At 43.4% G+C, this 144,179-nt stretch overlaps 1 protein-coding gene across 2 annotated transcripts; it reads right to left on the bottom strand.

Annotated features, from left to right (window-relative positions):
- Positions 1-35,128: 35,128 nt before the first annotated feature.
- Positions 35,129-116,489, bottom strand: LOC140303931 (zinc finger E-box-binding homeobox 2-like). 2 transcript variants are annotated; one of them, XM_072382956.1, is made up of 10 exons: positions 116,310-116,489; positions 114,958-115,097; positions 56,133-56,384; positions 51,203-51,271; positions 48,666-48,854; positions 46,592-46,806; positions 43,586-43,694; positions 41,222-43,236; positions 38,999-39,179; positions 35,129-37,351 (listed from the first exon to the last, which is right to left on the bottom strand). In XM_072382956.1, exons 2-10 carry the CDS (start codon positions 115,028-115,030, stop codon positions 36,783-36,785), a joined length of 3,672 nt encoding a protein of 1,223 aa, XP_072239057.1. In that variant the 5' UTR covers positions 115,031-115,097; positions 116,310-116,489; the 3' UTR covers positions 35,129-36,782. The 2 variants fall into 2 exon arrangements, with proteins under 2 accessions (XP_072239057.1, XP_072239131.1); XM_072383030.1 differs by having other exon boundaries at positions 39,077-39,179; positions 116,310-116,488.
- Between the last annotated feature and the right edge of the window lie 27,690 nt (positions 116,490-144,179).

Raw genomic sequence — 144,179 nt, 5'->3', positions numbered from 1 at the left:
AATCCATAAAGTAAGCTTTTATCTACACAGATCAAGATTCCTTTATGGCATGCTACCATAGGCTTTGAATGGATTTTATGTGCCTCGGGGTAATGAAACTTCGCTTTCTCATAAATGTGGCCGTGATTTGTATCTTTAGACAATTAAATTACATGGGTCTGTTTGCTGCGCAGAGCAAATACCTTAAACATTTCCCCCCCACATAAGAAAAGAAGCTACACAAAGGTGATAGTAATGGTTGGCTGGCAAGTCCACTGAGATCTCCACTCAATAGGCAATTTAAAAATGGAAGGAGGTGGTTTGACTAAGCAATAAAAGAGCCGGCGAGAGCAGGAGGACCGGGCACAGTGAGGTATTGGAGGAGGGGAGGGCCAATTAGCTTATTTATAAATCAACGGCAATTTCACTGATGACTTGATCTTAAATTTGATCAAGCTGCAGGTTTTGAAGTCCCCTAACAAAAAAAAGAAAAAAAAAATCATTTATCTAATTCCCTTTATTGGTAATAATCATGAGTCTCCCTTTGGCCTGCACTAATCAGAATCGCATTGATTTCCACTGGACTCAAGGACTGCCATACAGCAGCGAACCGACTGACTGCAGTGCTCGCAGTGTAAAGGATCAGACCGACGCCGCAGGGACCAGAGCTCCATTGTTCACACTGAAGATGTAACACTGAACAGACGGTTGACAGACATGTTCCATTTTTTCAAACAACGCAGAGACGCGGTGTTTTAGCTCTTGGAGTAAGAATCCTTATTGCAATATTCTGACACAGATTAGTCAAGCTGCTGGCATGTATTTTTCTTTTTCTTAAGGCTATACAGTTCTTTTATGTCATTTGAAATAGGAAGTTTCAGATTATGTCAGTTCTCACTCCAATCTGAACCACCAATCTGCCTGTGGGTCTGGAGAAAGAAGTGACAACATGATTGTTTTCCCCAAAATGTATACAGACAGACCATTAAAGCCACTTGGATTCATTCTTAGATTATTTCAAACTTTTCTCAAAACTTTCAATCGACCCCATCACCCAGAACTGATGCTCTCCCCTCTGTAAGACGATACAACAATACTCGGGTTGGTAAACGAGGTTAGCAGGTCAGCGAGGGGATTCTTATGCACACAGACGCATCAGCAGCCTCCTCGCCCTGCTCGTTAGCTTGCTCGCTTTCACAGGTGATGCTGCTGGAAGGAGACACCGACATCCTAACACGAGTGCAGTGATGCTCGGCCAGGAGCGGAGCAGCCAAGACAAACAAAAGATCATTAGAGCACATTAAAATCCACATTACGGCTTTTACTGCCTCCTCAGGAGTGGAATGCTGTGGGCAGGCCCGCTAACTCGCCGCGCCGTGGACCTAATGGCGGCTCCTGTGGACGCCTGCCCACTGATTGCAATTTGGCTGCAACGCGATCAGAAGCTCACAGAGGTATATGATGTCACTGTATGTGGGCAAACACGGATCAGCTCCACAAAATGGAGCGCTGAAGCCAAAAGAGGGTGAGGACTGCATCCTGAGTTGACCCTGGCTTGCGAGTGAAGATGAAAACAGGAAAAAGAACCTCCACTCTCTGCGAGTTCTCTGGATATCAGCGTGCTTTTTGCCTACAAGAGAGGTGGCAGCTCATGGATTCTATACGGGTTGTCACGCCAACAATGATAAAGTGATGTGTAATGCTGTTAAGCTCACATAAGAGGGAGAAAGTATTCCAAGAGATAGGAACTAATCATCTATAATCATAAAGGGTTCCACAAATCAATAATCACATAACGTAAACTTAAACAGCAGTTTAGTCAGATGAGTAAATTATTAATATACTTCTTGCTCATACTGACATTACCAGTGTTCAAATCAATAAGTCACGGCAAAATGTCCACAAATACTAATCATGTAAGAGCATAAAAGTGCTTCTGATGTCATGGTGGAACTATAAAAATTGTGGAATCTTGCTACGAAAAGTTCCCTCACCACACGCATTATGTAATTACAGCGAAAAGATGGAAGACACAGGCTGTATGTGTCAAGTAGACTTACACTTTGCCCTCCTTAAAAAGGTACTTGAGGAGAAATGGAAGGTGAAAGTCAGGGTTGACATTGACTCTTGGTCGTAAACACACTCCACAGACTCGGATGTAGCTTTTCTCACAGCACCTATTTATGTGGCGGTCTTTAAATGTATTATCCCTGAGCCGGGCTTCACGTGCGCGCCCTCGGTGGTTCGCAGAGGGCAACTCCTACAGCGACAGTCGCGGGATCAAGAGGATCCACAGCAGCACCGTCGCTCCGCCATGATAAATGGGTTTGTATTGTCTGTCAGACCGGCTTCCTGCCAGCCCAGGTCACTGGTTATTAAATTACCACTTGTCAATGTCCTAAATACTGATTGATGGATGAGCATGGCAAATGAAGGACTTCTATGACTTTAGTCCCCCCCCCCCTCCCAGGTTTTTTCAGTGCAAGGCGAAACCTTTGCCAGATTGATATTGACAAGTATTGAATGCAGGCTGGTGGCCTTCTTCCTGGAATGATCTTTGCGGTTTTATTAATTTTTCATTCGAGTCTCTTATAGTCACTGAAGTGCAGGATCTTGTTTACTCTCTAACCTCACTGTTACAGTTCTGCAGTTAACAACATACGTTTACCATGTAAACAGCAACACGAGCTTTTTGTCTTACCTTTGAAAAGAGTCATCTCACGGAAGCTTGATACTGCCTTGGATCTTTTTGTCCCTTTCAAAGCAAATATGCCGACGGTTAAAACAGAAACAGCCCCATCTTACTTCTCCATTTAAGAAAGTTAACAATGAAATCTGTCCCAACTGTTGCCATAAATACACAAATGTGTTAATATGCCTTTTTCATACAACAAAATAGGAAGTTGTTTACCATTAAGACGAGATGCAGCATATGCATGCTTCTCCCTCTAAAACCTAGAGACATGAGGTCGTTTGAGCAGTTTTTGTGGAGCTGCACTATAGGAGACCACTAGAGGTGTCACCTTCCCTTCGAAGTTCAAAGATCCGTCCGATCACATTCAACGTCAGTATGCCATTTCAATTTAGATTAATTTAAATTACAGGCCGTTTGCGCTTCAGGCCATAAGCAGCACAGACTGATGCATAAGACCAATGAAAGTGCTCAAAGGGAGCTCTATTATCAGCCTGACCTAATGTACAACCTGGTAAGTTCTCACTAAAATATGCTAACGTGATATGCTAAATTTCTGCAAATAGTGGAGGAAACTAGCGGGCACATGAGGACAATTGCAAAAGCGGATGTCTTACTCTCCAATGACAAATTGGCTGACTCACCTGCTAGCTTACCATTCAAGTATGGTAATGGAGGCACCGGATGTAAGCAAGTCGAGCTCAGGTGTTCGGCATCGTCTGACTGCCTGCTTTCCAGCACAGTTAGCTACACCAGACCCTTGATAAAAGAGCAGCAAAAATGCAATCACCAATAACGCATTTCCAAAAATAAATACAGCTCATTGGGCCTCGTGCATAACATTTTCATATTCTTATTCTAAATTTCTATCACTTTTTTCGTAAGGTCAGATTCAACAAACGCTCGAAAGGTGTGTAAACGTTCTGCGTAAACAGGGTGAATGTCACCCGTGCGTATTTCAGTGCACGCGCAAGAGGATAGCAAATTTGCATCCTCCACCCCCAAAATTATACCATACGCTTCCTCTCTCCTGTGCCAGGAAGTGTTGAGTCATGAGAATGGCATCAAGGCGCCGGAAGAACAACTTTACGGGCTCTGAGATTGATCCTAAGTTGCTTTCAGAGATCGAATTGCGAGACCTGCTAAAGCGAAGAAATGGAAAAAAAAAAAAGAAATGGGAAAGAAGAAATAGTTTGATACGAAAATGGCTTAAAAAAAAAAAAACTTCTCGACATGGCCAGGCACTTGATGACTGCAACTAAAGCTGTGCAATCAGTCGTTGCCTCATAATGATGGCACTTTGATGGGGCGGTCCATGAGGGGGGGGGGGGGGTTCTTCTGGCATGTTGTCTGCCTGGGCAAATTATTAGTGCATAATTTAAGTCAAACAGAATAATGTCAGCATAATTATTGAGTTTAATGTATTCATTTATTTATCATATCTTCAAAGTGATTAAATATACAATCCATTAGTCAAGCAAACTTGATTTGAATAACAGCGGACTATTTTACGTGACTTCTATGAAAGGTCTGGATCACTCATAAACTTCTGTTCGTACCTAAAAAAAATGTTGTGTACGTCACACAAGGAGCTTGAGTGTTCCCACCGGGGAACGGTTAATAAAGGTGGAATTATAAACCAATGCTTCAAAGTAATATTCAGCAATAAGTACCCGAGATGGGACTCCTCCTTGACTTTGTTTTTGGGAGGCACATAAAACATGTCATAACAATCTAAATGTTACTTTGACTTCCAAAAAAAACAGCTTAAAAAGGGACTGTGCTCAAACTTGGGGAAAAAAAAGAAAAAAACATGATGATTGCTGTTTGTTTGACTGAGGGAGTTTGGGGGGGAAAAAAATCCAACTTCAACTTACTTTTTTCTGCAGTCCCTGACGCTGGGCTGGTGTGTAGTCATGTGGGATGTGTGTCTCAGGGGTGTGCTCAGGGTTAGGGGCATTGATGAGTCTGTGGCTGACATTTGAGCATGATTGAGGGGGAGTGTGGGTACTAAATCACTACATTGTTCTGCTGTCAGAGCATCCCAACGTTACTGCACTTTACCCACTGACAAGACGCCTCTAATAGGATAATAAGCAATTAAAACGGGACCACAGAAACTTGGCTTTTTGATGAAAACCCAAAGCCTGAGGTGTTCCAACCAAAACCCAAAAAAAGTTTGAGGAACGACGCTGCCAAAAACTGAAAAAGTAGCAGCTGAAAATCATCAACTGTGTCTTTATTTTTTATTGGCTGCAAAGCTTTCATCAGACTGCTGCTTTTTTCTGTTTTTTCACTATGAACTGAGCCATATTTGTGACTAATGATAAGGTAAATGAAAGGACTTTTCAAAGACAACTGGCCCTCCCCGAGTTTTTTTCTTTTTTCAAAGACCGGACAAACTGGAGCAGTTGGAAAAAGACCGTAGGCGAGTCGAATGATTGTCAGCCATGCAAATAATCACTTACTTACAGTCAGTGAGTTTGCTTCGGATAAGGCAAATTACCATTTGAAAATGAGCTCAAAAACACTCTGGGCGAAAAGCTTGCATCATGATTCTCAGTTATATTATCGCGGATACGTAACCACTCACACGCGCACACATATGCAAACAAAAATGCATAAATACACTGCTCTGTGCAGCCTCTGAACAGGCTGCAGGGATATTATAAGAATGCTCTGATCTGATGGAGGGCTTGTCTTAATACTGCATCGAGCCGAAATTGGTTTCCAGCCAATCAGATGTTGCTTTTGTGACCAGTTGCCGAGGTTAAAGACATTCCTGCAACATAACAGACAAGCATAAAGAATGGACGGTCCAGATATGTTCGAGCTGATATGCTGAGAGAGCACATCAGAGCATATCGTGGTTTGGAGAAAGAGGGAGAGAGAAGATCCTCTTCACTCGCTTAAACTACACTACAAAAATAAAACAAACAGCAGACTTCAACCTGTATCATCACTTGAACAGAACTCCCTTTAGCTACTTCAGGGACATAATGAAACCTATGGTGACACTACTGTTGGCTCTGTTGTGGTGCTGATAACAGTTCCAAGTATGAATTCCTCTGAATTGCGCATGCAGTGCTGTCAACCATGGAAAAAAAAAAACGAGCAAGAGGCCTTTGGGAATTCTTTTGAAGAGTTGTGATTAACTCTTTCGTGTCAGCAGGTGTTGACTATGTTCACACTGTTGTTTGCAAGTAAGTCGGACGTAAAGAATTCTCGACTCATTCATAAAAAGCTGTGTTGTGCATGTCAATGAAAAAGAGAGAATTGGGTGCAGGTATTCTGGTCTGCATCCGTAATACTTGCAGACATTTTTTGCCGTCTCCTCGGCGACAAAAGCCTTTGTGCATCCTCTTTTTTTTTTTTCAATAAAATCACCTGACAGCCGTGGTATTCAGACAGTCAGCACAAAGGCGGGATACACTTCCGCAGCTGATATGATAATAAAAGATAAAACAGCAATCAAACGTCAATAAACCTGCAAGATAATTTATTTGAAATGCTTCCTTTGAACCGTCTGAAAGCAGCTGGAGACTCTCAGCCAGGTGTTTGAATCTGTGTGTCCTTTGGACAGACAAGAGTAACAGGATGAATAGAAAGGTTATAAAAAGCCCTCTAAGCCCATCTTATCCTTTCAGTTGCTGAGTCTATGGTAGAATTTGGAGCTACTGTCAACAATATTAAGTTCACGGACAGGATTGGGACGCAAGTAAAGTTTAAGCTATACAGTGCCAAACTAATGCCAGTTTGATTAAATGCTCTGGATACAAACAGCAGGGGTTTCTGATCCCTTCACCATTGTAGTTTGCAGGGCTCGCAGAGCTTCCCTCATTGTGCTGCTCCCTTTCTGACCCTCTTCAGCCTATTGTATCATCAGCTGGAGTCTAAACTTAGTCGGTCTAATCATCTAAAAATACATAAATGACTTTGAAGCTTTCGTTCTGGGAGCCACGCCACGCAGAATGAACATTTGTTTACATCCCCAGATACATTAAGTGTTTATTTGATGGCAAACAAAGACCAAATTTACACTTAGCGATGCCAGCTCCTCGTCCAATAAGCCATGGGTCTTTAAAAAGTCACAACGTGCTTCCATGTTTAACAGGGTTAAACACAAACAAAGATGGATTGAATGTGTAATTTGGAGCATTTAAATTTGGTGCATGAGGGGCGGAAGAAAAAAGAAGATATTTCTGGATGAACCATACTGCATATTAATTCTTATCGTGGCGCTGAATAATCATGCGTCTTATGAGGAAGAGTCAGTAGAATACAGCAGCACTTTGAGCTGTCATAATTAACAGACTCACTCAACAATGGGCACATTCTCAAAGAGACTTCTTATTAACACCGACATAATGGCTAAAGTGCATATTAAAATGGGTATTTAGAGTGGAAGGGATCAAAACTACCAACGAAAAACCCAGTTTTTATGGTCTATGTGTTTCATTGTTTCAGCATCGACTGAATGTCAGCAGACAACCAAGGTCTGGGCCATACTGTACGACTGCCCTAGGGTGTCTAAAAGCTTTGGCGTGACACTGCCATTACCCAGGGGGCCTATGCACACCTCATTAGCAACAGAGTATCCTTTGGCCACCCATGGGCAAGATTCAGTCCCTTGGTGGCTTAACAAGATCACATTTAAATCTGCAAGCGAGATGGGGAAATCGCAATCCTGATGAACATTCATCAGCGGCGCACAATTATTTCCAGGCTGGCTGAATTTCTGATCCGGCGTTTGTGAGGAATTCATAAAGGTCTTGATGTATTTCTTGGTAAAAAAAAAAAAGAAAAAAAATGAAAAGATGAAAGGGAATTGAGAGTGACAAAATAATCAGAAATCTGTGGTACATTTTGTGGCACCGAGGCAAGCAGTTTCAACGGATGATGTAAAAAAATGTATATATATATATATATAATGTTGAGGCTCTTATGAAAACTGTAAAAACTCAAATCTAAAATATCAACATATTCAGCAAGAAGTGTTTTTTCATGGATGAAGTGTAAGTGCAGAAGAGGTGAATGAATAACCCTTTGTGTTCTCTATTCCTGCCCCGGAGCAACACATGAACACCATCTCCCCTTTTTCCCCTTTTGTGGAAGCCACTGAACATCATTCTGATCGCTAACGCCAACCGAGCCAGGTAACTCGTCCTCAGTGGCGGTAAAACAAGCCAAACAAAAAGGCAAAGAACAAAGAACTTCCATCTTCTAAATGTCCCCTCGCACCACGAGACGGATGGTTAGGGTCCGTCATTCAGCGATGAGCTTTGAATTCCAACTGAATAGCCTGTTCCACAGTGTGCTTGTCAAGGGTGATTACGAGCTTAGCAAGAAAAATGAGATACTGGTTGACCTATTTCTGAGCACTTTGTTTCACGCCGTCCCCCTCCCCACCACCTCCCCTTCCTCCATTCCAATCCTTTCTTCCAACCAACTTTGCCCACTCCTTTCATTTTTTTTTTTCTATTCCAGCCCCTCTGCCCACCGTTCCTCTCAGAGTAGAGGTCAGGTCAGAGGCCACCTGGCTCCTCCACGTTGCTGAGCGTGAGCAACCTGGCAACAAAGGCCTCTACTGTTCGGATCTGTTGCCCGGTGCCAAACTTTCACCTTCACCCCCTCCCCTCTAGCCCTTCTGTGAAGAAAACCCCTGCAGGGATGCTTCAATGGGGGCCTGTGAGCGCTCGGCTCTCTGCCGCAGCGAAGACTGGATGCTGTCATTAGGAGAGTCACACTGGTTACTCATGGGTGAGGAAAAAAGGTGGGAAACAGAGGAGGTGATGCACCTCTGCTGTGGCTTGCGGCCCTTCATGGTCACCACATCTTTGACATCGCGATGATGAGCGGCCTCATTTGGCTTTCGGAATGTCCTTTCCTAAATGTGTCGAAATGCCACTTGAGAAGCCCTCTTTTCTGGTTTCAAATTCAGATTTTCAAGCGACTAATGAAAGAAAAGAAAGAAGAAAAAAAAAAAAGAAGCCTAATTGAAACAATATGCTGTGTAATTAGATGAAAGGGTATTAGTTTCTCAGTGCCACTGATGTCCTGAAAATCCAGTGTGTTGAGTTTTGCAGATAAGAGTTAAAGAAACGCCGGCTGGCAGCGGGCCCCTCGCTTCTCACATCCTCAGCAAAGCAACATGGGAGACCAGGGGTTTGGTCTTAAGAAGAAGTAAGTAGAGTTTGTTATTCCACCGCCTTTGACTAAGGTCATATCAAATTAACAGACGACTGACTGAATAAAAATAGCATACCATTAATTCTTTTTTTTTTTTTTTCCCTCTCTTCACTGCTCATAAATCTTAAAGGTTGACCTGATTTTTAATGTTAAACTACGTGGAGAAATTAAAGCCGAGGAGGACAAGGGGGGTGGAGAAGGAGAAAAAAACAGTCAAATAAACCACATGGACTAATTTTAAACCATGTCGGCAGCTCAGGTTTCACGTGGGATCTGTGGGAACTAAAAATACTTTTGTTCTTTGGTGGGGGAAACAATTCAAAACCCTCACAAACACGATGATCGGCCGCTGCATTAGAGCGGGCATTTTCAACCGGGCTGGCAGACATTTTGAAACTTTATGGTCGAGCAATGCTGAGGATTATAATCAATTTACAGGTGATGTAAAATAAAACAATACGGGTGGTTGGAGGGGGGCTGGGTTAGTGTTCAGCCATTTAATTGCCGCCACATTCATTAACAAGCTTAGCTCTTGTCGCAGCACTGTGCACCACACTCCGCATTCGAATAGATCCTAATTATTTCTAGTTGAAGGTCTTCAGATTGCCAACTCTTATGTTGGCCGATGATAAAACATGGCTCTTTCAAACTTAATCATTACAAGTATGTTCGACGAGCATAAATGGCTCAGAGGTTAGAGCTGCATTAACTCTCACGTCCATTTCGGTTGAATGGCCCAGCATCCGCGAAAGCAGATTACGTCCTCAAATCAAACCCTAACTGATGATCGCGCTCGTAAACAGTCAATTATGGAATGTTTACTGTGGTGTTTGGCGCTTTTATTTGTTTTCCCGCTTTCTTGATAACGTGCTAGACCGGCCTTAGATTGACAAGGATTTACGGGAAAAGCGGCGAACGCAGTGAAAAGCCAATGGCATACACACCAATTACAAGTGCGCTGAGGAGAATTAAAGCTGCTAAATCAAGATTTTCTTTTGTGGGGTGGGGGGGGCTTTTCTTTCCTTTTTCGAAACACAGACAAAAGGAAAGCGAGATATCCCGATGTTTAATGAGGAGAAGTGATGATGGGCAGCGTCTGCGTCATAATATGCAAATATGAAATGGTCTCATGTGCTTGTGCGCCACAGAGGATGGAAGTGAAGCCCACTGCCAGAAAATGGGTAGGATTATTGGGGAGTTTTCGGAAGAATAGCCGAACCTATGTCAACATATAGAGAAAAGATGCTCTCTGTTGAGCTCCAAAGTTATTTCAATGAAGATTCCACATAAAAACTTAGTGATGGGCACACTGATACAAATGCAGATCACATTTCAGGAAGAACACAATCTTAGAAGTACTAAATTAACCTCTGTATACATAAATATTGACAAAAAGACTTTAAAGTCTTGGGTTCCTCTCAGTTTGACTATTATAATTGGAACAGATTTATAGTGCTTTTCAAGTAACTCATTCACACGTCATTTCTTACTCCATTTACAGGAACTGTGAGCTAACACAGATCTTTAAAGCCGAGGAAATTGTTACGTATTCAGCTATCACAAGCAGCCGACTACTTAACCATAGAAGGTGGAATATTTCACGAACAATGTTTATGACGCCATAAGTGAAGCAAATTTGGTTGTCACGAGGCTCAGTTAATACGTCATCAAGCAACCAGGCAGTACGGAATCCTACACATTTTGAGGAACTTGCAGAAAGTGAGAGTCTATCAAATAAATGTTGTTAACAGGACTCAGCTAACACAAAGCTCCGGATGCTAATCAGGTATTTTAGATCCACCTCAAGTAACCATTTCATTCCAAATAGCACTTGATAGGAACAATTTTGCGTCTCACACTGGTACGTTAGGTAGTGTTGGACACAGATGAGGAAGCCTTAAAGGTCAACCCCACTGATAGCCACTAAGCACTTGCTCCAATAGACCCCTGTTCACAATGCATCAACTTCACTTCATATTTTTGTCTAATCTAGTTTAAAGTGTCACTCACGGCTCCATTCCCTTGTCCAAATATGGTCATTTGTGGCTCAAAAGAAAAGAAAGAAGAAAAAAAAGCGGCTTCCAAATGCCAAACATGAGGTTTAAGGGTTAGAATTGAAAGCGTTTTGGTAATTAAAGGGTTTTCATGAGCCGGCATGCCATGCACAAATGTGAATCAAGGTGTTTTTAATGTTGTTTATGTGGATAAATGGGGGAACAGCAAGAAGAATGAGGCTGCATGGGACTAAACACAGATTGGACACACAGAACATTGTTACTGTACACATTTTTTTTCTCTCCCCTAACATTTCTTTAAAGCTTTTATTGATTTAACTTTGAGTGGACTACTGAAACTAAACCTCAGATGTGGCGACATATGGAAAATGTTAAAAAAAAGAAAAGAAAAAAAAAAAAGAAAAAGGCTTTTATCAAGGTGGAAAAGGGCCTAAAATGCGTTAGAAACGAGAATGTCAAACAATTGTGAGCGGTAAATCCTTCAACTGCCTCCCTTGCGTGTAATCAAGGTGTAATTTGCTCCGCAGCTTTAAAACTACTCCTCTTATGCTGTCTCCACAACACAATGATTGTAGAACAATGGCACTAGCTGAGAGAAGAAACAAGAAACTCTGGTGAATGCTATTAATAAAAGACACATCTCGTCACTCTCAATATGGCAGGCGAACCTAGCAGCCTTTGAAGTCCTCTCCTCCAGACTTAACTTAACCCAGTCTCCACTCATCTCTCGCTCCAACTCTGCCTTTATTGTGGCGAGCTGGCCAGCCTCCCCGTAACGTCCCAACAATCACGTCACTGGATGTCCTCAGAACCAGGATTATTTGCATTTCCTGGTCCGTTTGAGCTTCAATCACACAAAAAGGCCCAGGACTGTTGAACGTAGAGAAAGAAAAAAAACCCACCCTCAAAGTAATGTGGTGCGGCACAACTCAAACCAGATGAATCCTCTCTATTTTTACCTTTTCCTCTGCCAAGGAAACATCAGGCACATCCTGTACGCCTCAGTCAAGACGGGCTGACTGCATCTTTCTAAAGCAGACGGAACAAAGATGTTCAAACCCCCCCCACATCTCCCATTCCGATGTTAGCTTGATTCTGTTGTTTATTATCTTAGAGATGGGGATACTGAAAACGATATGAACACACACTCTCAAGTGAACAGACCTCTTTGGAGATAGAGCCACGTGCATGACACACAATCTCTTTTCATGTGGTGTCAAAGCAATATGACACAGGTGAAAGACAAAAGACAAGCAACCTGAGCTTTCTGCACGGATGCAGCTGTTGGCAACGAGGAACTTCAAGGGGGGGAAAAGTGAAGTGGACACACACTTTAAATTCAATGCCAAACACCTCCGTTCAGCTTCTGTCCTGAGAGCAAACTTGTTTCATATCTAGCAGGCTAGCAGTACCACCCAACTTCAAACAAGAGGGAGTCTGAGAAATACTTTCTGATGACTTGCCATCATCAAAAGCGCTATCAAGTATTTAGGGTCCCGGTGCAAGTAGCGTGTAACAGGAAAAACCTAAAAGAAGTTACAAAATAAAAGACAATAAACAGGTTCTCAAAATAAGGATAGAACAGGGGCAACAAAAGGCTGGGAAAGTAAGCTGTACTTAAAAGTAAAACCTGGAGGAAAAAGGGAAACAAGTCAGTCGCAGGATTGGGTATAAAAAGAGCACCTTAGAGAGGCCGAGACTCAGAAGGAAAGATGGGCAGAGATTCGGCAATCTGCCAAAAAAAACTGCTTCAACTAAATGTGCTGTAATCTTTAGTTAATTAGTGGAATTCAAAGTAGAATTCAGAGAATTCAGTCCACCTTATCATTAACAAATGCTAGGGTTAGGAATCCCTATGATGCCAAGAAGAAGCCATGTGTGAACATGATACAGAAACCCTTCAGTCTTCTCTGGATAAACGCAAACTTAAAATGGACTGAGGTAAAGTGGAGAGCAATACAGCATGGAATCAGGACCATTAAGCAGCTAGAATCCAATGTCAGACAAGAATGGGGTGACATTTTTCTCCCAAAAGTCCACCAACTGGTTCCAAGACATTTACAGACTATCGTTAAAAATATGACCCTGTCGAACCCTCTTTGAGAAGTGCTGCTGGGTGAATGTCTTCTTCTTCAAAATTGGTAAAAAATGTCTCACTTTCAACATACATATCATGAAAGTGAGACAAGTTCCACCAAGTTTCCTTGCTTGCAGTGTTCTGGTTGTCCTTTTACAGGAATATCGTTCGAGTTCTAGCCCTGGCTCAGAAGAATGGTGGGAATTCACATCATACAGGGCTTCGTGACACCAGCAGTGGTCACGACAAAACAAGAGCTGAAGCACACAATGAAAAATAACTGCAGAAGCAATGTGCTTTAACCCAGCCAATGAGATTACTCCTTCCTGTGTAAAATGTTTGTGTAACTAAATCTCCAATCCACTAATGGCCACATAAAACAGCATTTCATTCTGAAAAGACTTGCGTGTTCCCTTCCTGCACGGAGGGAGAAAAAAAAAAATGAAAACCACTCCGGCTATTTCGGCTTGATTCAAGCAGCGTGGCACCTGTGACTATTCAACAAGGGCACTTCCAAATTGCCCGTCATCAGTAAAAGCTGCAATTTCTGCCACAAAAAGAAAAAAGGAATAAAGATGCACAGCCAGTGCAAACAGATATGAGCCTGGATCATTGTAATCAGGTTGAAATTGTAAGGCCTTGCACATACATTCTTGCTGCTGTGGGGAGTGGTGATATACAGCAGAGCTCTACATATCCCGAGTTTATTATGATCCAAATAATTATTGATTTTCATCTTTGCCTTATCATATTCAGATTAAGCTGATTCCTCTGCACAGGCCGCCTCGAAATTTTTTGCTTTCTCATATTTTCGTGCACTCATTTCCGTAATTGCTTTTTTATATTTTGGTTAATAACAGTGGGTGTTTCCGTCCAGAAAACACACACAAAGAAGCACACACACACACACACACACACACACTTACTCAGATCCATAAATGTGCGAACGAGCATCAGAGATTAATGTGTTGTGTTTAAACCTAACCTTTTCTGTAAGTCAAGCACTCCGCCGGGTTATTTCTAATTTAAAACTGGAGCTGCAGCAGCCCGTTTACATCCTCATCCTTATTAAAGACATTTCAGGACGTGCCGTAGCCAGGAGGCACAGCTCAAATATATATGATTCAGTGTCATTTGCAGAGGAAATCTGGGTTTTACAGGAAGCTAATTCTGCTTTTTGTGACTGCAGCTGTGACAGATGTAGTCTGTGGTCCAGGCTTCTTTTTCACTGAACAGCATGAGGTGCTATTGTCCCCGTAAACTGTCACTAATTACTGCTTAACTTAATTCAGATTTTTCTATTGCATTTTAATCCTTACTCTTCTTACGAAAAAAAAAAAAAAGGAATGTGTGAAACTTACCAAAGCAATTTAATACCACACGAGAAAATATGGATCCATTTTTTAAAAAACAACAAACAAAAAGAAACCATCAGCATCCCACACACACACACAGTGAAAGGTACTGAAAAACACTTGTTTTCCTGCCAGTAAGGGCGTCAAACAACCTATTTTGTCATTAGGTTTTGGAGGACTTGTTGACTGTTGCAGTGACGTTCATGCCACAGCAAAGCCGCTCAGCAAATTTATGTCCTGCGCTTCTTGCAAACAACTGGCAAACATCCATCTGCGGCCAAGCTTTGCTTGCAAAAGACTCATAATTTAAACTTCTGAGAGAATCAAAGGGGTGGAGTGTCGCTCACATACGGGTTCAAAATTAATTTTTTCTTTTTTCTTTTTCAGTGGTTGGTAGAGGAGGAGGGAATCCTTCTCTTTTAATAAAATCGCACTGCAGCAGTTACGGCAAGTAAAAGTTTCCACCTCGGGTTCCTCTCCGTACTCTTGAGTCTGCGTTTTCCTCACAGCTTTTGTAGGAAATGGCCTAAAAAAGCCACTGCACACCTGTGCCTTGAATCGCAGCAGATTAACTGAGAGGCTGCTTGATGTGCTCACAGCAAATACGGCCCTTTGGAATGGAATGACATCCATAAGGGCAAAAAGAAATCGACTTCGGGTTTGAGACCATCAAATATCTTCCAGCTCGGTGTTTAAAGAGCTCTTCTCTTCTTGGCGCCACATGAAAACTGTGAAGAGATGCGTTTCCTTCGGAGACGAGTTGATTCTGCTCTTAACATTTGACCAGTATTAAGAGTCGAGGCTCAACATTTTCCATTTCACAGCTGCTCTTGGATTCATGACGTGCTTTTTCACAATTTCTAAACAACGTCCAAGACAAGTCAGTCTTACGAAACTTAACCGCATCACTTAACCGGGGTGGTGATCACGATCATCCCACAAACCCACTTCCCTCATGGTGCCTCAGCTCCAACACTGAAGCACTTCACTACAAAACAACAAGCTGCTCAACACACTGACTCAGGATACTGCAGAAAAATGACTTAAAACAACCGCTTGCCACAGATGACTCACTTTTATTGAACTAATTCACACAGGTTTAAAATTCCACAGCAGCTGGCCACATGCTGGGAATAATCAACTCCTGGAGTAAAGTTACAACATGCTCCTGAACATCCAAAACTGTCATTCCGCCTGGGAGTATGAAATGTGGTGGCTTAAAAGTATTGAAAAGTATGAAATGTGTCCAAGGACTATGAAATGTACCAAAGCGCATCACTGTGGTAAGCGTCCGTGTCACTGGAGCCGCACCTCACCTGTCAAACACCTGGAGCGGCTCAAAACAAACGCTGCGAGTCATTTACAGCTTCTGCTTTGCTCTGTTCTGCTGCACGTCTCCAGTGGGTTTCATTTGAAGTGGAAGGGTGTGGCAAAAGCCGGGTAATGACACCCAGCTGCGCGCCGCAGAGACACTGGATGGCCTCCTGCGCAAAGCGGGCCAGAGACGAGGCCGACGCCAAGCATCGAAGGAGCACAAACCGCCTCGCCCCCGTCCAAACACGTCAGGATACATGGGATTCATTCCTCCTCTGTGCAAAGGCAGAAGGAAAGTTTAGGCTTTAGTGCATTTCGAATCACAGAACCTGCCTTTAAACATCATTTTGCCACAACTCGCTCCCAACTATGACAACATTTTTCTCTTTTTCTAATGTATTTTAACTGTCCTTAATATGCGGGAACCCAGAAGTCTTCTTCCCCAGCAACACTTCCGAGCCATTCCAAACCTAATCATTTCTCTTTATGGAAAAAGAGCTTATCATATGCAAAGTGCTCGACATCAATGTCTTCATATTCTCGTTTGAGAAATTCATTGCGCGGTGAATTCCCTCGGGAACGCTGCCGCCAAGTTTCTGCCTTGCAAAAGTTTCCCCCCTCCCCTTCTTCTTCTTCTTCTTTTTTTTTTTTTTTTTTTATTCTCCCCCTTTAATTCAACTTGGCACATTATTTCTCAGAAATACCGTCGGGCTCCGGGGAGAAACAGAGACGTGGTCTCACTTGTTAGCGCGGGTTTTAGTGCTGAATAAGGATCAGACAATGGCTGAGGGGAGAGGGGCTGCAGTCTTGCGAGGTATTGACACAGGAGATATTGCCTGAACAAAGTGGATCCGTGAGAAAAGAGAGCCAGCGAGCGTGAAGGAAGGGAAAAGGGGAAAAAAAGGAGAAAGATTATCTTAATTATCATTCAGAAGCTGCTTAGTGCAGCACCTGTGCATGAATAATGTCATTTATAGGCACATTGAGATGTGCATAATTCCCCCTTAAATCATACACATTAGCGGCATAACAAGGGATGAACAAGTCGGCCTCTCGCAGGCTCAACAAGGAGCGAGGGGGTTCATTGTCAGCCCTTCACCTCGACAATAAGAATGTATTCCTCCATTCAAAGGCGCCACTCTTCTTTCATTTAACACTTACTGTTTCGTCCGGAGGAGCTGTGAGGCTACATACCCTGCTTCACATTACTGTGCTGGATTTCATGCGTGCACTGCGTGACTTCAAACCAGAGGATCTTTCAGGGCTGAGACTGTGATCGGAGCAAAAAAGCATTAAGGAGGTTCTGCAGAGGCGCGGGAATCCACGCGATGCTCTTCTGTTAGAGATTTAGTTCTCGAATCTGGCCTTCTGACCTCCGCCACCCCCCCTTTAAACCCTGAACCCTAAAATACAACTGTCCCACAACTGGCAATCTGCTCCCCCTGCTGAGTTCAGACGAGCTCAAGCAGCGGGGGCCTCACAGGTTGATGCACATGTGTTGGCATAGTTTGGTGATTCTGATTGGTTAATACCTGCGCATATATATTTCCTGTATGATTTTGAACACCCATGAAGTCATTAATGATCCCAGTAAAGATCCCATTAATGATCTCTATAGAAAAATTTAAAAAAACTCCTCTGTGATGGCAGAAAATCGTGAAACGCATTCAAATACGCACAGTATTACTTTCTGATGAGGTGGCACAGCTCTTTTTTTACCCCTGCAATGGAAGCTCATCGTTTTGTTACTTTCGGTAAAACAAATATTTTTTACAGTATGGGCATAAAAACATAATCCTCCAAAGTCTGGATGCAGGATCTCTGCATACAAAAGCCAGCCTCGGTATATGGCATATTAAAAAAAAAGCCCAGTTAGCAAAAAACTAAAGGCAGTGTGACACAAGTCTTATATTCTATATGTATTGAGGTTTCAAACAAGCCATGATTTTTGGGGAAGTGACAGTGGAGCTGCTATGGAGTGGCAGCTGTGTTTTAGCACCACACTCTGTAACTACAAGTGGTAAATGATACATTTTTTGGCAGATTGATCCAATCCTCCAGTCTTATAAAAATACATTTAAAAAAAAAAAAAAGCACTGGGACCCTCACCACATTAAATGCCTGATTTAGAAAATCCAAAACATGAATATTCACATTTTCCCTCAGATTTTGTTGATGCATAGTGACAGCCTGGTCTGACTCCAGTTGTGTTCTCATACCAACATGTGGTTTTATCCTCCTCTATGGCTAAACATCAAATTTGATCAGTGCACGAACCATTCTTGAGCACAGGTATGGCTTCCCAAGTGGAAGGTCACGATATACACATTTGTGAGTCAATACCTTCATTGAAACACCCGCAAAATGTATATCAATCCCATTGTTCAACTAAAGAAATATGATATCTAAATGACAAAATTAGCATTGCTAATAGCTAGCAGAACATTTTCCAACATTAACAAAAACTGAACACTATTATCTGCAAGAAGAGTAATTAAATGCGTGTTTGGGTACCGACTGCACCGAAACGATTGATGATGTCACGACAAACAAATGAGACAAACGTTGGCTAAAACTAGCAGAGCAGCTCGGTTGGCGATATGGCTACATAGGTAGGGGATCGTGGTGTCTATGTCCATCAAGTTTATGTACTCGATGTATGGGAACAAGTGTGAGTTCACGGGGTGTTGGCAAAGATGTCAAGTGTGATGTGAAGTGTGTGGACAGTGAGACTCATTCTTGACCTCAGTAATCACCAGGTCGCACCAAAGTGCCACAACAAAATCATTTGTGCATGCATCCAAATCATGCTTGTTTGACAAGTTTGTTGCTGTTAACAGTGGATAACCAGAATCTAACACCTATTACTTACAATCGCTCCCAGCACTTCTTTCCATTGTCTCCGGCCCTTTGCTTCCAAAGGTTGCAACTAATTTCATATTTCATCTGCTCTCCGGCAGAATTAGTCTCAACATTAGCAGGCACAGCGGTCACACGAAGCCCCCGCATCTTAAATCTTCTGGGAGTTACCACATTAGCCAAGTGATAGTGCTATAGACAGTAACCACACAACAGCACAGCTCTTATGAGCTGAATGTTACTTTCAGATCAAAACCTCATTTCTCCTAAATGTCAGCTTGTCTGAATAAGAGCCTTGTTGGACCGCTGTGCATGCTTAGTTCATCTAAGGAAAGATTTCAGGTCACTAAACTGGTTGGCATTCATGACAACAGAGAAGTGGAGGGTTATACAAGAGGTTCTGTTCTTGCATCACTTGTGTAAACTTTCAAAAGAGCTTTTGATACTTGTAACCATGTTCAATGTGTCCCAAAAGAGCACATTCACGCCCAGTATGTGTCAAACAGCTCTGCTCAGGCTTCGGCTCCAGAGCACTGGGTGGAGTTTGCAGAAACACTCAGAGCCGGAAAGTATTTGTCATCCAAATCGGATTTTATGTTGCCACGGGAGATCCACACAGAGAGAATGCATATAGCACAAAAATGAGTAGTAACAAGGTTGTCATCACGGAGAAATGTCAAATATTCCACCCCACTGCCGACTCCTCAGCGCGGTCCGCTGCTGTCGAGGCCCGGCCCACGCAGTCAAAAGTTCACAATAACAACAGAGGGCATTGTGGGTTTTCTCTAATCAGAGGGGCATTCCCATTACAGTCAAGCTCTTCTGAATTCTAACTATGCCAAGAGAGATATGCAGTAGGATTGAACTCGGAGTGTGTGGAGCTCCTCTGTGCTGGGGTCAAGCTGCAATTTTAAAACACTCTGAGCGCTTGCCTTCAGCCTGGGTGGAGGATCTGGTGGGCGGTCTTATTCATTTTGGTAAAAATGTCAGTCGGTCACACAAGAGACATGATTGGATAGACTGAACTCAGGGGGAGAGAGAAGGCATTCTCTCACATACTGTTATCAAAACTGAGAGCTGCCGCGGTCATTGTTAAAGATGAAAGAACACTTCCTGAAGCCAAAACCCACAAAACCCTGCAAAGAGGTGCTTGACAGTGAAGATGATTAGAAGTGTGCGATGCTCCTTTTGACACCAGCAAATAATCAACATATCCATTTTCAGACATGAGTAAAAACATACAAAACCACTGGGGCAAACACAGGCTGACCACACCAAACTGTACTCGTTTTTTTTTTCTTAAAAAGGAAAAAAACAAGTAGTCGGTTGAAGCTGGAAAATAAAATAAGAGGATCAGAAGGTGCTGCAGTTGCTCCACTTACAGCCACAATACATTTACATATTACATTATCGGAATCGTCTCATTAGTCCTTAATGTAGAACCTCAAAAGGTTTTCTTTTGTTGTTATAAAAATAATTTCCTGAGCTTCAATATCAAATGTTCATACATAAATAAGATAATTGCTCTTCCCCAATCAGCTTTCGTGCTGATTTAGTAAAAAAAGGACAATGATGCCTGCCCTCCACACAACATGGTATTTAAACAGAGGGTCTTTAGCCAGAGGCTAAAGTCGTCTATGAACAGATTATGACTCTTTGCTTGGGTTTTTCCTTCATTCTGTGTTAGTATTGTCAAATAATTCAATTGGATTCAATATCTTTGGCCACGAATGTAAATTGAACATAGATATTATTTCGGACGAATATTCCAAATATCCAATTAATTCGGTTTTTTTTGTTTTTCTTTTTTAACGTACTCAGTGTTAAACCTGGTTTGTGATCACATACCTGGTGGCCCTGCTCGGTCAAGTTTAATTCCAGGGACGAGATGATGGACTTCCGTATACGTCCCTCAGAAAGTCTGACAAGGTATGAGTGACTCTGGACTCTTATAGACAAGAATTACACTGTTCTAAGTATCTAAATTTTTGATGAATCTTAAAATGGCAGTGAACAATTCAAAGTGGTCTTACGGTTGCGACTCATGATTAAGACAATAATGACCCTGTAGATCGAGAGCTGCGCTCCTAGTTGTAGTCCTCAGGAGGCCCTGCATGTTTCAGATGTTTTCATGCTTTTATACACCTGGCTCCATTAACAGGCATCTGCAGAACGCACCCGGAAAAAATAAATAAATCAGCTACCATTAGATGGTAAGACTGAGGAACTCATATAATAGAATAGATGGCAGTTAAAATAGTATCTTTGTCTAAAGCCTCCATTTCCCCCTGCTTACCTGATGACATCACAAGTTCAAATCTCATCTCTCCCCTCATGCCCCCCTGCTTCACCATCCCCAACCTCAGGAGCAACATGATAATTCACTTTCAGATCATTATTCTTAATACCTTTGAGTATTCTGGTAATATCTGATAATTGCAGTAGAGTGACCTTAGGACAAATGCCATTATGAGTTTAAGGCATGACGGTTAATCTGAAAGATGTAATTCCCTCTGAATACTCGGAAGGCCCCATCAACGGCAGACATCATGTTTGAACTCAAGTTTTATTTATCAAGCTCTATTTGAGATATTTAAGATCCTGCAATACAAATAAATTATTCATGTCAATTAGCTTTTCATCTTCCAAGATACAAACTTGTGTGATCTCTTTAACAACTATTTATTTCATACTAAAACAGAGCTCTCCCTGGAAGCCCACTGCTATCGCCCGAGGACATGTCTTTTAAATAAAAGCATCAGAGCTTTGCATACCTACAATTTGCATATTAAAGGCACTGGGAGACAGATGATAGAAGAATTGGGTGAAGCAGTTTTAATCATCATTCTACTCTGACTGGAATCCCTAACTCTTTTGGTGCTGGCCTTCAGAGACGCTGCAGCAAAGAAACATTCGCAAATTAGCAAAAATCTTTTTAAGTTGTTATTGTTGGAGCTTGGTGGTTGTTCCTGGGAGTTATCGGCCACAGTTGTGCCGCGTTTTCTTTGGGTTCGACGGCATTTCTCACTTTGAAGAATCACATTGAGGGATGAAAAGCGCCGACATGAAACCCATTTTGAAGATCTTTAAGGATAGCAGCGGTTTATTCTAACCTGTTACTTTCACAGTTGGCCACATCGCGTTTTTGTATGCTTACGGTATCTTTGCAACATGCACGGTGATGTCACATGTGCAGCCATGCAACTGGACAGGTTGTAAAGAAGTGAATGATTAGCCAAACCGTTAGCTGAAATGTCAAGTCAGTTCACTTGAATTGTCAGTAATTCCTCATTGCAAATGAAAACTGCATCTGCAGGACTTTGATGAGCATGAAGAGTCAAAGATGAACCTGGGAATCGATATTCAAATGCCCGAATATTTATGAAATAATTACAGGACTGTGCACTCACCCACAGGACAAGTTAATCACGCTTTGTTTTGACAGATTATTGAGATCTAATACCACTCTGTGTAACATCAATAGCATATTCACTCCCAGCGTGTTTTCTCATCAGGCATCAGAGAGATATGCCTTTATTATCTCCAGAGGTTCTAAAACTTCGACAGAATTTGAGTCCAACTCTGCAACAAAGTGGAGCTGCACGTGTGTGTTAATGCTTAGTGAGTGAGTGTGTGTGTGTCTTCTCAGCCTGCATCACGCTGATCACCTCTGATATGCTGCTGCCCCGTGGCTACACATGCCCTGTTTAGGCAAAGACAAGAAGACACCAACTACTACTATCATAGTCAAAGATTTGCAGCTCTGCACTTTCGTGGTAAACCCAACAGAACAAACTGATTCGGAAGTTATTGCCATGGGAGTTTTATGTCACTCTTATGTTCAGTTTGATTAACATAAAGGTGGATGAAGAAGAAATAATGTGCAAAGCCCACTGAGTGCTCACGATCACATCAAACTAGAGACTTGCGTTAAAGAAAATTGTGAACATGGATGGACCGAGTGGGAAAGGATATATAATGTTTGTTGCAAAAGCAAAATAAAAAGAAATGTTTTAAGTTTGAAAGAGTAGCAAGCATGAGACATCTGACTGGACCATTGATTGTTTTATGGAGGAATTTGTGGGGCCTAAATCAAACCAAACAACTATGGAAGCTGAATGCTAAGGTGTCAACTTAGGTTTGAGGTCTGTGTTGGTCTTGTGTTTTTCCCCCCACCTTCTCTCCAACTCCTCCCTCCCAGATTCCAGGGTCAGGATCCATAAATTCATGTTGATAAACAGCCTGAGGACGGCTGTTCCCCTCTTTCTCCTTGTTCCATTATTTCATTAGGCATTTAAAGTATTAGTTTAGGGTTAGGCATTAAGAGTATTTGTTCGGGTTTAGGCATTTATACGGTAAGGAAGACATCATGGTTCGAAGTTAGGATCTTAAATTTTACTTGACCCATCACCAGACTTTTCTCAACAGATGACAACTTATAAGACTAGTTTGGTTTAGGTTTTTGAAAATGACTCGTTGAGGTTCAGGAAAACAAAGTGGAGTAGCTTTCAACAAGGGCTCCCAATTTCTATGGCATGTTAAAGAGCTTCACTTTCTGCGTTACCAGGGTGACAAATCCTGTCCCATCTACTAAGGGTCTGATATTGGGTGCAGGCATGAAAGAAATCGAACAAAATTAGCTGGACCTCATGGGCAAAATGGGCGGCTTCTTTCGACCTGCAAACACAAAAGAAGTGTCGTTTTGCAGCTACTTCACAATTTGTCGGGGTTAGAAGAAACAAGGGAGCAAGCTCATAATAAAACCCTCAACAGGGGGAAAAAGAAAAGAGAGAATATCTGCAATACATGAAAAGTATATTTGAGAAGAAAAACAAAAGAGAGTATTGTACAGACTAACTGAGAGACGAAACTAAGTCCAGTTATCAAAAGAAAAAGTCACATATTTCAGAGAAACCTACAGCAAAGCAAGGCATGCGAAGCATAGCAACAACAAAGTGTCTCTACTTGAAGTGCAGTGAAGTACAGAGCAGCAACCTCAGCCAGCACCACTCTGACATCCTCTGATTTGTTTGCCCCGTGGCTATCAGCGTCTTGCATTGGCCGAGACAGACAGGACGAGAGCTGCCCCGAGTCTATCCACTCCACCGCTAACGGGTCACATCACACGCCGGTGTCACTCGCGTGTCCACTCACTTCGGACCTGACCCACTTCACCCAGTCCACTCCAACCCCTACGACATCACCACCACCACCACCATCAGCATCATCCTCCCTGCCTCAGCCGATAGACCCTGACACCCTGCAATCTGAGCCTTGCAGCTAATTAAAGCCTTCATATGCGATCAGAGGAAGCGGCCCTATCACACACATCGTCACCGACAGCAGATTGATGCTTGGCGAGATCACGCAAATGAGGGTGGCGGGGCGTTTGTGAAAAGCAGACCGATGTAATGAAGAAAACTTCTCTGACAAACTTCCTGGCATAGGAAATCCATGTGTTTTGAGAAGGAAGGTCACAAATGGGCTTCAGTGACGATTAATATAACTCAGAAGGGACAACGAGCACTCACTAAATATGTAATTTTCAGGGTTTGTACTCCTGCTGCTCCATCACATTGTCACAGGCAACACATTGGCCAGACGTCCGAGCGCCATGCAGACTTTCTTCAGCACACATGGTGGCGAAACCACACAGCTCGCCGCCACCCTCATCCTTCAGTGTCATCCTCCGCCGATCCGTTTTAGAGCCTCTTTCCTGGAAGGTTGCACCTCGTGTCGCCCAGGGGACAAATGTGAAGCGTCACACAGTCAGACCGGCTTTGTTACAAACACTGCGCTCTCGCTGCTAGCATACCGGCTGGGCCCTGCAGATAGCTAGTGCCACTGCCAAGGTGGGCTCGAGCACACACACACACTCACGGATACACACATTTACACCAGTGAGTGCTAGAAACTCCTCCAAGCTGCCCAAGAGCACACAAGGCCTGAATGGAGATGTGCAGGAAGCCAAGAACATGTCGATCCTAACAAGAATTGTGTTGTCTTGAAATGACTTCTGTGTTCCGATTCCACCACAGCGAGCAGGTACTGAGGCAGATTGGCAGCTACTTGACGTTTGATCCAGGTTTTCAATGTTTTGGAGATGTTTTATGAATGATGAGACATTAAAGAGCAATTAGCGAGAAGCCTGCTCAACAAAAGCTAATGAATCTTTGCAACAAGGAAGTTAAACAGGAGTTAAACAGGAGCGTAACAATGTATAAAAAACATATCTGGCGTTTAAATTGGAGATGCTTTTGAATGTTCAAGTTGACATTTCAGTGATGGAACACCAGCTTCAAACTATGCAGTTTTTCATTGTTTTTGGGATCTTTTTAAAAGCATAAACCGATCATCCGTTCGTCTCAGCAAGCAGAAAACACGACAATATTTCAGAAAATAAAAACAACAAAAAGAAAGTATCCATGGTCTGCTTTGTCTTTCTTCTTCTTGTGTTTTTGGTTTTTCTCTTGCGTTTTTTTGTCATTTAGTTTTCACATTTCTCTTCCTTTTTTTCTTTTGTTTTGTGCTACATTTTTTTAAGGTAGTTTACCGTGTAGTTGTTTCATTTTGGGACTTTTCCTTGTGATTTTAGTCTAGTTGTCATGTTCCTCACCTCAGAGCCCCTGTAGTTTAAGAGCAAATCAAATTCAGGAAAACCAGTTGCTGCAGCATTTATTCATTTTGGGATTTATTGTTTGACCCACCACTCCCTGTGAGTTGTTCAACTTGTTTACCAATTACCTTGGAGGCTTTTTCTACCAGCGAGCACTACTCTCTGCATTCTTTAAATTTATACTTTATGTACTTGTTACTTGGCAGTCACAGACTTTCTCATTCCTTAAGCTAATCCTCACTTTTAGTTGAAAACGGACAGAGAGGCAAAATGTTTTGGGCTTTTGTGAGGCCTCAGAAGGTGATTTGGATCTCGGGTGTCTTAAGATGGGCGGTAATCAGAAGCTGGTTTTGTAAAACGAATAAAAAAAAGAAGAAAACACCCACACAAGTTCACATGGCTCTCCCCTTCCCCCTGCCTTCCTGTGCAAATTTGGACATGATTACAAGTGAGAAAAGCCGAGGGGGGCCTGGCTTCACGGCGGAGATGGAAGATACTGCGAGTGTGTGTTTTTTCGTGCCTGCATAGTTTTACATGCGAGTGTGTGAGAGAAATGGATCCCTCCAAACACAAACACACACATGCACATGCTCTGCAGCCACACGGAACAGACAGTCCCAGCGAAGTGAAATTCCAAGTAGATTTAATATGCAGAGTTGCACAAATGGCATGACTCGGAAAGCCTCCAAACCTCTCTGTCTGAGGTGAAAACCCTCCTGTAAGTACTTCAACAATGGCATTTTGCTGGTTTAACATACCAGTTATGATTGAATAATACTTTCTCGTGAGTCTTTGATCTGGAAAAAGCAAGGCAAACCTAAATTTTGTACAGATTAAGGGTTGTTCAAAGCTGTAGAGTGATGGCGGTTTCTTCTTTTTTTTTTCCACTCCCCTCTTCCCCTCCACCTTTTAAGTCGCCTGAGTGGAGAATCATTACACTTCAAAAGTACTGGCCCTTGCTGTAAAAGCCAATCATTAAATAAAAACTCAGGGAAGAAATACACCTAATTACCGGGCAGACAAATGCACATAATTCTCCTGCGGAGCTCAGAAATGCTTTAAAAATGCACGGCGTCAACCGTTTGGGGGATTAAAACGCACAACAGCTCAAGCACTTTTCACTTTTTCACCGTCTTGAAGAGGAGAGAAAACTAATTCAAGACAGGAGGCGTTTGGAAACGTGTCTCTGCAACACAGACGGTGGAACTCACTGCAGTGTGGCATGGCCAACTCATTCCCTCATGCATTTATGAATGCACTACTAGCAAGTCATTACGGGTGAATGCTGTCACAGAAGGTCCAAATGTTGGGGAGGGAAAAGTTTACTCGTGTGACTCCCCGCCACTGTCACCCAGCTGCAAGAAACATGTTTCTTTTTACTCTTTTTTTTGGAAACAAAGAAATTATTCACAAGTCGCTTCTGCTCGTCTGTGACATTGTTCAGTTTGTTCAGTTTGCTGACGTCACAAAACCACTGCTCCTGAACTCCTCTTAAGAAACACCATCCAAATCTCACTTTGCTGATTTTATCCACGCAGTATTAACCACAGAACCCCTAAAAGTTCCCTTAACCCATTACTTGTATCCCACATGCTCATTTTCTTTAGATATTAGGCAATTTAATTACAGTTAAGAGCATTAAGGAGCAATTTTAAGTATAATTTGCAGTTCATGAACTGTTTTTGAAAATTACTCTTAATATAATTAACTTCTGTCATTAGGCCTAATCCCTGCAGGCTACAGAGGGAATGCTTCCTTTAAGAAATTACATACATGTAATGCTACAATCATTCCTTTTTCAACAGGAAGGTTGGACTGCAAAGGTTCGCATTCTCAATGGAGTAATTATCTTTTTTCCAGGGAGAGAGTGCAAAACAGTGCTAAGTCCATTAATGGCTGGGAGGCTCTCCAGAATGGATAATCATGACCAAAAAAAGGAATTGTTCAGATAGAAGGATACAAAAGACATATTTGGAACTCAGAATTTAGGGGAAAATGACAAAAAATGGAGGGCAAAGGGCATAAAATCATGGATTTTTTATGACCACATTAACCTCGGCATTGAATTGCACTGTCTGTCCTTTCGTTGGTGAAGTATACCGCTTAATTACAGCAGATATTTCCTTGTCGAAAATAGTGGGGGCCAACGTCTAATTAAATCAAGAGGATAGTGGCGTATTAGTGATAGGAACGCCCAGGCAGCCATCCACCATCGGGCACGATGCCTTCATAAAAAATGCATGCAGCACCCCTGAGAAGAAAGCTCTCATTTACAAGAAGAAAGAGGAAGAGGTTGAGAATTCATTCAGGGCTGAGGGTCTCTGCAGGGTGAGCCTCGCACCTTGACGGGTAAGTGATGGTTTGCTCAACGTCTCCTCTGATGAGGTTAAGGACGTGTCACTTTGTCTTTGGCTGGGCTTTAATCAGGCTCCAGCCGGCCCTCTGGCACGAGCCGAGGCTTTGCTGCTGCGTAACTGACCGGTGATTTAGAATGATATGATTACACCTACACCGGCATGCTGCATGGCAGTGTGAATTAGCCACCCCCCCTTCACTCTAGAAAATGTGTAATGAGCGATGTTCCCTGCGCCCAGCTGGGGCCCTGCGGACTCAGCCATGAGCCGGCATCCTAATCAGCCGTCAGCCAAAAACGCTGCTGCTGCGGCCGAATTAGAATCTGTGTTTGTGCATATCAAAAGATTTCCACAAACGCATTGGCAAAACATATAATCACTCGTCCCTTAGAGGGGGGAAAAGGGGAGGTCTATGTATGAGCAACGGACAGACTGACTGGGATCATTTCCTTTGAGTGTTCAAGGAAATCATTGTGGTCACGTGACACGTCTGCAACTAGTCCAAACCTTGTGTTTAATTGAAGGATTCAAGCTCCTCTGAGGGTTGAGCATGAGGATAGTTAGAGTCTACACACTGAGCGCACAGAAATGACGATAAGCTCATGAAAGTTTTTCTCAGAAAACTTCAGGGCCTCCGAAAACACCCACCAAACAAAGCGCAGCAACGGGATGTGTACTTTAAGGCTTTCTCTCCTTTATTTTTTTCTTTTTAGGGTTTTGCTTGAAGCCATGATTTGAAAGTGGAGGAGGATAGAAAAGTGAGCAGTAAGAGGGGGAGAACATAAAGAAACGGGTTATGAGTCAGACGTCAAGACCTAGATTTTGGACTTTGTACACGGGACAACAGATCGACCAAGTGAGCCACCGGGAAAGTATCAAAAAGTCTTATTTAACACAGATGTTATGTCAGGTTATACGCTTAAAATTACAAGCAGATGGATAAAAGGCAGAGCAGGTAAAACAAGTAAATACATAAAAAAGCATCATTCAAAACTTTCCATACGAAAATTCACAACAAATTAAAGGTAGATCCATTATACTTTTATAAGACCCTCCTAGATCACATTTCATTTTTGAGTTTTCCATTTCAAAATTCCAAATGCTGCTCCTCCTCTCTTTAAGCTAACTACCATTAACTGTGAAGTATTTTTGTTCTTTTTTTTTTAATTTAAAACTTACAATCTTTTTAGTCTCATTGCAGACAACGCACATTTGTCACCTTGTTAGGTATTTTGGTGTGCGTACAGCTGCTTCATCAAAAATGCAACAAAATCTCCCCCTCAAACTGCGGCTTAGGTGGCACTTGAAGTCGACCGAACAACAGAAAGATGTTGGACTTGAACTTTTTGGTTACTTAAAGCCATGACTATAGAACAGTAGAACAGAAGTGAATATCACAATGTCGGAACATTTCGTATGACATTTAGCTGACGCCGGATTTTGGTCCCCATATCACATAATTAAGCACTGGTAATCAGCATCAAGCATGTAGCATTGCCATGAAACGTTTAGAAGACATTGGATTTTGGCAATTTCAGTAAAAACCATCATCCTATCCCACCTGTCACTGGCCGATAGAGAGGGTATCTCGGGTCCTCTGACTTCCTCATGATCACTGTTTTGCATGTTAATATGTGAGCCTTGCAGTATGAGGCTTTCAGCATTTTCAGTCAGCATCTGCTATTAGCAGCACATCAGTTATGGGTGAAAAAGGACTCCAGACAAGATGCAGCTATGGAGCAGTTTCCTGCAAGTCAAATAATGACAGTGCAGTGTGAAATGGAGTGTTAGCATCGTCCATCCTAAACAGCTATTCATTCATATTGGTCATCTCCAACGTAAGATAAGACCCTTGTGAATATTTCTGAAATGACAAAAAAGAGCCACCACATATATCCTGGGGTGTAATTGTTGTGGTGGTTTAGACACTGAAAACTACTTGGTTAGGGTTGGGGGAAAGATGGTGGTTTGGATAAATTACACTCGCAAAGTCATGATAAATCATTCCATTTTCTCAATTTCACAAGTAATTGTTCCTGCTTAAGAAAATTGCAGTATAAATCTGGTCAACAACGCATGGTCTACCCTGAAACTGAACATTTCAGGCCGCAAACCAAACACACAAACTCTGCCTGGACAATGAACACATTTGCCTGTCGCTGATTTTGTTTACTTCATACTCACAGAAGTTCAGTTTCCAGTGGATTCAACAGCAAGGTGGACGCTGACAATCAGGACTGGAAAACCTTAAAGAAAACTTTATTGAGATGATCATCAACGACAAAGTGGCAGGGGCTCATCGACAGGAACTTCATGGGCGTCTTCTTCTGTGTAAATTCAAACTTTAAAAATTATCTTTTCTCCTAATTTAAAACCCATCTCATCCCTCTGACAAGCCACTTTGTATGTGTGCTACTTTTATCCCATCTCGCCTTTTCAAATGAACTGATAAACTTCTATTTGGGAAGACATTTACAGCAGCAGATTCCCGGATCTCCACAGGAGCTGGTCGAGTGTTGCCAATATTTCCAAACGTGGGGTTTCATTGGGAGTAATTGCATAAAACGATAGATGCAAATTAATAAAATTCGCCGCGGGGGTGCTTACAGAGCTGTCCAACACCACCAAGGTGGAGGGAACCCCCTCTGATGTTGCTTTGTTGTCTTTGTGACGCTCTGCAGCTGCTGTATTCACTGGAAGAGGCAGAGATGGCACTGTGTCCCCCTTGGACTAACGCTGTCACCACTATCTCATATGCAGAAAATATACCCTCAATATCTGCAATACAAAAATATATCTAACAGCTGATGCTGTGCTGACAGGGAACAGGACTTACCGAGCATTCTGGGAAGTGTAGGAAATCGCTAACTGGAAAAGTAAACATGAGACATCACCACAAACTAACTTTATGAATAACTTATCTAAATTTCATTCTGATAATAAGGTTTTGCCCTTTTTAAAAATGTATTTATGACTCCTGATTTCTATCTTTCCAACCTTCAGTCAAGTACTTTTTCATTTGTACTCTGTACATATCATAAAAAAAAGACAGTCCTGCCTCTTTAAAGCAGAGGGAAGGCTGTTGGAAAAAAAAAAGATATTCTTGTGTCCCTGGAATATTTATGCATAATAATGGTGGAAAATGGCAAAAGTGCCAGGCAAGTGAAAAAAAAAGAGGACATAGAGTCCAAAAGTAATGCAGTAAAATACCCACATTAGGCCAGGACGAGTTCCTTTTATCATCTTCTTGCCCTCCTCTGTAGCACCGCTGGCACTGGGCTGCACCACCTGCTCTGAGGCTCTTTTCGCTCCAGCCAGAATGAACAGCTGGCTGCTCTTCTGACATTCTGATTGGCTAATCCCTGCTGGTCACTTGTGCTTTTCCTCCCTGCATGTCATTGAACTTTCTCTCACCAAGTGCCAGGTCTGAGGAGTGTTCTCCCTCACTCGCCTTTGCCCGGGCCCGTCCTTCATGTGCCCCTGCGAATGGTCCGGGTGGCATATGGGGATATGTAAATAATTTAATGAGGTCAAAAGTGTGAGAGTCTCCTTTACTTTCCCCTCGTCCAAACCATTTCTGTGACATCACTCGGTACAGAAGAAATGTGGTTGCTGGCAAGGTCAAGACCCCATTTATACCTGGTGTTAACATGAGATCTTTAACTCCAGGTTGATAATTTATCCGGATAAAACAGATTTAAATGCAAGGTGTAAAAGGGGTTGGAAGGTTGCAGATGCCTCTTTTTCAGATTAGTTTGATGATACCATTAAGTACCATTAAGAACAAAAAGGGTCAAATACAAATAGTGAGCGAGCAATCAGGCAATTAGAACAGACAAGCAAAAAGGCAAAAACAGGTGTACCCATCTGTAGGTCATGATTGCAATCTGTAGGAGGGAGAAAAAAAAGCTATCTCAGGCCTACTTAATTAGCTAGTTAACTCCAACTCCAACTCCAACTAATCCTTCTAATTTAAAAATGCCTAACAGTTGCTACATATAGCTGCTGTAACTCTAATTTAAAGCCCGGTAAAAGAGCCAATGAAACAGCGTTGCTTCTTCTTTTATTTGAACACAAAATATTTGCTCACAAGCTACAATCGTGGCAACAATCGTGTATGCTAACCACTAGCATAAATCCAATTGGCTGGTGAATTGACACCATTTTGAAAAATTATAAACCTAATAATAATGATAAATTATTGGCAGTTTTTTTTTTCTTTTTTGCCAAGCTGGAGGCAGGGTAGGGGCAAGATAGCCTAGCTTAGCTTAACATTACAACAAGAGCAACCGTCTGAGCTACAGCCGCCCAAAAGCGTTTTACGAGCCACTGTAAATAAGTTTAGAGACTAAAAATAAACCAAGACAGACTCACTGCCTGGGTCATTGCTTTTACCAAAGCTTTTGATAAATGCTACTTATTGTCTTCCTCAAAAGATTGAGTTCCATCACTGGTCAAAAAGTAAACTTTATAGACATAAATGACCAATAGAAATAGCATCATATACTAATGGTTGGTAGTAATTGTCTCCGTGGCAGTCAGAAAATAACTTCTGTTGAATAAAACCATCAAGTACGATTGAAATCCAAAGAAAAGCTTGAATAATGACAAGTAGAACTCCAGGATCAGATGTTATGGAGATGTTGTAATGGAAACAAATGGGGTACAAGGAAAGAAATCCTGTGTTGTTTTGGAGATTTGGGCCCCTTACACTGTAAGATGACTTTAAACTATATATGAACAGGCAGTACCAGCCATGTTGTGTTTTTCATTAATTAGATTGGTTGTAAATATCAGATTTCTTCCTCACTGAGCAGCTTCTTCCTCCCTCCATCCGATGCAAAACTCTTGTTTTATTTCAGGCACTAATCTGTTCTCCAGGGTGGCTCTGACTGACTTAGACACGAAAAAAAAAAAGGAAAAAAAAAAAAGGAACGCTCTTTGAATCCTCGGTTGCAACCAAACCTCAAACCTATTTTCATTCACTGGCCTCCACCGTGTTCTGTCAAGCTCTATCACTATTATTTTGTGCATTAAAGCGTGATCTTTTTTTCCTCTTACGCCTTTATTTTGCTGCTGATGTTCCATGCGCTGCCTCCCTTTTTCCATACCGTAACCCTTCTCTTTTTTTCTTTTTTTTTTTGAGGCACTGCTATGCCCTGATTTGTATATTCTTTTCTAACTGCTGCATGACCAGTAGACGCGACAACCAAACGCTGCCGTGCTTTTCACATGTGATTTTGTTTTGTCTTCAGAAAAATAAGAGATGCAGGTAAAAGACTGAAGTTGGAGAAGACAAGAAAAAAAAGAGACGGATGAGTGTTTTCAGAAGGAGTCGATTTTACTACTAAGTGTATCTGTGGAGGCAGCAGAGTAGCCTGAGGCAAAATGTACACTTAGCTTTGGTCTATACAAGGCCCAGCAGTGAATCATCAGAGCTCAGCTGTCCAAAATACACCACCAATCTGGCCTGGGCATATGGCTGCATGACACTCGTATGAATTACTACTACACGCTCATGTTGTTGTTTTTCCTGCCTTTTAAATGTTCTACGAGCCGGGCAACACTCCCAACACCGTTTTACATCAGAGCAGATCAAAATCACTGACGCCTGAGAGGAGAGGCCAAACAGGTCTGCACGTTGGAGCAGATAACAGACTGAATAACACCAAAGAGAAGTCTTCTCGGGTTTAAAGATGCATTTCTAATGTGTTTTACGGCACTGTTTTACACTAATCTGGCATCAGCTCTAGCATATTATCTAATATTTGCTTTAAATTGTAGGCACGTGGAGGAGTTTGAAAGCGGTTTTAGGTTTTACAAGGAGCAATTTCAGTCAAAACATAAGGCAGAAGGGAAATTAACTGCACACACTAAAATCAATTGACGGCACCAGCATGCGGCCTGATTGCAATTAGAAGCTGTCATCGTCAGGGCCTGTGGCTAATAGTGGAGGACAGTATTGATCAGTAAATATACGACTGGAGTGGATCAACGTCACTATCAGCCAATATTGGAGAGTGACAACTGGAATTCAGAGAGACAGCAGGAAAATACAGGAAGAAGATGCCTTCAGATGTCGTAGTTTTCATCAGAGAGCATCAAAAAGTCTCTTTCTTCCACACCTTTTTCTCTCGAATTTCCCCTCCGCAGTATGGGATCTAATAAATGTTAATTTCCTCTCCTTTTTTCTTTCCTCTGTTTCCTAATTCAGCCATCCCCTTGCTGTCTCCACCACTTTGAGGTTGCAGGACTGTTTCATCACATCTATCGCCACCTTTGACCTCCCTATTAGTTGCTTGTGAAGTTAGAGAGTCAAAGTCTAATAGATGTAAAATGCAAAAGTAGAGGAAGGTTGAAATTTCTCTCCTAATGATAGTGATATACTCCAGAGGATTCCCTCCTCGCCCGTCTTGACATGAGCACTCATTTTTTGCATGCGTAATAGTGCAGGCAGTTCACAGCACATTATCAAATTCACCAGCTAATCATTTAAGACCCCCCTCTTTTATCTAAGAGATGGTGCGAGAATGATCCAATGGCGTGCCGATCGATAGGAAAATCGGAATATGCAAAGCGCGTTCTGATGTTTGGCATCTCTCAACCTTTGCTGCTTTCATCTCGGCCGTTTGATGTTGCTTTTAATCTGCATAGCGCGGCGTGAGTGGCCGATGGAGTCGGGCGTCTCCTTCGCTGGAGAGGACTGCTCGGCTGGAGTCCACCTGTCAAGGCTGAGGTTTTCAGAAAGAGACTTGGGAAAACAAGACACACGTTCCAGCAGGAAAAATGAAGATCTGCCCCACAGACTATTAAAGTCAACTTCTAGGGGGGGAAACTAAACCAAAAAGAGTGTAAAAAAAACTGTGAATAAACATCTGTAGCTGGTGTCTAAAGTCAGAGGTGAGGCCTTGCAATGTCTTGTTTCGTCTGATCAACAGCCTGAATCCCTAACAAAATCAGTTTAGATTGAGGAAATCCTCATATATCCTCAAAATATGGACCTCTGGATTGTATTTTCTTAAATAAAAAACAGGTTTCAGGTTTGAAACCCTTTAATATCTCTTTTCCTTTTGTCTTCTGATATTAATCAATATTCAAAGAGCAAATCTGACATTATTCTTACTGACTGTGAAGACCAAAAAGCAAATAATTATCCTATATACTCACTGGGGTTCCATCAGAAAGGCTTTTCTTTAGCAAAATGACAAAAACAGGAGGAAAAAGTGCCTTAACAAGGAGCTATATTCCCCGGCAGATTACCACGCACAATATTTGCAGCTCCAGTCGGTGCTTATTGTTGCAGGTTGGTGCATGTGTGTTTGAAGGATCTTTAATGGGATTTTCCTGACAATAAGAAACATATTGACTATTAGATACATGTTGATATTCATGGTTTGAAAGGGGTAGAGCAAAACAAAATGTGGGAGAAATGTTTAGTTTCGGCTAAATGAGAGATAATAAGGAGCAGAGCCGGGGTCAAGTCACTTTGATCCATTAGAAAATGTGCACTGAAACTGTAGCTTGTTAACATAATAATGAGAAGCAGACACTGATGCGGCTTCTGAATGAACCGTGAGGGGAAGTTTCGGCAGTTTTTCCTCATTTTGGAGAATTTGAATGTGATTTGAGCCTGTCGCCGCTCAGCAAAAGCTTGTGAATAAACACGAGGCGCTGAGGGTTTGGTACTCTGTAATTTGGCTACTTTTATTCGAGCAGGGTCATTTTCAAGAGAAATTACAAATTAAGAATTCAATAATACTTTTACAAAGACATTTCAGGAAAGATTTCTTTTTCAGTCAGGATATCATACATAGTATTTAACAGTCCCTCTTCATTTTTTTTTAGCTTAAAAAAAGAAACAAAGATGAAGAAAGTGGAATTTTTTCAGTCGAAAATACAGTGTTTTCACAATTGTATAAAAGTTCCCAAATTTGGAATTTTCCAGTAACTGGAAAATAAAGGAAATAAAATAAAATAAGATTAAACTTCGCATTTCACAATGTTTCAAAACACAATAAATGCTCTCTTTACGTAAAATTTGCCCCTATGATCGACACCATGTTCCTTTTTACTAAAATATATCTATATATTGAAGAACTATAGTACTGTACACAACAGTATGAAATAAATAAAATTAGGAAATATAAAATGGGCCACATAAATAATGTTTTTTTTTTTCGTTTTTTTTTTCCAACCTACAAATAAATGAATGCAATTTGCTGTTTTCGAAAAAAAAAAATGGTTTGGTGTAATACTGACAAAGAGAAAAGAACTGAGAAAACATTGCACAACATAATGTAAACTAAGGAACTGCTGCCTATAAGTCTTAATACTGACACGGGTGCTTCAAAGAACAACGGTGAACCATTTCATAATACTGAAGCTGGTGAAAAGGAAAAAAAAAAAAAAGTAACCTTCCTTTTACACAATACGAGGGTGGCACTTGCAGAAAACACACAGGTTAAAAGGTTTGCATATAAGGCTTATTTTTTCTTATCAAAAACACCTTACAAAGGCTTCGTCCTTCACCCCCCCCCCAACCCTAACCCCACCCCCCCACCCCAACCCACCCGCTACACCATCTGTCCATAAACTGTATTTTCCCTTAAAACGAAGGTCTCTTTAAAACTTCATCCTTTTAAAGAAAAAAACAAAAAACAAAAAAAGAAAAGGACAAAAAAAAAAAACACCTTCACACAGTTTAAAATTCCTTCATTTGAAATTGATTCGGGAGGCCTAAAACAGTGTGGCTTGGAGATGTTTGCAACATGGCAGAACTAAAGACGACACTGTCGGTAGGTGAGTGATAACAAAGGTAATATCGAAGGACTGTAGTGCAGAGACTACTGCTCTTTTTCCAACACTGTATAAATATATACATAGGCGATACTTTTTAGTATTTTTGTTCATGATTATAGAAGCGGAGTGCAATTTGTACAAGTCACTAGTTGTGCTATAAATACTATGGAACACAGGGGGTTTATTTGAGGAGGTTAGCACCACACATATTTTTAGGCCTTAATACTGTACATTTTTTGAAATGTATTCATTTATTTGTTGTTCGGTTTGCATAATGCAGCTTATTTCACAAACCCATGCCTCCCTTCCTTCGGCGCCTCCTCCAGATTGATTTAGAAGTCTGTGTCTTGTTCGGCAGACATGGCCTCCCCCACCCCCAACATCGAGGAGTCTGTCCAAAAGGAAGCTTCCCGGAAGCTTCAGGCACGTGCAGCTTAAAACACGGCGTTTTAAACCGAGCAGGTAAGAATACTGAACCGAAAGAGAGAAACTTAAAGATTTAAGATGGGAAGCTTCTGAAATGTCATCGCTGATTACATGCCGTCCTCCATCGCGTCCTCGTGATCCGATTTGGTTTCCGTTTTGCCGTCCAGCGAGCTATCGTCCATTGAGTGCTCTCCGTTCTCCTCCTCGTCCCTCAACGTGTCTGGGTCCGTGTCCATGCTCTTGCTCTCTTCCTCCTCCATATCAAACTCGTCCCTCCGTCCGATCTTTGCATACGTTCCGTCCACTTCCTTGTGTCCCTCTCTGATCCCTCCGTTCACGGCATCGTGCCTCAGGATGGCCTCGCGCTCCGCCAGCTCCGGGTAACCCTGAGGAGTCATGCCCTGCAAGTACGCCCTGCTCATGAGCAGCTCGGTGGGCTCCAGGTGGCCCTTCTCGCGGGCCTCCCTCTCGGCCGCCTCCCGCTCCTCAGCCTCCCGCTTGCAGTAGGAGTAGCGGTGGTTCATGTGCTGCGAGTAGGAGCCAGAGTGGGAGAACCTCTTCCCGCACTTGTCGCACTGGTACGGCTTCTCCCCCGAGTGCAGTCTGGAGTGCTCGATGAGATGGTGTTTGTGTTTGAAGGCTTTCTTGCAGATCTGGCACTGGTGCGGCCTCTTGCCTGCGGAGACACAAAACAGAGAGCGGGGTCGTGAGTCGCCTGCCTCGCATGTCCTGCAGCAACAGCAAATCAAACAAGTCAGAGGAAAGCAAAGATTTTTAGGAAAAACTCTGATGAACTGGACGGCACAGAGTGAAAATGACATCACAGAGCTTTAAATCCAACGCTGACTTACAGCTATTTGTTTATTGAAATTGCGAGCACGATGAGAAAGTGCGCTCGCATTCATAGGCCTACATTATGGAAATTCCCTCCTGTGGTTAAAGCATGGAGAAACTCGACCACAACTACTTATTTTAGGCCTGCGTGCCACATTGATGAATGCAACATAAATAAACTTCTGCAAAGCAAACAAACAGAGAAGACGCAACAAAGGAGTAAACAAATCTGAGACGAGATGGAGAGAGGCTCCGAGGGGTTACCCTGATTATCTCCGAACACAATTCAAGTTCATGGTGATGGCTGGCCCTCCTTAAGGTTTTGGGCTGAGGCTCCTCTGTCTGCTAAATGTGACTTTGGATGCCAAAGCAGAAATGAGAAACCCAAGCTAGCCACAAGGGCAGGGTGAGATAGTTTTATGACACAGAGCCATAAACTGTCTGGCTAAATAAATGTTCTTGTAATGTGGCTGCTGTTAAGATTTTTCCAAAACACTGCTCACTAACTAAGACCTAAAGCTACCTGCGTTCTTTTAATCTAGAAACTTCTCATTTACTGCTGCTGCTCACCACGTGTGGAAATATGGCCGCTTGCCTCCCACAAATCACATGACTCCCCGCCGACACTCGAGTGCACGAGCCAGCCGGCTTTCAAACTACACTTATGTCCAACATCTGGCTGGTTCAACTGCCCTCCGCTCTACCTCCGAGTCACAAATTACGGCAAAAAACAACAACAAACATGAAAACGTCGGAGGGAGCAGGATGCAGGGGGAAGCTGGAGATAACGCAACCCCTTTTTTAAAAGAGTTCCGCGCCCTGTTCTGACGGTGCACCCACCCTCACTTTTATGTCCGAGCAGATAACACAAAGGCTGCATAAAGCACTGAGCGTTCTGCCATTGATGGAGAATAAAATAAATGATGCAACCAAGTGAAAGAGGATCTCTGTATAATAACAGTAATGAAAGACTTGTTATCAGGGCTCTGAAGCTTCTGACCACCACTCTGCTGATGGGATCTTTCTCCAATAATGGGGCCGATAAAGGCACGAGAGGCTTTTTTTTTGGCTTCATACATCGAGGTGAATTGATATGTGTCTTTTAAGATCGCAAAATGGTCATTGCGGGAGGATATGAGAGGAAAATAACGCATAGAATCATTTGCAAAGTTAGCTCCCTTTGGCTGCGACCTGTATCGATTACTTTTAAATCAGAGAACACACAAAACTACAAAAACATCCTATGTAAACAGAGGCAAAAATTGAAATCTGCTCATTTAGTGGCATCTCAACCCTGTCAATGAAGAAGCAAGTTAGGTGTTGGTTTACAAATACAACTTAAGGAATAAACAGAGAAGGAAAGAAGGAAGAAAAAGGGGTAACAAAATATATAATTATATAGATTCATATTGGTAGGATTTGGCAACACAAACATTGAAAACATAAAAAAAGCATGGGGTTTAAAATAAGGGTCTAGAACAATATATACCTGTGTGTTCATATTTGTGTCTTAGAAGGGAACTGCTCTTCTGGAATGTTTTGTCGCACAAGTCACACGCGTACATACCACTTTCGGTCTTCTTAATCTTCTTCCGCGACAGACAGGAGTCGGGGTCTGTCATGTCGTCCAGCCCTGACAAGTAATCGGGTGTACCGTCGAGCAGGTCCCCCTTAGAAAACACAAACAAAAGAAGAGAAAACAACAAAAATTATGAGGAACGTGGCGCCTAATAAAGGGTCGCTGCTTATTTTTCAAAGTTCTCATACTGTGGTCATTTGTAGGTGCAAAATTCTATGTGGCGGGGTCACTTTCTGCCTTTCAATTTTACCCCTTGTCTCTTTAAGGCCCCCCCTCCCCAAAGGCCCAGTCTGCTCTGATTGGTCAACATTGTCCGAGTGCAAGATAGCTGTCCTTCATTCGTTTCAGGTGTTCAAAACTAGCATCTTGGCGGGATTTAAGAAAATGTGTTTCACAGTGATGTCACCAAGTCCAGGAAGACGAGGCTGAACTGCAAATGATCCATTTCGGAGTATCTTTAGCCAGAGAGACATCTCTGTTTAGTGAGCACTCTGGTTTTTGTAACTCTGCAGACGTCTTATTTGCACAAAAAGCTGTATAAGACATTGAAGGAGATAAATAAACCTAAAAATCTAAATAAGGTATCTTTAAAAGTAAGAGAAGATAAGTAGCAGCAAGCAGCTGTAGCAATTTTAGCTTAAGCTGCAAGACTGCATCATTCTGGAAGCAATTTCTTTTGGTAAATGGACAAATTCTCACTTTTGAAAGGTATCTAATCTCAACACATGACAGTACAAAGCAATTGCTAACAAGAAGACGTTTATGCTAAGGCGCTAACTGCTAAACATTTATGCGCTGCTAATTTGAGAGGACTCCAAAAAAGGTGAAACACCTGAGAACACTTCAAAGTCTTCATAAAAAAAAAAAAAGCCAAAACATTTCAGGAGTAAAAAACTAAGCAATATGCTGCTGACTGCAGTTAAAAAGCTCTTCTGTTTCACCAGTTATAAAGCTATAAACTCAACACAATGCTACACGCTCCCATGTCTTTTTGATTACCAGCACGCACCAGCGTTTATTTCTTATAAAACTTTTCAGGAATAATATCTCCCATCTATAACTGACAGCCTCCTCATTATAAAATGCAGCCAGTGTGGGCTAATTTTGCACCCGAAGTCGTGTTAATTCTCCACATTCCCTTAAAAATTCTCTTTTATGATGAAGATTAGTCTTAAATATGAATTGATGGAGAACAATATTACAACATTAGAGGAGACGCAGTGAACCATTCTTGAAATTGCAAACTCATATAATGATTATAATCAGAAGGTGCACCTTAATCGCCAATATTGAGCCACTAAAGCCTGCTTTAATGAATATGTGTGTGATAATGTGAGGACAGCGCTGCACTGTGTTTTAAGAACGGACCACTATCACTCCGCAATCAATTTGAACTAAACGCCTGTAGCTGTATTTTTAAAATCTAATTTAATAACTTAGAATAGGAAACATTATTAATACTTTTTTTCATCAAAATGGTTCCCTCTATGTTAAACAGCCTTCAGCATTCACTGGTAATGAACATGGAGACTGTGCATTATTAATCCACATGTACTGGAGAAGCTCATTTTGGCTCTGGCTCTCTTTAAAATGCAGCAAAGTTGCGATGGGAAATTTCAGAGAAGTGCACAGCTCCGGGGCTCACCTTTGTCATTTTTACAAAGGCCTTTCACCCATATTTAATAACAAAATATCTGAGCCCAGGCCAACTCTGGAGGAGGAGTCGGGAACATTAATGTGTTCCGCACACATCAGTAGCCAAACTTTACGGTGGAGAGCGGCAACAATTAGAGCCTGTCTTAGATTAAATTTTAGGGCTTGTTATTTATTTGAACCCGACGCTCTTTGATATTCTGAGGGTAGAATTAAAACACTCATTCAGTCAAGACTCTCGATCCTTGTAAACAGCTGAACCTCTTTCCTCCCTGACACTACAAACGACGCCTCGTTTTTTTTTTCCACCTCAGGGTGGTGTCCCAGCTGTTTATCTCCATTGCCTTTGCCAGTTCAGTCTACCTCAGGTGAGCCATTCCCTCCCCTGACTCTTTTAATTAGCACAGAAATGAGTTCAGATCATTTCAGAGAATCTAAGCGAGCCTGGGGCTTTCGCGAAATCACAGGTGGCATATTTACCTGGAAACCTGGTTTCCGCTGGTACTTTCTCCTCTGCTGCATCTCGGCAAAGGTAGCTGCCCCTGCTGCGTAAGTGTAGGCCATGTGCGGTAGGAAGCCCATTTGATCCATGCCCGGGTAGTGCCTAAGACCTGGTATGCTGGCCTGCATCGGGGGCATGAATGTGGCAGGTGGGAAAGCGCTCTGAGGTGGAAGTGATGTGTACAGGGGTTTGCCGGCAAATGGGTTAATGCCAAAGATGGGGCTAGTGCTTTTTTCAAGGTTTCCATTGTTGGTCGAGCCTGAGAATTCCTTCTTGAGATACGCCAAGTTCAAAGGCTCTTCGAAGTGCTCGCGAGGAGAGGGGATGCTGTTATGGTCAATAGTAATGCTGTTGACTTTAGGTCTGCTTTTGACAGTCAGTGCATGCTTGGGTTCCTTCATGAGCCTCGGCAGAGAGAGGTCGAGCGGCTCGGCCTGCAGGTCTTCTGAAGTCAAGCTGTTTGGAGTGTAGGAGCTGCTGTGAGAGTTTTTGGAAGATGTGGAGGACAGGTTTAGCGGGGAGGGGGTGTTGCTGCGGGAGTGGTCCAACTTTTCACCTGCCGGCTTGGCACTGCCGCTGTACTGGTGGTTCTTCAGATGTCTGAGCGTGTTGTCACAGTTGTTTATGTTGTTGTGGAGCTCTGCGATGGAGGGGGATGTGATGCGGTCAGTAGGTTTGAGAAGAGACACAGGTGACCTAGCTGCCAAAGAGTCTTTTGGTGGAGTGTGGTGGTTATTTGTTCCGACAACCATATCCATGTTGTTCCTGTGCTCTAGCGGTGGGGTTCTGGTAGTGCTGTACTCGTACATCTTTCGCTGCTCGTACCACTCCTTGACAAATTCCTGAGGAAGGCCGACTGCTATGGAAATCTTGAGCAGTTCCTCCGAGTTGGGCTCCTTGTTCATGGCGGAATAGGCCTTCAACAAAGACATTTGGTCCCTGTAAGGGTTAAGGGGCCCAATGAGTCCTTTATCAGACAACATGGAGGAGGGTAAGTGGGTGTTCTTCTCCATGAACATCCCTGGCTTATTGGGCATCAGATTCTCACTGGGCTGCAGCACAGCTTTGATCTCCTCGTTCATTTTGCACAGGTAGCGTTCATGTTGATGCAAAGGTATTGGCCCAGTGAAGGTTTCTTTGCAATACTGACAAGCATAAGGTGTAAACATGTTGTTTTCCTGCACCTTATCATCCATACCTCCTTCAAGCATGTGGTTGGATTTCTCTCGTTTGATATTGCTAATCTGTCTCTTTGAGTCTGTTGTCAAGCTCTGGAGGCAGGCTTTGGCTTCGTTCACTTTTTCTAACGTGTAGTCGATGATGCTTTTGGTGGCGCCATTGTGATTGACGAGCGGAAGACTGACCTGAGCCCCCCCTTGTGATGTCAGCCCCTGTTTCTGCTCCTCCACTTGGTTACCCAGCTCCTTCATGTAGGCCTTGAGCTTGGAGAGCTCCTCTGGCTTGCAGTCCATTTTCTGCCTGCACACAGTATTATCCACGATCTGGAGGACCTTCTGTACCTCGCTCAGGTTGTTCACCAGTGGACCTGGGTAGCCCAGGAGCTGTGCCTCCAGCCCAACCATCCCCAGATGCTGCAAGGGGCTCTGAGCTGTGGAGTTGTGGTGGACCCCCAGTGGGCTGTTCCCTCCCACCCCTCCGTTCATGAATGGACCAGGAGCACCGAATCCGTGAGAAGCCATTATCAGCTTATAGTCGTTGAAGTCGAGTGGCTCCGTCTTGATGTTCAAGTGGTTGTTGTGGTCGACGAGGCCGAGTGGCTTGCCGTTCTCAAGCTTCTGCCGCAGCTGGGTGATGGCGGTGTTGGTGGGTGAGGCAGATGCAGACGTGGGTGAGGAGCCCGGCTTCATGTTGCTGCGCATGCGGCCATTGACGGCAATCAGGCCGATGCACTTCTTGCTGCTTATGTGTGAGCTGTAAGAGCCCGAGTGGGAGAAACGCTTCTTGCAGTTGGGGCACTCGTACGGTTTTTCACCTGAAACAAGAAATATACATGGTGTGAGAAGGCTAAATCAAAAGCGTGTGTGTTTACTGTTCATCCCTTACGGGGGACATAGGACAAGTCAAAATGACTAATTTGCAAATGTTTATTTATGCAGAATAAATCAATTTATTTCAGTCTTTCCACTTTAATTTCGACATGAAATGAACCTCAGCTGTGTTGTTGTATTGCTTTAAAACAAGATAGCTTTGTAAAAAGGCTAGTTGTGTTTGGTTCAAACGCTGCCCCATTTAGTTTTTCTCCTGAACAAAAGGAAATCATTTAAATAAAAACTGAAACTAATAATGCTAATGTGTCCGATTTCAGCAGGGGCAGCACTCACCGCTATGAATCCGGAGGTGCTCCTTCAGATGGTGCTTGTACTTGAAGGCCTTGCCACACTCGGTGCATTTGAATTTGCGATTGCCGGCCGCTTGGTTGAGCAGTTGGTGCTGAAACAGACAGAGAAAGAGAGATTATTAAAAAAAAAAAAACAGAAAGAAAGGAAGAAAGGAAGAAAAAAGAAATAGATGCACAAAGATCATGGAGTTGAGAGTTCACTAAATAATCACAACTGGTCGGCATGACAACAAGCAATGAGCCAAACGGCTCGTGTGGCCAACGAAGCTTCTTGGCTTTCTACTCCCACCTCCGACTACAAGCAGTGGCGGTGATAACACAGAGATTCACATACCTTTTAATTTCCTGGCTTCTCAGCCAAAGGAGGCATGCCTTTAGAATCTGGCAGCCCAGAAAATAGAATAAATGAAAAGAGGCTTTTTTGGAGCCTTCATTAGAAGTGCCAATCTGATCTACTTTTCATTAATTTGGGCCTAATCAGTCTACAATGTATTGAGAATCCTCTGTGAGCTCCTTCACCCCGCATACCTGCATTCACACCACATAAATGACTCTTTTTGTCAGAGCTGTTTCAAGCGTCTTCTACCGTAATTGGGTCTTTTTCCAGAACCTCAAATGTCTCTAATAGTCTTAGGATGCACAACTGAGCATATAGGCTGAGCCTTGATTCGCTGTTCAAAGGTAAACATCAGTTGCAATCCATCAAATTTGCAATTCAAACACGGCTTTCTCTCTGAAAGAAGGAAAAAAAAAAAAAAGAAGAAAAAATCTAAATATAATACGGAGTGACAACAACAGCATTGGGCGTGCGGACCTGGCTCGTTACTTGCAAAACAATTAATTACAAGTAGGAGGTGGGGATGTTAAAGAGTTAGTAAATTAAAAAAAGAAAAGGCTCTGAGCACAGCGCCTCCCTCCTCCCAGCTCAGCCTTGACAAATGCTGGGGTGTGTGCTGACTCTACCCACATTCCTGGGGAGACAGATGGTGGCGCGCAGGACACTGGGAGGACTGGGAGGAATTGTTCAAACAGCCCCAACCTTCAAAGATCAAGTGTGGGGTGGGGGGGGAGCGCGCCGAGGCCCCACCAAGCGCCGGAGAGGGACCCCACCGCTCGTATGTTGCTGAGTTGCATAAACAAACAGCAACAGCTGCTTCGCTGCCTCCGCCCCCTCCACCCCCTCCACCTTCCTCTTACTCACCCCCCCGAGGACCCCTGCCCTGTAAAGTTTAGTCTCACCACCGCTGCTAATAAGACACAATTGCGCTGCACTCTTAATTGTGAATGGCACCAGCAAACTGCTCTCCTTCATGGCTCGTGGGCGGGGACTGGATCGGACTGGGTGTTTGCATATGTATAACCTCTAATTAGTCATATTTCAGCTAATTGGTTAAGAGGAGGAGGAGTATTAATGCTTGTAAACATACAAGACAGAACAGCACGGCACATGTTTACCTATCAGGGCATTATTCTTTATGTTAATCTAACTGCGTCTGAGTCCTCCTCACTTTGTTCCTAATTAACAAGTGTGCATTTAATATAAATACACTTTTCTGTTGTGTTGATTATTCAGCTGACAATTAGCACGAGCGGCGGGGTAAAAAATAAAGAAACGAGCGCCACCTAGAGAAGCAGCCACCACAGAAGAATCACATTAGTAAGACATCTCCTCGATCTCATCTGGGGGATTAACACTTAAGCAATCCGGCTCATTTACAAACCAAGATAACCGGCTTTGTGAGAAGAACCTGCGGCGCCTGAATAGAAGCCTTTGGCCGTTTTGGCTGGACCCTGGAGGGGAGTGGCACCATCATTGTAATATGAGGATTCGGGCAGCTCCCTCCCTTGGCCGGCCCATCTGCTCACGTTTACGCCCAGCTGGTAGATCAGGTGAAAGTGCTGGCTGCTGACATCTGATCAAATCAGCCACAGCCTGAGCCCGTCATCCTCGCTTCAAAGGGCACAAGACAACACCCACGACCTGGGACTGAACACTGCAACGCATCAGGGTATCATCTGCCATCAGTCTAATGGCTGACTACTTCTCTTGATGTTAGGGATGTTAAGGAGAAAATTAGATATATCGAACTGATAGCTTTTATTTGTGCTGCAATGTAGTCATTCTGTCTGATAAGAAAAAAAAAAAAGCCACAGTGTGATCCGGCACAAACAAGACAAAGCAGGCAACTTCCTGGAGAGCTTTCAGGTGATTTGCTTCTGCTTCCCTTTTGTGTTTCTCAGCAGAAAAGTTTGCAATAAACACATAATTTGAACACGCGTCCAAATGACAACCCTTTACGCTTTAAAGATTAACTCAAAAGGCAATCCTTCCAAGCACAAACTCAGACTCCATCAACTTTAAAATTTACTGTTCCAATTTTAGCTTGCAGAGAACTTCTAATTACCCCCAAATGTGCAAAAACTCAACTTAAAGCTGACAAGCGAGTTAAACACCCGTAACTGCCGGATGCAGGACTTTAAGGTGATTCATACTAACTGCCAGCAGCATTACATTTCAGGCATATATGATATAAATCGCAGAAGAAATTCAAGTATACACAGATGTTTATGCAGTGCATGAAATTAGAAGTGGAGGGAGGGGTGGAGTTTGATGGAGTGCCACCACTGCAGGCTGCACCAAGAAGAACATTAAAGGCCAGGAGTGAAGTGAAGTTAAGGAGCTGATAAAAATTTCCAAATTGGAAATTAACACAATCATTCGATCGTGAACACGAGACTGGAAAATCATATCAGAGAGGGCCATCAAAAAACCATTTAGGGCCTCAATTAAAGTTATTACCATTAAAGGATCTGCATCTTCAAAATGCCATGAAAAATTAATAATGATTGCCAATCAGAAAAAATGATCTCTCTTCTCCGAGGGATCAGAGCACATTAGAATCGAAATGAAACAGGGGACAGTGGGAGAAGAAAAAGCAGAAAAGGGAAGGGAAAAAAAAAAAAAGAAAGAAAAGAAAATCCCCCTCACCTGATCCCTCGCAGGCTTGTGTGTGGCCATATGCCGCTCAAGCTGAGTGCGGTAAGCAAACGTGTAGTTGCACAGGGGGCAGGCGAAGTTCTCCTCGTTCTTCTCATGGCGGTACTTGATGTGCTCCTTCAGCGATGTCAAACGCTTGTAGCCCCGGTCGCAGTAGGGGCAGGTCAACAGTTGGGCGAAGGCATCTGGCGTTCCAGGTGGCAGGTCTGTACGGAAGACAGCGGGAGAAGGAGGGGGGAGGAGAAGGAAGGGGAAGGGAAAGCGGGCCAAAAGGTCAGCGAATCAATGGCAGCTAACGGGCGGGCTGCCCAGAGTGGTATGGGAGTTATCTGTGCAATCTGCTCCACATGAGAGCCTCAGTGTCAGGCTGGCATCCGCCACACTGCGACCTCCTCCCAACTCCTCCAACAGCACCCTCCTCATTCTCACTTTCCTTGATATGGTCACAAACACACACACACACACAATAATGTACGTACACAATCATGAACTTGCTGACACACTCTTTACTTGCTCCCTGATGGCTTTAAAGCAGCCCGAGTTTGCTGACACCCCTCCCTCTGACACCATCATCATGTCTGTAGCATGAATCATGAACCCGTTCAAATTCAACCCCCCCCCTCACCCCCGGGGAGCTTCAGAGGTGCGCTATCTGATTTCAAGCCCCTGCCCAGCTGTTGCTTAAGACTGTAGGTAAACACCCAGGCATCCGGCGAATCTGTGGGACCAACAGCTGCCCGGTCGTGTCAGCGGGAAGAGTCACTGCTCTGTCCAGACTCCTTTTCTTTCCTTTTTTTTTTTTTTCGCCCCAACATTTGCTTTGTTAGCTGAGCAAGCTGTTGCTGTATGATTTATGTCACAACACGAGGCCACATGTACTTTCTCAGGTATCAGGGCCTCGATTTGAAGATTTTCAAATGTCAGCTATTGGTTTTTGCTGTTACGGCCTGTCAAAAGTCACGGCCACTCAGGAGAGTTTTTACTGCGCGACCGACATTTGAGTCAGTTTTTAACCATATTTCTGTAGCAGTTCAGCTTTCTTAGTGCAAACAAATGTGTACATTTTGAGATTTTGGTGCGACTATCGGGATTATTTGTTTTCGGAACATTGAAAAAAAAAAAATAGACTCAAGTAAACACGTGCATCGCTTGTTAAGAAATGAGTTGAATTCCATGAAACTTGGATAAAAGTTGGTAGAGAAACCGCTTGACGCTGGCCCTCATGCCGAGGAAGGATGATGCTAAACAACACTAATGCTAATCCATAAAGTACCTTCAATCAACAAATGTTTTTCACTTTGCATCAAGCGCTCTGGTCCCCGATGATCATAATATGATGCTCTGACTTTTTAGAGAGATGTTATTACTGGTCCGAAGCAAGTTAATGCTGGAACTAGAATGACCAGAGTAGAAGAGGTTTTCATTCACCACATTAAACACTAACAGCTAAAAAGCTTGAAATAATAATGGTTTTTAAATTAAATCTTTACAATAATTCACATTTTCTTGCTCTACTGGCAGATATTCAGAGTAATACATATCTAACCCCCCCCCTGTTTTTGCAAGCTGAGTTTTTGCAGTGTTGTGGTTGAGCTGACTCAACAGAGGGGTGTAAACCAGCTCTCATAGGTATCCGCCCTGTGCCGTATTAGTTGAGATTTGGAAAGATGCCACTCGCATCTAATTTTTCTCCTTTTTTTTTTTTTTGCTTTTTCAATGTTCCATCTTCTAGCAAACAAACAGGAAAACAGAAACAATGACCCATCCAGCATTTTGTCGAGGCTAAACTTTTTTAAACTCAAGGATGTGTTCTTCCTTTTTTTTTTTTTTTCTTGTCGTCTCTGACAGAGAACATCCAGCCCCAATCTGATAAATGTGTCACAGAATGTTCTGGTTCTACATCTCACAGATATTTAGAGCTTCATCTCAGAAGATGATGCGGAAAACAGCTTTCAGTTTGCCAAGTTTAATCTGAGTTTTTTTAGTCAACATCTATCTTTAGTGACTTGTCCCCTCCCTGACTCTGACTTTCATCCCCTCCCACAGGCCCCGACAGGCTTCATACCGTTCTCCTCTGGTCCTGTGGCCTCCGGCGTACCCAGGCGGCTCAGCTCCTCCGGAGCTTCTGGGTAGATGATGGCGGTGTCGCCGCGCTGTAGGTACTCGGCAATGCTCACCACGTGGCTGTCGCTGTCGTCCAGCTTCCGCTTGGCAAAAAAGTCCTCCAACTCTGAAGTGCAATCCACGCTCTTGACTGAAGAGAGAGAAGAAGAAGAGAGATGGTGAAGGAGGAGGCCGAGAAGAGAAAGGAGGTGGAGTGAGGGGGGGGGGGATTTAATTCACTTCTTTCCCCAGAGAAATGTCTTACAGGAGGATATTGGGAACATCTTGGTGGAAATGCGATGAGGATAGCCACCCTGAAACATTACAGCAGTGCTTCGGGGAGCATATATCTGAATTACTAGGCTTGCTTGTCACGCCATGTCTGCTAAAACAAGAATTGTAACTTAATCCGGCCAAAAGTCAGAGATAAATGTGCTACTATGAGCTGCTGAGGAGCAATGTGGAGGATAAAACTTCCCTGATCTAATTTACTCATGATAGAAAATCTGGTTTGAAGTTTAGGAGTCTAAAATAAAATAATAAATAAAAAAAAAAGAAGGAGTAACACCCTGCTTTACATTTACATACATGTACACACAGTTCTGGTTTAATCATCAGCAGAGATGTTTCTTTGTATCGACTTTCACATATAAGGTCAATCAAGAGGCTGTGGCTTTTGTTGATTCTGTGGTGAACAGATTACTGGGGCCAAACCACAAGCCCAAGCAGAAAGGAGAAGAAAAGACAGAGGCAGAGACGTGCTCTGCCGTGGCTGAGCAGAACGCGTCTTAAGCCAGCCAAAGTGCTGAGGACACACAATGCGTTTTCTCAAATTATTTCCCCGTCCCTTCTCTTCAGGGAAACTCTTAAGCTGCAGCGTGGAGATAGCTGCCTCCAAAAAAACAAAAGCGGAGCTAAAAGAAATCAGCAGCCTTCATTAGTCAAGGGGATGGCCGACTTTCAAAACCACACACAAACATCCTACGAGCACTGTTTCAAACCTGAAGAGATTCTGGAGGCTGTTTGGCAAACCAAAAACCAAGCGACGTCTCATCAGGCTTCCTCCCCTGTTAATGAGGCTCTTAGAGCGCCAGCCAAGGTGAGGTTAAAAGAGCGATTTGTTCGGCCGTGAGCCAATTTGTGAAAGGTCAAGGTAGTAGATATTTGGATGTCAAAAATGGCACTGAAATGTCATCGCTGCCAATGGATCACTTTTGATAATGGTGATGGGAGAATTTACAGCATTCTCATTAGGTGGTTCTTTGAAGACTGCTAAGCTAATTGAGAGGGTCTGAATGTTGTGCTGATTGACTGATGATTGACCAGCGTGCGGCTCACTGTAATCAGTTTCTGGGCTTACATCTGAAAACCTTAAGGGTGATGAAATGTTATTTATTTTAGGCTGAAAGCACTAAGCTTATTCTATATATGACATTTGGATGGAAAGTCTAAAAGTGCTTCTTTAAGGAGAACTTTTATTCCAGAGAAGGAGGAAATCACCTGGATCAAAGTGTGCTTTGGCAGCGGGGACGTGATCAAACTGCTCATGTCTTTAAACAAAATCACATGTGATCTAGTGGCGGGGAGCTTCCACTGTATTGTTTCCAAAAGTCCTTTAAGCAGTCAAAATGGAAAACATTCAGCCTGCTCGAATTTTCAGCAGAGCAAGAGAGAAAACGCCACGACGAGCAGAGAGTAATCAAAGCTGAAGGGAGGCTTTTGAGGCAGGGCTGCGTGGCGTTCTGTGGGGTGAGTTTGGTTTACCAGAGCAGCGTCCGAGGCCAATAGTCGAGGTGGCCAGGATGATATCATGGAAGGGAGGGGCGTGCGACCACAAATCAGCCACACACTTCTTATGAAAAATGGCAGATAGGATTCGGCTCCACTAGAAGAAACACTTAGCTAACCAAGAGGGCTGAAAGTAGCATGTGAAATCAAAGGCCACGGAAATTAGAATCATTCTAACTGCCTGTAAACACACCTAGATTTGCCCCAGTGGAGACTGAGTCACCAGGAGAAGATTTCCTGTGAATTACAGCTCACAATTTTCAGTGAAGTTTGTTTTGTTTTTGTTTTTTTGTGGTTGCCAACCTAATGTCTGGATCCACCTATGGGAGACAAGTTGCTAAAAGGCTTAATTGTTGCCTCACATCATGGTAACTTAGAGAAGAGAGTGGACATGGGTCCCTCCTTGTCCCTCTCTGCTGTGCTTCAGCTCTGCCTCAGAAATGACTAACTACAACTGAAATCTGGAATTATGACAAAACATTATTTTTATTCAAGCTGCCAAGTTTGACTTCAAGGTTCGGTCAGATCTTGTCCAATCTGAACCCAGAAACCGGATTTTTTTTTTTCTAGTCAAGGTAATTAAGTTGCTATGTTAAAATAATGATTTAATAAAGCAATTTCAACAGTAAAACTCAGCCAAAGATAAATTTGTTGACAGGTTCTAATTCATATCAAAGGGTTGGAGGCCAGAAAAGAAACATCTCAACTCACCTGTACCATTTCCAACTGCCTGCAAAGTGGCATCAGGCCCCAGGGCATCAAAATCATCTTTTATTTCATCTGCACAGAAACAGAGAAGAAGAGGAAGGAGGGAGGGTGAGTAACAATGACAATGAGGCCTTTATGGAGAAGAAAAAGGTATGGAGAAAGCAATAAAGGCACCGCTGTGCATCGCAGCGCACCGCAGCTTTGTTCAGCATGCTTAATGAATGCTATCATCCGGGCCAGACAGTGACTTATTTACCTTTAACATGACAACAAGCGGCGGGGGAGGCAAAGAAAGCTTCAATTGCCAAACACAGCGATTAAATACAACACGGAACACATCCACCTGAGCAATCATGGAGCTCCAGCCAACACGCAAGCTGAGCTTATTACTCTCCGGCTGTGACGCCGCCGCAATCCTCTGCATGCAGGATCACGCTTGTTTTATCATATGTCATTTGGTGGATGCTTTCATCCAAAGCTGCTCTGACTATTGTGAGCGCGCACATTTTTGTGACTCGCCACAAGGCCTGGCAGAAAGACGGTGCCTTGCTCTCGTAACTAAAAAGAATACAAGCCTTGACCACAAATGACGAGTTGTAGCTGCACAAACATTTCTCTGGGGCAGAAATAACCTCATTGGTTGGGGTAGACCTCAAGTGGGCGGAGCCTAGGAATTCATGTTTTTTGGGGAGGAATGAAAAGCAACAAAACGGACAAATGAACTGGAAGGAGGAAGAGAAAAAAAAACCCTCTTTCCGCTCTCTCTAATGGCTGCATGTATCTGAAGGTTACAACCAGGTTTAATCCTCTTGACACGTTTTTGGAATCTGATATCAGCATTTTATTTGCTTCATCCATCCAAGGCTGACCCTCAACAATTCAGCTTCCTGAGGAAAACCCTGAGAAATGTTCAAATAACTTCCCCCTTCAGCACTACAGAGAGTGAGTTTGCACTGCCTAATCAGGGTAATGGCACCCAGCCTGTGCAGACAGGCAGATATTGTCCTGGCACAGGTGAGGCAGCTGTAAATAAACAGTGGATTGACAGGCTCATAAACAAACCCTCTCACAACAAATCTCCCCCCACTCACCCACCCACTCCCACCTCACGGTCAACAGTAGGACACGGACTGGACAATCAGCTTATGAAGCCCCTGGTCTCTCCTCTCAGCCTCATCTGTAAAAATTAAATCAAGGTGCTTCTGAGAACATGTGGCTTTTGTATTAAAGAAAAAGGAACAAAAAAACTGCATTGTGCTCCTCGCACACATCTGCTCTTGCTCTGCTGCTCCTGCAAGGACGCTACAAGTGTTGCATTGTGAAATGCTTTGTTTTTTTTTCCCCCTCTACCAGCTGACAGCAGGATCTGATGTATCTGACTGTCCCCTTGGCTTTCAGACCAGGACCAGCGCCCACATTAGAGAAACCTGGCTGAGATAATCCAGGAAAGGTTGGGGGCGTATTGTTGATAATAAAGTTATCCTGCTTACATTACTCCGCACAAAGGCCAGAAGCGACAAGAATTTTTATTTTCAGTTGAAAAACAATGGGCTCAATAGTTGTGGAATGCTTTCTGAGGTTTGCAATTCAGGGTTTGCTTGAAATTAAAGATTTGGCTTCTGCGGTGAAATGATAAATACCCCTGTCAATGGCTTCAGAGAATAATGACAGACTCCTCTGGAGGGGTAGTTTAACTTCCTCCTTGCCAGGACTTTTTTCCTTTCTCTCTCTTTTTTTTCCTGTACATTTGATTGCACGTCTGCCAAACGGCCTAAAAACCACAGTCGCACTATGGGAAACTAAATGGGTTTCAAACAACATAAATTAAACTATGACAAAACAAAACAGATAAAAAAGACCTCTGCCACAGATTAAAATATACCCACAAGTATCAAATATCAGAATGCACGAAAATCTCGACAGGGTCAAAACTCCCTCGCATTTCTGGGTCCTCGTAGGCACCCGTGTTTGCGTTGAGTAATCAAATTTGACTGCGTGTTTTTGGTCTGACGCAAGGGGGATGACCAGTGGGATTTACTGGCCCTTCACTCTCCCCTATTTACCTTGGAAAACTTTTGTTATCTGTGGTCTGAAGGGAGGGATGGCTGCTTCCAGTAGGAGGTAGGCTAACACCACGTACACCTCTCTGCTGAGGCCTCTGGCACACACATACATGCCAGTCCTGGGCTACATTCAAATAGGACAAAGTGTCATTGTGGTGAGTTGGGTGCTTGGTTGCTCTTTAGTAAGAAAAGGCACTACAGTTGATGCCACAGAGCTTTGTTCGCACAGATTTTGCAGGAAACTGCATTGTTTAATCAAACATTTTCACAATAGATCTATTCATGCCACAAGTGTGAGTCTCTTCTCAATCATGTGAAGCATTTTGGAGGTAAGTGTTCACTAAATGGTGGAAAACTGTGTTTTGTCAGCAGTAAATCCCAGATGACCTGAGGCGGTAAGGTACACACCTCCTTGAAGAGTGATGTTGAGGTCTGAGAGCCGACTCTGGGCTCAGGAGGAGTCCAGACTACCTCAGCCTGACTGTAATTCCACCTATTTTCATAGCGGCTCTGATGCTGTTTATTTTGAAAACATTCCTATTTTTATGGCCAGTCGCCGCAGTCGCTTTAAAGTTCCGCCTTTGTGCATTTCGCCTCATTTATCCTGAATCTGTCATGTTTGAGCAACAGTTTCAGAATAAGAGAAATGAAACAAGACTGTATTTAAGATGCCAGTTTGGATATTTTTAGATTGAAGTTGTCAGCAGAAGATATTCGGTGTTTCTACAGCCAAAGAATACGGTGTTTTCCTCTCAATCTAACTCCTGGCAGGATAGATAAGCACTTATTGGAAATTATTGCCAATTCCTGGATGCAGTAGGCGTTAATATGGCAACTGAAAAACTTGCTGGATGTGCAAAGAAAACAAGAGCCTCTGTTCGATCAGAAACAGAGGCCAAATTTGGCAAAAGATTGCTATGTTTGAGGGAGCAAACATGCTGCTGCAGTCCAGCGAACATGAGGTAAACTGTGCAGGCTGTGAAGTCAGAAATCCTCCCCACGCCCTAGAGAGGAGTTAAAGGAAAAAAAAAAAAGGCAGGTGATTTATTTGAAAATGTCTGTCAGTGATAATGATGTCATGCTTTCTAGCACATCGCGTCCAGCCTCGCTGCGGGATTAGGGAATGTCAAGGACAACACCAGACACAAGACTCCGATTGTGCCCTGGAATCAAAAAGGGCTTTGCGATAAACTTCCCTCTGCTTTCCTTCTTACTTTTTAAAAGTACATGCAGTAAATATGTCCCAAGGAGCCTTCTGCATGTACATCACACTTCTACTGCACATGGAGACATTCGTCCGGAGTGTTTTGGTGGCTGCACAAACTTCTAAACACCTAAAATCTGCTACATTCACTTTGTCTTCCAAGACCTGTGTAGCAACTCTTGATAGGGGAGTGACGACCAAATCATGTAGGAAGGAGGGAGGGTGTTAACTTATCTCAGGCCCAAGTTATGTGCTGAGGTATCACTGTAGACACTAAGGCACCGCGGAGGGAAAAAAGAAAAAAAAAAGAAAAAAGAAAGCAGGCTGAGAAACACAGCACCCGCAAGATTGGGAAAGAGCCTCCCAAACGCTCTAATGAACTTGACTTGCTCTCCGAAATATGTCAGACACTTTATCACACAAGAAGCATATTATCTGGAAATTGCAACATAGTTGAATTACAGACATTATGGCACCGCAGGTCTTTATCAAATAAACAATTACCGTATGCAATGACAGCTTGTTTATCCTTTATCTTGATTTATTTACCAAACTGTCTCCTCTTTCTTCCACCCCTTAAGGAGCCAATATGAAGTGTTATTTAGGAGAAGTGAATGTTGATACCCACTTTTTTTTTTTCATCCCTAATAAATGTGCAATTTTCCCCCATATTAAAATTTAAGATTGCTGAATGTCCCCCCTCCCACCCTCCGTTTTTTTCAGCAGCATGCGCAGCCAGTTCATTAGCAGAAATGAATAGCAAAGCCCAGCTCATTTAAATGGGCTGTCTTACATGACTTCTCACCATACTCTGTTCCTGTCACATGCTTCCAAGAATCATTGACTCTTATTATACATGTAAATGGCTATCATAAAAATAAAAATTTCATTTAAGATTGTTAATGACTTCTTTGCAGCAGTCTGGCTTCCTTTAATGATTATACCCTGCCCCCTAATTAAAAGTATTTATCTTTCAAGCATCCGTGACTGGTGCCCCTGCAGTGGGGGGTTGCTCCACAAAAGACAATCAGTCAAGTTTTTGGAAGGTATCACCTGCCTGGGACCAAGCATGCGACCTCTCACATCCTGTAGAGCGTTCACCCCTCTCCTGCTTGTCATTCTCTGCAGCTCAAAGCCTTGTTTTCTTTCCTGCTTCGACATTACAGTAAATATTTCTTTTGCTGCTTGGCTCCGAGCCCCACTTTTCTCTAAGCATGAACCAAATGGTCTCCCTCGCTCGCACAGAAAACTGTTTATCACGTCTTTCTGCTGAGGGAGCATCATCGGGGCTTCTTCCGTCAGACCTGGCTCAAGCATTGTTTGCAAAATGCTTTGTGGCATTTGTTTGAGTCTACACCAGCACCAGATGGGTGGGGTTTAGGGTATAAGATGGCGCCACGAGTGGCAGGATGTGCACACAAAGTATCGGAGAGCGAGATTACTGGTTTTTGCGACATGCAGCTCACCTGAACCCCACACATCTGGTGAGGAAGGAAAAAAAAAAAATAGAGCTAGAACTGCTTTTATACATTTCTTGAGCCAGATTTTAGACTTCGACAAATTTGGTTATTTTAAAAACAAAACCTACACTGACCAAAGGACAAGGTACATTTAAGACTGAATTTGCCACTTCAACTTCTAGAAGAGTATGATATGAGTCACTCACCAGTACCATCCACTGAGGCACTCAGCATGTCATTGTCAGGCCAGATGTGCTCCACGCCGCTGTCCCGCATCTCGTCGTCCTCCTCCTCCTTGGTCAGCAGGCCGTGGCTCTCAGCCCGCGGCGAGGCCTCCGGGTTGGTGAGGCTGGCCGGGCTACCCGTGCCGTTGATCAGGGGGTCCTCCTCAGACACGGGAAGCTTGTCCTCCTCCTCCGTCTCTGAGCCCGTCTCCACCACATTCTCGTAGTTGAGAGCTACAGCAGAAAAGAGAGACAAAGGAAGAACAAGGCCGGTCAGTGCTTTGGAACTTAACTCATTAAATTTGGATTTTGACCGATTTTGGAAACTGTGGTGTATAACCAGATTAAAAAGATAACTCCACATCACTGCTCGCAACAAGGCGTAGGCTCCCCGTTTTTTTCTTTTCTTTTTCTTTTTTTTTTTTTGTAGGTTACACCCCAATTACAGCATCTGCGACTGGAATTTGTGACTGAACCACAGCGGTGGGCAGACAGCTGTCGAGGAGATGCAAGCCAAAATAGCTACTAATTTTCAGTCCTGCTTACATGCCTCAGATGCCAACAGGCTGCACCTTTCAGGATCGTTCTGCTCCGAAGCATACCGGTCAGGTTTGAGATGCTCCACATAACACGTACAATATCATAAATGTTGTTGCTATGCATACAAAAGGCTTAACCTATACTCATTTAGATTTTTAGCAGCGTGTACCCCTCGGATGTCTTTACATTTGCATTGCCAGTGAAGCGCGAACGCCAATATAAATGTTCCTAAACTCATCACAATACACAGACATGACAGACCCTTTAGGCCCACTGGGTGCACAAATTCAGGGAGATACTCACAACACACACACACACACACACACATATTCAAAGCTCCAGAGCAGCATCAGCAGGGCTCGCCCTCTCCCACAACACCCAGGTCCCAGACATATGCCTGCTTTTCTTAAAATAGACGGCCTGTAAATAAGAGGCTGTGAACTCAATCAAAGGTGGCTCTCGTGCAAATTAGTCACCGCCATCGGCTGGTTCTCGGTGAGTACGCGCCACAGCGTAAATCATTGCAGAAGCGGACGTCAGAAGACTTATTGGAGCGGTGCAGATGGAGTGCTAGGCGAGCCAGAAGCATGGCATCACATGGGGACACACCTCATTGGCAGCTTATTCAAGAATGTTCTGTGGCGAGAGCCAATCATGGGAGGGCCCCAGAGTTTGAGCCACCACAGTGAAGAGGTGGAGGCTCTTTTTTCTTCTTAGTATTATTTAATGTGCTTTAGCTGAAATTGTGTTTCTGGGAAGTAAAGAAAGAGCTGAAGTCCTTGCTGAAAATCAGTAGATTCATATCTCAGCTATTTGGAGTTTAACATTTGTATATAAATAGTGGGAAACATGCAGAAAGCTGCGTGACCCCGTGAGGAACCAACAGGCTTAATTAAAGCGGCTTTTATGCCAAAGTAACAGCTACTGAGGCCTGAAAGTGTCTGTGCCTCTTGAACCCTCCCAGAATCAAGAGTGCCAACCAGATGAAGTCCATGCATGACATTTCTGAAAACATTATACATATCAAAAGATAAGCCTCCCCACATCTCCTCCTGACACGTCTCTGTGCGATTGACTGGTCTGCACTTGCCTTCAGCGAACAACTGCACAACAGGTGCAAATTAAAATGAAAACAGGGCTTTCAAAAGTGGGAGGAGAGGAGGGGGGACGAGGGTGGCAGGCAGGCAGGAGAGGAGGGGAAGGAGGAGGAGGAGGGTGGGAGTGTGGTGACCTGCTTCGAATACCAATCGGCGGAGGAAACAAAACCTTTTCAAGAGGTGTGATCACAAGGGTTTAGGCAAGTCCAGACTCAGTAATTCTACTTATGGATGACAAAAAAGGCAACCAAGGCTATGACCAGGAGTAGAAAGAGACGTTAGGAATTCCTGGGTGGTCCATGTCTACCTTGGTACAAGTGATATTGGCTCTTTATTGGAAAAGTTTTGTATATATACAAAACTCTACTTGCTTAACTGAACTCAGCTGAATATCTATTCAACGGAATGACGCAAAGGTTCCTCAAAACAAATTGGAAAAAAAAAATACCTCTCTGTCCCATCACTCCAAAGATTTTGAACTTTTCTCACCAATGTCCCATCAGCTCTGTGTCCCCCAGCTTCTAGGGGAAAAGGGGGGTGGTGGTGGGGGGCAGCAGCTCAGCGCTCGTAGAACAAAAGGCCAAGAGGCTTGGGAAGCTATCAACCCATCCCTGTGAACCTGATCCCTGGATGCAGATTCAATGACGGTGGAGCAGGGGCCGGCTGAATGAAATTATCTAAGGCTGGACAGGTTTTAAAGGGCCTATTCTTCCCCAATAAAAGGAGCGAGGGAGCTTCTCTTTGTTGAGCAACACATCCACGGCGGCAAAGCACACCGTTCTGACTTCCCACATAGGGAATGAGGGAGCGCAGCATCGCAGATCTTTTTACACAACTAACTGTTCTGGACACGACTGAGAATCTACGACTTCAAAGTAGATCCTGCTGAAGAAAATCGGAGCTTTCGTGTAACTTATTGTCACCGTTTTTCCAGCATTTCAGGTCCCCCGCTGTTTTTCCTAATCTCTCGTGGAGCCTTTGCCTCCAGTTTCCGCAGAAAACTTAAGCATGGGGGCGTTGAACTGTCTGCGAACGCCACAGCAGATGCAATCTTCTCCGAACGTCAGCTGTCAACGTATACCTCCAAGAAGGCAAAATGACAGTGGGGTGCTCGTCAAGTCAAACGCGTAGTATTAACGGCGAGAAAGCTGCCATTGTTTAGGTGCCAATGCTGACAAGAGCCTCTCCTTCTGCGTGCATGAAGCATCTATTGGTATTGTGTCATGCAACAAAGTAATTCTAACCTACTAATATTTCGCAGGCAGCTATTTCATCCCCCTCCGAACCTCAATCTTAATCAGCCTTTTGTGCTGCTGAGGAGAGAAAAAAAAAAAGACAAAGAGGAGATAATGTTTACTCCTCAAATGCCTCTTCTATCCTTTTCTTACCTTAAGTGTCATCCTTGACAAAAGCAATTATGGATGACGTTTTGTAAACTGTTGCTACCTGTTTGAGATTGCTTTCTTCTCTCTGACTTGGTTTTTTCAGATAATTAAAATGACACATGTAACAGCGCAATTCTTGTTTAATATCGGGTTTTAAACTATCTGACATAACCCTTTCACATGCCTGGCATTATTCTGTCACTCACACACATAAAAAGAACAGAGCAAAGACTAATATTGTATATTGATTAGGATGGCTGGAAGCATCAGCAGTGACAGACTGAGAGAATCAGAGAGTCTGGGGGGAGGGGAGGGGGGGACTTATTAAAGTCTCTTGTTTTTTTTTGCTTTTTTTTTTATAAAGATAAAGAAGAAGAAAAACAATGGTGCAGGCAATACTTCAGATGTGACAGTTGTGTTTTAAAGATACAGAAAAGCAAGTGTCATTAATCTAGTGCTGGGAAACAAACCCCGAAACTCAAATGCCGGTTTTTACAAAGTGTCAGGTTTGACAGCGAACAAATAGGGAATAGCAATCAAAAATGCTTTTAATGCTGGAGTTATAATCAACTCCTGCAAAGCCAACAGATTACTCATCTCGGGTGCGCCTTTGACCACAGTTGTTGGACTACATGCTGCATTCAAAGACAATCAAAGTCAGTCAGAGGAATACACAGACAGCACCCTTTGCCTTTTAATGCTAACCCTGTGTGTATGTATGGTATGTCCACATGAAATGTGAAATATACGGTGAAAGTTCACTGTCAAGAAAACCCGCATCAATTCCAAAGCAAAGATTTGCAAGAAAACGGCAATAAATGTCAGCGGACGATTTATTTACGTTCGTATTAAATCAATGCGACTGGAAATTTGAGAGACAAGGAAATTCGCTGCGTGTTTCACACAAAAAAAAAAAAAAATCCCACCCTCTATACTGTTAAACTCAAGTTCAGAGGTGTAACACCTGCAGGCTGCCAGGGAAAATAATTCCACAATGCTAACAGGTATAATCACATTTATTTAACAATCCCCAAGCAGTCGTCCAGCACCCACAGGAGGCTCCAATAACAGCCCTTCCTGCTCCACTCTCAGAGCCAGAAAGAAAAAGAGCTGTAACTGCTCGGCGGGCCAACGGTGGAGGTGATCGCTGCGGGGAGAATGACTAACACCCACGTTGGCGCTCTCACGCTAACCCCGGCTGACTTTTTAGTCAAGTGTCGAGGCTTAGCTCCAGGTGACACGCTCGGCCTCCTACGCCGATAATGAGCCAGGACATTCTCCCTATTGGACGATAACTGCTCGCGCTCGCTCCCTGTCTCATGAATGTGAGCCAAGCGGATCACCTGGATGGCTGCGAGGGAGATGGGGATGCAGGAGCGCTCTGTTAGCCGGGGCCAGTGTGTTTGTGTGTGTGTGGGAGGGCATTAAGGTGGAAGCGAGGTCGCTGCCTTGTGGCTATGGCCAGAGGTAGCGGATTCTCATGATGACCTTTTGTCTGCCATTGTTCCTGTCTGCAACAGTTTAAGCACTTCCTCGGGTAAGTCTGATAGAAACCTCACACTGATGGCGAGACAGCTTTTTTTATGTACAGATACCTCATTTCTACAGAGTTTTAAGCAGTTTTAATTTTTTATCACTCATCATTAGCAGCAGCTTAAACTGAGTGCTCTATCCAAGCCAGTAGATAATCTTAAGGATACTGGCAGATTTTTAATGGAAAATAATGACAGCCACCTGTTCCTAAAGGGTTCTCTAAACCAAACTGGTAAACTGTTGCAGAATAGAGAACTTTGGTATCAAAATAACGCTTCTTCTTAAATCTATCATCTTATTTTCTTGCAAAAGCTACAACACCCAGGAGTTAGCTCAAACCCCAAGTCATGCCAGACAAAAGAATAGCAGACATGTTTGGATATTTTGCGCTATCTTGTCTCAGTATAATGGCGTGATCGAGCACAAGGGGCAAATCAGGGCCAAGTCGGTGAAAGGACGGTGGCAGAGGGCAAACAAAAGCTCTGAAAAGAGACAGAGAGAGTGAGGGGTGAGGGCCAGGGGAGGAGAGGGGAGGAGGCGACTTGGGAGAGACGATGAATGGTGAAAACTCAGTGAAGTGTAAACGCAACCTGGGTGTGTGTGTGTGTGTCTGTCTGGCCAGTATGGGTGTGTGTGTCTATGGACGGGGGAGGGGTGTCACTGAAAAGTGAAGTGAGTAAGTGTTTGTTTGACAGATATAAGTTGTCGAGGGCAACACTTTTTTTCCCTTGTTTTTTTTTTTTTTTTTTTTTTTTTACAATGTAGGTGTTTAAGAGACACGTTTAACCTTTGTTAACATGTTTTTACATCGAGAGCCACTGACAGAAAGTTTAACAGTGAAATCAGTCACTGTCAGAGCATAGCCGTGGAGAGAAGTCAAGGAACTACAAACCTATACGTGCGTAGTGTGAGGCGTGTTTCGAGGTCGATACACTCCGTAAGATAAGGGAGTTTAGCAGGAATTACTCTTACATATGGATGTAAAAACCTCTCAGACTGAATGCAAAAAGGTCCCGCTTTTTTTCCTCACAGGAGACTGGACACAGAACTCAGCTCAGTTTCACTATGAAAACATAGCTTCTATTGACTTTATGACACTTAAGGCCCCTTTCAAATCTCTTAAGATCATCGCCGACTCGCTCATTGGATTTGCCCGGGTGAAAAATATAAGGTTTTTTTAATAATTACTTTCTTATGATGTTATGTAGAAACAAGAAGAAAGGTTGTTCACAAAATGTGAACAATTTCAAAGAGTAAAGAAAATCATATCTGTTGCGTCCTCTGAATCTAATTTGGGGGCTTAATATCATTACAGGTTCAAGGCTGAGCACTTTTTTTTTTTCCCAAATAAAAAGAACATCAGTCCGAGGAACATTGGCGATCATTTAAGACGATGGGGAGACTTCCAGCTCGTCGCCACGCATCCGTCAAACTCGCTGCTGGGCTTTGTCCACGAGGAGACCCTCGCAGCAGCACTGACTCTAATTCAATTAAAGTCCCATTTATTTGCAGAGGAGGCCCAAGCAACAGGCTGGGGAGGGAGAGGGAGGCAGAGAAAGCTTCAAGGTTTGCTCGACAGCTCAGAGGTCCCACCTTTGCTGGGTCCTGCATGGATTCACCATCTGTGCCCCTTCCCCCTCCTCCTCCTCCTCCTCCACCTCATCCTCCCCCAGTTCACACATGTTCCTGCCTCCAACAAATGTTCGGAGTAAACCCTTCTCCCTCCTCCTCCTCGTCACACAAGCCAAAGAAGAAGAATAAAAAAGACACACAAAAGCTTCCCCTGGCTGCCCTCAGGACTCCCAGGCCAGGAGAGTGGGAGGGAGAATTCAGAGAAGAAGAACAGAGAAGGGAAAGGTTGGGAAGGAAGGAAAGAAAGGGGGGAAGGGTTACAGAATGTATATATTTTATTCCAGCTCAGGTGAGCTTCTCCTTGCTTGTCTATGTTACTCTGACACCCGTCAAGCAACGTAAAGAGGGGGGGAAAAAAACGGTTAAAATTAGAAAATTTAATTTATTTGATAATTTCCCAGAATAATTAGAGTTAATATGGGTTAATTAATATGCAAATCTCTTAGCAGATGTTCGGCAGCGAGGCTGCGTGCAGCTAAGGAAAAACAGCCCCCTTCTACTTTCTCTTGCCTGGTTTTGGCTGTCAGTTATTGGGCCGTAATTACTGTAACTAACCAAATACACACACACACGCACACACACACACACACACTGACGAAATAAGAAAAAAAAAAAGAAACGTTTGCTGGATGAACTGCTTCCAGTTTTGGAGTCGTTGCAGGCAAAGTGGGGCTTCTCACTCACATAAAGGGAGACCATTGCTAATTTCCCCCTCCACTATAAAAGGCCCTTTTTTCTGCTCCGAGCTGAATGAGCGCCGCAAGTGCTTTAAAGTATCTGAAATTTGCGGGGCTTTGTGTGTGCATGAACGTAAATTGTAAAGAAGGAGCAGCGGCAGAAGAGGCAGCGACTACTGTGACAAGAGCACCTGCAGGTTAATGGTGGAGAAACACAGCTAATATAACAGATGTGTGGAAACGCTGCTCTCGCGATAAAGAGACGGACACGTGTTTATGTGTGTGCTGTTTGTGTGTGTCGGGACAAAAAGGCAATATTTGAAAGACATTGCGAATTGAACCGCTCCGTTTCATGACTTTCGAATTTGTTAATCAACACGACTTGATTGCAGCTTTATCTGTTCTAAATGTTGGATTTAAGAGCTTCTGAAAGATGAAAATGGGCATCTTTATATTACTTTAAATGGCCATTTTGACTTTTTCCTGGCATTTACTGATTATTTTGTACTGGCATTGGATTTAATCACAACTTGCAGCTATAGAATGAACGTGTTCTTGGGCTTGTTTGTGTCCATGTCGGAGGAGGAAAGGGTTGCCTTTAATAGAAAGCTTTAATTCATGAATTCTTCCCTGGGGAAGGAGGGAAATATCAGAGTCTATCTCAAGGTGCTTGCCAGGGTTCTCCTGTGGTCAGCTCTCCAATAATAATGTGTGTCTGATAGCAGCAGAGTGTGTGTCTGTGTGTGCGTGCCACAAGCTGAGACTGTTATCTAAATCGTTCCTCTTTCTCCAAGGCCCGTCTCTCTCTTCATCTCCTCCTTCTCCTCCTCCTCCTTTCACCCAGTCTCAAAGGGACACCGTGGCTCAATGCCATGAGTCCACGCCCCAGCCAACACACACACAGACACCTACAAGCAGGACATGGCAGCATTCGTAAAAATAGACGCACAAACATGCATGATGAAACGACATGTAGAACATTTTTATAAATAGGAGCACACGTGCAAAAGATCACACTCAGGTAGGGGAATCCGCTGACACGGCCTTGTAGATAGATTTCGAGGTGGGGCATTAAGGAGACTGTTATCTGGTCTGACTGTTTAATATGGAACCTGACTTTTTGTGTGTGTGTACGTGTGGGCCCCAGGAGAGCTGGCGTGGCCTTGCAGCACTTTGTGCGCAGCGCCACCGTGATAACACATCTGCTTCGGGTTCATCTGTTTATGAATCATTCTTATCTGCCTTGGAAGTGCTACACCAGTGCTGTGTGTGGGAGTGTACGTCTGTGTTCCTCAGTGTGTGTTTCTCTGCCGGCTTGTGTCGTTGCGAATATTTACAAGGGAGGAAAGTAGGGACGAGGAGGAAGGTGGTGTAAGGGAGGATTGACTTTGATCCCAGATGAAGATTGGAACTATTCACAACGCAGCTGAAGTAAAACCCAAATTTACTTTATATATAAAACAAAAAAAAAGCTTCATCACAGATTAGAACTTGAGTAAAATTGGCCATCTTCACTGAAATCTGAAATCTTGAGCCTCGCAAATTGCCTTGAAGGAAATTACTGGCTATAAGAGCCAATGATATTCTCATGAGCTGATATTAAATCTGATTTAAGTCATTGAATTATCAACTAGGAGGGAGGGTTTGTTACCTCTGAATGACTCTTTGGTTCTCCAGAGTTTACAGTTTAACAATCAGGTGCTGAGGCTCAAAACAACAACTTAACAAATCAAATGTAGATACTTACTGAACTAAACCTTATGTGGATCTCAAACAAACAAAAACCCCCAACAAACTATTACAAAGCAATCCTTAAAAAAAAGATGCACGTCCCCCTTCAGAGAAACTCGAGAAAAAGCAACAGATTGATTTTCTTGAACTCTTCCACTGCAAACTAAATGAAAAGAGGATGAGCCAACCCTGATCTGACACCTCACAGCATCCTCCAAAGAGCAAAAGGAGGTCAAATGAAGGGAAGAAACAAACCCGGAAGTTATCACATACTAATAGTCCAGGTGTTGAGACTCCTTTCCTCAGAGAAAACTCTCCCTTCCAGCACAGAGAAGCAAAATCCAGCAATTCTTCATCTCTGACAGTCCCCCTGTGCCTCGATTTAATAAAAAAAAAGGGAATCTATAAAAATAAATTACTCGCACTAAGTATATGCAAATTCAAATGTAAGCAATCATTGCAAAATTAATTTTGCCAGAACTGATTAAAAGCTTTAATAAATCTATATACAGTATTGCGCCAATCTGATATTGTAAATTTATTACACTCCCTGTAAGATTAATTAGAAAGCGACGGCAACATATTGCACTGCCAGGCCAGATTACTGTACTTTTTTTTTTGTTAATAACAGTTAAGCAGAACCTGAGCTGTAATTACCAGCTAACAGAAGCTTTTGATGCTGATTTCTTTCACCAGGAGGAGAGAGAATGAGAGGCAGAAAAAGGGAAACAAATGAAGGCGTCTTCTCTCAAATGTAATGCATCTATTTCGGAAAAGAATAATTAATCACTGCTTGAAGTTTTAATGTTGCTTAAAAAAAGGAAAAGCCAGCCTGGAAGATTTCATTTTAGGACACGAGGACACAAATTAAGAGCTCTCATTCTTTGGACTGTGAGTTGAGCAACCATTGCCGGGGCTCCGTTCCCACTTGAGCAACTCAAGACACTTTGGGTTACTTGGGTAACACTTGTAGCTGTTACAAAGACATCACAGAGGTTAAAGGCATCCATCCCAGACTCTTTCACCTTTTTTTTTTCCTCAGACTTACAAACTGTCGAGCTGGAGAAAACAGAGAAAACAACCGGTTTGATCTGGCCAAGGTTGTTTTGCATTCTTGTCCGCAGCGATGGGGCCATGGCCACGTTTATCTCAGCAAAACAGCACCTGAGAGCTAAAACAGCTATTTCTCATCGCCGCTGCTCTAACGTCAAAACTCCTCAACAACAACGGTGACTGGCCCTTGTGACTGTGCTCCCTTTTCTTTCCTTTTTTTGGTTAGTTTTCAACATGAAAATAGTAAAAAGTCCTGACCTAAGACAGAAAATGACATGAAAAACAGGTTGGAGTGGGACCTCTTGCTATCATAAAACTCTGCCAGTCACCAGCTGTTTAAAGGTCGATCAGTGTATGTGGTTGTTTGTGTGTGTGTGTGTGTGTGTGTGTGTGTGTGTATGTGTGTTGAGGGGTAACAGAGGGGGAAGCCAAGCAGGGACCTCAGATGGACTAAAGAGATCAGAAAGGATGAACCAGGAGGGTGGGGGGTCCAGGTGAGGGGCCACAGGAGGGCAAAAAGGAGGGTTCAATCCTCTTCTTCTTCTATGGTCCGAGCCAATCTGGGGGCCTGGGGCCTCATTCACATGTTAATGAGAGTGTAAAATCACATCTGTTACCCCTGCCGACACGAATGTGTGCACGCACACACACACACACACAGCAGATCTTTGTCACCTGAATAGCATCCCCACCAGTTATCAAACAAGCACCAGGAAATGGGGAACTTGCGCGTGTGTGTATGTTTGTGTGTCCCATCCCCAGCAGGCAACCTGCAAACTGGGCTCTCCAGTCTGTAAATCACACACAGACACACACAGGAGTGGTGGCCTGGGCTCTTGCAGAGAGGGGAGAGCCCTCTGGAGAAAGGGAACTCTCTCTGACACTGTAACCAACTTCCCAATTAGCTACCAGCCAGCCAGACAAGGGTGGAAGGGGGGGCAGCAGAGGGTGGAGGGGTTGGGCTTTGGAAAGATAGGGGGCATAGCTTATTGTCACAGCAACGACCTGAGCGTCCAAAAACATCTCCTGGAAACTCTCTTCTTTCCACAATGGATGTGATTTTTCAGGTCAGTCTGGGCAGCTTTTGCAGTCTGTGTGGTGCCAATATTGCACCCAGTGGCACAACAGAAGTCCATTGGTGGCCACTAATATATATAAGCATCCATTGTGCCCTTAAGCTTGAGACTGAGCTACAGAATAGTTACTGTGTTGTATAAGCACCGGTTAAGTATGTTCATTCAGGTCTGCCAGTATTTTTCTGTGGTAAAAATAGTGAGGTAAAGGTAGAAGGAAGGTGCTTTTAAGGATTTTTACTCATATCGTGGCCTCACTGAGAGCTGAACGAGAATTTACACACCTTCTTATTTACCGAAACATCTTCCTCTGTGTTTGTGTGTTAGACAGAGCCAGCGGCAAGGCAGGCCAGGTGTAAAGACAGCAGCGAGATGACACAACTTAACCTCTCTCTCGATCTCTGTAAACGGCACAAACGGGCAAACGCTGCAGTCGGAGGCCCCAGAGCCCATGACTTATACATGACGTGGGTGGGAGTAAACAGGAGCAGACCGAGGCATTTTGTTGTCTTTTTTTTTTCCCCAGTTGCCAGTTGCTTTTCTTTCTTTTCTTTTTTCTTCTTCACATTGTACCTGTTTCTCTTATGTAGCCGCAGGTGGGCGAAAGCTACACTTTTAATTACATGGTGGGAGTTGAGGGTGGAAGGAGGAGAGGAGGGGGATGAGGATAGCGACTGTAGGGCTCTTAAACATGCTCTGCAACACCTTAATAGGAATGCTAAGACCTTTAGTCCAAGGCTGCAACCTCAGTGGTGCAAATCGTATTAGTTTAGCCTTTAACCTCATAATTAACTCAATTTCTGCTGCTTAAAATCACCTCATAACATCATATTTTCCATTTTAGACACAACTGAAGATGATAATTGGCTTAAATTCTTATAATGAATATTTAAAGCGGTTACTACAATGGTTACTTGACCTTTTCATGTGTGTATATTTACAAGTCTTGAAGTAATTTGTCACACAGTATTATATCACTGGAATGTCTTTTTTTTTCACTCCATGTGAATGAATTTAAAGACAAAGATTACTTGGAGACAGAAAATTGAATTCTTACAGTCAGCTAAGATGGCACATGTTCAGTCCTGTATATATTGATGGCTTACATAATTGAGCAGCTCCACTGGCATGACGTGAACAGCTGCACACACATTCGCATTCACACACACTCTCCACATACAGTGAGTAAAAAGGAAATTTTGATCTAAGGCTCCCCCCACACACACACACCTACCCTTGGGTTCTGCCTCCCTGCGTTTCTGTCAATCCTCTCCCCTTTTTTTTTGATCAGTGGCTTGAAAGAGTTGAGCACATGTGAGTGCTCAGGTACCTGGGGTATGCAGAGGTGCTAATTAGCTCAGCAGGATAATTGATGTGTAGATTACACCGTTGAACAAATGCTCTGACTTGTTTGTTCTTCGCACTTCTTCCAGGAAAAAAAAAAAATCATGCTCCTCATCCCACCCCCAACCCCCCCCTGCTCATACCTCAGCCCTAATGAACAATTTACCTGGCTTGTAAAGGAGGTGGTTAAGCCTGCCAAGGCAGAGGGAAAACAAAGAGGGGGTTGCGCTGGAGTTCATTTCCCACAGGTGGAACTGCGGTCTCCTGTGCTTCAAGACCTGCTTCTGCTCTCTGGTGTTAGTAAGGCTGGTTGTGGAAGAGGAGTATGTGTATATATACTTTGCCAAACCCTGCAGGAGAGGATGGCGAGCATACATAATTCCAAAAGGGAAACAATTTTCAAAATGAAAGAGCATGCCATTAAGTGTGCCGGTAGGCTTCCATTGTTCTGCCCCCCCCCTTCTTCCTATAATGCTATTTCCTCCATCTTTTGTCTTTAGGATACTATTATTAGCCGAGCACGCACGCGAGTAACCTTCCCCTCCCACCGGCGTCCGTTCAATAGGGTTTGAATTTGCTCATTAACGGCTAAGAATCCGCAAACACATTCGCCGGAGCTTTTGCTACTGCTAATAAACTAATCATGCCCTCTCGTCTAATTGGGAAATAGAATGAGGGGAGGAATGAGAGCTTCGCCTGAGGATTTTAGGAGCTGGGTTTCTATCGCGCTGCCAGAGAAGTGGAGCCCATTAGCAGGACAGATGTAGAGGCAAAAGGTGAACGGCTGAGACGTCGGCTCCTTGCCACACTGCTGGACCGCCCGTAATCTGTCACCCACACTAGTTTACAAGTTAAACACATTATTGTGTTTATTGAGTCTCATTTTCTAGGATGCATGGCTCCGGCTGTTTTCTTTCCCCCACCGTCCCTTGTGGAGCGCTTACAAACCTGCCAGGGCACTGTCACTGCTTGAAAGCTATTAGCATTTTTCTTAGCAGTCCTGATTAGTCAGGCTGGCAGGGCAGGCACAGAGCAGGAAAACAGAGAGATAGGGCAGCGAAGCCAAGATGTTTCAGATTTTACAGGGAGTCTTGCACTCATTGTTTCCTGATACTTCCTTCACATCCCTCTGAAACCTTGTCTCTCTGGTTCAACAAGCCCCCAAAGGGCTTCACAGCTCTACAATTTTCACAGTTTCCGGAAGTCATATCATTTTTATTTTCCTGTGTAAGGGATTAATGATTCGCAAATGAAGGGAAATGTGTCCTACGTAATGTTAACTCTGCATGTACACACAAAATCAAGCCCACCAGGACATAGTTCAGCCATGAAAAATGTACTCAATACAGCCTTCCTCATGAAGATCATTTTATATAGTTGTTATTGTGTTAGTGGCCTCAGGCACCTTGAGTTTGCTATGTCGGTGTGATAAGGCAGAAAAGAGATGAGTTCTCTGTTTTAGATCAACCCTGAGACTGATTACCGTGTCATCCAAAACCCGCAGCGGCATGTTTGGACTACACCGGATTGGGAGTCTTGCTGACTAACTGGCAGTTTCCGTCGCCAACCTGATAACTCTCCTCCAACATCCCTCACCCCAGACCAGCAAGCTAGCCAGCCCACTAAGGAGGCAGGCACTTTTTTTTTTGTTTTTCCTCCCTGCCTTTTTCCTGTCGCCATCTCGGTATTTAATCTAACACCGGCAGGCGGCAAGAGGGGTTTACTTTTCCCCCTCAAAGACAGCTTTGCGAGGGAGAGAAGGCAGAAGTGGGAGGAAGAGAGCCGAGCACTCAGGCGGGGAGGGACAGGGGAGTCTAGGCAAGGCACAGGAAACCTGGGCCGAGCGTCACTCTTAACAAAAGCCTTTCATCTTTCCCTCTGCTTTCCCCCCAAGACGGAGAGCTTCCAGCAGTGGGATTCTTTTAAGTACATACCTGATAAGGAAACTTTTTTTCTTCCCTTTCGAGAGCGCATAAAGGAAAAGTATCCCCCTCCCACACACATATACACACACCCTGGTGCGGTTAAAACCCTCTGATCGCTTTGAACGCCAGATACTGTCCCTTTTATCCCAGGCAAACGGGCTTCCTATGGCTATTAACTTATTCAAAACAGGTAATTACGGCTGGCAAACAGAGACGCCACGGATCAGAGCGAGTCGCTCGGGCCCACTCCACCTTTGCAATCAAACCTTAGCTGGGGCAGAGGTAGTGAAGGATCCATTTGTGGATAACTGCACCTAATCCATTTTAGTCTGGAGTCGCTGTGGCAGGGCTGTGTGAGCACTGCAGAGGGACCCATGGGATGTATCTGATGGAGAGGTCATAAATCATGGGGAAGAAGTTGAAAAAGTCGAGCTCCCACAGAGGGAGAGGTAGCAGAAGACTGGGTGGGGGTGGGAAAGGGGAACGCCCCCTCAAAGGAAAACAACCAAGGCTATCATCACCTTAGTTAAAATATCAGCAACCTCAGTCTAGCGAGGGCGGAGCTGCCAAACAATGCCCTCTTCCCTGTGGCTGGAGAGGAGACGGATTCATGCAGAACCTCTGGTGGGTGGATGTTATTGCAGGACAATTCCCTCAAGTGTAGTTAACATAGCATGAGCCAGTTGGTGGACATTTTTATCCAAAGCGCTGTCGCTGCATACATTTTTAGCATGGCTGATCTCAGTGGGAGTGGAACATCCAGCCTGAGAGTGCTGCTCATGGGGGAGTTGAACCTCTTACCCAGAATCAAACACCTTACCTAAGTAGATCAAAGTCCCCATTAATAGTGAAGTTGAAGAGATCAAGAATGCTGGCCCGCGTTGCCAAAATGTTACAGAGTCACACCAGGGATGAGAAGCAATGAGAAAAAGGACAAAGAAGACAGAAAACCCAATCTCAGAAACCAAGTTGTCCTTTTTTCACCTATCTACTCATCTGCACAGGAAGTAAATGGCGCCCCAGGGGAGCACTCACTCTTTCCTTCCTCGTCTCCTCTTTTTTTTCTCCGCTGTTTGTTGTTTCAGGTAATGAAAACAGAGTGGCTGACAGAGACGTTTTCATGTTGTTTTTCTGACCCGGACGACTTGCCAGAGCCTCCTGCAATACTGGTTTTGAGGCAAAGTTTGACAAGATCCTTAAAACAATCTCCCCTTTTCCTCCCCACTCTCCCTCCACTCAAATTTCGAAGCAAGCAGTTGCGTAAGAAACTCTCTGTATCTATGGTAATGGGCAGCTAATTGATCCCGTGGGGTTTCGCTGGCATGGGGAGAACTTATTTACTCTTGCGACACAGGAATATTTCAGCTCTCCCTCCTCTCAAACCTTCCTCTAATGTGACTATAACTCTCAAATTCTCTTATCTGTTAGGGCACGGTGAGGTGCAATGTCTACACATCTCCCCATTTGAGAAACATGTGTTCACGGGATGACAATCAGCCGCCCGTTGCACCACAAAGAGCAACCAATCAGGCTTTAACACCTTTACTCTTCCCTCTGAATGTGGCCTCTAAGCTGTGGCACCCGCCTTGGTGTCACTACTACAAATTGGCTTCCAACAGAAATCCAAGGTGCCATAGAGCCATTAGATGGACAAAGGCTTGAAGTCAACCCAGTGGTTAATGTGTCAAAATCTTTCATCTGTGCAGTACATGCCAATCAACCCTCTTCATTAGGAAGAAGCAGGTTTCCTCTAGTTTTGGACAGCCAGAGCATCGACCTTCTCCTTCTCCTGAGGATGTGGCTCATCAAAACATCTGAGGCTTTTAAAGGAAATCTCTTGTTTTAAAAGGTGGTTTGCGTAATTTGGATTCTATCTGCCAGCAAGCCCAACAGAAAAGCTACTAATGCGTAGTCCAATGCGTCATGATGATGAAAAGCAGCAACAAAACACCTGCACCACTGAGCAACAACAGGCCCGATTGTCAGCAAAGCCCATCTCCAATTAAACAAAGTCGTAATCTGCCCCTGACAGAGCGGATTAGGTTTTGTCCTGGTGGGGCCCTCACAGGAGGAGGAGGGGGTGGATAAAGGAGAGGGTAAACCACGGCTGGCAACTTCATTTCCTGTGAAAACACCCTAGCGTCCTCCCGTGGAGTTACCTGACTCAGCGCAGGCTGAGCGGCTGGCGGTCAGCTGACTTGCCTTCTCCTTGTAGGAATCAAATCCAGTCCAAGATAACAGCTAATCATTTGTCACCCGGAGAAGCAATTCCCTCCAATCACCCGCGAAGAGAACGCTACTTTATTCCGAGGTGCTGTCAGAATGGCAAGAAATTACATTCAGCCGCGCTTTCTCCTCCCGCCCCTCGCCTCCCCACCCCCCCAGATCTCTCCCGAGCCCCGTTTGGAATGACAGAACAACAGCTGACAGGAGAAATATTGTCCTTCCAACCCCGAACACATGTTCCTGTGACTACACCTGACTGCATTTCCGCTGCTCTAACCCCAAACCGGCCCAAACACCTGGACTACAGAACATGTGGCCCAGAAACATAAGAACACATAATCACACAGGAGCTTTGGGAAAACACATGCTGGCAGAGTGCATGTATGCAGGTCTGTACGAAACACACAAACACTCTGTCCTGTCCATGCAGCTGTTTCCTTTTGGGATTCCTTGAGTTGTTACTCTGTGACTCTCACTGCTTTCTCAGTTAGGAAACCATTCAGACCAAAGCTGAGCCCCAAACTTTCACAGCAATTTCCAAGCAATATATTTTGGAGAAGGTCTAGTCTGTCACACATCATTGTGGGCAACATGGCGAGGATCACGTATATGTGCACATTTCTTTCTCACAGCAGGAAGCAGTTGTCACAACTTCAGTTTTCCTCAGACAGAAGGAAACAGCCTCTCACAGTTTTCTATTGAACTTTAGCTTTGTTCCCTTTTTTTTCTCCCCTTCTTGAGCAAGAGGTGCCCTTTCACCAACATTGTTGTATTCCTTGAACTTTGTGTTGCTTTCAGTGAAAGTATGACAAATTTCTTTGTCCTCTTTGAAAAGCTGCTCTGGTTTCATGAACTATAAGGTGAACAAACTTGGGGTCAGACGTGCATGAAAAAAAGCAACATCTGGAAGATGCTTTTGGTCACATTCACATGAATCCCGTGCAAACGCCATCTTAGGCTGCAACATTATCGCAGCACAGCTTTTCAGCTCAATGTCGCTGGTGTTGGTGTGTAAGAGCGAGATGACAGAAAAGCAAATCTCCAGGTTTTATATTTTGAGTTAGTGACTAGCTCTGGGACGGCTGCCCACATAGCATTGGTCATACTTAATTACATTATGCACGGCGTGGGGATATTCATAGCATACATGAGCAGCAAATTAAAAGAGAAAAAAAGAGACAATATTGCCAGTGTGGAAAAGGACCTCTGACACTGAACAAATTTGGCGATCTATTCAAAAAAAGAAAAAGACACCATCCTATTTGATTAGCAATGCTAAATTAACGTCAATTGAGGAAGAGGAGCACAAGTCCAACCTGAGAGGAGATCAGTGTGGCGGTGGCGTCTGGGAGACACTTGCTTGTTGATGGCATAATGCTAAGTCTGTGCGTTGCAGATAAGGGTGCCATACAGTAGGCCCTGGGCCCAAAGCTGTTTGTGTGTGCACGGATGTGTCTTATGTGTCAGAGAGTGGGGGGAGGAGGAGGCGTGTTTGCACACAGATATATGTGAGTGCATGTGTGTTAGCATGCAAGACAAATGAGAAAGGTGCTTGACGGTGTGAAGCGACTTATCTCTCATTATGTGGAACAGTGGATGAATAAAACAGTCGATGGAGGGGAGAAACAATTAGAGTAAAAAAAAAAGTGGAGGATTTAGTATGGACTGAGCAAATTTAGATGTGTGTGCGTGTGTGATAAATATGGAGAGGAGTGAAAATGGCCGTAGAGCCACATTTACAGGTAAAATCCAAAAGAGAAGCAGCCACGATCACCTTGGCTTTGACTCTTTCTCCAGAGCTAGCAAGTGGTAAATGGTTTATCAATAACTGGATCGAGCAGCACAAATACCAGGAGATGCATTAGATGGATCTCAGATTTAACTAAATAATGTATGCATACTTTCACTTGAGCATGATGAAGCAATTTTGGCCTTCACAACCTGTGAGAGCAGCGGTGAGATTCGCTTCCTGCATGCTTGAATAATTCAAGCGGCCAGGTGGAGAGTCTCAGAATACTTGCTGCTATCTTCTCTCCTGGCAAGTAAAAGAGCCTGACTCTTATTCCAAATGGCCTCATAAATGATTAAAATAGGTGTAGCGACAGGAGGTGTGTTGTACTTTCTAAGACCCATGTGAAATTGAAATCCAAATCGAGTTTTTAAACAATGTCAGGGATGAAAATGTACTCCTCCAAATTGTTATAAATACATAAAAAGGTGACGTTTCCCCCTCGGCTCACATGTCTTCACCTACATGCGAATGCTCAGGTTCAGTCCTCCGTTGAGCTCTTTGCAAGTCACCCTGGATGAGGGCGTCAGCCAAATGGCTAAAATGTAAATGTAAAATGACAGGCCCTGGAGATCTCCCTGCCCTGGATGAGTGTATGTGTGTGTGTGTGTGTGTGTTTTCCATGGAGTTCAGGTTTGCCCTTGATAAAAGAGGGAGGAAAAAAGAAGGAAAATATATTTGTGCCGAAGAGCAGAAAAATGAATAGAGGGATTTGGCGTCACAAAAGTGTGTCTGACAGGTTGAAGGGCTGGAACGGTGAGCGAACGGACACCTTGGTGGGTTTACTGAAGTGGCGGCCTCTGAGCAGATATGAAAGGGGGGAATATACAACGCTGGGTTGTGCAGAAACTACCCTCACTTCTCCCAAACAAACCATGTTTCAAAAAGTTAATACAGAAGAAAATTAGCCTGAACGGGAAAACTTACAGCTCAGATCGCCTCGGTTTCAAAGATATAACATGTATTTATTGTGTCCCACCTCTTTGCTGACACTTAAATTTCCCTCTGGGATAGATAGACCCTGTAACTTGCTGAGGCCCCGGTGTTTAAACACACAAACACGCACTGAGCGGTCTGAGAAAGACTCAGGTACCGGTCCCTGCAGAACCTTCAAATTACTTCAAATCGATGCAGTAAAATAAAGCAAAATGCATAATAATGTGTTAGCTCTCCGGTGGGAGAGCAGAAAAACCGAGAGAGGAGGATAAAGAGGCAAAGGTTTCCTAGGCCAGGCAGCGCTGATGGTTTCTCCATCTCTGAAACACCCCACGCTGCTCGCTCCGTTCGTTGCTCTCGGTGGCCAAACAAAGAGGAGGATGTTTTTCTTTTCTTTCTTTTTTTTCATAAAAGTAACAAAAATCAATAAAAAGCAAGACCCCACCACCAACCACCTGGCCAAAGGCTTGCCGTGCTCATACACACTTTGTCCTCTGGTTTTCCTTCCTACGCCAGCAACAGCATGAAGGAGCTGGGAGGAGGAGGCCGGAGGTGCAGCAGTGATGCCCGTGGGCTATCTGCGTTACTGGTGTCGGAGCAGAAGGTCTTCAGAGCAGTTGGACACGATACCACTACTACCAGCAGTTAGATTAAGTTATTCAAATTTGTGATTTATAAAAGTCAAACTACTTTCTTTCTTTTTTTCCGTCCGTTTCTGTCTCTGGTGCAAAGTGCTCTCTGCTGAGGTATTTTCTGCAGTTCGACATGGAATACTTGGCAGTCTAAATAATGTGGCTGGTGCTTCGCAAATGAAAGGTGGGTGAAGCAAAGCAAAGGTGAGGGAGGTTTACTCAAAATGTAAAAACAAAATTTTTATCTCTTTCTAAAGCTCTGACTTTTGAGAATCGTTTCAGAAAGAAAAGAATCTCCCATATTCAGCAGGAAAAAGTGAATAATTTTTCCTTAATTTCACTCATTTTTATGTGATTGTAACTGCAGGTCTGGTGGAGGTCTTATATTCTTTAAATCTCATTGAGTCTCCTTTGCTTTCTAGTTTCGCATTGGAAATGGCTGATGAAAAGGTCAACATGTTTAACATATCTAACATGGCTGATCGCATTTTCTCTCTCCTGCACGGCCGAGGCAAGTGAGTTTGCTAGTTTTGTCTTCTTCAAAGGTTTGTTTCAGGTTAGCAACCATCACTCGTAGCCTACACTGCCGCCTACTGCAGCTTCGTGAACTACCTGATGGATCGATGAATATTTGGCATCATTTGCTTCCAATTCACTTGCCAATTTTGACGCAATTGCAGCTACAGGTAGCTTTTTTATAAATAAAATATTGTTTTGTGTATATGTTCATGGGAATATTGTTTTTTTCTTTTTCCAACCAAACACAAAAGCTCCTCACCAATAAAACTATTCAAATTGCTTGCTTTCGTCCTTGTATGTGTTTTTAAAATTTCTTCACCAAGCATGTTACTATCAAACATGGTCACTCCCTAAAAGAAGGAACTTCAGTTGCTATTTCAGTCTGACATCATTCACAAGGTCCTCAACATCAGCTGAAATCAAAATATGACACAACACTCCCTCCCTCTTTCTCCCTCTGACACACTGTTCTGGCAACATATGGCAAAACAACATAAAAAGCCCTTAATGCACTCCAACTGTGACTCGCCCTGAAATGCTGCTGCACCCTGTAACAAGAGCTCTTGTTACCTCCCACACAACACGAGGGTGGCTTGATCTCAATTAGACCCAGAGGTGAACGCAGTTTTACCTCCCCACCTGAGTGATTGGCACTATGCAACAAGGCATGCAGACCAATGGTTCCTCACTCCTGCCCTGCAATCTGCATTAGAGCATCTTAAAGAAAGGGTTTAAGTAACCAGGAGAGTTTTCCTTTGGCTTTGAATAAAAGAATTCTTAGGATGCCCACCCACGCTGAGCCCTTAGCTGCTGCCGCCTCCAACTTTGCCGCAGAATTTGGGTGCAGTTGTAGCATGAACGGTTGAAGAGTTTTTGCTTATTTGGGGGTTTTCAGCTGATTAAAGTGAGTTCACTTGTAAGACTGCAATAATGTATCAAGAAACAACCAACACTTCTGTGAAATCTGTACTCATTACACCCTTACACCAGCATCCACTGCAGAAAGGGAAAAAAGTCAAGCCTAAACCCCTAATTACACTCTGCTCTTACCTGCCTAACCCTCATCACACAAGGAGAGGGAAGGAGGGAGGTGGGAGGAGGAGGGTGGGGGGGACGACAAGGACAGGCGTGTGTTTTTGTATTTTAAATAAACATGACCCTTGTGGTTTCTCCCAAGGCGAGACATTATGAAAAAAAGAAAGAGAGATGCCTGAGTGAGAGTGAAAGGGAAGGGCTCTCAACAACGATGATACCTTTGCCCGAACAAAAAGAGACAAGAGGAGTTATCACAGGGAGGCTGGGTGAGGGGCGGGGGGGCGGTGCAGAAGTGCCATTCACCGCCACTTAAACCCGCACTCTCTGCACGGGCTAAAAATAGCAGTGAGTTAACCTCATGACACTCAGGAGAGGAGAAATTAAGAATATATAAAAGCCTGCCACCAAGAGCTTTTTGCTGTATGTGTTTGGCTGCTGGTGCTTCCTGTATTCAAGAGTCGAAGCTGCAAAGTTTGATCTCGTGTTGCAAAGAGCACAGTGTGCCTGCAGATAGAGCATATCAGAGAAAATAACAATCAGAGTTCAACAGGTAAAAGTTCAGCTCTGGGAAACTTTGCCTGTCCTGATTAGTTTAATCTCCTTTTCGGGGACATTTGTTGCATCTTTTGCTGCCTGACTCCTTCGCTCAGGTCACTCAAAGTGTCTGTAGCCACGGGGAAACTTTTTTCCTTCTTCCGTGTTTTATATTCAATTTGAAAGCAATGCTTAAGGAGTTCAAGTAATCCGTCACTTTGCATTAAATATAGAGCAGTGACTCACTGTCAGAGGAGGAGGTGGGAGAAAGAGTAGGTCTGTGTCAAAAAAAAAGGGGGGAGAGCAAGGGTCTGCTTTGTTAAAGCCTCCACTGAACTCTTCCAATAAGGGATTATGACACAGATCATAAATATACTCAACCTTATAAATATTTGAGCTTGGCTACTCTCTTTGCTTAATGTGCTGTACAGGCCCTAATTAAGCCAGTATCTGATAGATGCCACTGCATAATGATGTGCGGGTGTCTGGGGGTGGGGATGGGAGGTGGTGGCGGCGGCTGGGGACACAAGTATCATCCGAACCGCTCGCTTTGTAATAATGATAGCAATGTTAATGATGGCAGTGCTACTTCAATTAAAACTACTTAGCTACAACGACGGCTGTCGATGCACTGACCCCAACAGAGCCTGTGAGAATGGAGAGGTAAGCTCTGTCTCCCTTCTTTCACAGAAATAAAATCCTGCTTTTTATCAGGTCATTTTTGGTCTTTTGTCTCTTTTTGTTAAGCCAAGTGAGAATATCAGACCTGTTTCAAAATCCCATCAATGCCCGACAAGGTCAGCCTGGTACATGGAAATTTAGCAGAATCCCAGTGTAATCATACCTGCTTTAGACCGAGGTTTACAGTTCGGCTGCGATCAGTATTTTAATAAATAAGGGAAGGAACTGGCACAGTTTGGTGCAACTCTGCTCTTTTTTTTAAGACAGACATTTTAAGCTTGACGTTGAAGCTATAATAGAGCAGAAAGAAGCCATTTTTTGATCTTTAAAATGACTCACATAAACTCGCCCGAAGAGTCTGCTCAAAACGTGCAGCTTCTAATGAGTACAGTCAAGATTAGCCTTAATCTGTCTTCTTTCAAGACACTTGTCGAGTTAAAAAAATCGGGATAAAGTGTTAAGGCTTCTGAAATGAGCATTAAAATGAGACAGGTTTTTCATTTCTGGAAAATAAAAGAAGTGGTCAGGAGAGAAATCAAACTTACAATTCAGGTTGAAATTGAGTCCAAAACAAGCCGAGTACAGAGCTTTGGGGCTCATTAACAGGAAAAAAAATGGCCTGATTAGCTGGATGTTACTTGCAGTGCTCACCCTCTCTGTGTGTGTTTTTGTTTCACACTCACACACAGCCCCTATCTGCATGAGATAGACCAGGCATTGATTTACACGTCTCACTTTCACTCCCTCCTCTCTCCCCTCGATTACAGCGAACTACATTCTCCCGCCGTTGTCGCCTGTGAAGGGTCCAGCGTTCCTCCCCCGTTTGTGAATTTCCTGCTAAATTTTGCAGCAGCGAACGCAGCTCAGGCTTTTTCTGCTGATGAGGGCCGTTGGCCACGCAGAACTTGCTTTGCCAAGCACTATTTGAGCTGTGATTCACTCAGTAACATGCTCTCCAGGTTTGTGTTTAGACCCGGGTGACACAGAGGGGAAATGTCTCACTCTTGAACTAATGTTCCACAAGTAAATTATTCTAATAAAAGAGCGATAAAAGGCTATGAGACAATATATGTTGCCATTTTTAAACTTTTTACAGCACGTGGTGAAAGCTCAAAATAAAGAGAGGAAACCTGGCCAAGTTTTTGGGTCTTGAGACAATTTAAAATAAGAAAATAGACGCGGAAAAGTTACATTTTTACGATTCTCCGGGGAGCAACCCAAGCTGGACCGAAGCAATTCTTCTGAGCTTCCCTTGATTTAAACAGTCAACTTACAACCTCATTAGGACCCGAGACTGACTTCTCACCTCGAGTTCAAAAAGCGACACCATTGTCTGTTGAACTTCTGCTCCATATTTAACCATTGAGGCGGGGGCTGGTGGCGACCTCAAAACTTCATTCTGCTATTTGATTCATGCGCTAACCAGATGATCAATGCAGATTAATTATGTAAAAGACGTTTTGGCTGTGCGCCACCTGCAGCTGAGGTAAAAAAGAATACCAAGCTCTTGGCTTGAGTTGGGGCTGAAAGCCACGTGGGCTGCAGACTTGCTCAGGTACTCAGGACTTATTCAATTACTGCAGAGCTGCACTGAAAACATAATATCTGGGTTTTAGGCTCCAACATTTACACACACGCTCCCCCTCTCCGGTGACCTGCCCTGCTTCTGACAAGCTCTTATTACTGAGCAAACACGCCTGCCAAGTAGCCATGAAGCAGAGCCTAATAAGCACATTATGGTATTTACCTTAGATAAGGTGAGCCGCCTGAGGTGATAAGAGACAGATAAGACTTATGTTTGGATAGTGGATGTATACATGTAGAGGGTCTTTCGGTATTTGCCCGTAGCTTGAACAAGGAATGTGATACCAGAGGATCAAACAGAGACACTTAAAGCTACAAATCAGGGAGACTGTGATTGTTGGTTAGGCTTCCAGTTAGGGAAATACAGTGAGCAGGATGGGGCAAGAAGTAGCCTAATGCTCTGATGCTGGTGGGAAAACATAAGCTGTGAGTCCCTTCATTTCAGCTAGCATTCAAACCCAATCCCAATTCCACCCCTGGCCCTACCCCTCCGTTTCACAAGAGTAAGATGCTCTATTCTTTGAGGGATTAAAGAGGAGTGGTCTTCTAGCCATCCAAATGGCCAAATGCCCCAACTAAAGGGACATATGACCACGACTCATTTGAAAGGGGCACCTTATTGCTGTAAAAACAGAGGTGTGGGGCCAAAGCGAGGGATTGGGATTGGGCCTTAAATTACTGGTCAATAGCAATAAGGGCCCCTCAAATTTATCACCTATTGAACATAGTTCCTGGTAATAAATCTGTACTCCACAGATGGCCACCTCAAAGCTCTGTCAGCCTGATAATACCAACTGGATACGAGCAGAGAAGAAGAACAAAGGCCCAAACTCGCTCTTGTGTAAAAAGTTATCTGGTGCTGTCAACTCTGTGTGTTTGCTGCTTCCTGATTTGGAGGCTTTTTTCTGTCCCCCGGTGGCACCTATAGTGTGCCAGATGTGTGTCCCCCCCGTCCCCTATAAAACACCCATTCTCCTGCATGTGACCTGAGACAGGCCCGGGGCAGAATTCTGGGTAATTTCTCGCTCACATCCTACACCGTCGATTGCGGCGCCTTTTTGAGGTGAGAGAAAGTGACAGCACCGACTCTCCAGGGCAGAGCTTCCCAGTTGAGTGGATCAGCGGACTGAAAATCGCTTATGAATAGTCATTAGGCCTTCATTACAAAGCCCCTCACTACCCACTTCTTCCTGTGCTACCAAATGCCTCTTGTCATCCTCACAAGGTGTATCATTTAATTGCCAATTGATTTTTCTCCCCCCTCTCCCTGTATATGACAACATGTCACATAGCAAAATGCAGCCTCGGCCAGCCCTAGGCGGCCACATCTTCTTGGCATCCTGAACCGCCTCTGAATATTCTTCAAAAAGAGACAGGATGCTTCAACCCAACGACAGCTTAAGCGCCTCACACAATAATTAAACTCAATGCATGCAAAGACAGAAAAGGAGAGGAAAAAAAACAACATTCTTTGTGCGAAGACTGGCAATTGTTTCTTTGTGACCCATTTTTCTGATTCACAGACCACAAAGCTCCCAGAGCGTATGCTCCTTTTAATGTACAGGGTGACTCGTTGTTGTGGCTTTTTTCCTCTTCTTTAAAATCCACATATTCTTCACCGAAATGCCTGTTCGCCACTCTCGGTCACTGTCAGTGCCATTAGCAGAAGTGACACACCTATTTTGTCTCAAAGTAAATGTAGGACAATCGCCTCTGATCGCAAAATCTACCAACATTTCACCGACAGCTCGACAGACGTCCACTCAAATCTCTTCTGTACACGTTTTTTTTTCTGTCCGCCTGCCTCTCCTGCCCGCAGAAACTCTGCTGCATTTGAACTCGGGGAAAAAAACAAAACAAAGGACACAAGTGGAGAAGTGGCTGATTGCACCGTGTGTCCCCAGCCTGTTGTAATGACATCCAAATCGGCAGGGTTATCTGTCAGGTGCACGGCGCCTTGGGCTCAGCACCGGGGAGGAGAGTGCGCATTGTGGTGCTGACAGTATTGCATGTAGCCCGTGTTTACAGAGCAATTTCATCCCGCCTGCACGCGTGGAGGATTGAGCTCGGAGCCTCGTCTTGCCTTCAAATGTGGCAAATCAGCACAGTCGCCCCCTTTGACACGAAATGCGGCACGATTATCGAGTTGGTGCAGCCTTAATAAGCTGAATAATGAGGGAATTTCAGAAATGCCCAAGCGCCATTATACCCCAACAATAAGAGCTAGGAGTGAGTAAACCAGTGCGGGGCAGAAGGTAGGCGTCGGGGATATAATGAGGCTACTGTGTAAGTAATGTAGTCTCTATTGTATACCCATGTAAATGCCCATTTCTTCACATGCACAGCAACGACGGCATTAAGCCAGTCAGAGATTTCTGGAAGAATGGCACACACTGTGGCGCTCTTTTCTTTTTTTCTACTTCACCCCTCTCTGTCTTCCTTTTCTCTCTCTTTTTTTTTTTTTTTTCTCGTCTCGGTGACAGTCGGTGACAGTGGCTGGCAGCCGCCTGCCTTCTTGAAGGCAAACATTACAGCGAAAGATGAGCTGCAGGTGTGCCAGACTTGTAAACATGCGCTAATTACACATTTTTCCAGCGGATGACAATGAGGTCACTGAAATAATTGCTGTTTTTTTTCCTTTCTTTTTTACCGTCATGTAATCTAAGTGAGCTGCTTTGCTGCTGCTTTATCCAAAACGATGCGTTAAAACTCATTTTCACTGTTAAAGGACAACTCGTTTTATCTGCTGCAGCTGAAAATGTTTTTGCTCTTTGTGGTTTAGTCATATTTTTATGGTCTCAGATTGAGTCCTTGAGGACATAGACAGATTTTAAAAAAGTCTTTTTGTGGCTGCCCTTTAACCTGTTTTGCAACCCTGAATACAAAGCCAGATCTCTACTCTTTAAATGCACAAATGAGGTAAGAGGGCAAACAATTTCCGCATGATCATGATCTCCATTAATTATATTGGCAGTTCATTCAATACCATTTGTCCTCATTTTTTGAAATATGAGTCACACGCACAGTAAATTATGTCAGGTACCTCACAAATCATCCCTTCTCTTGCTGGAAGATGGCGGGGGAGGTCTGTTTCAGGAAAACAATCTCTCCCCTGCATTGTCAGACAGGAGGTGGTGGTGGTGGGGGGGTAGGGTAGGCAGCGAATAGGCACATACATCAAAAGAACTGCCAAACAATTGTCTGTTTTTTATTAATAAGCTCCGAATATTGCTGCTGGACAAGGCCAGGAGAAGTGCCGGGCTTGCACTTTTTTATTCTGCAACACGATACAGGTGCAGAATTTAACAGCCCCACACTTGGGGTGTATTTTTCTGTAACATAAAGAGGCTTGTAAAGCACCCTAATCTGTCAGGCTGCGCTGTGGCTCAGCTCTATGGAGACAGGAGATAGGCCTTCGCCAGGATGCCTGCTCCTTTTCAAGCCGAGGTCACAAAAATCCAGGTGGATCGCGATCGCGAGCCAAGTCGCCGCTTTTATTCCCCTAAAGCAGTTAAAGACATGAATACAGATCTCCCTGAGCTCTTCAAGGCCTGGCAAGCCTCCATGGTGGAGCTAAAGTGAAAGATCCCCATCTTAGCGAGTCGGTTTAGCTTAAAATGTACCTCTAAAAGATACTTTTCTTCAAAGAGTGAACAGATCTGTCAGTGACGGAAAAGCAGTTCCATCAGTTAAAAAAGCTCTGTAAAAATGGAAACTTTTATCTTGAATGAATTGAGGAAAAAGGGTTGATTTCTCTGATTTGCTTTGGTGAGTCTTTGACTCGTGTTTAGATAAAGACAGACATGTTACATGGCTTCTGATTAAAAGAGAAGATGCCCTATAGAGATTGGTATCAATCATACAACATTTTAAAGAGCAATGGTTATGCTAATTTAACTCCACTGGAGTAGATTCATATGCCTTAGTATTTAAAAAAGGACATTGTTTTCCTCACACGATACCTTGCTTTGGTTCCTTATATCACCAACTGTGTAAACACTTTCAGATGATGTCTCAGAGTTCGGTCAAAAAAGACAAAGCTCTGATTGGTCCAAAAGCAGCTGCTCATCTTTGGTTTGAGCTTTCATGGTAAAGTCAGTAAGCAAAGGAAGGAAAACATCCCAAACCATAAAATGGCCTTGCTAAGACTGTAGATGATATTAAAAAGCTATTTGAAAACTTGGATTTCCTTGCTGTAATATCAACCTGCAGCCTCCTAACAGAAACAAACACTGGACTGGAGATCTATTTGCTGCATTTTATTTAAGCATCTCTTTCCATTTGTTCAGGGGAGGGTAATCCTTTGCTGTACTTTTTACAAGCTGTTAATATTGATTGCCATCGTGCATGAGAGAGGGGCGGCTCAATCTCAATAACAGCATTCCATTATATGGCAGACGACAGGCGTGCCGAGTGTGCATCTTCCATGCAGCCACGCATTTAGAGTATTATCAAATTGATAGTGACTCAAATTGATTTGGATAATGAAGGTCGCTGCACCTTGAAATATAATGGCCACTTATTGTAATTACCATCACAATTATCAAGGTCACCACATCAAAAACAAAAGGGGCTGACATTGTGACCACTGCAAAGGAGTCTGAGCCTTTATTACTTATTCTGATCACAGAGGGGTGATACTGTTATATTTTATGGTGGTAAATGCAGACAGAGGGTCAGATGATCTTCATCTGGTTCGATGGAGGTCGCCGATTCCCTTGTTGGGCAAGACAAATAAACAGAGCTCAAAATTTACATCTGGGGGGAGGAAAATGCCACATGACACCTACTCCTGCCGATTTTTGACTGCCCTTCACCTTTTTTTCCTCTTCACTGCCTCTGAAGCCCGTCAACGTGTCAGAGAAAAACGGGGCTGACATCCCCGCACGAGCAAACTGTCATGCCTGACACCTCGGCTGGGGCGCTCACTGGGGCATTTTTGTAGTACTCATGAAAAATATGTATTTAAAAACCTCAACACTCAGATGCAAACTGACCTGCTTGATAGCACTAATATGGTCCAAAAGCAGTTTAACGGAAACAGCAGGGATGCCTGTCTACTATCTCCGAGAATCAAACAATGTTGAAGTGTGTTTCCTTTCACACAGTTGAGCCGGCAATAAACCCTTGGCCTTTGTTTCGACTACGCCGAGCAGAAGGATGACCTCAGCTTTGAAACAATAAAGGGCCTGTAATGGCCTCTCCAGAGGCCTGCTGCCTCAACTTTGTTTCTCCTGAAACTGTGAGAAGGGGACAAGAAGGCAGAAAACGACTAACCTTTGCTGTCTGTTAACCAACTGTGCAAAATTATGGCCATCTAAGGAGGGTAAATAAGATGTGTGTGAGGAGCTATTTGACAGGTGACAAGAAGAGGATAACAAATCCCAACAGAGGAGGGATAGAGATGGACAAACAGCCCATGAAAGTCTGCATGTATGTGTTAATAGTACTAGTAAGAGTGGTGGTGGAGGGTACTAAGGGGGCGGAGGCATGGCAAACTGCTAAGAGGATCAAATATCGAAGCACAACAAAAGCCGTGTCACAGGGGCGTTTGAGTCACAAGTCTCCCTTCGACAACCCCTCCTCCGCTACCCCGTACCTCTAACCTCCTGTTACCACGACAGCGCTCTGCCACAAAGACAGCCCCTGATATGACAAAGAACAAAACGGCAGACAGATGTAGGTATTGTCATGCAGAATGTTCCCTCCCTCCTCCTTCCCTTCCCTTCCCACCCTCCTTCTCCTCCTCCTCCTCTCACAGAGGGGGAAAATAACAACCTGCACTTGTGCCTCAAACACCTCTAAAAAAGAGCAACTGCCTCAGAGATGCCATCGCTGACGGCCAGCGGGTTGGCCAAACCTCTGGTCACATCTCCGAGTGACACAGAGGTGAAGCCAGTTTCAAACCGACACAAGACGCTGATTTTGGCTTTTCAAAGCCGACAGGGATATTTTTACCAGTTGCAAAGGTGGTAGTTTACGCTGATATTTTTGAGCATAAAATGTGGGCGCGTTTAGTGCCAACAAAATCCAAAGATCCTGGTTTGTTTTATTCTCGTCGGGGTGAAAAGCCACAGTCTTACTATCAAGGCTCTGGACTCGAAGCCAGACTAAAGAGGAGTTTGCAGCTCCTTGAGGCCGGGTGAGGTCAGCTGATGCATTGATCCAGTTTCAACATCAAACGGGTTTTATTTCGAGCTTGTTGGCAAACTGAGTGAGACTGAACTGTCACGGTTGCTGGTTTGATTGGTTTGGAAAGTAGTAAGTTTGGTCTAAACTTGGTTATTTTCTTTGAGAGAGAAGCTCTCACCGGTGTCCCTTTCCTCAGGTGTCGGGTCATCTATGTCGGGACTGACCCATGTCCGAGGTGGGCTCTTGATGAAGCCGGGACATGTTGTTACAGCTGTGAGTCCCGCGGAGACGCTGGCGTGGGGACGAGGTCTGATTGATTCAGACCAGATGGGCGTCCCGACACGTTTGCGGCGCTGCGACCAAAATAGCTGCTAGCCGTCTCGCTGCATTCCTCAGGAACACATTGTGCATGCACTTCAAGGCAGAGGTGGAAGATCTACGAGTTCCCTGTGAGTGGAACCTTCACCGGCTTATCAGAGCTGGACAAAACGAGGTTTCACTCCAGATCCACACCCTAAAATCAACAGTCTTTCATTCTACACCCCTGCTGGGTAATTAATCACCTGCCCAGAGCCCCGCCAGCTGTGTGGCTGGACAATCAATGCTTGAATCAACACTTTTGCCCCTTAAAACAGCAGAGGGAAACGTTCATAAGGAGTTGATTTCATATAAGTATATTATTTCTTAATTTAGCGTAGTTTGGAACACCAGTAGAACTAATTTACCTGTGAACGGTGACGACTGTGCTCTCCACTGAAAGTGTTCACCAAAATAATAAATTACTTAACAGTGAGGGAGCTGAGATGTCCAGAGAGGTAACTTAAATTAGCCGGGGATTTAGCCTAATTGGTGAAAGTCATCTGCTTCAACCTTCACCGTGCTAAATCCCTCCCCCCCGCTCACAAGTCTAGACTGAATTCTTGACGCTCCTGCAATAATGTCCCAGGCCGATGGTGGAGGGACAAATGCGGAGCGGCAGGCCAATCTGACATGAGGCCCGTCTCTCGGGTTCTAATGCAGGGTGGCAGCGCAGGCCTCCTTTTAGGGGAATCAATTAAGGTTTAAAAAGGTGATTCCTGGACGCAGTGTCTGGCTTTATTCCTGTGAGGGAAAGGGGAAGGATTGGAGGCTGGAGGTGGCAGGAGGGGAGGGAGGGAAGGGTGGTCCCATGAGGGTTAAATAGAAACCACACACACTCATAATCACACACCTCAATGGTACCATTGTCGTAAGCAAGCCACATAACTGCAAATTTGGCGTCGCTGTCTTGCCTGATTTGAAACTTTTCATGGTTGTTTTACAGCCGATTGACTCTTGGACCCTTGAAACTTGTTGAAAGTATATTTCCTCTCCCTCCTCCTCCTCCGTCATCTCATTTTTCTGCTCGCTTTTCCCTTTCTCTTGCATCCTACAGCATCGTTTCCTAGATGCGCTGAAGCCTTCTGTCTCAAGAAGATTTGGGGATTTTTGTGTAAACTGAAGGAAGCATGGTGCCCATCCTTTCCTGTTTGATTCTGAACTTCTTCAAACAGAAAGTGGCTCCGGGAGATGACATAAACTCACTCTGAAAGCGGATATAATTCAAATCTAAAATTAATTTCTACTCAACCCTTCCACTCTGATTCCTGATGAACTTTGTTTCACCCCATCACTCTCCTTTTAAAGCCACTTGCTGCCTCCCCTGAAGCCTTCTGGTCCAGTCTATCTATCCATAAAACTCACATCTGGCATCACTCTATCACCTGCCAACAAAACTTTCTAACCTGTAGGAATAGCGTGGGAAGGTTTTTAGCCTCATTTTGCACCGTTTAGCTGTGAGCTTGTTGGATTTCACTCAGTTACACCATGTATCAAAGGGAAGAAGATTTAACACACACAAAGGTGCCTCTACACCTTAGCATCGACTTTAATCTCTGCCCCGAGGCATCAGACAAAGTATTCATTCCTCAGTGAGGCACCTTGCATAAGATGTCGAAATCAGCTTACGACACAATCTTTTAAGAAAGCTCCCTCTTGTGTGCAGGTTTACAAGGTGTGCACACTGTGCAGAGAGCAGAGTGAATACCATTGTGATCTGTTAAAGATGAGCATTCTCCTCACCTCCTGATCACAAGCCTTCAGCACTCAGATACACATAAACAAATCCAGGGAGCGAGGCTTAATGCATAACTCTTATTTATGTCATTCAATTTAGCTCTGCTCGCTTGGCAATTCATTTTCATGATCAATTACAAAACCTTAAGGCATCTGTAATGCATTTGGCCTGACAGGGCGCGCTTACAGATGCAAACACAGCTGTAAACTAACCCCAGCGAGACTAGGTTGGCTGATTTTCCAGCTTTTCAGAGTGTATTTGTTTGGATCTGTCCCCCGGGAGTCAACAGTTACCTACACCTTTGATGCTAATAGCAGGCCTTGTGTTGTGCTATAATCGCACAACTGCAGATGAGAAACAGGCTGCAAAGAGGTAATTTGTACAAAGCGAAAGGCTTTCCTGACATAATAAACTATTAATGGATTTTCATTTTTATGGAGCTATTTTTGAATGTGTGATTCAAGCTAAAGAGATAAAAAATATGGTCTTATTAGAAGAAACTTAAGAATCATGGTCAAACACGTATTAATTGCTATATAACCAATGTTAACGTGTTTTAATGTAGAGTAAAAGGTTAAAAAAAGCAATTAGATCATAGAATTCACAGCCGGAACGTAAAAGTCAACACGCCCTTTCACTGTTACACATTACTTTAATCTTTTGTTGGCTTAAGAACATGACAATACAGATCACCTATACTGAGATCTTATTAAATCATCAAATGACTCAAATGAAAGTAGCTGATTTCATTAGCCATATATGCATTTTTAGACCAATTTAAACGCCGACTGACCCAGCGATGGGCTAAACACTGAAGAAAAATCCTGCAGGATCATTTGCATTTTATGGCAGCAAAACAGCACAGGTTGAATGATGTCATGGCTGCAGTTACAGTAATAAAAGTTTCCGGTATTAAAGGGCAAAAGCAGCAGCAGCAGCTCCATAGCAGACGCACAAAACAAAGAAAGCATCCGAAACACCCCAAGTTTGTCCTCTCTGCTGTTTCTCTTTTCTCTCCCTCACACCGAGTTCCTCCTTCAAACAGGTTCGATTTTATGAATCACTGCTCGCTCCTCAAGGGAACACATCGTGCATTCCTACAGCCGCGGCCTCTGCTCATATGCAGGGATAATTCATTTCAATGTTTATCTCCATGAATATTTTCTTCTTTTTGTGTGTGTGTGTGTGGGGTGAAAAATAAGGTGGAAATCACAAAACAGGTTTTTGGGCGGGGGGGAGCGATGCAGCGTGGAGGTGGGAGGCTTGGAGGAGATCATCAGAAAGGGAAATTGTGCACAGCGGGAAGAAAAATCATTGTGTTACCCCAGGTGAAAAATATTGTTGCTTTGCTTAAAAGTGCATGCAAGGCGAGCTACATTATTAGAATGTTTAAATATTAATTCTTCTGCTGGGTAGTAAAGATGATGGAGTCGCCGAGTCAACTACTTTGTTTTTCCTCCCCCTGCTTATAGGCCACAGCTGCATTATTTCTTCCATTCTAACCTCGCTTTGTTCCCTGTTCCTGCAGAAAAAAAACACTTCCCTCTTTGCACTCAGGGTCACTCTCATGTAAATTTTCGACGTTTAAACTAAACATTGCGCCGCACGTGATCTTACTGGAAGGATAAGGGGGTATAATGTGTCATCTTTGTTCTGAGAATCGATGCTCCTTGTCTTTGTCCTGGCTGAAGGTGAGGTGACATTTCAAGCAGTAACTGGCAGTTAAAGGTACAAAAGCATGCAGCATACAGTGGCTAAAAAGAGTGGACATGAAGAGGATTCACTCCCAAAACTCAATGAATATATTTCAGAAAGTAATTATCGCCTGATTCTCATATCCACATCCCCAGTTCTAGGGATATCATCCAATAAAATACACCTCATTCATGACAATGTGCTTACAAAAGAAAGGAGGGGAAGTGTTTGCCCAACAAAGCCAGGTGTGATTTACAAGGATCTTAAGGTAAAGTGGGGAAAAGTGAAGTTCCTCTGTTATGTCACAGGAAAAAAGAAAAGATTTCAAAGCCACAGGCTTAAAGGTGGGTATTAAGCTGCTCACATCTGAAATACTTTGGGATCCTTCAGACTGAAATGGATAAAGATACACAGAGGCGGGAGCAGGGAGGTGAGGGAGGGGGGAGGATTCATACCACAGCTGAGATCCTGATTGTTTAACTGATGTTTTCTAATCAGTGCGAACAGAATACTACAGAGAGAGGAGCTAGGTCAGATTCCTGTCTGCATGTGACAAGCAACTGAATGCACAAAGCTGGAATTTAGGTTGTTTTTGTCAGCGTTTGGTCGTCTTCAAATACAGATACGGAGAGCAAAGCGCTTCTATTTGCTATCAGCTTTGATTAAATAAGTCTTGCGAGACTTGAAAAGCAAATGCAAAGTTTTGGCTTGTCCTTATTTCTTAGGTAGACGTGTTCTTTTTTTTCTTATTAATTCAAGCAAATTTCAGCCAAAAACAAGGCTTTACGGACTCTCTTACGGATAGCTATCACTTCCTGCGGTGGAATTTTCCCCAGGACTATGTGAATGGACCATGAGAGCAGTGACTGAGCAGACCACAGATAGAGACCTTGAGGCTCTCAGTATGTGTAAGTGAGTGCTGTCACTCCACACTGCCCCTGGCAGCCTTTCCCTCGCCACCCCACCTGAGAGCGATTGCGATGCATGTTCTAGTCACTCATGCAGAAGAAGCAATACACAAGTCCGATGTACAGCCACTTTAAAAGCTCATCAGGCGCATACTCTGCTTGTAGGAAATACCTTATTCATGACGGTGCTGGCTGAGGCTTAGGTAATTACTTGAATCAAGGTGGCCTCGGAAATGTTTAAATCTACAAGGACTGGGAGAATGCATGAATAATGCAAAATAATTTGCATCTAAATTTTTTAAGTGTGCTTTATTCGAAAAAACTAAAACGCGGGGTTCGATTAAACTTTGATGAGTGAAAGCTGAGCGCCGTGCACATGCATGCAGGAGAGAAAACCTCCTCGTTTGAAGAAATTATTTAGAAAGGCGATAAAGGGGACGGAGGAGGCGCGAGGGAAGGCGAGACAGGCCAGAGGTAGTGCCAATAAATAATAATTAAGGGTAAGGTATTACAGCAGCAGGGTGTCCACTGCGGCGCCGCCAAACAGGTTGCTACATTTACGTCGCCGCTGAGCATCTCGTTTGGAGGGTTTCTTTTCCCCTCGTACACACATTTTTACGGCTTCAACTCCTTGAATATTTATGAGAATGTGTTGTTCACAAAGCAATGTTTGCCTCTTCGTCGTAGCTTTCATCAGGTTCGAATGTGCTCCACAGTCAGCATGCATTATGTGAAATGATGGGTTTTTGTGTAAGGGCTGCATGTAAAGAGGTAATACAGGTGCTGTTTACACAATGTCGCATGCGGGAAGAGCTGGAGGTTAAGGGCTTACCTGCTTTGGAGTGAAGAGGCGGAGGTGGAGGGGGACCGGTGGGTAAAAGAGAAACACAAAAAAAAGAGAAACTGATTAATTTACGAACAGATTAATTTGCAACAATTCGACAAACTGTTCAATTTTTCTCAATGAAATGTGTCCTTGATCCTCTTGGCCTCAAAGGCTCATGTTTGAACCTTTTAACTTCAATTAATAATACTTTGTTTTGTTACATAATGATTATGCAGTTTTGTAACTTCTGTTTAAACAAGATTACAAATGAAACTTTCAGTGAACATTCTCATCCAGATAGATGATTTAGATCAGGTATGGCATAAAAGACATCTCAGAATCAACCCAAGTCACCCTGGTTCAAGTCAGGGTGCTGATACCAAACCAAGTCTGTATTTTAGCCAAATCTAGCCCACTGGATATGGAGTGTCGCTGGTCTAAATCTGGCTATACTCCCAGCCCAAACCAGCCACCAAAAAACACAGCCAAATCCGTTGACCATTACTGGGCCAGAAAACAACCAAGTGTACTCACTCACAGCCTAAATCGATTCAGCTACCGATGAGTATCATTGGCAGAAAATCATTAATGTGCTACAGTTTGAGTTTAAACACCTGGCAAAAAAAACATCTAAAAATCTGCCCGAAAAACGGAAAAGTCTCTTCAAATGAAGAAAACCAACCCCCCCCCCCCAACACACACACACACACCCACACCTCTCTTTGTTAAACAAACCATATATCTCTGCTTTTCTCTCTGGCTTGGCCTGGACTAGGAGGGCAGGGGAGGTGATGGAGGAGAGGGGGATGAAGAGGAGAAGGAGGAGGAGGTGCGCGCTGGGTATTTTTAAACGGAGGCTGGAAACAAAGGCCCCTCCTGAGGCTGGCCCCCTGCCCGCAGGATCACCTAGTCCCAGGCTACCCTGCTCCACTTTTCCCACGCTAACCTCCGGCCTCATTTGCATCCCCTGCTGCCCCTCGTAGCGATTATTTTCAGGTGAGCTGCTCTGTATAGAGGCTTAAATGTGGACGTCCCTGTTTGTGTCTATGTGCACGTGTGTATTTATGTGATTTCATATCCCAAGGTCTATCCGTGAGTCCTGGTGTGTATGTGCGTGTCCACCCCCTGATTCTGCTCTTAATTACGACTGACTGGCACCAGACACAATCGCCCCCTTGATTCGCGCCCCCCCTCCCTCTCTCAAGCAGCCCGCGGTGACCCGAATCATCTCCCAGCAGCAGCTGGAGGAGGACAACCTTGTCTGCACACGATGACGACTCCAGCCAGCGATAGCTGAGACAGAGTTGTGCTGTCTTCCTCCTCCACGAACACTGCTCGGACTGTCGCTGCTATTATACAGGCTTTCTATAGGTGACAACGGGCCTCTGTGTGCTACTGTATGAGCCCCAGCACGGACAGAGTGCAGCAGAGAAGCAGCAGTGTGTCCTATTCATTCATTAACACAGCTGTCACACACGTTAACTAGCCTCACCAGTCAACAGCATGAACACCACAGGCTACAACACAGCCATACTAACTAATGGTTACAACATCATGTACACCTAAGGTAAGTGTAAGAGGCTTTAGAAAACTACACAATGGCCAACCACGACAGAAAACAGCTCAGTCTCAAAAGAAAGCATACGTATGTTTGTCCTAATGTTCAGAACATAGTTATGTCACATTAGAAGCCCAGACATCGTGAGGTGTTTATGTTTTATTTCTTTTTAGATATTTGATCCCAACCCTAGCCATACATGCATTATTATCTAACCACAGCCTGTAACTAACTGTAAGCCTGACCAACCCCAACTCACAACAAAGTTGCTAAGTGAGTTTAATTGGATTTTAACGGTTCATAGTTTAATCCCACTGTCCAACAGTAAGTGTTTTCTCCTCCATGACAGTTCCAGGTGATGCAAAAAGCAGTCATGTCACAAATTCTCTTTCATACTGTTCCATTCAATATCATATTACAGTAAATATGATATTCAAACCCAAACCATATGATGTTTTTTTAACTTATTACATATAGTGTGCTGAATAATGCAACCCTATTCAAAACTAGGGCTCACTTTGCCTAGTTTAAGTGTAGATTTTTTTCTAAATTTCTGCACAAAAATAACCCAAAACTTCCCCGTTTTCCGCAAAAAAGTCCCAAAAAGTAGATCAAGAGAACCCAAATAAACATATGAGACGATATCATTATGCTTCTATTTTAGAAGAAAAGCGATCCAAAGAGCTGGGAGTGGAAAAAATGCATATACTGTTCAGGATTAGCAGGTCTATTAGGGTCAGAGCTTCGCAAAACATGGTATGGAAGAAGCATAAACACAAAAACACACCCATCTCCAGTAATGCTATATTTGCCTGATTTCTTTTATAGGCTCTTTATCTACTGTTCTGACTGTTACTGAAAATCTGATGATGTTTGAGGTCATACTTATGCAGAAATGTAGAAAATGACATAAAATGTTCAGACACAACCGCACCGCATGTCACGCTGCTATATCACAGCATATACCGCACAATACCAAACTCATCGAGACAAGCCAATGTGACCATAAAGGTTCATTCTTGACCTTGCACATGCCTGTTATACATAATAACCTACAGTCAGGGTCAATGCATTTATGTAAAAATGGTCACATTGTTCTCCCAAACAGACGTGAACTCCGTCACCCAAGCTGTGTCAGTGCCTTGTTCTTCCCACTGAGCGCCACGCACACTAAACCCACTGATCTCGGCCACAGCGCTTCTTTACAGACGCGGCAAAACAGACAAAAACAATGTTTGTCTTGCTACGGCTGGGAGCCGCGCTCATACACATTATTATTTCACATCATCGTGAGCTCCGAACCCAACAGCGAGAGAAAAGGTGGCTGCAAGACAGGAAAAGAAACACACACATGCCTAATATAATTGTCAGTGCCTCCCTGTCTCAGAGTGAAGTCCCAGCGTTCACAGAGAAGGGTAATTATCGTGAATCAGAATGGGAGGATGCAACCATCTCTGGGTCTGATTAAAGGGGACAGGGGAGAAGTGTCACCTCCCTTTTGCAAGCCAGCGTTTACAGGGAGGCGCTGCTTTCACTGGCCAAACAATGTCTGTCAGCCACTATCAATAGCTGCTGCGGGAGGAAACAGTAGCCAAGGTGCCTGGACTGAAGTACAGGCTGAGAAATAGGTCTAAATAACAGCTACACTTCCAGCAGGTTTCTATCATGTGTCACAGTGTCAGACTGTGTAAATCCAGATTATGTTGTACCTGGCAGCTCTCTGCAGAGATGTAGAGCAAAAAATAACCTCTCGCGTGAAGAAGAAAGGAGAAGATTCCATCAAAATTGGTCTTGTCAGAGCTTTTTAGTTGGCCTCTGTGTCACGCTATGCTCCTCTTCCTGCTTCACTCCCTTCACCTCATTTCTCCTCCCCAGAGGTTACCATCTGCACACCCTGCCTCTGTCTTTGCTGCACATTTCAGCCTCATCTCTCTCCTCTTCGTAGCATTTCAAACTCAGTTTTTGATGAAAACAGATCACCTCCCCTGCAGTTTTTCCTTCATACTCAACCCTGAAAAGCTCACTGAGGGTAAAATAAAAATCAAGCGTGGCCATTCCCAACACGAAAAACTGAAGAAACTGCAAACTTAATGTGCTGCCTGCCTTTGAAGTACAAGAGAAGGAAGTTAGCTGCCATTTGAGATGTCAGAGCTAATTGTCCATTGCGAATGCAAGTATGATCACACAAAAAGTGATAATGACAAAACAGGGATGGGGGGAGCAAAAAGTGGGGGAACATATGCAGAGAGTTTAGTAAATAAATGAGCTCAAAAGCAAAAAGAAAGGGAGAAATCTGTCTTCCTTGCTCCCTTAACGCAAGCTCTGAGTTGAGTTGAGTTACTGCATCGTGGAAGATAATCGACTCAGTTTCTGAAAATTGCCACTGCATCTGGACCCCCCCCCCCCCAAATACTTCCCCCACCACTGAGAAAGAGAGACAAAGTGAAGGAAAAGAAAGAAGGGAAAAAACTTATCTGCAGTTACTCCTCCTTCATTTTATTTCATTTATGAATTACAAGGGAAGATGCCATTATATATTATTAATTCTCTGCTGTTGCTTTGGCTCTGGCTGCTGCAGCGGTGAGCTGCGGATGTCGGCGGCGGTGTAATTACGTTCTAGCCGGGCAGCCATCCGTTTCCTTTCAAAAATTTACAGGATTCTTAATCACGTTGCTCATTTGGGTGCACGGTGGCGGGGATGGCGAAACACAAACAGGGGCACGTCTGTTTGCACGGGAACACCTGCTTAGCATTGATAGCAGATGTCAGTCAGTGAACTGAACAAAAAAAAAAAAGGAAAAAAAAGTGCAGGGAGGGGAGGGGGTGGAATTAAAAATGCAAGCATCACCAACTTCTTATTATTTACTTACTCCGAAAATGAACTACTGGAATGGGAGAAGGAAAATCCTGGCAAACGCCAGAGAAGCTGGGCTTCGTAATTGTGCTGCCTCCCTCCCTTTGCTTCTTCCTCCTCTTCTTCTCTCCTCCTTCCTGCCAATCTCTGTCTCTCTTTCAAATCCGACTAAGTAGTGAGCATCAAGAGGCATTTTTTAACCTTTTCCCTTTCCTTTTCCCCCACTTTTTCCTTCTCTCATTCCCCTCGACGTACCGAGCGCTGGAGTTTTATATTTCTATCCGTTTGCATCAGTCTTTGCTGCATTATTCATTTGCATTATAGCTCTGGATGGTAATTAAATCTTGCCTGGGATGCTGTTGTATTTAAATGAAATGTGAATATTTTAGCGGGGGAAATGCAGAATGCTTAATCTGCCCCCCCCCACCCCTTTTTCACTGCCACCCACTCCCCTCCACCCTCCTTGTTTTTTGCCTTTTAAGAGCCTAACTATTGGCCGAGCTTTCAAACTGTTTATTGTGCTCGCTTCTCTTTCTAAACGGCTTTTATTTAAGAATAATAGTGTCGAGTCAACAGCTGCATTGACAAACATATTTCAGCAGATGCATTTGCCTGGGCGGGGATATTTGATACCCCAGTGAGCCACACACACACAAACGCACAGCTTCCTCCTCAACACACACGAGAGACACGTATGGAGGCAAACACATACAAAATATCATCCACAAAATGGCCACTGAGGACCTTTGCCTCACAAACAGAGGGAGACCTTGATGATGTACGCATGGTGAAAGACTGTAAGACGAGGAATGAGGGAGGAGGAGAAAGATAACAAGAGGGAAAACTGACAGGGGTCAGGAGACAAGAAAGCTAAGCTGTATTTAAACCAATAAATAAGTAAATCTACTCAAGTAATGTACTTTACTCTGCTGCATCACTGTGGAAATTATTGTAATTTTACTTTTTCTTTTACTTTAGTTCCTTTCCAAATTACAATGTGTTGCAAATTCAACAGTTTTAACACGAACAGTTAAAGCAATATTCAATTTAAGATTGTCCACAAACCACTGTTGAAAGCATTTCTAACCAAATATTTAGTTCTGTTTAACTAAACCAGTAAAAAGTACTTTTCCGAGCTGTTGAGAAGGAAGAGTTGAGAAACTCTTTACGATTTGATACACTGCTATCATTTTTCATGTCTGACATTATAGGTTCCTCCTCTAGCAAAGGAAACAATCACGCGAGTTAAAGCAAAACTGGGTAACTTTGAGCGGAAGGTGGGCTTTTTCTTAAAAATTTGAATGAATGCGACTTGCAGGCCCCTCCCCCTTCCTCTCTGCTGTGCTTCAGCTCCCATCATTCCTATAAACTGCTGCTTCAAATGCATTTCAAATGTTTATTTATGAAAGCTGCCTCCATCTTCTCTTCTATGTGTTAATTCTTTTTAGAATCGGCACATCAAGGAAGCGTAAATCATTAATCATCCATCCCGTCATGTCTTTTTTTTTTCATACAACCCAAGGATATATATAATATCAGTCAAGATCATAGAAAATAAAAAATATTCACAATTAGGAAGCTGAAATCAGAATTTTTATGTTTTCCAGGTGGCGATTGATTTGTTTTTGTTTTAGGTACCGTAAGTAATGCAGGGCTATTAGCTGTAGCAAAGTAATGGAACTTTCACTTGAGTAAAGGTTGTAAATACTTCCTCCACTACTGATTTAAACACAGTAGAGGTAATCACAGAGGGCAGAGGGTGGTCGCTAACACCCTAAGTCAACAGAGTATATACCGTGTCACGCTGCTGAGAAGGTGTTTTCTGTGCTGTACAGTTCGGATAAAAAAAAAAAAAAAGAAAGGAAGAAAAAAAAATGTCTGTCACATGGATGACCCGGAGAGCTTTCGTCTGTGTTTTCAGAGCTGGTTGCGGTACTAGTCTAACACAAGTGATTGACTCTAAGAGTGACAAATAGACAATAAAAAAAATATAACAGGGAAAGAGAAAGGGCAATAATCCTTTGTCATATATTTGCAGATAGTGAGGGAAAAAGGAGGTGGAATCGTGGATAAAGATGCAGAAAAAAAGGGAAGAAGGACAGTGACGGAGAGAGCCTGCGAGTGAGATGACAGAGCAGAGAGTGTGGTTGAGAAGCAGAGGGATGAGCTGTGCCTTTAATGCCCATCTGGCCCGGAGATGTAATAAAATTGACATATTGATTCCTTTGAATTTACGAATGCCTGTTTCATAAACTCCATTTCCAAAGCCGAGGCCTCTTTAGAGCCCTGTCATTTTTCCCCCAAATGGATCAATTATGTGCCCACGTAATCCTGTTACCTGAGAAACCCACGCATACTTCTCCCATTTGCGGCGCTTCACCGGGCGCACAGACTCGCATTATGAGCACATAAACAAACTCAAGGTTTTTTTTGTTTGTTTGTGTGTGTATGAGTGTGTGTGTGTGTGTGTGTCTTCACCCCCACTCCTTTCTTCCTAATATTAGCAATTGTTTTCTCCCCCCTGGTGTCATCGTGTGAGTCTCTCCCAGAGGGGGGGCTTTTCCTCTCTTTCTTGTTTTTTTGAAGTTGTAGAAATCCCTTTTACCCCAATATAAGTGCAATCCTGCCACCTCGACATCAACAAAAACATCACATCACAATCCTCTTAAAGCTGTATAAACATAAATTTAATTTCCAGCAGGAGACCTCTCACCTCTTCTTAAAAACATTAATCACAACACTGACAGTTACAAGCTCCAAGAGGCTTTCTCTTTGATAAATACACCTTCATCTCTCAGCTGTGCCTCAAGTAATAAACAATGGAGAGTTTGCAGTACTTCACACAGGAGGTTTCTCCCATCTGCTCTAAGATAAATATTCTATCGAGGCTCTGGGTAGATGGTTCGGAAGAGCAAGGCACTAAATAAGATCAGGGTTGGGGGTTCGTTTCCAAACTGTGCCAGAAGGAAGTCTTATAAAAAATTAGTATTATTTACCACAACCTTTTTACATGAGAAAGCTAGAGAAATACTACCAAAATTCTCAGTAGCAGTCGTGCAATTTCCAAGAAGATTTCTTCAAATTTCACACCTTAAAGGAAACAAATGCTTGCTTTTTAACCCTAACCTTTAATATTTTTGTTGTTCAGAAAGTAACAGGAGTGCACTAATGATGCACAATCCCATAAAAACCACAAAATCACCAGAAACTTGAAGTGGTTTCAAGTAACAACCCGAAGCAGAATTTGTCTCACTGGTGCAGAAACATGTCGACAGCTTGAACGAGTTGCTGACCCGTTCTTCTGTTAAAGGCAGGGCTCATGTGCACAACCTGGATGAAAACAGAGGAGTCAGTATGGCTAACGCCTGGGTGGTAATAGCATAATAGCCAGCTACAAGTGGTCACGGGTCAAACCGGTGCGAGTGTAAATGTTGGAGCGATACTGTGGGCTGTCAGGTGGAACGGAAATGTATGAAGAGCGACAGCAACACTGGTGTACGGGAGCTCTCGCCCAGCCACTGGATATCTATTTTACAATCTCATATTGTTGTAAAACCAACGGAGAGACACAGAGGGAGGGTAGGGGAGGGGGGGGGAAAAATCAGTCCCCGATCTTATTTTCCACACTCCGGCGAGCTACAAGCAGCTCAGTTACACTACACTTGCACCGAACAATCAGTCTGGCAAAGGTTCACAAAACGACGAAATACCTTGTCACTTACTGCCTGACCTGTTCAGCGGAGTGACTCGGAGGGGGAGACAAGAAGAGAGGGGTGAAGATGTGGAGGAGAGGGGCGGGGGGGAGTCATAAAATAATCATGAAGGAGCTCTGCTGTGGGTGACGTGCATGAAAGAGTTTGAACAAATTCCTTCACGTTCTTTTTCTTGCCTGCTGCTGCAAAACGAGGGACACATTTGTACGACACTTAGTCTGGTCTTCTCTTTTTTTCTATGTCAGATGAAACAATTCCGATCTGGCTGTTTACTCTTCAAGTTTTCACTTGGACGTCTTTTCTGCTGGGTTGAACCAATGGAAACTTTCTTGAAAGACTTCTGTATGATTTAGAAATATGACACATTTAGTACCACTGGACACTTTGGGATCTTAAATGCCGGTTTGAAAAGTGGTTGTAATGGCCCATTGGGAGGTTGGAGTGGTGACCAAGCCAACTGAATTACCACCAAAAAGCTTTAAAGCTAAACTGGAGCATTAAAGGAATGTTTGACTTTGAAAAGAGATACTTAGACACCTCAGCTTTCAGGATGAGAAAACGCCAGTGAATGCAGCAATGCAACAAGCATCTCTGGTGTCAAAAAAGCACGGGGGTAGGAGGGGTGTGGAGTACAAGATTTGTCACATAGCAGCTGTAGAAAGTTCCTGGAGCTTTGAGGTGATTGTTAAAAAGTGAAGAGGAGGAGGAGGTGGGGTTGGGGGGGCTTAACAGGCTGACAGGCGGCTGAGTTCTGCTCACTGGACTTAATCTAAAAGAAAAAGGCCCCAGTTATGATGAAAGGTCGACAGAGTATGTCTCAGCAAATTGGCTTTTCCTTTTAACCTCGTGCTGGCTGATGCTTCAGCTTCACCGCCGTGGAAGCCTAATGATCTACGCCCTGCTAGCTCGCCCCCTCTTCCTCCCACCTGTCCAGCCCCCTCTTGGTTTCATTTTCTGGGGAAACTTTGGCTGCTGGTGCAAACGTGATCTCCAGTCAGGTTGTTCCAAAAATCGGTGCTTGTTTTCTGTTTTGTTCCACATAAGTTGTCTTTTAGAGTGACTAAATCAAAGAAGAAGCATCTAAATATAAGCAAGCTGTGACGTATTTTAATAACAGACAGATCAATTAGATAGACAGGCCAACAGGGAGTTCAGAGAAAGAGCTGTGACCCAGTTGCGGCCAAGTTCTGAACATGATGGAACAGTTTGGCTCTGTCTTGTTCCAGGCCTGATATTTCTCCATGGCCAACCATAATGATGGACATTGACAGGTAATTACTAGGGGATGAGGGGGGTTTGAGATCAGCAGTATCAGAAGTTTCTGGAAACTGAGGGGGACACAGCACGGCGGCCAGCGTCTTGATCGACAGATTCCACTCTGAAAAGAAACACCCACCACAATTTGCAATTTTGATGCCGTGTTTTCCTCAACCGAAACTGAAAAGTTTACAACCACCGTTGCTTGTCTACCACGAATGATTTTCCTGACTGCTTTTTATCTAAGAAGGAAGGAATAAGTTGTGTGTGTTTACGTGTAATGCCCTCACGTGTCACTATTTAGTCTCGGGTGCTGAGAATGAACTCCAAAAGTGCCACTAACTAAGACAGAATACCAAATAGCTTCAATATTTTGCAAACAGCTTCACCTGCATGCTGGGAGAGCAGGGATGCGGGGGAAGGGGGGGTTGGCGTTGCAATCTCTCGTGTTGCACAGACTCCCCCTTTATAAATTACCTCATCAGTGAGTGAAATTAACACCGATTCTTGCAGGCAATTTCTCAATTTCCAATGCTAATTAGCTTTCTCTCTTTACTTTTAAATTCTGTAGCACCTGTTTAGGGGGAAGACATCTTAGGCAGTGCAGGCGCATTTAATCACAATTTTAATTAACCATCCCCGTAGATGTGAAAGAGAAGCAATTATAATGCAGATGAATGATGATTTTTTCCACATCAAATTGTTTTGTTTCTTCGTTATGTTGATTGCATAAATACTGGCGCCGTTCAGTTTTTATCTACTGTAATTTTGTAATTGTTTTGCAGGGGGGTGGGAGAGAGGAAAAAAAAAAGGAAAATCAGCAGCAGAAAGGGTTTGGATAAACTGAGTTTGCCTTCTGACAAATTGTTTCATTTAGTTAACCCGTTAATCGCCAGAGCAGCGTGCAGAGGATTTGGCAGGAAGTGCTTTCTTCTCGTTGTCAGCCTCCTCGGTTGTCAGTCATGCTGAAGTTTGAAGGCTCGCCATTGGGGTGGGGGGGGGGATTTACACTTCGCACATGTCATTTGACCTTAACAAACTATTAAACCACATGAAAGTCATCTCCTGTCTTTGCTCAGCCTCCACTTTAACTACTGGGCATATAGCCGCAAATGAAAGCACAGATGGGTGCTACTGGAATGGACTCATAATCTTTATGCGCTCGTGAAAATATCATTGTGTTCGATGAGGCGCTTTCGACTGTGTTTATTGCTCCTTGTTCTCTGAAACTTTGCTTTTATTTTAATGTCAGAGTTGTAAAAAACAAAAACAAGACAAGAACAACATAGAAACATAGTTCCGCCAAATGCTGCCACGTTCATGGGCTGTACACCAGACCTAGCATTAGCTTTGCATGTAAGTGTCTTAATTTGCGTAATTAATTCTTAAATGAGACTTCTAGGAGCTTAACCTGATATAAGTATGAGGATTTTTGGTACACATGCAATTAAACAGTACAAGTAATCAGTGTTTTCACTTTGTGGACAGTGCTGCAAAAGGCTGCTCTAAGGCAGAAAAACAACTCCCAGAATCCTCTTGTGTTCTGTCCCTCAGTCCTCCGCCACCCCCAGCAGCACTCATTCTCTAATCCCACTGAGCACTGCTTTCAGTTTGCCCAAAGAGCATGCAGGAGAACTCCAACGGCCCAGACTCACACACACAAACACCGGCTCTTCCCTCTGCTTCTGTGTTACACACACACACGTTTCACATCTCTCGCTCGGTAACAGTGACGCTCACTGAAAGGACTTTTTCTGGACAATACAATCACCTGAACCGATGTTTTTCCTTTTTGTGTTGTTGTAAAAGAGTGCGGTGTCTCTAATGTGAAATTAAAGCTTGAGTTGACATTTTATTTACAGATGCACCCACTTGATGACACTGAAAGTAAGCCCCCTCCCTTTGATTAACTCTTCTATGATCTCTTATATCATCCTGAGGTGCATCAAGAAAGAAGAAGCTGCTCTTTGAATGTTAGTGGCGACAGGCTGGAGGTAAACAGAGCATTAAATCCTGCAAAACGGTGGCAAGGCCAATACGGGCGCGGGACAATGGCTTGGCCCGGCATCTCTGAGCCTTTGTTCTCGGCTTAACAAAACTCTGCCGTCACACCATTTTTACCTCAATGCTGCCCTGTCGAAACAGCCATCAGCCCGTCAGAGCACATGCAAAGCTGAGAACAGGAAGGAATGGGGAGAGTGAGAAGGAATAGGATGAGAAAATATGAGGTCGGGGGTGACAGATTCGGATAGAAGGAGGGGGAAAGAAAGTTAAAAGAGGGAAGGCAGATGATGCAAGCAGAGAAAAGGTGTGACAGGAGGGGGAACAAGAGATATAAAAATCAAGAAAAGAGCAGAGACAGCTGAAATATCGACTTGCGTGCAATCAGGAGGGATAAGAACTGCATAAAAACTAACTAACACTCACCTCTCCCACTCAACCTTAATAAGAATATATAGCAGCTGTGGGGAGGGGGATGAGGGGGGCCGAGGAGTTTTGAGCTTTGTGACGTGGCGGCGACAGAACTGGAGCAGCCAGATTCACTAAAAGTTTCATCACAAAGTGCCTATCTGCTTCCCTCTGAGGGCCACGGCGAGGTAAAAGAGAATGGAAAAAAAAAAGAAAGAAAACGGCACATCTGCGTCTGCTGTGACCTGTCAGTCTGCCAATTAGTGTGCGGACATGTGTGTGTATGTGCTGCATGTGTGTGTGTGGGGGGGGGGGGGGGGGGGGGGGGACACATGGAAGGGCTTGGCTATAAGTGTTTATTTGTATGTCCAAATATGAAAATCTGGTATAGGCATATGCTTGAGTATAACTTTGTGTGTGTGTGTGACTGCAACTAAAAGCACATAAAGGCTTGCTTGTTGCTCCGCCTCTTCCATCATCCAATGACCTCTTAAAAATAAAAAGCCTTTCAAAGATGCAAAAAAATCTAAGCAGTTTTTAGTCCTTTGACTTCCCTCCCCAGCTGGTCATTAACATGCATGGCAATTTTCTTGCGGTAGAAAGCTTAAAAATGACACATATATTTGTGCTGAGCTCCAAGTGCTCATGTCAGGCTTAGTGTGAAAGAAAATTTGGGCATTCTTGGCCCTGGAAACAGCAAACACGATCAAGGGATCCACAGATGTTGGCAGGTAACAAAATCTAAACTATTAGCTCTGCTCCGACTAATATGATCCAGAGTGCTTAGAAAAATCATGCACAATCTTCTCCATTTCTTTTCGAGTTGATTTCTTGTTGACTGCTTGGCAGATAACCCCCGAAACTTAACCGTATGGTCTCGGTTGAAGCTCAGGCTTCGAATGCCACGACCCGCCTGCTGCGGTTTGCCTCCTCCCTCCCTCTTTCTCTCTTCCACTGTCAGGTTCTGGCCTGCCAATTTCCACGTGAAGCTTGACTGGGCCTGATTTGATGCAAACTACCGTGGGGTGAGGCAGAAGGGGGGGAGTCGGGCGGGGGGGAAGAGGAGGAGGGGAGGGGACTGGAACTGATGAACAGTTATGTCAAGTCGATTTTGCACCGTTGGGAAAAGGTAACCTCTCCGTTGGGGAGGAGACGGTTGGGGAGGAGGAGATAAAGGTAAAAAAAAAAGGAAAAAAAATAGGGGAAAAAAAGACAAGGTTAGTGGAGTGGAGGCTGCTCGGGGGTAAGAGGGTGGGGTCTAAGATGGTGGCAAAGGGGGCTTGTAGTCGCACCAGGATGCACCCACCCATCGCTGCTTCACCTCACCTCCCTCTGCTTACCACCTAACTGTCAGTGTGAGTGCTAATTGCAGATGTGCCAGTCTGCCATCATAATAAAATCAGAGGCAGGGCGGACATTAAGCATGGCTGGCTCATTTGTGAGACTGCTGAAAAGGTAGCATAAATGAATATTTCATTACCTTAATTACTAAGGAATACTCCTTTCCGCCAGTCGTCGAATGAGTGTTGCTGTAACTAATTATGAAAAGTAATAACATTAGGGATACTGTGATTGCCAGTTTATAAGGCGGCGTCTGCTTGCTGGTAAAGTATAAACTGTGATGAGTAACATACAGCTGGGAGTGGAAAAGGGAAGCAAAGAGGGAAGTGAGGACTTCACACATCTGCAAAAAAGTGGGGTTTGCAGGGATGAATGGAGCTCTGATTATTTACTGCTCGAGAAGTGGAGGCTTTAACAGGTATGAAGGGGCTTAAAAGGTTGTGAGCCTCGCCGGGTGTGTAAATGACAGCTCTCTGGCTGTGCAGGGAGCCCTTTAATACGCTGTTTTCCATGAATACAAACACAGAATCTGAAAGGACACAGGCGCCACAGCTACCTGGTCCATGGAGCGCAATTTGACGAATCCTTTACCACGCAGCCCTGAAGTACCTGAACACCTAAAAAAAAAGGGCCAGACTACAGTGAAGCGCCGCAAGCTGCACATTTGCACCGCTTCATCATCTGTAGCCTTTGATGTCAGACACATGGCTCAATACCTTTGTCGGTTATTCACCTCTGCCGCCCGTGGGCACGTCCCATGCCCGGCTGTAATGTATGACCACTGATAAGGTTGTAAGGAGGGGTGTGAGAAAAGAGGCACAGTACAAGGTCTGCTTTGATGGCCATGCTAATTCCAATACCCCTAAGTAGTAAGAATAACAAAGTGGTGGGGAATTTATCTCAGGAATGCCGGAGCAAGACAGCTAGGCGATAAGGAAGTAGCTTCCCTTGGGTGGGGGAGAAGTAATTAGAGTGGGCTGACTGGTTAGATGACTGGCTGGCAGGCTGGTGGGATGGATGAAAGTAGAGGTAGGGGAAATGGACTCAGAAAAAGGCAAATTTTGAGGCAGAGAGGACAGCAGCTGGGCAAACAACAGCAAAGTACACTTTCCTGGTATGGAATCTGAAGTTTGACAAAACAAGACAGGAAAGCAAAGGTGTATGGGGAAGCGCGAAGGGGTTAAACTTTTGTAAAATAACATCTCCAGGCTCTAAAGTCACGAAACCTTGACCTAACAAGAGAGCATACTGTGTGTCAGGCTGAGTCACAAGTTTGAACTCAAGTCTTCTGTTCCCTACAACCTTTCTAGGTCAGGAAATACTCGTCTCTCTGACAATCGGGCTTGAGCAGCAGTCGAAACCCAACTCAGCCATAAGTTGGGTCTCATAGGCCACACAATCCTAATTTTTTTATCACCCCATCCCGAAAATCTTGCCTCAGAGCCAATTCCAAATCCAAACCAATCTCCTGCCTTGCCAAACCTAAACTACACCCACAACCACAGACAACTCTACCCTGTCAAGCTTCCAACTCCAGCTGCTAAATTTACTGTCACACTTAAAACCCCCTGTTTGACCACCTTGACCGACCGAAAACCCTAGCTGTAAGGCCTGATACCGCACCGGTCCTGCGTGTCAGAAAGGCTGAGGACAGGCCTGTCGGTGTGATTATCCCCCCGCTACCTGAGGAGGTGTTTGTTTGACATTCGCGTCTGACAGCGACGGGACATGATGCGTTCAGGAGAGGGGGGCTCCTCTCCAGTCAGAACCCATTAACACGTGAATTCACTTCTCACAATCTTGAGCGGGGTCGACATGGCTACGCATGTCCACTGACTGCACCGCACGTGATATTTAAAGGGGAAGATGTTTCAGCTCCCCTTGACTCACTCTTGCCAAAGGTTAAATGTAAGTCCGAATAACAAGCAGTTCCTGACCATTTCCTCTTTCAGCTGCAGCCTCCGGTTAAGAAGGTGCTTGATCAACGCCGAGATGAAAGCGTGGAAGTGAGTGAAATTTGTGCAACCACAAAATGACCTAATTTTGTCCTAATCTCAATTGGCAATCGGCTGCAATTAAATCGAGATAACACATCTGAATTTACTTCCATGCAAGACGAGGGGAAAGTGGAGCACAAAGAAAAGCACGTTCTCGTTAGTATAAAAAAAGAAAAGGAAAAAAAAGGGGCGCACTTAGGTGGTAGAGAAGCAGGACACCTCCTGAATAATGAACAACTGTAAGAAAGTGAGCACTGATCAAATAGCATGTTCTATTATGCTGAATTAAAGGTAGGATGGTGTGTGAGTCTGTGTGGAAGAAGGCCTAGATTTCCAGATGTCACCAAGCCTTAATCTGCCAATCTGTTATTGATTGTTTCGCGCAGCCCTGACCTTGCCAGAAGAGCTATTCCACCCGACAATCAAACATACATCAAAGAGTGTGTGCATTTCCCTAAATGCGTGCGCGTGTGCGCTCGCAGGGCAGCAGCGCCGACATCAGAGCAGAAAACTGGAGGCTGCTTTCAACACTTGTTTGCACAAAGGTGTCATCTCTGAAGCAGCTGCCGCACAGAGGAGGAAAAAAAATGGAAAAAAATTATTTTAATGACCTAACTGAGGTGTTTTTTTTTCTTTCTTTCCCTCGGTTTCCTTAGAAAACTCGCGAAGCTCCACATAACACACACGCAAGCACACAACTCGCAGAGCAGGAAAGTATTCACACACATGCTTGAACCAGCTGTGATGTGTTTGTTCTTTTGATTTCATCTACATTTGAGCCTTTGTTGCTATCAAGACACTATCTTGCTTGTTAAAAAGACAGATTTGACAGGTCACTGCCAACTGCGGAGATGATGACAAATCACATGCAGTTTCTACAGGGGGACAAAAATGTGATGTTTTAACAAATGCGATCCAAGCTAAACGTGGAGGAATCACATAAATATAACCCACCTAAAAGACAGAATCTGCACCCTGAAAGAGGTAATTATAAGCATTTAGTTTCAAGGAACAGCTGCCATCCAAACTCCTCTTCTGCATCCAGTCAAGAGCATGCACACGTGCCATTGTTAGGAAAAAGAAGGTGTTTTTAAAGTTTTTCTCCCCACCCCCTTCCCCCCAGTCACTGCCATTTAATTATGAAATCTGAATGTTAGTTTACACCTGCTCAGCAACCTGTCGCCTGTCGCGCCCAGACTCCCTCGCAAATGGGAAAAGTCGACTCGTGGAAAATGTCGAAAATCACAGCCGAGACGCGGCGCCGCAACTGAATAAGTGCAAACAGCAGGACGAGATGGAACGGAGGGGCCAAATAAAGACTTTGCATTTTCACTTGAGAAGGACTCAAATGAGGCATGATATTTTCAAAATCGCATCCTCCTCCTACGCAATGCATAAAACATGCCGGCTTAGGGTAAAGAGTGCACACACGTAAATGAAAAGTCCAAATGCATGCAATTATTTGCCGGACCACTGAAGTTTCAATTTCTGTGTTTGCTTATTTTGCCAAAATCACAAGGAGTGAAAAGAGAAAACAAAGGGATGAGGGGGGAAGACGTTGAGAGAAAACAAGCAAGAAGGCATGAAATAAAGTCAGGGAAGCAGGAGAAAGACATCTGACTGTATTACAACTTTACACAGTGTCACAGAGCAGGCGCACGTCAGTGCAAGGGTGGGGTGGGGGGGGCTGATACAACCTGTCAAATCCTGAGGAGGAAAACAAGAGGGGATGGAGGGAGGTGGGCTCGACAGGCAGAACGCTGCTGCCAGAAACACCTTTAAGTCTGCCACCTTTGCTCCATCACTCTCCATCTCTGCTTCTTTCACACCATCCTGAGTTGTCCGAGCAAACGACACTCATCTTCGACTGTCACACACTGCGGCCAATCGGGCATAATTTCACCCACGAGCCGAACCTGATACTTCTGGGGCACTTCCTTGCGGGGAAGACGCACAAGTTCAGCAACAGTTCAACTGCCAGGCAGCGAAAACTGGGACTTCTGCACTGCTTACACGCCACACTGCCTCCCCACTTAAGATGCATAAACAAAATGTAAAAGATTAAGGCCAAAAGCATGCAGGGAACGCCCGTGTCACCACTCTGTTTTGGACAAAACATCATTATTGCGGTTTAGACATAAAGGGAAGTCAGCGTTGGCTCACTATTGGCTGATTCATGCCTCTGTGTTAGTCAGGCAACGGATCCCAGCCACTGCTCTTGCTTTCATCCTTCTTGGCAGTTGCAGCGTGAGTGTGCATCACCCGAAATAAAGTGCACCTTCTGTGGTTGAGCATTACCAAATCGATACGTGCATATCAAGAAAACACAACGACAGGAATTTGACCAAACCAGAGCACGGACAATCGAGCAGTCCTAAAAAAAGAAGATGTCGTCACACAAAGAGTTAAACCCCCCGACACACACACACACCTCCCTAAACGCCAGCACCTCCACCCCATCTCTCCAAAGCATGGGTTAATATCGTGGCTGCCTGGTAAGGCATTATCCAGAACCCCTCTGAACAAAAGGCCCCTTTTGCAAACAGACTCCTACTCTCCCCCCAGTGTCCAAAGGTGTTTGCTGAAGTAAATCTGCCTAAATCCTGCGCAGCTTGGTCAGGAGGAGGAGGGAGGGAAGGTGTACCGATAATCCCTCTTCTTAACCAAAAAGGGAAAAAAAAAAAAAGTTCTGGGTGAGGAAAAGAAAGAGAAAGAGAAGAAAGAAAACTGGAATCCATATCACATGATGCCATTTAAAGAGCTGAGGTGACACCCCCCCCCCCCCCCCCCCCCCCTTCAACAGCTCCCCATCTTTGCTTAAGATTTGCATATATCCTGCCTGGGAATGAAGGCAATGAAGATATCTCGCTAATCATTTTGATCAAGCAAACTGTGTCACGTATGTTTGCATGGTGGTGGTGGTGGGGGGGTTTCTCTCAATGGAAACGCTCATTTTCATCACAAAGAAAAAAAAAAATGTTATCTTTTTCATGTCTGAAGTGAGTGGGAAATTTTTGGAGGCACCTTTCGAAGGGGAAGAAAAAAAGCGCATCATGAGGACACCTGCTCCTCAGTCTTATCTCCTCCTTTATGCACAATCCAATCGGTTGCAGCCGGTATTTTCTCTTTTTTTTTTCTCTTCTCCTTAAGTGTGAGTGGCCACGAATAGTGTGGGCATGCCATCTCGTAACACTATCTGTCTGTCAGGAGGGGCCCGAGTCCCTGCTAGAGTAGGGAGGCTATAAAAGGCTTGTAACCAGGGGACAACCAACAAACAACCACAAACACCCTAGTTATTTCTCTCCAGCACCCACCCACCTCTTTCTGCTTCTATGTTTCTCTTCCTCTTCTTCTTCTTCTTCTTCTGCTTTTCCCTCCACTCCTCTCTTGCTCTCCTTTTTCATTCGCCCCTCTTTTCATCTCAGGCCCTTTTCTGATGCTGAATGCAAATGTGTATCCCTGCTGCTGGCGGCGAAAGGGGCTGAATTGTGATTAAGAGGGAGAAGAAGAAGAAGGAGAAGGAGAAGGAGAAGAAGAAGAGGAGCTCCTTTTCTTTGTTCTCCCCCCGGGGGATGTTTACCAGGAGAGACACGGCGGATCAGATATGAAAGGCATTCAGGTCAGCATTGATGTGAGCGAAAGTGAAATCGTACCTAAGGCATTCCAAAGACCCGCGGTGTCAGGGGTCCGGGCTCGCGGTGCCTCTGCAAGTGTGTGTTCTCTGGCCGCCAGGCACAAAAATATCTTCACACAAGCAGGGCGGTCGAGGAGGGAAGAATAAAAAAAAAAAAAAGAAAAAAAAAAAAAAACAAGGAATAATAATAATAATAAAAAGGGAGAAAATGTGTCAAAAATGTTTTTGGGCTGTTTTTTTGGGGGGGTGAAGGAGGAGAGATTGATGAAAGTTTTCAGTCCAGTGTCCAGGACAGAGTTGATCATTAGTTGTTTTTTTTTTTCACCCTGTGTGAGTGTGTGTGTTGGGGGTGTACAGCCACAAGCCATGCTATTTGCTTTTATCTGCCTTATCAAAGCGTGAAAAAAAACTGCGTGTGTGTGTGTGTGTGAGTGTGTGTGGAAATGCTGTTGCTGTGCTACATTCCTGATTTAATTCCTTGTGGAAAGCACATATTAGAAGGTTTTAACGTATCAGTTTAAAAGCCGAGCCTATCGCAACTCATCTCTGCCTCTCGGTGACACAAACACTAAAATAAAATAAAATCATGTGGAGTATAATAACTCGAAATGCTTAAGCACAAAACCGACGCTGTTACCCAAAGGGCGCATCTCTTTGCTCCCTTTGCTCTTGACATGATTTCATAGGGGAAGTCCAATCGCTTTTTGTGTGCTCGGCCATACACGCTTGACTCATGCATTTTCAGACGGATATATTTAGCCACAGTTAATGGAGAGGAGGGAAAAGATGCAAAAAGCTAGCGTGCACGCAGAAAAAATAAGGCCTCATGCAGCCCGCTAAGGTGCAAGTTGTGACAATATCCCTCATCCTGAGCCTGCACCCGTCTTTTGCTTTTGCACGTATATAATTGGGATGCATCTTGTTTGACTCCACCACAAGCTTACATCAGTCTGATATGTGGCGGAGATCATTTCACTCGCTTAAACAAAATAATCCTTATTTCCCTCAGCTGGAAAGCACCGCACAACACTTTGCCCTGCTTCTTCCGGCAGGAAAAAAAGAAAAAGAAAAGAAGATAAAGCCACGAGGAGTGCGAGGTGTCTGCTCCACACAATCTCCAACCCGTATGGGAATGGCAGCAGTGAATGGTGCGGCGGACAACCCCCCGCCATTATTGACGGTATAAACATGTAAATGAAACACATTACCACTGACAATCAATTGTCCGCGAGCGCCCTGCGAAACCTGCCCTCCTCCTCCCTGATTTTTTTCTCTTCTTAACCCCCACTTCCCTCCCTCTTGCTCAGTGACGATGGCTAAAAAAAGAAAAAAAAAACTGCCCCTACCTTGGGGAGGGAAAATCTGGGAAAAGAAGGAGGAGGGAGGAAAAGAAGGAGGAGGAGGGTGAGAAAAGAAGGAGAGCACCTTGCCTAACCCCCCCCACCCAATTCTTTCCAGCGGGAGCTGCAAACTTTAAAAAGGCAGAGGAATAATAGAGATGGACAAATTGTTTAGATTGGCAGAAATCTGGTATTGTCTGGGTCTGAAAGAAAGCCCCCCCCCCCTCCACACACACACATAACTGACTCACACAAACACGCTCGTTCTCCCATTTTCCTCCACCTTAATCTGCGATAGCCTCATAACCACCATTCAGCCGATTGTACCAAACTCCAGCAGCCACAGAGACGGAGATTGGCCTTTCTGCATCTTCTCCCTCTGCTGCTTCAGATTATGTAATCAGCATATTTCCAAGGGTATGTCCCGACACTAAAGAGTCATGTGGGGAAAGGGAAAAAAAAATCTAAAGCGTGAGAAAAAGAAAATAATGCAACATCTGCATCTCCTCTCTGCTCGTCCTCTCAGACAAAAGCTGCCACATTTAAAAAAAAAAAATTTTTGATGCTGTGTTTCATTAAAAAAAAAAACAATAACAACAGGAGCCGTCTTGTTTTTTTTTAAAATGCTGGCTGAGTCAGAAGAAAATAGGGACAGGTGTGTGTTACTGTTGGCCGCTCACAGCTGGATGTGACAAGCAACACCTGGCGAGGGCCAAACTCTCAAACACTTCACGCTGCTGAGATCAAGTTTCACATCGGGAAAGGAGAAGGGGTTGCTTTTGTTTTTTCTCTCTGCTGTTGTTGCGGCTCAGCAGCGGGGAGCAGGGCGATGATACTAAAATGCAATTCTCCGTCTCTGCTCGAAGACTTAACGGTGGCATGCAGGAGGTTTGGATAAGTCATGAACTGTGGTTAAATACCACATGACAGAGTGGGCAGAAAGTGAGTAAAGCCACTGTAGCACCTCCAACCCTGAAGGCCAACAGTCATCTGGAGGAGAATGTCATTGGTTGGACAACTTAGAGAGCAAATGTCTCATTAATACTAATTGGAACAAATGCCAAAATCCATCTATCAATCCATTTAAAAAAAAAAAGAAAGAAAGAAAGGAAAAAAGAGACAATTCCAGTTGTCACATCTGTGAGGGAGCATTAAATGGAAACTATGTTTGATTCAAATATAGCAAGTCTGAGCAGATGGGAAACATTTTCTGCAGATTTTCAAATAAATATAAAGACAGAAGGCACAGAATTATAATTTATATCAAAATATGCCGGCTTGCACACCACTATTTCCAAAAGCCATTTAGTGAAATTAGCTGTAATTGCACTTATATCACATTTGTGTGGATTCATTCGATTTGTTAGTTAGAGCAGTTAGAGACTCTGAGCGATTCCGACTTGCAGATGCTGAAGAAAAGGGGGGGGGAGAAAAAAAGAAGAGGACTAAATCCCCTCTGCGTTTTCTGCGAGCATTTTTTGGTGGAATCGGTCGTGCCGGCCGTCACACGCCTCGCCCTGCCATCCCTCCACCGAGCCAGGCAGGAAGAGGACAGAGACACAGGCAGGGAGAGGGGAGAGTGGCCAAGCCTCAATAAGCCTCTGCATTCCCAGAGGGGGGGAGGAATGGGGGGTGGGTGAGGAGGAGAAGGAGGAGGAGGAAGAGAGAGAGGGGTGGGGGGGGGGGTCATCAGACAAGCTTGTTGTCATGGACGAAAAAAAAAAAAGAAGAAGCCTTTCTTTTCTTTTAAAATGCACATTTCTGTTGGTTTAAAGAGAGTCTACAGTACAGTGGGAGATAAAAATATTCTTTACACACTCTGACGCCTCTTGTCAGGTTTAAAGGTGTGAAAAATATATTTGCTTTGCTAATATTATTTCATCATTCTGATGCAAAAGCCAAGTCTGCTCTTCTGCTCCTCACTCCCTCCTCGAAAAACAGGTGGCCACAGCTAAACAGGTTGCCATGTCTCTGAATGTGTCCCATTATTCTATTTTTCCTTGAAACCCAGCAGAGGCATTTACATACACAGATAGGAAATCTGCACCTCCACAGTGCTGTTCTCCTCTTGTGCTATTTAGCGTGGAACAAAATGCTTGTCTGCTATTGATTGTGTGAAATCAATAAATGAAATCTGATCTAGATAAATAACCTGTGGGGGCAGAGATTAAAAAACTGTAGAGGGGGGAAAAGCAAATAAAAGCCTCGATGTTTAACACACACTCTCTCTCTCTCTCTTTCTCTCTCTCTCTCTCACACACACACACACACACACACACTCCTTCACTTCGCCAGTGTTTGGAGCCTATATGGGATGATCAGGAATAACGGGGCCAGGAAATGTCACTGCAGATTTGCCTCTTGTGGGGAAGAGTGCAGTCAAACGGAGAAAGAAAAGCAACAAATCCCCACCTCCAGCGCCCCAGTCCAGACCCAATTAATGTCCAGCATTTATCGGACATGTCATCCTATTTATCTATGGTGTCTCCACTACAGTAAACTTAGTGACAAGGGTGAATTAAAAAAAAACCCGCACAGGTATAAAAACTGAACCAAGTGCCATATCCTGTGAATTATTTTAGCCATGAAAACAGCGACAATGTGGGGTTAAACCTTATGGAAATGAGCTCCACGGAGGAGATGTACATGCATGTTTAAAGAGAAAAAAAAACAAAAACAGCGCGTGCCTTAATGCTTAGCTAAAGTCACAAGATTGTACTTTCTCTCCCCCCCACCCCCCCATCGAGCTGCTCCGGCCAGCGACGGTCTGAGTGACCGCCACACAGTCCCCCCATGGCGGGTTTTGTCCCTGTGTGAAAGCAGCCGGCACCGCAACTTTCCAACATCCACAACTTCTCAACTAACCCACCTCCGAAAACACACATTTTCAAACCGCTATTTTCTAATATTCCAAAGCTTCGAGCGCAACAGGGACGCCTTGCGCGCACGCTCCCCCGGATAACGGTGCCTTTATCCCTGCGTAAAAAGGGGAAGGCAGCTACGCGCACTAGCCGCGGACTCTCACACACCCCTGAGCCGCTGTGGAAGCCTTCAAAGCAGGCTCCAGTCCAAAGATAACCCCCTCCGACCGCCTGGTGCGTGTCCCCCCGTGATTTTCTTACCGTTTTTCCGTCTCGGGTTGGCTTGTTTTCGCCTCTTACACCTGGGGCCATCCGCCATGATCTCTTGCTTCATTGATAAGTGTGTGTGGGGATCAGATGGCAGCTCGCATGGACTCGATTCCGTGATTTCAGCTTGATATCTGACGGGAAACACACACACACAGACAGCGGCAACAGTATTAGAGAAGGGAGATCCACTTTCTCCGGAACGCAGACGAGAAAACGGGACTTGGATCGAGGGAAAGAAGAGCCGTTGGTGAAAGTATGAGACGGAACACCGAGGGGATCCGTGTCCATCTAATTTTGATTTTCAGCTGATCGGCACTCAGCCTTTAACAGCAGGAGGAGGAAAGGGACATTTCTCCTATTAGCAAAAGCACCATTCTTTTAAGGGACGCAGCGAAAACATTTATCTCTGTTTCATTCAGAAAAGTTTCTCAGTCCGCTTTCTTCCCACACCCCCCTTCTCAATTAAGAAAATGAATTTACTTGTATTTATTAGTCTGGCAGGATAAGCTCACGTTTTGCGCTTTCGGTCCCATTTTGGCACTGAACGCGAAACAGGTTAATAAATCAAATTCCTGTCAATTTTTAGGGGCCAGATCCGGAGCTTATATGGACGACCAAAGCTAGAATAAGCCCAAGCTTGGAGTGAGCCTTCACTGTGTGGTCTGATTAAAAGTCATATAACTTCAATAAACACTTGGGTACGCCTGAGAAAATAGCACTTCAAGGTTTAATAAACTGAATCCGAGCTCTCTTGTAAACAGCTGATAAATAACAGATGCTGAATAATTGCTCAAATATGCCAAATGACTCCGGACTGAGAGGCAAATCTTTAAAGGCACAAATGGCGCATAAAACAAAAGCGATAAGACGCAAATCGCTCGGTCGTTCGGTCCGTTTGCTTATTTATCAGCGCAGATACACTTAGAATAAGTGAATACTGACTGGGGCTCTTTGCTCGTTGCGGCCGCTTCAGCTGGACGACAGGATCTGATTTAAAACAAGCTGAACAAGGACTCAGAGGGAGATCGGGATGTTCTCTCCAAACGACAGCGTTGTCGTGTGGCAGCAAAAGCCCGGAAAAGCAAGCTCCTATCCCCGGCTGTCAGAGCCCGACAGGTCGCCTCTACTTCACGGAGGTTTTTTTGGGTTTCTTTTACAAAAAAGGGGGAAAAAGAGGCATCGCAACAAACGCACCTATCTCCACCTGTGCAGGTAAGACAAAGTTGATCCAACTCTGACGCTGGCGCACGGAAGTTTTAAAATCCAATAATTCTCCGGGAAAAAAAAAAAAGAGGCTAAAAATAATAATACAAAAAAAAAAAAAAAAGTAAAGACGCACATACCTGCTTTTTTTAGGTGGTGTAAAGAGGGGTCTTGCGGATAGGAGCTGTGAGGAGGGATGATACCGGAGAGCGTCGGTGAGCGGATCCTTTTCCACCGGTGATAATAAAGACTTAGAAATAAAGCCTTAGAAATAGTTGGGAGGAGGGAGGGACCGCTATTCCTGCTAGGGCAGGTTTACAACTGATGTCTTACACCCACTCCAGGAAACAAACCTGGGTAGGGACTGACGTGTTACGCCTCTTCTAATGACATTTTTTTTCTTTCCACCTCCTTTTCTTTGCCGTGTAACACAGAGGAGAAGCCCCCTGAAACGCACGCCACCTATCTTCACGGGAGGGGATAATTGAGGAGAGCCAAACGTGAGCATCTTCTGGGTTGAAGTTTTTTTTTTCCTCTCCCTCCCTCCCTTCTGCTTTCTCTCCCCCTTCCCTTCCTCCTCTTTTCTTTCCCTCACTCTCCTCTCCCTTTCGCCATCTCTTCTCTTTTTGAGTGAAACCAACTATGTCGGGCTTCGACGCGGAGCAAAGAACAGGCGACAGTGTTTCTGTGCTTTTAATCTTGTTTCCTTTTTTCAGTTTTTTTTTTCCTTCCTAGTCTTTCTCCCGTGAATGCGCGTAAACTGGAGGGAGAAACTTCACCAACGCCGGCCGCAATCATGTAAGGATTATTTTCATGTTTATGTCTATTTCCACTGCGTTTAATTTGCGGAAAAAAGGCAGGGATGCGGGGAGTTGGGGCGGGGAGGCTTTTCTACATATTCTTCATTATTGTAATTGGCCGCGACTGCAAAAGGTTTGGGGATGTTCGGCTCGTATCTACGCTGCAAAAAGTGTCCGTGTGGGCATTTTCATTTCGCGAAGAAGCTGCTTTCTGCTTTAAAAAGATCAGCCAAGTGTGGGGGGGTAAAAACAACACACACACGGACACAACATTTTGAGATATTGAGTATTAATAAATTCACTTCAAGTGAATTATTCACTTCATCATGCTTTCAAATCAATTAGGAATATTTTTGTTTAAGGTTTTGGAAACAACTTCACGCCAAATTTTGCCCCGAATTTGAGTGGAAATCGGATTTTAAAGGTTGAAATGAAAGAGAATCGTGATTGCTGTTTTATCACCTGTGATGTACCTGAGCGGCATCAGCGCGTGCACGTAAACTCCATGTACGGGAACATTCTTGCAGTGAGGGAGGGCTCGTATTGGGGGCAAACACTCTTGAGTGTTTGGCGTTTGCTTATTTGCACTCTGCTGTCGGACCCCGTTAAAAAAACGGCACCAAAGTGAACGCAAAAATAAATTTGCGGCGTTACGCAGGTGCGAGCGCGCAAACAGTCAGTCTGCGGCGATTTATCCTGACGACGCTGAAGAAGAAAAAAATATATTAAAAACACAATCAAGTCAAATTGAAGTGACTGCGGCCGAGCCGAGACTCCCTGCAGGGACCTTACACAAAGATTCCAGGATTATAAAGACGTTTTTTCTCTAAAATGTGATTTTCGTTCAGGACGAAAATTAGCCGGATAAAACGCGCATTTATTTAAAGAAGTCAACCATCTCAGCCATGTCTGACTTAAAACACACACTCCTGCACACACACACACACATACACAAGCTGAGGGAGCGAGGAAGCTCCACCTTTGCAGCGCCGTGATTGGTTATGTAAATAAAGTATTATTTTGTGTCCTGTCCCCTCGCAGTTCGCGGCTGTATGGCTAATTAAATCATCAATCAAGAGGCTGAACTGGCTGATAACCCCTACCAACACCACCCCCATCACACAGAAAGGCCAATCAGATGCAGTAACAAGAAATGACACAGTGACAGACTTTTAATTTCTGGTTGGAATGTTGTCTATAAACTGTTCCCAATCAGTATCAGGCTGGCGTTATGACGTAAGCGTGCACTTAAACTTTTGTTTCTCTCAATTTATTTCTTCTTCTTTTCGTCTAAGAGAACAGGAGGGAGTGGCTCCACTCAGAAGGGCGCCAAACTTGCCTCAAAAGTATTTTGGTAAGCTTTCGGCTTTGACACGTTTGAATAGTTTCCTTCATGAAATGCTGTCATCTAACCTTCTTCTCGTCCAAAAACAAAGAGGAGGAGGAGGAGGTGGAAGAGGAGGAGGAGGGCAGAGGTGAGTAAAAGCGATGGGGCTGAAGCTGCTCTGCCTCCCGTTTTTTTTTTTCCTTCCTCGGCTGGAAAGTGGATCCAGTCCTGGGTGAATTATTGTCATGCGTAATTTACCACCACGGTGCACGCATGTAAACGAAGCAGACACACACATAACCCCCCCACCCACCCCTCCAAACTCTTCATCCACATGGAGCCTGGAGTGGCACCTCTCGCGCGCAGGCTCTCCTCCGTGGGGCCGCACATTCACCGTGAAAACGGATTACAGTCGGTGTGTGACCTATAGGGGGACCTTGTGCTTAATGAATATATTGATATAAATGAGGGGAGGGGATGTGTCGCTTTTTTTTTTTGCATTGGTTTTATTTTGTTTGTTGGCTTTGAAATTAAAAGCAAATTGTTGCCAAATCGGTTGAGTTACTCCGAAAAACCAGCGACTGTTTATAATGTTTTGATTTGGGGAAATTGTTATTTGTCAAATGTGTGCTTTTTTTTTTTTTTTTTTTTTTTTTTAACTGTGTTGATGCCTCGTCTGTTTGTATTTTCCCTCTCAATAAATCTGCAGCACATTATCCACCCTGGCTTTTTTTTCTTTTCTTTTCCTTTTTTTTTTTTCACCCCCAAGTTGAAATGTTGCTCCAGAAAAATCAATAAGTAGAAATTCACTTGGGTTTAATGGTTTTTAATGTCCAACAACCAAATTGGAGCTCTGCAGTTCTGCAGCTGTCTGCCTCGGGCATGACTGCTGATTACCAAGATTATAATCCTAATTTTCTCTCCTTCTTTTTCAGTGCGCGTGTGTGTGAGGGAGAGAGAGAGAGAGAGAAAAGAGGCCTACTTTTCTTTTCTCTTATTTCTTTTACATTCTTCTTTTTTTTTGGCAATGTAAAGGCATAGAGGCAGTGCTTCCAGAAAGACTCCGGGAATATTTCGCAGCATTTAGAGAATCTGTCAGTCTAATAGCTGCCTCTGTCTGTGTGTTCTGTCGAGTGGTCGGGTTACACTCCCTGCTTTACTGTATATGCACCGTCATCTGCACCGTCATCTGCTGTGACATGACCGAATGCCTCAGCAGCATTTGAAGCTTGTGCAAAAAAGAGAAAAAAAAAACTTAATTACAAGATGCGAGGTTTAAAGGTTTAGATGATGAAAGCGTCCAAAAGTAAGGAGGTCAGAGGTCAGTGCAGGATGAGGATATCCTTTTAAAAAAAAAAATCTGCCGATCAATTTGTCCAGCTTGATCAGTTTCCGGTGCAATAAATGTACATCTCTTAAATCAGGTCGACCAGAACGTGGACTTTTACGGCTCAAAACGCAGTGGCGTCACTGACCATTTATCCACGACAGCATCCTCCCACAGGCGCGCTCATCCGACAGATAAAACACATGTAATTTCTGCTGCAATCTGTCTGTATTCGCCTGTTTTTGCCGCCGTCACTGGCATGCAGCGAAAGTGAGGGATGCCGTCGCAGAGCACGCCTCGGGACTGAAACACAGTTGCATCTACATGTTGTGCATTCAGCAGCTCAGCCGCCAGGCGTCCCTGATTATTGGCCTAATTTAGATCTGTGAGAGTCACATGACACTGTGGTGTATCCAGGGATGAATATACGCCCAGTCCTGCTCACAGGAAACAGCACAACAGCTGAACCAAACCTGCTAGAATACGAGGAAAACTTGTTCGGATCATTTGCTCTCAGTAGCTTCTTCTCAGCTACTCCGAAGAGCCCGAGAGACTGTGAGGACGAGCAGTTTCTCTGAAGATGAATCAGGCAGAGCGACCTTTTTGACATTGTTTACCTTCGAATAAATTCCGGCTTTCAATTTTTCAGCTGCAGCAGGTAAGAAAATATCAGCAAATAACATAAAAAAATCATACAAAGAAGAACGCACATAATGAGGCATGAACAAGGAGAATACCAGAGGTTAAATAGTGAGGTGAAAATCACAAAGATGCAATGTGGTTTTGAGTTTTTTTGTTTTTTTTTCACACGTAACATCCAAGAGCAATAAAGAGATCATGAATAAAAGAGATAAAGTTGGCCTCAGGACAAATGTATCCTGCCTGTAGGTCAGATTTAAGCTGCTCAACATCACGCATGAATAACAATGAGGAGGTCAAAGGAGCTGATGGGCCTACGAGTTGATACGAACTCACTAATACTGACATCTCAGTGGCTCGAAGCTGCCGAAAGCTGATATTTTGCTCCAACGGTTCGCTCTTTTAATTGTTGGCACAAACAAACCCAGACACTTTTCCAAGCAAAACAATAATTCAACTCTCTGACCCCCCCTTCCCCCTCTCCAAGTGTTTTATCAGAGTAGAAAATAGCCTTAGACAGAATTTTGTCCACCATGGGAAACAAACTCTCCAGAGACAATGGGGGGCTGATAAAAATCGAGAGAAATTCCAGGTGCTTTAGCAGCTCTTTATACTGGCTTTAATTACAGATCCATTGAAACGCAAACACACCCATCAGTAAAAGTGGAACCTATTATTGCCCTGTGAGCTGATCTAAACATTACATTTGTGCAATTATCGTTAAATCCTTTATCTTTACAAGAAAGTCTCTCTCCTGCAAAAAAAAAAAAAAAAAAAGTTTGCGTGACCAATAAGTTTCAAGCAACATTGGTCCCCGAAACATTTTCCCTCTGGTTTGATTCTCGGCCTCATTTCACAAACTCTCTTTCAAGTCCCATAAAGTCCTGTTGCAGTTCAGCAGCCACAGACAATAACATAGAGCAGCTCCACCCCGTGTGCTGGGTGGCGATGCTTTTCTAATGCGCGCATCGCGCACACATTCGGCATATGACGTCAGCCAGATGTTACACTGTAAAACTTTTCACCGGAATGCTGCAGAAAGTTCGAGCAGCTTCGCCAAACAAAATATTTACATATTTAGCTCTGTCTGTGGTTAAATATAAGAAGGAATTGCTGGATAATTCTTTTTCGGGAACCTACAGTATAAATGCAACACAATACTGGAGACAATTTTATCTGTACATGCAATACATCAACAGGCTGGATCCTGCATTTAATGATTACCACCTCTGCCACAGAGGTCTGCCGCTACTGTGGTTTGTTTACAGGATTACTCAAATGGTTATGAATGGAGTTGAATGAGATCGAACAAAAGCTACATTTTCCTTCCTCAGTTCACGACTGCGATCCAGCTCCCGTTGTTCTACGGATGACGTTTTTGTCTCCTGTTGCGATGTGACAACATTGACGCTTGTAACGTAATCCACTCTTGACAAAGTAAGAGGGTGAGGGGAGACTGGTGGGTGGTGCTCAACCCATTTCCCTTCATGTAAGAGGTCAAATTCTGACCTGCACGATCCTCTCCACAGTCCTTCCGCCGTTACCCGCTTTTCTGCTTGGCGCCCACCCACTGGTGGTCATGGTTAGCAGTTAGAAGTATACAGTTAGGGTTGTAATGAATGTCCTCGGTTAGTTTGCTTCCTCCGCTGATCTTCTGGATATACTCTCAGGCTGATCAGTAAAAATGAATCCAGAACATCTCTGGAACACCTTTAGGCTGACGGAGGTGGCTGGTGGAGGTTAGATGGAGCCCATCCTAGCTGGTCGAGGCAGGTTTGAATCAAACGCCACCCCTCCAAAAAAAAAGTAAGCTGGACAAACGTTTTTCAAAAAATTCTATCCGAGCACATCCTCCTTCAAGGCTGATGCTGCAGCTGCAACAAAAGTGATTTGCACCTTAATTTAAGGAGTTACTCTCCAGCATGTTGGATTAATATCAGCCGGGTAGCGATGTGCAACACACAATGACTCTCACCTAGGCAGAGGACTTCAAAGCTTTTGTTTGGCCAGTTAACATTTCAATGTTAGATCCAACATTCTGAACACATTCTGAACAAGTTTATAGTAAATGCTGCCTTGAAATACTGTCACGTTTTCTCTCCTGGGATGCACCGCGTTCATAGTTTGTTGTGAGTCTTTTGAACACACATGAAAATGGATTTCCATTTATATCTACAGCACAACAGAGTAAAACTTTCGGTGGTCATGGTGATGATCGTGTGCCACTTTTGCCTTTTGTTGCTTCGTTCAGAGAATGGAGAGAAGCGCAAAGTTAGAAGGACAAAGTTTTAACAACATGTCATCAATGGAAAGAGTTGGCGTAAATACAGTTATAATGACTTTATGTGATGTATAAAACCCAAACAAAGCTTGTCTAGAAAAAAAATTTTTTTTTAAAAAGGGGGAGGGGACATCTTGAAAATGTACTTCTACAATTCAAAGCAGCTGTTGAGCGTCTGCAGCTCAGCCTCTCGAGTGTTAAACCCTCAGCAAACGGTTTGTGTTTTAGCCCTGAAAGCGAGTTTTTTTGCCCCTTTTTAATTAAAATAAATTGATGTTGGCGCTCAGAGGGTTTGAAAGCACGACAAAAGCATCCCAGATCACATCTCCTCTCTTGCGCTTGTTTGTGACTCTTCCAGCTCTGCAACATCAAACTCAACATCTCTCGACGGGGCTTGGCTCTGTGATAGCCACCGCGAGAGCCTCAGCACCACAAGAGCTCCAGAGATTGACGGACAATTAAAGACCGAGAGGCGAAGGCTCGAGCGTGTGATCCGTGAGAGCTCCTCAAACATGCAAAATGAATTTGGTTTACATTCGCCAGGAGCGAGAGAGAGTGGGGGAAAAAAAAAAAAAAAAAAGGCTCTTCTCTGAGCATTTCTGATCTCTCTCAGTTGGACAAGAAAGCGTGCCGGGAGAACAAGATCTCTGCATCACAGATTGCTGCAGAAACAAATGCTTACTCCAAAAAAAAAAAAAAAAACGTATTGATTTTTCTTTCTTTCTTTTTTTTTAAGTTGCTCTTGTTAGCTGAAAACTGAGCAGAAGCTTCATCAAATGGCCACTTATCTGACTGAGACACGCATATCATGCGCTTGGCAGCTTTGTTTTTTCTCCTACTTCTCCTGCGGAAGGAGGTCAGACGTTCTGTGGCTTCTGAAAACGACCAGCTGGGAAACACAACTGAGCAAAAATTCAAACTTTTCTTTTTTCCCATCACCACACACACCATACCTTTTCTTCTACTTAATACCAGGTTTTCATCTCCTGCTCTCTTGACGTGTGATCTTGCACCACAGTGTGCATGATGAGACGTTTCTATCAACGCTTGTTTACAATCGTCTCAGTCCTGTAATTTGTGGGTGCATCCTCATTATCAGCTGGTCCTGCAGCGTGATCGATAAATATTTAAAAATCTAATGATGAAACTCCAGAGTTATTCATTCACTTTTATCAAACTCCCACTTCAAAGGTCAAGAAATAGCTTTTCGTGCTGAATAACTGCATTTTTACTCTTGCTATATCACTTGCTGTTGATACAGACTTGGCATGAAATATGCTGTATGTGTAAATGAGTGTGGGCACAGATGGAATTTGGCATGTGTAGTCTTCACTGAAATGGCTGAAAGTACAAAGATAAATAATGAGAGCAGGATCTGAGCTACAAAGGAAGGTTTTTCCGTCGTATTATGGACATTCTGAAAAGGCCCATTTGTCTGCAGGTTATGGTGCAATCCTAATCCTAAACCAATCAGATTTCGTGCAAAACATGATCTAAGTTGTTTAGGTACCTAAACCTAACTGGACAGCAAAATACCTCATAACAGTCCTGGCTGTCAGACCACCATCATCCTCTCTCACCACTTATGGTGGACTAGTTTGCCTTTTAAAGACAAAACAATCTTAAAATGTATTGAAAAAAAACTCCTATTGTGCCTTATTTTTTTTTTTTAAATAATCTTCTGGACATTTAAAAGTGCCTTCCCAATATGAACCATTTACACAACCCATCATATTCAATCACTGCATCATGGCTACAGTCAGTTACCACTAAACACATTGGTGAACCGTATATTTTTACCAATTAAACCTAAGTACAGGAGAAGTGAGGGATCTAACCGAAGCCATCTGATTGGTCGACAACAAATAAGGCCTTCCCTGCTATATATTCCAACTGCATGAAGGTAATAATGCTCAGTTGTTATAAGAAATTGATTTATACACCTCTTCGGAAAGAGAAGAGTAGTGCTGGATTGTTTAACAGAGTTAAAAATGACTGATGTTTGAGTTATATAGACAGCCTTTGAAAGTGTCAATATGAACCTTACTCTGATTTTTTTCCCCCTGAGCATACAACTACCTCGGTGAAAGTCCAGCAAATGAATGAAGGTCTATAGTTTCACATTTCAGTCCGATGGGCAATCATATCAGGTTCACCAAACACCAATGAACCTAATAGAAGAAGAAGAAGAAGAAGAACCACCAGGTGCTCCTCAAAGTCAAGAATGTTTTCTGGTGGAATGGGTCTTTCCAAGTCAGGTTTTTCTTAACCTATGACAGACTCCTTCCTTGTATTATGAAAACACACAATGGAATAGTCCTAACAAAATGGGCATGTTTATGTCATGGCAGTAGTCCCACCTTCAGTCCCACTCTAAATATAATAATTGAAAAACTGGCATGGCTGTTAAATAGCTAGTGGCTGCTACCTGGCAACCAAACAATCATTTATTTTGGCAATTTATACTTTGCAGTCCTTTGATGGAACACATGATGGAAAAAAAAAAAACCTGTCCATTTAAATGCATATGAAGCCATTTTTTCCCAAGTTTTCTGGCTGCATGATTTTGGATGCACACAAAGAATTGTGGATGCTGTGAGAGGGCCGAGGATCCGTGGAACTTTAACAGAGCAAACTACAGTATTTCCCAGGATCCTTGACATCGAAACAGTCCTTTGGCGAGATCTGAAGATAAAAAATGGCCCCATTAGGGATTCTTCATTGACTTTGAGAAGCACCTGCTGTCTCCCCAGGTTTTTGTGGCTTTTCTAATCTGTGAGTTATTTTAGAGGCGTAGACAAATGCATATTTTTCTATGGACCTTCTTTGTCTAATGTATTTCTGGCATGACATTTTGAGTGTGTCATTGATCAAGAAGCATGAAGAGTCAGCTCGTTTTTTTGCAAGCTTTTCAGGTTGCCCCCCTGACAGCTGCAGAGGGGTTCCGTGGACCCTCACAAACTGTTGCAAAATTATTAAACTGACACCCACTGGGGTTGGGCGCGGATGCGGAAACCATGATATGACCTTTTCACTCCCACTACACCACAAATTTTACATTTTTGTGTGCTCATTTATGTGTGTTTACTTTTAAAACGAAGGAGTCTACTTGCGCTGATATCAAATTGTACAACTTGGCTTTCACTTTTGGTTATTTATTATCAGGAAAGCATTTCTACTGTTATGCTGATAAGATTTTTCTCCTTTTTCTGGCTTTTTTTTTTTTGACAATATGGCAATGAAAAGATTGCTGGGGTCAAACACAACAAAAGGCAGAGACAAACATGGGATGTTGTGTTACATGGTGTACTTTTAAAAAGCGATAAACTGCCGTATGAAAACACTGAACTGATAAGATTCTGAATCGTCTCCCTATGCAGTGCTCAAATCAGTTTAAATGGTCAGTACTTTGACTAAACAAAAGAAGTGATGATCCCAGCATCTTGGAACCAGACACAAAGAGAAGCGGCGCACATACAGAATATATAATGTGTACAGTCTGTCTGTCTGATCTAGTCACAGATTGGTGCCACCAAAACAAATTCTGCACATTTACAGTACTTCACAAATAAAATGATTTTGATTGGGATGCTGATAGATCCCTTAAGAAAACTTTTAACTCTGAGATGAAAAAAAAAGAAGAGACTTATCACTCACTGAAATGAATAATTGACGGCGTCTCCTATGAATAATTAATCAAACATTTGAATAATTGTTGTAGCTCTAATCTCGACAGACATTTGCATATCTGCATGCTTTTAATATCTGCCCCTGCATATGAGGTTACAGCCTCTCAGGACACACACGCACACAAACACACGCACGCACACACACAGACAAAATAACGTGACAAACAGGAAGCAAAGTTCTCTTTTGAAAGTATGCACGGCAGAAACATTTTCACCTGAACCCTTTTTGCTCACTGTTCACTCGTCCCCATTTGGTGTTTCCAAATGAAGACTTGTTGCTCAGAAGCTAAGTGCTTTCCTGTGACAGAAATTGTAAGGAGTGCTTTGACAAAGCGCTGTGGACGTAGATCTTGCTAGACAAAACCAGGGGTGGAAGTTGTTCATATAAACAACCTGTCGGTAAAGACAAACTAAGTGCAAATGCATATCTTGAGTGTGCAGAAAGTGATTAACCAAGACACTCGTCAAGCTCTCTTAATGCTCTCTAAATGCCTGACATGTTTTAGATTCACAATAAAGGCTGTGCAATCTCTGTGTGTATTTTTGAATGGGTGGATAATCTCTTCGGCAGGCAGATAAAGGCACAAAAAGTCCACATCTGGATGTGGAAGAGTGAGGTGGTGACAAGACATGGAAGGATTCACCAAAGGGACTGGAGTTCACCCCCACCGCACTGAACTTCTCAGTTAGATCTTCCACTTGCTTTGAAACAGCTAAAATCCCAAAGTTCTAAGCTTCCAAATGTGAGTCCACCAATCAGACCTGTTCTATAAAATCTATGGGGGAATATCTGTGATGGAACAGCAATAAAAAGTCGCTGCAGCCTAATTGTGTTGAGTCATACCTGTGGAAAAAGGGCATTAGAGAGCTCCATTGTCAATGTTTCAATGCAGGCAGAGCAAGCCTGTGACTATGACACAAGAGAGCTTTGTGACCTCTGTCCCATGACTTGTCAGAGATAGACAGAAGAAACACTTTAAGTTCAGTAAAAGACTGTAGTTTTGGTTAAATATTGAAGAAGTCAAGGCATTGTGTCAGAATGGACTTCTTTAATATTTAACCATAACTACAATTGATCATTATACTTAACCAAGAGGTCTGAGTTGCCTTAGAAAACACATTAAATAATCATGTTTTCTTGTTGCCAGGGGCAGATATGTTAGAATTAGTGTTAATATTGAGCAGATCAAAAAGGAGCAGTTCGTTATAAATGTGCTGTTTGATAAAGTGTAATGGGATCAGGGATTGTGGAAGACAAAAGAGCAAAAATCAGGAGACATGGCTGCTGAAAGTGAATCTCATGCACTATGTAACAGTCATGCACATTTTGATCATCTGAAATAAGCATATCATGCCATAAAAATTTACATCATATGGCGTAGTCAACCAAACTTCCAGATTTTCAGGACAAACTTACCGTCACTCAGCGTACCTCAAGCATGACTTAAACAAGTGTGAGTGTGTCGGCCCAGAGGATCACGAACTATAAACGAGACAGCTGCAAATTGTTCTTTTCACCAACTGTGAAGAAGTCAGCTTTGAACCCTGGGCCTCTTCGATAACACTCCAGAGTTTGCAGTTTGCTCGTTTGTGACTCCGAATGGTTGCATTGTTTTTCAACGCCGCCTCAGACAAACACATCCGTTTCATCCTCTGCTTAAGTTTACGGCCCAGTCAGACTCGCTGAAAGTCAGTTCACGGTCTGCTGGATGCACTGTACTATAAACCTTCACTGCTCATCTCAGACATCCTTTCCAGCATTGTCATCCATACTGTTTATTATCTCGACGCTCAAAGGATTGTTGGGGAACGCCGATATAAACTAGTGCAGGAAGCAAATTGTGTTCACAACGTCCTGCCATCCTCACCATCCTCATTGAGCACAGCTATCACTCTCACCTCTTGCTTCGGGGCTTTTTTTTTCTTTGTAGCTGCTTAAAACACAGATAAAAACCATGTGTGTGTGTGTTGGCGTATGTGCTCGGAGGCGAGTCAATGATTTGTCTTTTGATCCTTGCGTGCTTGTTGTCAAAAGCTGCCTGGATTGAAGAGACTGTTGGCCACAATTGACTGTGACAATTAGGGCACGATCACAGTCCCCGAGTGGAGCACTTAAAGGCTAATTTACATGTCACTTTGCTGAATTAAAAAAAAAAGAGAAAAAAATTGTGGGAGAAAAGATATTTCGCTTTCCTCACCCTCCCTCCCACCTTCTCTTTCTTCTATCTATATACTCTTTTTTTTATTCCTCCATGCCTTGTAAACTGTAATTTGTACACTGCTTAAGGGAACTGGCAGAAGAGAGGCAACCGGAATTTCCATTTGAAAAGAGGCAATCACCAGGCCACTGCTGAGCCTTTTGTCCGGCGGTGGTGGTGGGGGGTGGCGGCAATTTACAGGCAGTGAAGTTAACCTTCTGGTGAGGTACATTACACACAGGGTTTAAGCCGGCATGTATGCAGATCATCTTGTGTTTGGTGATATACTGGACCGATATTGTTCTTATATCAAAACCCGGGTATCTCTTAGTCAGAATGGACATGGCTGCTGCTTACCTTCGTTGCTCCTCCTGCTGTGACCATTTTTTTGCCTGTAAATTTAGCCCACGTCTGCAGTTCTTTGGTCCACATTCAACCGTGAGTGATAGCGTTGACTCAGAGCCAGTGAAGCTGCCTAAACCCAGCCACATATCCACCAGACATGGCTCAAACGTCTGGTGGATTTGGGCCTTTGGGCCACCCTTGGCCCTCACAACATTTGTTCTAACCCACATCAAAGCAGGTTTATGAAATTTGGGCCACATCTGGCCAATACAACACACGCCATAACCCATGTTAGGTTCAGCTCATGACCTTTGGGCTTCGCCTGGCCCACATAAGACTGGTTAGTGTCGCAACTGTGCCACAAGTTCCAAAAGTGTCCCAGATGAGGCCAAAATGCTTCTGCTCTCTGGGAACTATGCCCATGTGATCTGAATCCTTTATGGGGCATCCCAATTTCTTGTTGCCCATATTTTGGATTTTCTTCTAGAGGCCCAAATGTTGGTCCATGTTTGGTGTATACTGAAGGCTCATTAAATAGACTTTAAGATTGGTTTATTAGGACGCCAATATTACTTTGTGCAGCACACGCCCAAAATTAATGTTTCTAGAGGTGATACGTGGTGCTGTTATTTCAGCTGATCACCGTACCTCCAAAATTTGGCCCATTTACAAATTTAACGCAACAGATATCCCTACAACCCTTCCACAAGGGAGCACAGGGATTCCAAGGCAAGACTCATGACTGAGAAGTGATGGTTTAGTTGGAAAAGACCAAATATTTTGAGGAAAGCTCCAGAAAAATCACCACTCCATTTGAATGATGCTGTTCCTGCAAATCATTTTCCCTATTGCTGTTTCAGTGGGGTTTTTCTTGCCAATGACTGAAGCTTTTCAAGCCAACATGTTCCCATTCTGAATGCACCAAACACAGAGGTCTTGTCAAAGCCCCTGGTGTCTTTGGCATGTGTGAAGGGTGTTCTTTGGTGTCGATGCTCTGACGGACTAGCAATTGACAGAAAACACAGCAAGTGTCATTCTGTCGGGTTTGGATCGAAAGAAACAACTACATCTTAAGTTCATTGGAGGGAAAACTTTTAGGTCACACAACGACGACGCTGAAAACAAAAATACTTCCAAAAACAACATCTGTTAAAATAACACAAGCGTTACTTTGGGTTCCTTTTTTAAAAATACATTTTTGCCATGCTTTCAGAAATATTATTGTGTTTTTCAAGATGACCCGTCCTCATACTGTAGATGCCATTCACTTTTTTGCGCTTTAAGATGATGACCATCGAAACAATTCCACTGTGACGCTGTAGAAGTTGGAATTTTTAACTGTAGCCACAGTGGCTTTTCACATGAATTGGGAATTTCAAGAAGCAGCAAGTCAGAAGCCCAGCAATTTAGGTTAAAACGTCACATCTCACAGAATTCTAGGTCAAATGCGATCTATCGCTGGCTGGCACAGCCTTCGCGAAACAACAATTTTAATTACAAAATAATAACTTTAATCGTTAATCGCTATAATCAGTTATGGCTCTTAAATCCAGTATCTGCTCAAACAAACATCCCTCCCCTCAGTTCTTCCTCATGGCTGAACTTTCTTTTCTTCTGCTCTGACAGGCTGTTTGTGACAGGTGCAGAGTGTGTGTGTGCACGAAAGGGTGTGTGTGTGTGTGTGAAAGGACTCCCTCCCTTCATCCATCTCTCTCATGCACACACAGACACACACACTCCTGCTGTCCTTTCAAAGAGAACACAGAGGGGACAGAGTGAGTACAGGAACAGCAGGTTGATGGGATAATGCCCATCATCTGTTGCACCGTGTCATTTCTGTGCTGCCATAACCTGCTTTTGTAACGGCCCTGTGCACACAGATGCCCAAAATGGACACATGTACACCTTTTGATACTGTTCCTGGTCACTGTGTGTCTGTGAGTTTCTACATTTGAATGGGCACATACTGGTTAATAGTTACAGTGTATAAAAAACTGTTTAAATGGGAGGGGGGAGCTTCACTGGAAATATTACATTTAAAAAAAGGTATACAAGCCAAAAATGTGTGTGGAAAGGTATGTGTCTGTGTGTGAGGTGTTGAGGCATACGTCAGACCGCACAGGGATTGTCATGCAGCTCAGGCTGCTCACAATAATCACTGGAATACATTCCCTCCACTGCTGTGAATGATCTAATCCAGATTTGATGGTCATTATATCAGGCCTGTTTCATTATGCTGTAAACATACAGCACAGATAATCTTAATCTCTGTAATGCCACTGTAAATGAGACGAGCACTGCTGCTGCCCTAAACCCCTGCTTTTTGTGTTTTGTTTTTTTGCAGCTACCTACAACTCAAAGTCAAGACACGTTTTCTGTGTTTTACAATGTTTCTTTCCCCTTTAGTCCTTAAAAATGCTATTTTTGTGTATACAAACATTTCTGATATGAGTATCAGGTTGAATGTAGGTTACTAATCCCAGCGATTGAGCCTTTAATTAATTGCACAGTTTTGTAATAAGGCTGGGAGGATTAGCATGTGGACAGGTGGGCAGATTTAAACCTCAATGGACCCGACACATGTTGAGACTAAGGGGAAGCCATCATCCCGAACAAAGAGGGATTTTTTTTCATTCCACGGATAAACTCCAAATGTCTGCATGCAAGCAACAAAAACAGCTCAAAACAGAGAAAGCGTGCTCGAATGCTTGCTTCAACTATCAACCCACTGCTAAGTAACACTGATGAGATTCTGCACAGGATGTTTGTGGTATTAGACAAATGAAAGCAAATTAAACCAATGAAAAAGCACTGGTTGTTCTCTTCTTGGTATTCACTAAGCTTTTACACTGCAAAGCGTTCCAGACGGCAGAGCAATCACATATTTTCACATTGTGCTTTCATGGAGCTTTAATGGTCTGTGTCATACTAAATTTCTACCCCGAATTATTTGGAAAAAGCAAAAGACTGAGATCAAGTGTCCAAACTTAGAAATGATCAGCAACTGGGACAAAAAGTGAACAGAAGGTTACATCTGGACTTGCTGTTGGGATATCTTTTCCACAGTTGCCCAGATGACAAAGAAGTGATGTTGAATTTGAGGGTCTACAAGTTGAACATAGGTTCAAATTAAAGTGATCTGGCTAAAGTCCAACAAAGGCTGAAAATAAAAGTTGCTGTTTTACCTCGTGTTCATGTTCCCAGTGTAACTGCTCACATACTGCCAGAGGATTCCACAAGGGGGGCACACCTGATCAGCCAGACCAAAAGTCGCTGCCGAATATGGGGTGAATTGAAGAGGTCAGGATTTCGTTGATTTTAAGGTCATGACAGACAAAGCGACAGCTCGTAGATGATATGTGAGGCTCCTAAACCAAGCACAGCGCAACAAATTGACGATACAAAATGTCTAAACATCAAAAGTAAGCTTACACACCCCCTAGTGGTCACCTATATATTGCAACTTGTGTATGCTTCACGTTATCTTCCTCCAACACTGGTTAGCGACTCGGTAAGTCAACCCATGTCTTCCTACTCTATTATATGTCTGCATTCATGTAAAACAGGTGGCAAACTGGCCAGATGAAAAGCAACACAGCTGCTGCCGTCAAAGCATGAAGTAAAACTGACAAAAAAAGAGAGTGATGACTGTGTGAATATATAAATTAATGAGCTGATAAATATCGCTGCCACATCAATACAGCACAAGTTGCTTCATCATTTACGACTAGAGTATTTAATAAAATGTATGTGCTGAGTGTATTATTGAGGCATGTGAGAAAGTCTTATTCTGTCAGATGTAACCCGAGCTGTTTTAAATGCTCTTTGTATCAAGTGAAGAGCAAACAAAACAAAATATTCAAACCAGTCAAAGCTTATTGTAGCTGTCGGGGGAGAATTTTCTTTTATCCAGGATCTAAAATGCACAACTAAAAGAGTTTGAGTTTTCTTGTCATTTTCAGTGTTTGACGCATTCATGAAATGGATGAGGCCATGATAATGAATTCACTGAAATCACTTGATGTCATCTGGTAAGTTTGATGCTCTGCACAGCATAGTAAAGCAGCATAGTTGGTCATACGCTGAGGTTGGGGGGGGCGTTTTCTTCCATTGATCCCAAAAAGACAAAAAGAAAATCATATGAGTGGGAATATGCGTGCAAGTTTGACAAATAATAAGACTGACAAATAATGTCATTTTGCCTCCAATGTGCAGGTGAAGCAGTTCAGTCAAAGGCAACAATAATGTCCTGAACATATGAAAATTCTCTTGCTTTTCTTCTGTGACGGACTAACGAGCCAACCAAGGTGTACCCGCTTCTCTGGCAGCTGGAATAGACTCCATCCCCTATGACCCTGAATTGAATTAAACAGGTACAGAAAACGGACAGATCTCTTTCAGATTTCAAATTTGTCCGACCAATCTGATCCAAAATTGCCAGCATTGGTGCTGGCTTGTGTGATGTTGGAGCATTGCTTTATGCAGCGGTGTACTGCGTAACATGTTCTGACTTCTCCATTCCTCAGTATAGTCAGAAAGCAACTGATTATAAATGTAGAAGCATGCAAAAAAAAAAGTCAGCCATTGCCCTGGAAGCAAAGGGGAGATGGCTTCAAATTCTGATGTCAAACCAAGGAGATTGCGGCTTAGAATGTGACATTGCAACCCAAAAGCGCTGGTTTTCCAATCTACAGCTAAATTTTTACAGTCAGATTAAGTGAAAGTCTCCATTTGGCAGGAATTGTCCAAAAAGTTAAGTTTCAGTCTCCAAAACTACATTTGCATGCGGTTGAGAGGCGCAAACAAATATCCTTGTGTCCCAGCTATTGTATGTGTACATGTCTCACAATGTCCTCAAACTAATGTTTCACAGAACCTCTGCAAGATAAACAAGAAAGAACACCACGAGATGCACCCAGAGACTTCTGGATAACATTTAGGAACATAACATTTGTGTATTTTTACATGTATTTTTAGAGTCTATCATCTAAATCTCCATTTTCAGTCAAAGTGCAATAGTATTAAAACCTAAACTCTCTTAAATAGTGCAGATGGAGAGAAATGCTGTCTCCATCACACCACACACACTTTGGTGCTTCCTGACCCCACACAGAGAAACAAACTGAACACATCCCGGCACATTTACCTGCATATGATCTCTCTTCCATCCAGAGTTGTGGAGATGTGAGGGGACCTGCTGTGCTCCTTCACAGAAGGAGAGGAAGCAGATATTCTGAGTCAGGGAGAGACACGACTGATGTATCTCTGATCACACACACACACACACACACACACACACACACACATAGAAGTGACATGAAATTTAGAAAGAGGAAGACAAACAAATGAAAACACAAATTGTATTGACTTTTGCCGTGCTTCCATCATTTCTGTTTTCAAATCATATCACATTAGAGTTTGAGGAGCTGGACAACAAATCAATGAAAAAAGGTTTGTTAAATATTCCCTGCGACGTTTCAAAACCCATCCGAAATTTGGCTCAGAAAATAGTGAACGAGCTGCCATATAAATTTGGGAGAATTGGCAAATAAATAATGGTGCAGAACAACTTCCTACCTGCTCAAAGTTGGCTCCAGATGTGCTGTAATTTTGGCAATATGTTTTCAATTCAACATTAACCCTAACTCCATATCATACTGGACCACACTATACCATGTAATGGAAAAGTGAAATAAAGGCCCTTTTCTTTGTTTTCGAGGCATCAAGGAGTGGTTTTCATCCAGCTGTTTAACAGGGCATTGGGAGCCATTTAACTCTTTGATATCCAAAAGAAACCTTACCCACAAGAATGAAAACGGTGAAAAACAAGTGGTTGGGCTTGGACCTTAGTCTCATGCCCAAAACAGAAGTTCTCTTATAGTCTTTTATCCTTTTCTTATCCGATCACGAATGATGTACCAAACTAATACATGGGAGTCTGATGCAAACATAGGGAGTGGTGAAGTCTCACATGATAAACTACAATGACAGCTGGTTTATTGCCAGAGCTGCAAAAGCAAATACAGAATAACCACTGAAAAAGAGCCCTAATCGTACGACAGAAGATGAAACGGAGACATTGCTCTGCAGTGCACCTTCTATAGTTTAGAACGTCAACTTTGTATATTTCCATATGAATTCCAATGTGATTGTGTCCATGCTTCATGGTGGATGGCCTTAATTCCAAGAATTTAAAGCAACTTTTCTACTGCATTCTCACCCACGAATGTTTAGGGTTAGGTGTTAAATGTACATGGCGGGGATTAGAAATAATGCACGTGGTTAAGTCCATAATGTTACAAAATATTTGGTCAGGGAATGATTATAGCTACATGGTTATAGCTTTCAGATTGTATTATTTATTCATCGTGATTCATGCTATATCACACAAACATTACACAACAGAAAACAGCCCAGAGACATCTTCCCTTTTTACAATGTAGAACAACAAACTGCTGTACTTCTACATCTAAATATAGACAAACATACAAATTACATCTTTCCTGATGCGAGTGAGCTGCTGAACCAATGACATCACTGAACTGGGTCAGTTAGACTCTCTATGATAAGTACAATGATAAAGAAGCTCTCAGATTGTTCACTTGACTAAATATAAAAATACTGTAGTGTGGAAATACTCTCTTACAAGTTAAAGAAGCAAAAGTAAGAGTGTCCATTATGCAGAAAAGCAATTATGTGGTACTATGAATGGATTTATGCATTCATCTGTGTCTCACCTTAGTGTTGCAGCTGGTTGGGATAGAAGTCATTTTAACACTTTACAATCCATGACACTTTGTCAGTAAAAATGATGCAGTATAAAAAAAAAAGACCCTAACCCAACCATTTCTAAACCACGACTAGAACTTTATCCTTGAAGTTTATTAATGCAATAAACACTATAAATACATTCATATGATTTTAATATGCAAGTTCATGTCTAAGAAGTGTCAATTATGTTAAAGTGGCAGCTATCTCGTTTTTTGGAATAAAACTCTTAACTCTAAATGTCAATTAGATTCAAATTTAATCAAATATATTACAATAAATAAAACATTGCGAGTAGCACCTTGGATGTGCTTTTATTGCTCAGAGTGTAGGTGTTCACCCTGGTTATAAGCAGCCACATCAACTTCTTCTCATTTCCAACACATTTCCACCAGGCCGTGTCCTGGTTGTTAGAGCCCTCAAACACTTTTGCAGTGCACTGAGGGCCTGATCTTCTGCTACTGATACGATGGCACTGCATGACCGAGCTGCCTGCTGCGCACTGTTCTGGTAAAGCGTAGAAACAGCTACGAGACAAGCTTAAATCTATCTCGAACAGCGCCACTGTTTCGGCTGTAGAGGATGACAAAGAGCAGCTGTTTTGTTGGTAGATTTACTGTGAAAGCTTTACTCCTCTCCAAGAAGAAAACTTGTGAGGGCACCATCTGTGCTTTTACAGCCCTTTTGGATGTATTTTCAAGTTAAATGACGCCAGTTCGAAAATAGTTGAGACGTTGAGTACAATGCCAATTAAAATCAAGACAAATACATTCTTTAAAGTGAGATATTCACTATGTCATGAAAAATATGAAAATATTATGAAACTGTCCAATATTGATTTTCAGCCGTGTCCCTTGCACATAGATATATCTCCAGTTTCTCAGAATATTTTGCCAATATCACAAACTGTGGATGGAAGATTAAAAGTCTTCAAAATTTGCCACTGAGGTACTCTATCAGGTGCAGGAAAAGTAAAACGCAGACCGAGACTGCATATCAATGCCAAGAGTGAATACATATGTTTTATCCAAACGGATCCAAGCACATGACCTGGTATGAGGGCTCCTAAAAAAATGTATGCTTGTAGCATCAGCTCCATCGGAAATAGGGCACATTTCTTCGTTGGAAGAAAAACAGTGAATGGCGCTGAAGTCTTGGTCGAAAAAGATGTTTTCCCTCTTCTCTCAACAGCAGGGGTTGAAAAGCTGGTTGTACTGGCCGTGTGTTGTTGTTCTGACCGGTGGAAGTTTGCTTCTGATCACTGACAGATGGTTCATCCATTTGAAAAAAGTGTCTGCCCTTTTCCAAACAATTTACAATCGGGACGATAGATAGTTCTGTAAATAAACCATTTGCTCAGTCAGGTTTCACTCTATATGTCGTTTCATAAATGTTTCTACGGTTTGTCGCAGATGGTGGGGACAAATGACCAGTATCACTGTTAAAACTAAAGGACTTGTTGAGTTTGTCCTCGCCATCAAAATATAAAGCCCCTTGAACTGAGTACATTTTGCCACTTGAACAATTTTATATTGCAAATGAGTTTCTAAAGACTAAAAAACTGAAAATGGAAGCTGTAATTTAAAAACCATCTGATGCAATGACTGCCTTAAACAACAAACAACTTGAGGAAAACACGCCCTTTGCACTTTTTTGACAACTAGGCAAGTTAATTTGAACAAATTCCCCAATTTTTCTGTGAAAGTCTGAAAGCTCGAAATTTTGGTGGACCATCCTTTTCCAGTTTTGTTCATATTGATTTATTTATTTTTTTGTTTCAGTTCGGAACAAGATCAGAGTCAGCAAACAATCTTCAGTGCGAATTGAAAGATTTTATAAGACATGGCCTGGATGTGTTTAATGTCTCAAACACATTTTCTTTGCCAATGTGTGTTGAAGGAGTGCCTTGTGAAAAAGTACACTCTCTATGGCAAATATTGAGAGACAGCACCCCTAAAGCCAAAAACTAAACACAAAGCCTCCTGCAAACCGGACAGCAGGAGTTTTGATGCAGTCCTCCAATCAAATTTTGTTGTCTATTTTTGTCGACAAATGGAAAAGGGGCACAGGAGGAGCCTCCGTGGATTGGAAGGGTTGTTGGGGTCCGTCTTTACAGAATTGTCTATCAATAGGTGCAGCCAGTGTCAGTAGTCCTTCTCATCAAACCGGGGCCCTGACAAAGAGGCGGCGGCGCATGGGAAAGGGGCAGCAAGGTGAAACTAATGCCATGGATGTTTGATTCATCAGGGCCTCATTGTTGGCGGCCACGGCTGATTGTGAAGGTGCAGTCAAGCAAAAGGGGTGCGGAGTAATCAGTCGGATTTATGGTGCCGAGGGCCTCGGAGAGAGGCAAAAAAAAGAAAAAAAAAAAAGCCAGATAGAAGCTGTTTGCAGCGGAACAGGTCGGACACACACATAACTCATATATAGAGACTGAGACCATTCATGATCCCTGTCGCACAAAATCCTGGGATAAAAACATCGAACAGACATATAATTCAAACCTTTTCAAACATCAGTCCCACCTGTGCATATTTCCATGTATATTCCAGGGCAGAAGCATACAGATTACACACGGATTAGATCCGATGGTATAATCTTTTAATAGTAAAAGGCATTTAATGAGAGCACTCCTTTCAGTTTAGTGTGCTATTATTTCATGATTTCATGTTATGCATGACAGTAAGAGTGGCATGACCCCAAAGTCTTACTTTGACGGTGAGATCATGCACCCATGTCCTGTTGGAATGGGGTTGGAAGCTCTTTTTAAACATCCACTTGGATATTTTTATGTTTTTTCAGTGCTTTCCTCTACTGTCTTCCTATTTCTCTTTATTTACCACTCCATTTTCCTCCCCATCCTCCTTACGTGATCCACCTTCCTCTGTTTTCCTGGCTCTCCTCCCTCCCTTCATCCCTCCATCCCGCTTTCTGATTGGTCGTGGTGGAGGGGAGACAGATGTAGGGCGAACAGCGACTAAGCTGTTGTACTCTTAAGCCTAATGTGGAAGTTTTATATGCAAAGAGGTGAAGCTGGGAGGAGGGGAGGGAGGAGGATGGAGTTTGAACTGATTAGGATTATTCCTGCTTTTAATACAGCTGTCCCTCCAGCTTAAGGTAAACCAAATGTTGCCATCGGAGATTAGTGTACCTTTGCTTGGTTATTAGCGAACCCCCCCTCCTTCCTCCTCACCCCCTCACACACATACACGTCAGAAACATCTCTAAAGCCGCTCTCACTGGCATTAATTTGAGAACGAGAGAGGCGGGAAGGACAAGAGGAGGAGGGAGGAAGAAAACTGCTGAAACTTGATCTTCTTCTGCACCTGTTGGGAAATAGCGTGTGTTGGGAGGAAGATTGTGTTCTTGGGTATGTGCCCTCACAGAAATAAGGGGTAATATTCTGGCTCTTTCCATCTCGAGTACACGACGTCAGGGCTGAGTTGCAGAACGAAGTTACGATCCTGATGTTTGAATTACTGTACTTTGGTTTTGTTTACTGTTTTTTTTAAATAATACTCCATCACATTTTCATTTCGTTTTCTGTGTTAGTAAAAAGTCAAAAGAGCATGAAGTAGTCAAACTTCCATAGCCATAGTCATTCAGATGGCACAGACGTAAAGAAAAAGGCATGGCGGCAGTTTCAATTTAATGAAAGAAATCAAAATCAGAATTTAGTCAAAGGCCAATCCAAAATCCTTTGAAATAAAAGAAGGCAGCAGAAGTAAACGAAATCCATATTACATAGATGTGAAGACTCGCGTTGGTGTATGCTTGTGTGTGTCTACCTGTGCATCTGTTCTGGCCCATCCGTCGACAGGCTCTCAAAAAATCCAGCCAGCTGGCGTAATACCTCCACATCCCGAGGAGAACAAAACACACACACACACACTGTCTCACACTTGGCATCTCATGTCAAATATTATGTCACCCACTGACGAGCCACAACCATTAACGCAAACATTAGTAAGTGAATACAGCAGACTTGGCACAGGACTTTTATGTGGAATCCCTTTCAATTTTTAAGCTTCTCTAAAGAGTTCAGCTGTAGAGAATTAAACCGTTTCTGTCCAGAGCTACAGTCGAGCTGAAACTCATTGAACTTGGATGACACGGACGGTGGAGTGTAAAAAGTCATAGATTGTGATAAAAATCAATCTGCCCAAAGCTTGAGTTCTAAATAACAATTAGAAACATTAACCAAAAGTCCAAACAATGAAAATAAATTATGAGTTACAAGCCAGACTCCAGTACAGAAACCCTACTATGGTTAGGAACCACAATTTCTGGGCATATTACAGTACTTAATGCCATCAGGTAACTAGAAGAGCAGCACTTGTTTGCTGGAGGTTGATTTTTTGTTGATTTTCATCAAGAAATGATTACCAGGACTAACACTATTGATATTTGATGAATGGCAGCTTATAGGTTCAGGAACCTCTGAAATTACATTTGCAAATGACGCGGTTAGGTTTGCTTTTTCAGAACGTGACCACCAACATGCACCGGGTCGGTTTTCAGCCAAGTGTGAGGGAGCCGGAAAGAGAGTCTGTACCTCCGGGGGGCATGTTTTTCTTTTTTTTTCCTTTTGTCAGAAAATGGTCGATTGCACTCCACAGCAACTCAGATTGGGGGCGAGTTGCTGGCCCAGGCAAAGGAGTATGAGTAACTCAGGATCATGACATGATTATCATGACTGAGTGGAAAACAAAGCTTCAGATGGACAGTCGGTTCATGTGCACGACACTGTTAGACGGATGGATTGATGGATTCGTGGATGGAATGGTAAATGGATGATTTGACTAACAGATTCTTGTTTCCATACTCTCTTATGTACCTGAACCTTTTCAATCAATCTTTACTCAAACACCTGTGTGCTCATAATCCAAGCTCAGCTAATGGGGGCAAAAAATGCTCTTGATTGAATAATTAAAAAAGCTCTTGAAATGGATGTCTTTATACATTTAAAATGACAATTTGGAAAGGCACTAATATTCATTAAAACACAAAAACTCACTTCCTATTCATAGCTTTTTGTTTTTCTACCATATACATATACCATCAATAGGACAAAAGTAGTTATGTGAGCAGGTTAGAATGACAGACACTGAGACTTCACCTTCAAGTCTACAACTATACTATTTTTTATACATTATCACTCTATTAAGTTCTTCTTAGACATTTCATGCCACAGTAATCTTTATAACACATTTGTCTATAATTCAGAATGAAACATTTGATGAGCAGTAATTTCTACTCCTAACTTCTGTGGAAAACTGTTTATACATTGTCAACAGCAGGTTTCACTGCAGCATATAACATTCCAAAGACCTTTAACAGAAACCAAGGCAGAAGTTTACTTCAAGAGCTCATTGTTATAAGCTTTTAATATACACTAGACGATGGAATAAGTCCAATGCTATTAAAACACTCTCCAAACATACTAGGTGGGCACAAGTAACCTCTTTAAGCACTGATACGTAAGTACTCTAAATACTGAGTGACCTAGTTCTCACACGTGTGCTGTAGCTGTCACAGAGTCAACCCTAATTTCTAAAGCAAGCTACTTTTGATAAAAAGGGAGGAGAAATCCTTTGCCTGGAGCGTTTGAAGTGAACTTGTGAAGATTTCCTCCCAAACGAGATATCCTCTGACAACTGAGCCGACATCAAAAAGTGCTCATTTAAAACAAATGATGGCAATTTTCCACAGACAGTAGGTGTGCCTTAACTTGCTCGCTGACAAAGTGCTTTACAGGCTCCGGGGCTTTGGAGATATTACCTGATATCTTTTACGCCTGCTTAAACGGATACAGAGCAGGTTGATGTTAATTAACTCTAATTCTCAGTCAGTTCCTGGGAAATTCAGTATGTACATAAACTTTGATTCAAATTATAACAGGCCTATTATAGAGTAGTCATATACTTTGGTGCACCAGATGGTAAATGCACTGTACTTGCATAGCAGTTATCTAGTCCAGTTCACACTCCGCACATTTAAGGCTGTGGTCTTGGGAGGCCGGGAATCGAACTTGACCGAGCGACAGGCAGGTGACACCTTTCCTCCTGAGCCACAATAAGCCCTGTACAGCATGTAATATGTGTTTTACAGTAATTACACTTTCATACAACATTTTCTTTCCCCATTTACACAAACTGGATGCTTGTGTGAGACTGTTCAGAGTCGGTTCATTTTGCAAACTCTCACCGTCTGTACATGAGTTTGGCTCTTAAAGAGGGACATTTTTCTCCTCCACACTTCATAGAGCTCAAATTTTCCCCGCCCATCAAAGTGGTGAAATCAGTTTCCGGCCTTAATAAATGCGATCACAATTGTAGGCACATTTAAAAATGCCAACTTCTGCTTTTTCGAGGGACTGATAAATGCTAACTTGCGATGAAAATAATGTAAAAGGGAAATAATGATAATTATAATCACGTTCTACTGCTTTGATTCTACTCATCACATGGCTTTAATGAGTTGATAGTTAACATCTGATTTCTGCTGACGTTGACCTGCAGAACTGAGTGAGACATGCACCAAGTTAAAAAGCTGAGCCATTATCAACTCAGATGGCATCATGGTGCCATGTACTTTGATGGGAGGTGCAGCTGTCCTTTTCTGCTTTGCTCGACAGCTTTAAGTTAAGTTTTGGTTTTAAATGAGGCTGTTTTGAGCTTAGGTGGAACAGGTCCGTAAAGATATGGGCCAACCAACCTCTAATCTTCGCGCCAAAAGCAAAGGTAACTATGTCTGCTGGGACACTATGGATGCAAACAAAGGTCTACTCATACTGAAATTTGTGTCAGCTGCATTAAAGCTTTCCATGCAGGTGCCTTTAATCTGTCTAAAGCCGCTACTCTCTGAACGAAGTAGAGGTGTGTAGAGGCGTGGATAACGACAGTATTTTAGAGTCTATCCTCAAAACAACTGCCTGCGCTGCTCTCTTTCTGATCCCTCTGCTATGCCATGAATGTTTTTTTCCTCCTTAATTGGTAAATGATCTGTGGTTGGCGCACAGATTTTTTGGAATGCAAGAGAATGCCGTTGACGCTTGCAGCCTCGTGCAAATGACAAAATGAATGTCACAAAGACTGCTCACGAGCGGATGCAGCAACCATGAATGCATCTTAAGATGGCCAAAAAACAACTCATGCTCGGCCGATGCAATAACACAGGTCAACCATACTGAAGAAAAAATATCAAGACTACGTTTCTGCGAAGGACCGTGGCAAAAATTTAAAAACTCACTTTAAAACCAATTTTTTTCATTAATATCAATCGAAGCACTGAAATGTAAGCAGTCTCTGAGCAGCTATCGATAGGAAAATCACTGAGATAAGATGGGAAAAAAAGGAGAGCAACTGGACGTATGCAATTATTTTGCTTGGACCTAACAAAGATACTAAACGGCACAGGTAATGCTCAAATGTCAAATACATTCGTCAAGCTTGTCAGACTACTGATACTGGAGGCTTCTCTTGGCAGCCAACTGAAAAGCAACAGTCTCACAGTAAGTGAGTCATAACTAGATAAATCATGGTAAAACAACGTGCGCTCACACAAGAGCAGAAGCAGCAACGCTTCACTGACAGACTAAATCAAAAAAAGTGAGCACTCGTTCAGAGGGAGCCGTCAGAGGTGATAACACCGTTTATTTCTGCCCCCCTGACATGTGAAAAGGCGGTTCGTTGGCTAATGCTCAGCGATAAAATACTGCACACGCTCTCAAACGCACACACACACATATACACACACAGATTTATGTACTACATGAAGGTCAGAGGGCAGAAGAGGAGAGAAATCATTACAGACACTGACCCAGACAAACGGATGATTACCACCAAGACGGCGCTGCGTGGATCGATGCGGAACAATCTGCTCCATTATCAGGGTTGGGTTGTTAAGTAGCAGGATTGTTGTCAGTATCATAGCTGTTATGTTGGAAAAAAAATCACTGAGAACCATAAACAGTCATATTAATACCCAGAAAACAATGTCAAACTGGCGCTAACTTTCGTTTATTATGAGTATGATATTATGCTTTATTCCCTCTTGCTTGTTTTGGCAATGCTGCCTTTTTCTCACAACTCATCAATTTACTCAGGGAGTAGAATGCTGATGTGGATGATAAAAACTTTGGTTTCAATCCAGAGGGTTTGAGAAAATGACTAAAGTTGCTCAAGCAAGTTCAGTTTGAATGCGTGATCCGACAGTGAAGATATTCACACTCACAAGCTGTGGCCCTGCTACCTGAAATCAGATGAACTTTTCTCATCTGTTGTTCTCATTACTCTTTGTTTCACAGCGTCCTTGTTTACATTTTAATAAGTAAATCTGACTTGACTTGAACACGGTTCCAGTTGAGCTGAGAGGGAGCAGAGGCGCGATGGCTACAGGCGGGTCAGCGGGTTAATCACACTTGACTCAGAGCTCATTGCGATTGTCTGGACCACTTTAGACGTCGAGCGTGGACCTTTCAGCGGAAATCCCATTAACCTGGCAAAAAGACCATTTAAACACAGTGACTGGAGAACTGATTAGGTTCAATTTGAGCAGAGTGGCGAACAGAGTATGTGTGTGATCCTCACCAATGCCTGTGAGGTAACTATTCAGCGAGCCCGCTAACACAATGA

The sequence above is a fragment of the Leuresthes tenuis genome, unplaced genomic scaffold (genome assembly GCF_036924035.1).
Source record: "Leuresthes tenuis unplaced genomic scaffold, fLeuTen1.0.hap1 SCAF_1, whole genome shotgun sequence".
Lineage (NCBI taxonomy): Eukaryota > Metazoa > Chordata > Actinopteri > Atheriniformes > Atherinopsidae > Leuresthes > Leuresthes tenuis.
The sequence above is the reverse complement of the archived record's forward strand: the minus strand, read 5'-3'. Positions and strand labels throughout refer to the sequence as shown.

Excerpts from the sequence above, each read along its gene's own strand:
- LOC140303931 (XM_072382956.1), bottom strand. The coding sequence starts at position 115,030 with ATGAAGCAAGAGATCATGGCGGATGGCCCCAGGTGTAAGAGGCGAAAA. Across the intron at positions 46,807-48,665 it reads CACAGGACCAGAGGAGAACG|ACCTGCCACCTGGAACGCCA; the intron begins GTATGAAGCCTG and ends TCTTCCGTACAG. Across the intron at positions 39,180-41,221 it reads AGCGGAAACCAGGTTTCCAG|GGGGACCTGCTCGACGGTAC; the intron begins GTAAATATGCCA and ends GTGTTTTCTAAG.